Genomic DNA, 121,896 nt, shown 5'->3' with positions numbered 1-121,896 from the left:
AGGTGGGACTAGATTGAGTTGGGATATCTGGTCGGCATGGACAGGTTGGACCGAAGGGTCTGTTTCCATGCGGTACATCTCTATGACTCCATAATAATTATTGCTTATTCCAAAGTTGCCAAATGCAAGAATTTTTCATTTTAATTGGTCTTTTTTGCCAGCTGGATGGGTATTGATGATGCTATGTACCTGGAGATTCCACACAATTAGCTGAGAAACTATTAAATGTTGATATTGAAGGGGTTTTGGCTGCATTTAAGTTCCCATATAGGTACAGTAACCGATTAGAAAGGCAAACACTATGTTGACCTTTATTGCAAACTGTTGTAGTACAAAATTAAGACTTACTGCAACTGCACAGGGCTTTGATGAGACAATATCTGAAACATTGAGCACAAGAGTAGCTGGATCATGAAGAAATGGTGATAGTCAGGACAGAGACAAGCTTGGGGAGTCATGAGGCTAGTTACTCATTACAGAATTCTCAGCCTCCAACCTGCTCTTGTTGCCAGTGTTTATATTGCTGTACCAGTTTCATGTCTGGTCAATGATAATTGCTATGACGTTGATGGTCAGGGATTCAGCAATGGCAAAGAATGGAATGTCAAGGTAAATTGGCTAGATTCTCTCGTTGGAGATGGTCATTGTTTGGATGTGCCAGTGTGGCAGGACTGGCATTTGCCACTTATTAGCCCAAGCATGAGCACTATCGAGATGTTGCTGCAGATGATCACAGCCTACATCAGTATCTGATGTAACACATGGTACTGAACGTTGTCCAATCAGCATCACATCTGACCTTAAGATGGGTGGGCCTAGGTCCCTCCTTGAGGAACTCCTGCAGACCTCAAAGATGAAAATAAGCATCATACAAAAAAGACCATTCACAGCTGTTTTATTTTGTTAATTACATTCATAACAAAGTATATTTGAAAATGAAGTAACTGATTATTTCCTGTTCAGTTCAGCATCTCCACAATAATTACAATTACGCCAATTTCATTTTAATGTCAATAAAATATATTACAGTTACAACGAAATTCATTTGGCTATTATAAACATTATTGGAAATTATCTTTTTGCAGGAAGGCTGGCTTGTAGAGATGGCATGACCTGGAGCAGCAAAAAGAAAAAGCCTTCTTTGAATCGAATTGTAGATTTCCCTCCTCATCAACGCTAGAACTGAACCATAGTATAACAACAATGTACAATACTGGAGAAACTCAGTAGGTCTGCCAGTATCTGTATACAGAGAAAGAGTCAATTGTTGTTTCAACATCATCGACTTGAAATGTTACCTGTTTACCTCTCCAAATTCATTGCCTGATCTGTGAAGTATTTTCTATTTTAATTTCAGATTTCCATAAGTATTTTACTTTTGTAACTGTATTCTACTGGATACCTTTGTAAATAAAAAACACAAGACTGGTCTTTTGAAAGGAAATATAAATATTTAACTCCATGCACGCTTGGAGATAATCTTGAGTCAAACTGGATATTTTAAATTGGGGATCATACTTCAATGTTTATCTTAGCAAATCGATACTGCAGAGAAGCTGGGTTCCTTACAAGTGCAAGGCCGCGATGGTTTGGTGGTTGATTGGATATCATATGCAAGAGTCCCAATAAACTCACAAATCCCAATGCTTCTCCACAACCTACAGTTAGTGAAAAATCTCCTTGGCTGACATAGCCAATTGCTAGTCTGGAGCAATGGGATATTACATTTCGTATTTGGTCAGGCCATAACCCTTGAACCAAATTGACTCCACAACCAGAAACGGATGTTATTCCCAAATCTGCAGCTGTTGTAGTCTCTGGAACCTTGGGCAAAGCTCTCTTCTTGTTCTTCAAGGCTTTGCACTTCTGTTTGAAGGGGTCTCGATGCTTTGATTCTTGAGGGCCAGGGCAATTAGGATCCGACACCAATAGCTGAAGGTCCTCTTTGGAAGGAACACAAATGGTTGCATTAGCAATCGGACTGCCTTTCTTCAACAATGACAGTCTGACCCAGATCAGGAAGCGAGGATAAGAACCGATGATGGATTTAACAGCATCTGCTGCCAGTGGCACCTGAGCAGGCCCTCGATATCTTTGTGTCTGCTGACCCCTGCTGGATGAAGGGCGACACCACATGGATATCTGCTTCAACAATTTTCTACTCCTGTAACATAACAGAAAAGTTCAAGTCTGTGATAATGTGCCTATTCCTAGAATCAATAGAATAAAACTGCTTCAAATAATGTGTGAGCATAGAATGCTTTTAAGTTGGAAAACAATGATAAACCCCAGCTACTTCTGCCCCTATTAAAAGGCCCTTCCATGCTGTCTCAACACTCAGCAAGTGCAGGGAATGCACGCAAATTCTTTACCACTAGCTCTGTCACTCAAACTCTGTTCGGCTGCCTCAGCTGCACCTGTTCAAGAAATCTCCCTGAGTCCTAATCTCCTTTCTTTCTGCAGTTTCCCCTTGATTTCACCTCATGCTCTCTCCAAGCCAATCTGGCTGACAAACTCATCTTCTCTAAACTGCTTTCTAACTTTGTGCTTGCTAGCACTAATATAGATCCCATGCTTTGGGTACTGTTCACATCTCTTCCAAAAATCAAGAACCACTCCCTCAAAAGGACCCTGCTACGGATGACACTATCCTTGCCCAAATTTTATTCACACAATAATATTGAAAAGTCAGTCATTAGAAATATTGTCGAATCAGAGTTGTACAGCAGGGAAACAGACTCTCCCATCCAACTCATCCACGCCTATCAGATATCCTAAATTAATCTAGCCCATTTGCCAGCATTTGACCCACACCCCTCCAAACCCTTTCTATTCATGTACCCATCCAGATGCCTTTTAAATACTGTAACTGTACCAGCCTCCACCACTTCTTCTGGCAGCTCACACCATTCTCTGCATGAAAATGTTGCCCCTTAGATCCATTTTAAATCTTTCCCCCTTCACCTTAAACTTATGCCCTCCTAGTTTTGGACTCCCCCACCCCAGGGAAAACACCTTGACTATTCACCCTATCCATGCCCCTCATAACTTTATAAATCTCTAGAAAGGTCGCACCTCAGCCTCTAACATTCTGGGGAAAATAGCCCCAGCCCATTCACCGTCTTCCCTATAGCTCAAACCCTCCAAGCCTGGCAACATCCTTGTAAATCTTTTCTGACCCTTTTCAAATTTCACAATATCCTTCCTTACAGCAGGGAGACCAGAACAGCATGCAGTATTTCAAAAGTGGTCTAACCAATGTACAGCCAATACTCCCAACTCCTATACTCAATGCAGTGACCAATAAAAGCAAGCTTACAATCACTCTCTTCACTATCCTATTGACCTGCAACTCCACCTTCAAGGAACTATGAATGTTAAGTTTTCAAGTTAAGCTATGGGAGTAAAGACTTGAATCTACTTCTTTTACTTATTCAAATGATGTGGACTTTGCCATCAGGGACTTATTGTCTGTCCCTAATTGCCCTTGAGGTGGAGCTGGTCAGACACTTGAATGGCTGCAGTCCATGTTGTCATTGGTAAACACACAATGCTGTTAGGGAGGGGGTTCCAGATGTTGACTATTGACAGTGAAGGAATGAAGCCATAGTCAGAATGGTGAGTGGCTTGGAGGTGATTTACAGGTGAGGGTGTTCCCATGCACCTGCTGCCCTTGCCCATCTCAATGGAAGCAGTTCTGCATTTGGAAAGTGCTTTCTATGAATCCTTGGGTCAGTTGTTGCAAATCATACAGATTGCTGGTGGTGGTGAAGGGAGTGAATATGAAAAGTGGTAGATGGCATGTCAATCAATTGGCCTACTTTCTCCTAAATAGTGTGAAGCTGTTTCTGTGTTGCTGGAGTTGCAGTCATCCAGCTAAGAGGGAGTATTGCATCATACTCCTGACCTGTGCCTTGTAGATGGTCAGGCACTAAAGAGACAGAAAGCAAATTACTCGCTGCAGAATTTCCAGACTCTGACTTACTCTTGTAGCCATAATATTTGTATAGCTTATCTTGTTTAGTTTTTGTTCAATAGTAATAACCCCTCCCTGCCCTGTATGGTTGCTATTGGGGACACAAGTGATAGTAACACCGCTGGATGTCAAGGGTCTAGGATTGATATCAGGGAGTTCTTCTTCAAACCAAGAATAATCAATATACTCCTGGATAGAGTTTCAAATCCAGAATCAATGTTAAAGCAGACTAGGTTTTCTGAATTGATGGGTGTGGAATTGCCTTCCCAACGCTCAATGGTGGTGTTATTGCATATTTTCTCTTATTTTGTGCATTTTGACTGCACATCGATCCCCCCACCCGATTTTACCCTCCAACTTTGCGGCAACACAGCTACTTCCCACAGTCTTACAAGTGCAGAAAGCATTGACTGAGGAGATAACCTCGCACCCATATGCATAGATTTAACTGGAGGTGCAGAGAAGGGAAGATAGTGTTTCCTTTCTAATCATTAAATTAAATTGTTTGTGCAAAGTTAAACAGGGAGTACACCTCCTTCCTTGAGCAAGGAGTTCAGCTTTTAGTCTCTTGGTTGGTTGAAGTAATTAAAAGAGCAGTTCTACAGTTGAATACGAATAGCTGCAGTTTGTTCAATACTCGCTACATATGGGTAATACCTGCTGAGTGCTACTTTAAATTGAGAGACTTGACCAAAGAATCATGCTACAGTCCAATTTAGGCAGAGAACACATTGTGAAAGAATATTTTATCAAATAATCTAATGATTTTTAGATAATTCAATCCACAAACAAGTTATGGCATAAGTTATATACAGACCTCAAAACGGAAACATGCCCACTTTCTGCTGGGGTGTCTTGAGTAATTACATTCTTGCCATTTTTACATCCTGTGTTTCGCTCAAGAATAGTCACACTTTCAGAATCCTCCTCCATTTCCTCATCCGGCTCTGATGGTTTCTCCTTATTTGACATTTCCTCAGAAGCTTTGTTTTCATGTACTCCAGCGTGTTTGTAATTAGGGTTCTGCACTTCAAACTTCAACTCTTGCTCTTTACCACTGACAGCAAGTTTGAGATCACCAGCTTGGATATGGGCTTCCCACTCTTCTACTAGCTGTTGCCAGGGACAACGGAATGGAGTCATGGTACCATAATGGATATAGTTAGGCCTCTTGGCTGGTGGATACCTAGAGACACATCTGGTTACTTAACTCATAGAAATAGCAGAAAACTTCCAACATGGTCTTTCAAGATTACAAAGAGAAATGAAAAAAGGACCCACTTGAGCAACTACAGGAGGCCATGATATAAACCAGGAATCTTTGGTTTAGTTATGGATTTGACAGTTTGTCATGAATTGTATTAGTTCAGTTAGCCTTCCAAGTGAACTGGGATAGCTAGATATTTGTTAATGCCTTTAACCTTCTTGAAGTTAAACCTTTAAGGCAAGAGCAAACCTGTGACATGAATATTTAAACAATATGAAAACCAAAACATTTGTCTCACAGGTAGTTTTAAAAATCTGGCTTGCTACCCATGAGCAATAAGCCACTGTCATTTTTAGAAGCTGGTCTTAAAATTGTCAAAAACATAGGGAATTCTGAGCATTACCAAATACCAACGTGAATCCAAGTTGTTAGGACAATGTTTCTTATCATATGATCAATAACAGCTTGGTTCTAAGGGACAATGATTAATACTAATGAAAGCACAAAGATTAGAGCTAACTGATGGCAGGTTTATCCAGATGTCTTACTTCAAGGAAATCAGGGTAGGAAGAAGCAACCAACAGAAGGCAAATTTATAATTTGAACCACAAAATCTGACCATAATTGAATAATGCTCCCTATGAGCAAAACATCAGAGTGCAGCTTTACAAAAGCCAGACATTCACTTCACGCAGGTGTTGTAAATAAACAAAATACAATAAAACGATTCCAGTTATGGAAAAACTTCAAATACAGGATGTTTAATAAAAAGCAAAAGGGGTAGATATTTCCAGTTGCTGAGCCTGAAGATATTAGAAAGACTGGGTTTTCTTTTTCTTGTTACTCGTCATTGGGCATCGCTGGCAATACCAGCATTTGTTGCTCATCTCTTGCTATATTGAACCCAGTGGCTTGTTTGGCCATTTCAAAGGGCAGTTAAGAGCCAGCCACATTGCTGTGGGTCTGGAGTCACATAGGCTAGAAAGCTAAAGATGACAAGACTTCCTTCCCTAAAAAGGACATTACATTGGTTTTTACAACTGGTGATACTTGAAAGCAGCTTTAGAATTCTGGTTTATTATTTGAGTTTAACTTACATTCTCTTCTGTCCTGAGTTTTAAACCAATGCCTCCATGGCATTAATGTCAGACTGGATAGGTGTGTACTTTTCAGTATGTTTTGTCTGAATTTCTTGGACATAGGCCAGTTAATTACAGGACAGAAATATCTGGAGCAAAGTGTTAATCATGCTTTGTGAATTTTGATGGCGTTACTTGTGCATTTTCAGCTCTAATTTCACAGCAAGTTACAATGTTACATTGCTACCTGCATTTGGACTAGTTACTTACTTATTGTATTTGTCTATTAGCTCTTTCTTGGTCTCCACACTGTGCTGGATGCCTGCTGGACAGTCTGGAAAGTCATCTGGGAAATGTGGAAGTCCCTTGTACTGTGTGTGCTTGGCTCCCTCTTGCAGACCTCCTACTCGCGCTCCCCGGTAGATCTGAAAACAAAAGCAACAAATTTGCAAACAAGCTAGTGATTCAAAACCTTATTATAAATGGACAACATTCTAATCTGACATTAAAGTTTTCTTGGACTAGTAAATCAAAGAATTCCAGTGAAGATGTCCATCTGAAATTGCTTCTATAATGCAAAAAAATGACAAAAATAAATTTTAAATTCTTTAGTCAATACCTACACATCTATAAAAGCGCGAATGGTGGGTCAAAAATGTATTCTGCGGGATCAACCTTTCTATATTCAAGTAGACTAGAAAACACTAATGACTGGCTCTTTCATAAGATCTCAAAGTGATATAAAACATTCTTTTTTGGGTTGCAATATAATACTGAGAAAGTATTACTAAAAATGTTGATAGAACTGAAAAAATGGAAAAGGTAGTTAGGGCCCAATAAAATGCAGCAAAATGTCTATAGGGAAGAGAAACGGGAAAATAAAAACAGACTCAATTTCCACTGGGCATCTTGAAGTACTTAACCATTGCAGTACTTTCTGAATGTAACGGCAGAAACACAGTGGTTAATTTGCACTTAAGACACTCCTGCAAACAGCAATCTCATGAGAAAAACTGAGGTGACCTCAGGAGGAGGCAGTCAGCTCTAGCAGATTGGGCAAATGGATATTAGATAAAATTCAGTTTAAAAAAGTGGGCAGAAAAATTCTGGGACTTAAAATGTATACAATGCACGCAGGAGGTGGTGATAGCCTAGTGGTTAAACTGAACTGTTAAACCAGAGACCCAGGTAATATTCTAGGGACGTGGGTTTGAATCCCACCACAGCAGCTAGTGGAATTTGAATTCAATACAAATCTGGAATGAAGAGTTTAATGACTACCACGAATCCATTGCTGATTGTCAGGAAAAAACAAGCTGTTTCACTGAGGTCCTTTAGGGAAGGAAACTGCCGTCCTTACCTGGTCTGACTTATGTGTGGCTCCAGACCCACAGCAATGTGGTTGACTCTTAACTACCCTCTGGATGGGCAATAAATACTGGCCTAGCCAGCAATGCCGTCATCCTGTGAATCAATTCTTTGAAAAAATGCTAGAACTATACAGGAACTGACAAAACAGGAGGGCCATTGAGATAAACAATTGCAAGGGGCAAGTTCATGAAATGGTGAAAAAAAGATCCTGTTTTATAAATTGAGTTTGAACTACAAAATTCAACGAGATAATGCTAAATCTATACTTCATATCTACATCTTCCTTCAATAGGGCTGAGGGTTAAGGTAGCTGAGAATATAATAGGCAGATGAAAATGGGGGTGAAGGTGATAAGTAGCAGAGAAAGGTGCAGCAGATAGAAGGGGAAGGATGATGGACAGGTCAAGAGGGCAGTGCAGAGTGGTAGGTTGGGACTCAGATAGGGTGGAGGGAGGGGAAATGGGGAACCTGGTGAAATCCATATTAATCTCGTGTGGTTGTAGAGGAAACCATGTTGGCTGCAATGGATACAGTAGATGACATTTGTAGAAGTATGATATTTGCAGAAATTCCGACAGAAATTTCCCTGAACTTCCATAAATGTCAGCTATTGTATCCGTTGTGCCCATGTGGTTTCCTCTGCATCAGGAAGACAGGAGGCCAAATTGCAGATCATTTCAGAAAACATCAGTGGGAGACCCACACCAACCAACCCCACCGCCCCGTGGCTGAACACTTTAACTCCCTCTCCCACTCCACCAAGGACATGTAGGTCCAGGGCCTCCTCCATCTCTACTAACCACCCAATACCTGGAAGATGTAGGCCTCGTGTTCTGCCTTGAGACACAACAGCCACATGAGATTAACGTGGATTGCACCAGGTTTCCCATTTCCCCACCTTATCCCAGTTCCAAACTTCTAACTCCGCACTGCCCTCTTAACCTGTTCATCATCCTTCCTACCTATCCACTCCTATCACCTTCTCCCCCCACTTTCATCTACCTATTGCACTCTCATCTACCTTCCCCTAGCCCCACGCCACACCAGTTTATCTCTCATGCCCCTGACCCATAAGCCTCTTTCCTGATGAAGGGCTTATGCCGAAACATCGATTCCCCTGCTCCTCGGATGCTGCCTGACCTGCTGTGCTTTTCCACCACCACACTCTCAACCCTTATCTTTCTCCCACTAGAGTATTAACACTTGTATTAATACCAAAGGGATCCAGAATGCCATTCCCCATCCTTTTGGGATCAGAATATCCCAGCCACTCCCCCAACCAGTGTGCTCTTGTCCAGCCATCTTCCCAGGCTGATGCACCAACAAAATGGGAATCTTGGACTCTTGCGATCCAAGATCCAGACGAGTCCCAGGAACTAACAGCTTGCTTCTCATCTGATTCAGTTTCTGGAATACAAGAAAAATAATAGCATCTTAACTTGATGGAAGACATAATGCAAACCACTTTATTACTAAAAAAAATTCTTCAAATTAACAAGAAAACCAGTTTGCTTTATAAGAGATGACCAATGCACCATTTAAAGCCCAGTGCATTTTTTATACCTTTCATGTAGGTTAAAGGTAAGTTCCATCGGACTGCAAAGCAGCAAATTTAATCCCTCTACTCAAGGGGAGGGAGGGAGACAGAAAATATGAATCTACAGGTAGTTCTTCTATAACGCGCGTTTCATCATCGTGAATTGGCTATAATGCGAGTGATGAATTGTGGATGTTGTTTGCATAACGCAAAGTTTCTGAACAGCTAAATCGGGTTTCCCATAGCGTGAACTTCTACAGCTTGTTTTCTACAACAGTTTCCTATAGAGTGATCTTCTATAGTGTGAGGTTGCAGAAGAACACAACTGTCACTTTATATCAGAACAACCTGTATAAGCCAATTACCCTGACAGCTGTCAGGGAAGAAATATTCAAACCAATTAAAGGAGGTGGCCACTGAGCACTTAGAAAAACTCAAGGTCATCGGCCAGAGTCAACATCGTTTCATAAAAGGGGAATTGTATTGCACCAATTTGTTGGAATTCTTTGTAAGAGTAATATGTATTATGGACAAAAAGGGACCCTGTTTATATACTGAACTTGGATTTCCATGTGGTATTTGACAAGCTTCCACATAAGAGGCTACTGTGGAAAGCAGGTAGAAGGGATAATATACTACCATGTACAGAGAATTGGCTGTCTGTCAGAGAACAGGTAGCACGCATAAATATGTCTTGCTCAGATTGGCAGGATGTGATGAACAGGATCCTACAGGGGCTTGTAATGTATTAGATTGGATTAGATTCCCTACAGTGTGGAAACAGGCCCTTCAGCCCAACAAGTCCACAACGAAGAGTAACCCACCCAGGGGCATTTCCCTCTAACTAATGCACCTAATGCTATGAGCAATTTAACATGACCAATTCACCTGACTACATCTTTGGACTGCAGGAGGAAACCCACGCAGACACGGGGAGAATGTGCAAACTCCACCACAGACCGTCGCCTGAGGCTGGAATCGATCCTGGGACCCTGGTGCTGTGAGGCAGCAGTGCTAACCACTGAGCCACTGTCCCGCCCTTAGATTACTTACAGTGTGTAAACAGGCCCTTCGGCCCAACAAGTCCACACCGCCCCGCCGAAGCGCAACTCACCCATACCCCAATATCTACCCCTTACCTAACACTACGGACAATTTAGCACGGCCAATTCACCTGCCCTGCACATCTTTGGACTGTGGGAGGAAACCAGAGCACCCGGAGGAAACCCACACAGACACGGGGAGAATGTGCAAACTCCACACAGTCAGTCGCCTGAGGCGGGAATTGAACCCGGGTCTCTGGCGCTGTGAGGCAGCAGTGCTAACCACTGTGCCACCGTGCCCCCCAATTTAGCATGGCCAATTCACCTAATCTACACATCTTTGTGCTGGAGAAGGAAACCTACACAGACACAGGGAGAATGCGCAAACTCTACACAGACAGTTGCCTGAGGCTGGTATCAAACCCACGTCCCTAGCACTGTGAGACAGTGGTGCTAACCACTGAACCACTGTGCCACCCTATAAGAAATGAGGGCTCGTCCGGGATTTGAACCTGGGATCTCTCGCAAATTCACCCAACTGAAGGCCCGAAGCGAGAATCATACCGCTAGACCAACGAGCCACAGGCTCATAATGATCCCTCAATTTTGTTTTATAATTCAGTTGACAATGACTTAGATGAAGGGATCAAAAGTATGGTGATAAACTTTGCTGTGACTCTCTGACTATGATATATAGACAGAAAATTATACTGTGAAGCCAACAACTAGGATGCAGGCCAGTATAGAGGGTCATAACGTGGGAAGACCTGAAGTTGTTTACTTTGACAAGAATAAAGAAATCAGAGTATTACTTAAATGCTGAACGACTGCAGGATTCTGAGGCACAGAGGGATCTCGGTATTTTAGTGAATGAATCACAAAAACTTAACCTGCAGGTATAGCAACTGATTAAAGCGGTTAATGGAATGCTATCCTTTGTTACGAAAGGAATTGAACATAAAAGGATGTTATGCTTCAGTTATACAGGATACTGGTGAGACCACATCTCAAATACTTCGTATAGTTTTCATCTCATTACTTAAGGCATTGGGGGTGGTTCAAAGTTGATTTAATTTCAGATATTAGTTTAGTAGTTACAAGGGAAGATTGGACAGGCTAGATCATTTCCATTGCAGCTTAGAAGACGGAGAGTGATCTGTTTGATGCCTGTAAAGGTCTTGAATGGTCTTGACATGGTGGATGTGGAAAGCACGCTTCCCTTTATGGGTGAATTAAGAACATGGGGATACTTTTAAAATCAGGGCTGCCCTTTTCGGGCAAATCAGAAGACCTTCTTTCTCTCAAAGGATTGAGAGACCTTAGAATTCCCTGCCTCAGAAGGCAGTGGCAGAAGAGTCGCTGAATATTTTAAGGCAGAAGTAGACAGATTCATATCAGACAAGGTAATCAAAATGTTACCTGTAATAGACAAGGAATTCATAAGATAAACAGATCAGTCATATTCTTATTGAATGGATTAGCAGTCTTGAAGGGCCAAATGCAGTTTAAGCCATTTACATGGATGTTATTAACAAACTCTTGCATAGTAGACTGGTTTAGCTAAAAGTTCATAGTATTCAGAGCAATTTAGCAAATTGGATCCATAATTGGCTTAGTGGCAAGGTGGTGATGGCTGAAGGGCATTTTTGTGACTGGATGCCTCTACCCAGTGATGTATCACAGGGTTTTGGCTGTGTCCCTTGCTATTTGTTGTGTACATGAATGATCTTGCTATGAATGTAGGAGCTATAGTTTAAGTTCATAAATAACACAAAAATTGGTAGGGTAGTAAACAGTGTGGAGGAAAACATCAGACTACAAGATGATATAGATAGATTGGTCAGACAGACTGAAGTGGCAAATGGAATTTAATTCTGAAAAGATGAGAGGTGATGCATTTTGGAAGACAAAAGGGCAGACATTGAATGACAGGACCACAGAAAGTACAGAGGATCAGGGGGACCTAGCTGCGCGTTGTCTTTAGATCCTTGAAGGGGGCAGGTCAGGTAGCTGTGGTGGTTAAGAAGATACTTGATTAGTCAAGGCATTGAATACAAAATGCTGTGTGCAGCACCAGTTAGGCTTACTGTGTGCAGTCTGGTCATCACATTATAAGAAGGATTCGATAGGAATACAGAGACTGCAGAGGAGATTTACTAGGAAATCTGGGCTGGAATGATCCAGCTCTGAAGAGAGACCAGGTATGCTGGCGTTGTTTCCCTGAAAGCATAGAAGGTGGAGGGGAAATCTGACTGAGGTGATCAAAGTTCTGACACGTACAGGCAGAGCAGGTAGAGAAAAGCTTTTCTCCTTACAGGGATTAGAGGAAAACCCTTTTCACCTAGAATGTTGTGGGTATCTGGAACTCTGCTGAAAAAGGTGGTAGAGACGCTTTAGTAGCATTTAAATGAGTACTTGAAATGACAGCACATACAAGACTATGAGCCAAATGCTGGAAAAAGGGATTGGACAAGATGGCCTTCTTTCTGTCTTGTAAACATTCTATGACATTTCCTGGGTCATTTTTTAAAAATCTGTTATTTTAAATGATTTTAAAATCTGTTATTTTAGTAACCATGATTTGACAGGGCAGGACATTTCCTGCAGGCTTCAGGATCATTCTGTCACTCTCAATTGACAGGAATTTACATACTTGGAATTTTCCCCATTTGTTAATTAATGACTATCTGGTGGGCTTGATACTAATTAAGTGTAGCAGGCGGGCTTTTGATGCTGGACAGTCAACAGGAACAAGGAGGCCACAGAAAGCACGAGGATCATGAGGACAATGTTGAAAAGTGCAGTGCTGGAAAAGCACAAAAGGGCAGGCAGCATCCGAGGACCTGGAGAGTCGATGTTTTGGGCATAAGTGCTTCACCAGGAATGAGGAGAGGGAAGGGGGCTGGGAAATAATTAGGATGGTGGGAGGAGGGTAGCACCTGGGAAGGCAATAGGTGGATGCAGGTAATTGTGATAGGTTGGTGGGGAGAGTGGAGTAGATAAGTGGGAAGCAAGGTAGACAGGTAGAACAGGTTAAGAGGGTACTGCCAAGTTGGGGGGTTGGATTTGGGATGAGGTAGGGTAGGGAAAATTTGGAAAACAGTGAAGTTGATGTTGATGCCGTGTGGTTGAATAGTCCCAAGGCGATAAATGAGGCATTCTTCCTTCAGTTGTCAAGTAGCTTTGATTTGGTGGAGGTGGCAGCCCAGGACTTGCATGTCCTTGGGAGAGTGCGAGGGGGAATTGAAGTGGGTGGCCACAGGGCAGTGAGGTTGTTACGTGTGACCAAGAGATGTTCCCTGAAATGCTCTGCAAGTTGGCATCCTGTCTCCCTGATGTAGAGCAGACTACATTGATAGCAATGAACACAATAGATGAGGGGGGTGGACGTGCAGGGAAACCTCGGCCGGATGTGAAAAGATCTTTTGGGGGTGGTGGTGGTGGTAGTGGGCGGGTGTGGTGGCAGTGGTGTAGACACAGGTTTTACATCTCGTACGGTGGCACAACCCCGGTACTCACCTTCTATCCCACTAATCTCTGGATACAGCGCATTGTCCTCCACCATCTACAGTCAGACCCTACCCAAGATATATTTTCCTCCCGACCCCTATCTGCGTTGTGTAGAGACCACTCCCTCAGTGACTCCCTCGTTAGATCCACACCCCCCCCCCACCCCCCCCCACCCCCACCACCCCACCAACCCACCCCCACACCCAGCACTTTCCCTTGCCGCCTCAAGGTGTAAAACCTGTGCCCACACCTCCCCCCCCTCACCTCCATCCAAGGCCCCAAAAGAGATCCAGCGAGAGATTTTCCTGCACATCCAAACACCTCATCTACTGTCTCCGTTGCTCTCCACGTGGTCTCCTCTACATTGGCAAGACAGGGTGCCAACTTTCTGAGCATTTCAGCCAACATCTCTGGGACACATACACCAAACAACCCCACTGCCCTTTGGTCGACCATTTCAATTCTCCTCCCACTCTCTCAAGGACATGAAAGTCCTGGACCTCCTCCATCACCAAATGAAAGTCGCCCGCCAACTGGAGGAAGAATGCCTCATCTTCTGCCTTGGGATCCTTCAAAATCACGGCATTAATATTGACCTCACCCCACTGCATCCCAGTTCCAACCCTCCAACTCGACACCACCCTCTTGACCTGTCCATCTTCCTTCCCACCTATCCACTCCACCCTCCTCACTGACCTATTACACCCCGCCTGCATCCACCTATCGCCTTCCCAGCTACCTTCCCCCAGCCCCATCCCAACCCCCCCTCCTTATCTCAAGCCCCCCCTTCCCCCTCCTCAATCCTGATGAAGTGCTTATGCCTGAAACATCGACTCTTCTGCTCCTCAGATGCTGTTTGACCTGCTGTGATTTTCCAACACCACATTTTTCAACTGACTTTCCAGCATCTGCAATCCTCACTTTCTCCTCATTAGACCAATCCCTGGTATGGAGAGATCGTCTTATGTGCAAAGAATAGATAGGCTGGGATTCTACTTTTCCGAATTTAGATGAATAAGAGTGATCTCTTAAGTATATAAGTTTCTTAAGGGGCTTGGCAGGGTCAATGCTGACAGGATGATTCCCTTCATGGGCAAAATCTTAGAATTAAAGAGCACCAATATAAGATAGAGAGGAGGAATTTCTTCTCAGCATGTCTTTGGAACACCTTCCCACAGACAGCTGTGGGGGCAGAGTCCTTACGTATATGCAAAACTGAGATAGATTCTTGTTCAGTGGGGAATCAAGGGTTACGAGGAAAATGCAGGAAAGCAAACATGAGTGTCAGATCATCCTACTGAATGGCAGAGCAGGCTCGAGGGGCCAAATGTCCTATTTCTGTTCCTTTTTTTAAAATGATATTAGAAAGAGGGTACCCAAAGGTAATGGTTTGGTACCACAGAAGGAAGACTTGAAGATTTTATTTTAAGTCAAGGCAATAGGTTAGCAAAGTAGACAGAACTTCCAAGCCTTGCAGGAACATTGTCCCCATGTATCCCACAGAGGACTGACTAGAAAATCCCAGTCAGGATGGAGCTAAGAAATCTGCTCTCCTGCTGGCAAATTTACAGTGTTAACCAATTCTGCACCTTCATCGAATTGAATGTTTTTTTAATAAATTGACAGTTTGTTTATTAATTGGAACCTGGTTGATGGATCTTTTCATTTTATAACGAAAATACACAATTAGCCAACTAGGGGCTTGGACAAAATATATTTTAGTTTATGTTGCTACCTGTGGAGTAGTGCGACTAGACACATATGCTACTGCAGTGTTTACTTATACCAAGTGAGGTCACAAGGAAAGTAGGTGCTATATCTAAAAACAGAACTTTCCACAAATGATGACTGTAGAAAACAAATTGGAAAGACAAATTAATCCTTCTTAAATAATAGCTGTAAAGATGATGATGGGTGGATATAAAAGCAAAATACTTCAGCTGGAAATGCTCAGCAGGTAAGCTGCATACATAAAGTGAAAGAACCGCAAGGAAGGAGGTGACATGCATTAGTCTGAACTTGGCAGTCTACACCATGTAGTTTGAAGAGTCAGAAAGGTAAAGAGTATTTACTGGTGTGGTGCTTACTAATTGCTAATACAAACATACAGTATCTGTATTAATCAGTAGTAAGGTTTCCAAAATATCTACCAGTAAGAAAGAAACTAAACTAAAGAGTCTAAGAATGTTATCCAGCTTCCTTCATGGTTCAGTAAGCTTATTCAGATGGAAGTTATACAGGAAGAGAAACAGCCCAAATTTCATTTACAGTATAGGCTGAATTATATCAGACAGATAAAATTCACCTCAATATTCCTGCAAAACTGCAAAAAGACAGGCCCAGCCACTTTTGATTAATATATGACAGAAGAGCCACGTGTAGTTGCTAGGTGAACATTAACTTCACAGCTGAGCCTGATCCTAAGACAAATCAACAGGTTTGATTATGCGCTCTATCAATATTCACTACCAATTATTTGAACAAAAAAAGGCCTGCATCACCTAACATTGCAACAATCTATTTTTAAAGAGTCATCACTGTTGTAATTTTGAAAACAAGACAACTAATTTTCACGCAGCAAACTCCCACAGTTATGAGATAAGGTTATGAGGTTAGGTGAATTGGCCATGCTAAATTGCCCGTAGTGTTAGGTGAAGGGGTGAATGTAGGGGAATGGGTCTGGGTGGGTTGCTCTTCGGAGGGTTGGTGTGGACTTGTTGGGCCGAAGGGCTTGTTTCCATACTAAGTAATCTAATAAAGGCCTAACCAATTTCATTGATGTTTGTTATATCAGCCCAGGGAAAACATTCCTGCTTTTATTGTTAAAAACAGTGCTATGGCATCTTTAACAATCCTCAGTTTAATATCACATCCTATGTTGTGCTCCTCCGTCAGTGGTGGCCTTGCTCAAGTCTCTGTGATGGGGGATGAACTTGAAGAACTTCAAAGGCCAGAGATGGGAATGGTACAAAACTGACCCACAGTTAACAAAGTTGGCATGAAACGTTGAAACTGCACAGTAGCACAGCTAGTCCTACAAGGAAATGGGAAATGTGGGAAGATTCAAACACGGAAAAATATTTTCCAAATTCAACAATTCTGCATGCTCACTGCAGTCGAATTACCTGTTCTGAGATTTTAGTTTCTGTAACAACATTGCGGACATTTCGATCCCAGATCTGACTTTGAGCATATTCTGCACCAATGCCGTTCAAACATAAATCCCTGAGCTTTTCCAGGTCTACAATAAAAGAGGAAAATAATTAGAGCAAATACATTCCAGTCTTAACACAGACTTAATTGTATGTAAATAAGTTCACACATAGCATGATAAACTAGGCAATTTTCTGAATATGAGCAAAAATGCCATTCGTTAGAAAAGGGAGGGAAGAAATATATTATACCAATCCTGTGGGTAGCTCTAACTGTAGCCACCAATTCAAGGGATGGAGCGCAAAAGTACAGTCTACTGAACTCAAACTCTCAGAAGAGTAGGAGCCATAAGAAATTAGTCGGTCATTCCCTACAGCAATATGTTACAAAGAGAAGCTGAAACAAACCAACTGTTGTAAGAGATAGTTCGACCATCCCATGAAATTCAACCTGAACTTACTCTCATCAATTTCTAGTATCAGTTCAAAATGGGTTGAAGGCTGTCAATACATTATTTTTCCTGGAATTCTTCAATTTCGTGAAAAGGCAACTTCTCAAGTTGAGTTTTCTTTTAATATAACTTTGGAATTTGAGACATGCATTGTCCACCCCTAACTGCACAGAGGACAATTCAAGGTCATATCGCAATGGGTCTCGAGTTACATATAGGCAAGACTAGCTAAGGATGGCAGATTTCCTTCCTAAAAAGACAATGAAACAGATTTTGTTTTAATTCATTCACAGAAAAAGAGTATCACTGGCTAGGCCAGCATTGATTGACCACCCCTGATTGTCAAAAAGACAGTGAACAGTCCACCACATTGTTCTGTGTCTGGAGTCACATGTAGGCCAGACCAGGTGAGGACAGCAGTTTCCTTCCCTAAAAGGTCATTAATGAATCAGGTAAGTTTTGCCACGGTCATCATTAGACTTTGAATTCCAGTTTTTCTTTTAAAACTGAATTTAAATTGCACCATCTAGCCTGTGGGAGTCATATCCGGGTCCCCAGAATATTACTTGGGCCTTGTGATCAACAGTCCAGCGATAATACCATTAAACGTTAATTGGCAGTGGTTTAATAATGACCATTAGGCCAGATTCTTTTTGTTCCTGAATTTTTTTTAAGATTGAATTCAAATGTCACCATCTATCATTATGGAAATCAAGCCCACATCCCAGAACGTTTGCTAGGAAGGTGGGGTTCAGCATTATTCTTCCAGTGAAATTACAACTATGTCGCTGCCTCCTTAAATGACTTTCTGGTTTCTCAGTCATCTTTTGCTTTCACAAGTGCTTAAGCTATCTTGATCAAGTGGTTACCACTTAGCACACAATGCAAGAAAAAGTGCTGGGATTTTTATAAACTAAATTGAAGAATTACTAAAATTTCCATCAAAATTCATAAGCCTGTAAAATTACCCAAATTCAACTAATCCATTATGCAACACAATCCCCACGCAAATCAAGACAGGTGCTCAACACTATCAGTCAATTCAAATGTTTTCACTGCATCTCCTTTAAATACCATTGAACACAACCAATTTTGCATTTCTTCAGCTTCTGTATTAGTCAGAAAAATTGTTTCATTTAAGAAAAAATAAAATAGAATTCACCAAAGATTTGCATTTATGTTTTGGCAAGGTCATCCAGTTACAAGGATGGAGTCAAAATCACTTCGGGCAGTGTAATCTTTGAAAAAGAAGCATTGGAAAAGCATCTGAGAGGTCTAAGTTTAAAAAAGATGTAAGTTTCCTTTGATAAAAGCATTAATCGCTGTGATAAGAAAAGAAAATCTAAAGTTACACAGTTAAAAATGTTATAACTAGTTAATAATGACAAAGGATTCATGCCAAAAAAAATTAGTCGGCTCCTAATCATGAAACACAACATATGCTACAAGCAATGAGCCAAGTCAAGTACTGTGATATGTTCCCAGGTCATATGGATATTCTTACTGTCAGTTTAGATCTATGCAACATATCAATCTATGTAAACTCATGTCGCAAACAGCACTTAGTTGGCCTTGCCAGGATTCAAACCTGGAACATCTGCATGATAGAACAGAGGCTCTCACTGAGCACAAGACCAGCAAAATGTGCCTAAATATTTGCTGTTATTGAAATCAAACACTGCAGTACTAATCTATAACTTTAAACAGTTAAAACAGGGAAGGGGTAAACAAAGGCATTACAAAACTAAACATTGGTTACTTACAAGCAAAACATACATAAAAAATGGACAGCAAAAGATTTAGTAATTCATCCAGTCTGTCCCATGCCGCATCACATTACAAAGTCTTTCTACTCCACCCAGAGTCTTAATAATCTCCGAGGACAGGGAGGCAGAGAAACAGTAAAGTACAGAGGCTAATTGCTTGGGGAAAAGAAATGGTAAAGTTTCTCTTAGGCACCTCAGGCAATCAGACTGAAGCAATATATATGACATGATACCCACCTGTTGTACAAGGTGATCTCCACCCCAGCCAGAAACAAGCCTCGCTTGAAGGAATACAGCATATCAGCATTCATTGTCCGAGCTGGCAACCTGCGCTACAGGTTGACTATTCTGTGAAAAAGAGCACCTGCCTAACATCCAACCTTAGTTCTGCATTCTCACAACTTTTACGTATGATGTCCTTAGCAACCTATTTTACCTATTCAGTAGAAATAACCGGACACATATGTTCAATCCAGCTTCCTCCACAAATTTTGCCCTTAATAAATTCCAAATCGCTCTCAAGTATACATTTCTAATTTTAAAAAAGTACAGACTTGTTGAGCCTATATGCTTCCTAAACTTTGCAGGCCTCCACATATTCAAATCATCAAATTCTTAGTATTTTCCCATAGACTCTACCAAACACCACTACCCGGTTTTAAAAAACACAATAAATCAAAACAGTTACAAAATCATAATATGTCAAACATATTCGCTGTATTTCATGGATAGGAGGTTAGAACTGATCATTTTCCTGATAAAAGATCAATGTGTAACATTAACCTAGGTTCTTTTGACACATGTCCAGCATTTCCTGTTCTTATTTGATCAGTTCCCTCTTCTGATTCAATCTCATGCCCACATATATTTTTCTCCCTAAATAAAGAGACTGCAAACTGAACTTCGACATTTGACAATGACAGTCAGAGAGAGTAATCCAATCATCTTCATTCTGGGATTAACAGTGTTACAAACAGCAGACACAATTTAGTAATAAAGATGTAGAATTTTCAGACCAAATCATGGCACTTTACTTGCTAGTTTGTTTGGAATGTAGATGCTAAAAGTGGGATGATGGAGTTGGGGAAAGGAAAATTTGGATTAAGAATCTGCTAATAGGACAAGTCTGCGCCAAGTGCCAGACATTCCATTCACACACCCTTTGTTAACTGCCCTGTTTCAACGTGAAGTACAAAAACTATATTTAAATTTTCGGTTTGCATCTAAACTGAAAGAGAATGCAGATAAAAGACCTCTGCTGTTTTTAGGGTTTGCCAGACACAAGATGTATTCCAGGTAGGAATTAAATAGAATATGGTTATGAAAACCTCCCAGCACAAACAGGCCTTCAGGCTAACTTGACTCCATGACACCATTTTCCTTCTTTGCTCAGTTCACCCTGGTAGCACAACCTTCTACCCCTTGGTCTTCTACTTACCTAGCTGGCCTTTAACATCAACTACTCCTAATTGGAACTAGTTCCACATTTAACCACATTTTGTTGACAGAAGACAATACAAGAGCTTTCAACAAAAACAAAATACTCCAGAAACTGGACATCTGAAATAAACACAAAGTGCTGGAAAAAAACTGGGCAAGTCTGGCAGTATCTGTGGAGACCTTTGATCTCTAATCTACCTTAGCCTCAAACCTTTCCCTAATGTACCCTTCCATTCCATTTGCAGCGCCCAAACCTTTTTTTTGCAACACAATACTCACCTCTCTTCAGTTCTAAAGAACAGCCACATTGGACATAAAACTACTTCTGTTTCACTCTCCATAAATGCAGAATTTCTCCAGCACTTTGTATTTTGTTTCAGGATCTTTCATATCACACTCCACAATCCCTGGGGAATACTACCTTCAGGCTGCGACAGGTCTGGAATAGCTGTGGTTCTGTTTCTCGGCATATTTAGACGAGGATCTCCTACAGTAAGTCCAAGCACAGTCCCTGCTGAAATTTCTGCTGGTGAAGCAACACCTTAAATAAAACAAAAATTGTGAAAGCGTAACTATAGGTTTATAAATAATTTACGTTTCTTTAGTAACTAGCAGTCTTTTATAAAATCTTGCAACTAATACAATAACAAAAAAAAACACAGATGCTGTACCTCACTAGGAAATTCTTATTAAATTTTTTTTTAAAAGGGTAGTTTCTGAAAGAGTCAGCAATTTTATCTACTGATTATTTGACTCATATGAACCCAGGAATGTCTCATGTTCAACTGGTCCATGCTGGAATGGCACAATTAGTGATCAATGCTGGAAGTGGCAGGAGTGGAGTTTCTGGATGAAGATGTGATTAGGCATTGCTCTGATTTCCCTCAGCAGATCAACATCCTATCAAAGCTCACCATCAAGTATGAACGTGCATTACGCCCCTTTGAACGAGGCCAAGCAGAACAGATCTTGCAGCTCAAAACTGGACATCGAGGCAACGCGGTGGGTCATCAGCAGTGGCAGAATTGCATTCAATGACAATCTAACACCTCTTGGTTCAGCATTTCACATTACCAGTGAGCCAAGGGATTGACATTGGTTCAATGAACAGTACACGAGGGAATAACAGGATCATGAGGCAAAACTGAAATGAAGTAGTAACCTGTTGAATAATTCCAGGCTAAATATTAGTAGGAGTATGCGATATACAAAGTTAAACAATTCCACAAGAAACTGAGTCAGATCTAAACGCTGCAGTCCTGCAACATCTTGAATGGTGTAAATGGAACTAACAACAGAAGGGAGCTCCAGCATATCCCCTCTCCCAATATCTCCAGCACATCAATGGAAAAGATAAGGCTGAAGCATTTGCAACCATCTTCAAACAGGAGTGTTGATTGAAAAGTTCTCTCACAATATGGGCAACAACTGAAGATGGTTGTTTCATGCTGGTGAATTAAAACAATGCTGCCATCAAGTCTAAACGACATCCAGTCAAGCAGACATGTGGCTTTAAATCCCAAAGACTGACAGATCGTGTCAAATGGCACGACATTTCAGCTGTTTGTAATCGGCAGAATGCTGGATGTACTAGACCAGCCTGTACTCAGGACATAATGTCTAGTGATAGATGTGATTTAGCAATCAGATAGCACTTTACAAACAAGCATGCTAAGAACTACATGATCAACCATCAGTTGAGCTTACAATGGGGTACATATATATTTGATATAAGAAACTGATATCAGCACTCTTTTATAGTGTAGTATAATCTGGGTGTCCCCTTTAAAGTTTGGTCTTCTTACAATTCCATCACGATGAGGGCAAGATGTAAAACTTTAATAACACCTCTTTTTTTCCACCGATAACCAAACTCTGTACCAACAAGCAACAACTTAAATGTGTTCATCAGCAAAGTTGAGAATCAGTTATTTTTAATTATGGCGATTTTTTCCTGAATAAAAGCCAGAAAATAAGAAATCAAACACTCAAATTCAAAACCTACAATTACCGATTCACATATTTGTTACTGGTTCAGTATGAAATCATCATTCATTATTTCTGAGTTCTGTATCACCCACCAAGCAGTAACTGAAGGATATCTCTCTGATGATTATGGAGGCTCATCTTTTCAGGTTGCGTGCAATACTCTGACCACCAGCAGTACATTTTTGTCTCTTCTCTCTCTTCAGAGTTCTAAGATTTAAAACAGGAAAGACGTCAAAAAAGGTACAAAAAAGATTAGATGTCCTTTCTATAGTTCAATTATTTTGTCTTGAAAAGCATAGTAGAGATACCAGTCTATGTTATCGCAGTCTGATGCAGAAAGAGGTCTTTGAAAGGGAATGGAAGGAACCAAAAAATTCACTTGTGGAATACGGGTATGGATAGATGAGCCTGCATTTATTCCTGACTCACAGATGCCCTTGAGAAAGTGGTTATGAACTGCCTTCTTGAACCTCTGCAGTCAATTTTTCGTATGCAACAGTAGACTCACTTTTGGGACATCAGCAGCTTGTATAGCTTCAAATATCACACAATGGGATAACGGACCAATTAGTCGATACCTCAGAATTTCCATCGTCAGATCTCTGAAAGCAAAGGATATCAATAATTCTGCATTAAACCCTTATCACATAGAACATTGCTATTCATTTGTGAATACATGCAGTGGTAAAATCCTCTCTTGTTGCTCAATCATATTTGAAACAATTGCCGTTTCACATTAAGCATCCCATTCAGAGATGTATCAGCAAACAAATTGCAACACTGACCCATGTAAGGAGATATGCAGTCAAGTGATCAAAAGCTTGATCAAAGCGTTAAATTATAGGAGTGCCTCAAAAAGGAGAAAGGAGGTTGAGGGATGGGTGGAGAATAGATAGAATTCTCGAGTTTAGGACGAGATAACTCGTGGGCGGCACGGTGGCACAGTGGTTAGCACTGCTGCCTCACAGCGCCGGTTCAATTCCCGCCTCAGGCGACTGACTGTGTGGAGTTTGCACGTTCTCCCCGTGTCTGTGTGGGTTTCCTCCGGGTGCTCCGGTTTCCTCTCACAGTCCAAAGATGTGCAGGTCAGGTGAATTGGCCATGCTAAATTGCCTGTAGTGTTAGGTAAGGGGTAGATGTAGATGTAGATGTAGGGGTATGGGTGGGTTACGCTTCGGCGGGGCGGTGTGGACTTGTTGGGCCGAAGGGCCTGTTTCCACACTGTAAGTAATCTAATCTAATCTAATCTAAACTGAATTTAGGATAACATGAAACTAAGGTCTCAAGTGAACAGAATTAGAGAAGTATAGATATCTTGCCACTGTATTTATATGACGAGTCCAGATGAGTTTCTGGTCAATGACTACCTCAGGTTGTTGATAATGGGGGTTCGGGGGAGTACATGGATGGATGTATGTTATGACAGAAGTAGGGAGAGTTGAGGTGATCTTTTAGTCGCTTGCCACTAATTGCAGCATGAACCTTGCCACACTTTATTGGTGTGCATTTGTAGAAAGGGGCACTTTCAAATGCATTAAAAGATATCAGTGTGTTTATATTCTGTATACAGGGGAAACTCGATTATCCGAAAGAGATGAGCAAGCAGTATTTTGTTCAGATAATCGATTATTCGGTTAATTGATTAAATGCCTTTCCTCTGGGGCTCTGAGATTTTAGTCTGCTCCCTGTTCAGAAGGCTGCAGCAACTCACAGCATGCGAGACCCCGCCCCCATCCCAGTCCAACCCCGCCCCAACCCCCAACCCGGTCCAACCTCGTTCTCCCCCCACCCTGGCCCTGGTCCAACCACGCCCCTTGCCCCGGTCCAATCCCCCACCCATCCTGGTCCAACACCGGGTCTCCACTACTTCCTCTGGCAGTTTATTCCATATACGTACCACTCTCCGTTTAAAAGGTTGCTTTTTAGGTCCCTTTTAAATCTTTCCCCTCTCACCCTAAACCTATGCCCTCTAGTTTTGGACTTCCCTACCCTGGACTATTAACCCAATCCATGCCCCTGAATTCAATAAACCTCTAGGTGGTCACCCTTCAGCTTCCGACACTCCAGGGAAAATAGCCTCAGCCTATTCAGCCTGTCCTTTAGCTCAAACCCTCCAACCCTTGCAAAATCCTTGTAAATCTTTTCCAAATCATTTCAAGTTTAACATTTTTCTTATAGCAGAGAGATCAGAACTGAATGCAGTATTCCAATAGTGGCTTAACCAATGTCCTGTACAGCCACAACATAACCTCCAACTCCTATACTCAATGCACTAATAAAGGCAAGCATACCAAATGCCTTCTTCACTAGTCTGTCTACCTGTGACTCCACCTTCAAGTAACTATGAAAGTACACTCCAAGGTGTCTGTTTGGCAACACTCCCAGAACCTTACCATTAAGTGAATAAGCCGTGCCCTGATTTGCCCACCAAAACATAGCCCCTCACATTTATCTAACATGAACTTCATCTGCCAATCCTCAGCCCCATCAGATCAAGGTCCTGTTTTACTCTGAGATAACCTTCCTTACTGTCCACTACACCATCAATTTTGGTATCATCTGCCAATTCACTAACTCATACCTCCTATATTCACATCCAATCATTTATATAACTGACAAAAAGCAGCCGACCCAGCATCAATCCCTAGAGTACAGGCCTTCAGTCCAAAAGGTAACCCTGTCTCCTATCTTCAAGCCAATTTTGTATTCAAATGGTTAGCTCTCCCTGTATTCCATGTGCTCTAACCTTGTTAACCAGTCAACCATATGGAACCTTGTTGAATATCTTACTGAAGTCCACATAGACAACACCCACCATCGCCTTCATCAATCCTCTTTCTCACTTCTTCAAAACACTCTCACAATTTCACACACACAAAGCCACGTTGACTATCCCTGATCAGTCCTTGCTTTTCTAAATTCTATCCCACAGAATCCCCTGCAACAACCTGCCCACCACTGATGTCAGGCTCACTGGTGTCTAGTTCCCAACACATCCATAACACCTTACTTAAATAATGGCACCATGTTAGCCAACCTTCAGTCTTCTGGCACTTTACCCGTAGGTATTGACAATAAAAATGGGGCCCAGTAATGACTTCCTTACTTGCCATAAAGTCTCAAGTATACCTGATCTGGTCCCTGGGATTTATCCACCTTTGTGTGTTATAAAACATCCAGTACCACCACCTCTGTAATATGGAGGCCTTTCAAGATATCACTACTTATTTAACCAGGTTCCCACATCCTTCTCCACAGCAAACACTAATGTGAAATACTTGTTTAGTATCTCAGCCACCTTCTGTGGTTCCACACATAGGCAGCCTTGATGATCTTTAACTGGCCCTAATCTCTACCTAGTTACTCTTTGTCCTTAAATTATTTGTAGGATCCCTTTGGATTCTCCTTAACCCTATTTGCCAAAGCTATCTCATTGCCTTTTTGCACTCCTGACTTCCATCAGTATAAACTTACTGCCCTTATATTCCTCTAGGAATTCACTCAATCTCTGCTGTCTTTCCCTGACACCTACTTGCTTTGTTTTGATCAGAGCCTCAATTTCTCTAGTCGTCCAGCATTCCCTACATCTACCAGGCTTGCCCTTCACCATATAAAGAACATACAGTCTCTGGATTCTCATTCTTGAATGCTTCCCACTTTCCAGCCATCCCTTAATTATGCGATATCCACCTCCACTCAACCTTTAGAACATAGAATTATACAGCGCAGAACAGGCTCTCTGGTCCACAATGGCGCACCGACCTGTGCACTAATCTGTGTACTAACCCGTTTACTAACCCTACATTAACCCAACATCATCCATATGCTTATCCAAGGACTGTTTAAATGCCTCTAATGTGGCTGAGTTAACTACATCGGCAGGCAGGGCATTCCACGCCCTTACCACTCTCTGAGTGAAGAACCTGCCTCTGACATCTGTCTTAAATCTATCACCCCTCAATTTGCAGCTGTGCCCCCTCGTACAAGCTGATGTCATCATCCTAGGAAAAAGACTTTCACTGTCTACCCTATCTAATCCTCTGATCATCTTGTATGTCTCCATTAAATCCCCTCTTAGCCACCTTCTCTCCAGTGAGAACAGACTCAAGTCCCTCAGCTTTTCTTCACAAGACCTGCCCCCCCCCCCAACACCCCCAACCAGGCAACATCCTGGTAAATGCCCTCTGCTCTTTTACCAATGCTTTCAAGTACTTCCTGTAATGGGGCAACCTGAACTGCACAGAATATTCCAGATGCGGAAAATACAGTTTTGTATAGTTGCAGCATGACACCACAGCTCCGAACTCAATCCCTCTGCCAATAAAACCTAACATACCATATGCCTTCTTAACAACACTATCATCCTAGTTGGCAACTTTCAGGGATCTATGTACATGGATACCAAGATCCCTTTGCAATCCACACTAACAAGAATCTTTCCATTGACTCAGTATTCTGCCTTCCTATTATTCTTCCCAAAGGGAATCACCTCACATTTATCTGCATTGAACTCCATTTGCCACCTCTCAGCCAATTCCACACTTTACCAAGTCCCCATGCAACCTGCAACATTCTTCCACAACGTCCACCACTCCACCAAATTTAGTGTCATCTGCAAACTTACTAACCCATCCACCCACCTATGCCTTCGTCCAAGTCATTTATAAAAATGACAAATAGCAGTGGTCCCAAAACGGATCCTTGCGGCACACCACTAGTAACCAGACTCCAGACTGAATAATTTCCAGAAAGCCATTTTCTAGTCCAAATTGCTAAATCACCTTCAATCCCATGACTCTGCATTTTCTCCAAAAGCCAAATGTGGAACCTTATCAAAGGCTTTACTGAAGACCGTGTACACCACGTCAATTGCCCTACATTCTTGGTCACCCTCTCAAAAAATTCAATGAGGTTTGTGAGACACGACCTGCCCTTGATGAAACCATGTTGACTATCTCTAATCAAGTTGTTGCTTGCTAGATGATTATAAATCCTATCTCTTATAATCTTTTCCAAAACCCAACAGACGCAAAGCTCACTGGTCTATAATTACCTGAGTCATCTGTGCTGCCCTTCTTGAACAAGGGCATAACCTTTGCAACCCTCCAGTCCTCTGGTACTAAACCTGTAGACAATGACGACTCAAAGATCAAGGCTAAAGGCTCCATCTCCTTCCTAGCTTCCCAGAGAATCCACGGATAAATCCCATCTGGCCCGGGAGACTTATCTACTTTCACACATTCTCAACTTGATAACTCCTCCTCCTTACTAACCTCAATCCTTTCTAGTTTAATAACCTGTACCTCAGTCTTCTCTACAATATTCTCCTTTTCGTGAGTGAAAACAGATGAGAAATATTGGTTTAGCACCTCACTGATTTCTACAGGGTCCACATACAACTTCCCACTTATCTTTGACTGGCCCTATTCCTACCCCCATCATCCTTTTATTGTTCACATACCTATCGAAAGCTTTAGGCTTCTCCTTTAGTCTACCTGCTAAAGACTGCTCATGTACCCCCTTGCTCTTAACTCTCTTTAAATCCTTCCTAACTAATCTTTAGCTCTCCATCACCTCATCCGAACCATCTTGTCTCAACATCTCATAAGCCTCCCTCTTTCGCTTTACAAGAGATGCAATTTCTTTAGTAAACCACAGTTCCCTTACCTTATAACTTCCTCCCTTGCCTGACAGGGACATACTTACCAAGGACACACAATATCTGTTCCTTAAACCAGCTCCACATTGATTGCCCCCATCCCTTGCATTTTGCTACCCCACTGTATGCCTCCTGCGTCTTGCCTAATCGCATTATAATTGCCCTTCCCCATCAATAACTCTTGCCTTGTGGCACATACTTATCCCAATCCCTCACTAAACTAAACATAACCAAATTATGGTCACTCTCTCCAAAGTGCTCACCTACCACTAAATCAAACACTTGGCCTGGTTCAATACTAAGTACCAGATCCAGTGTGGCCTCCCCTCTTGTTAGCCCTTCGACATATTGTGTCAGGAAATCCTTGAACACATTGGTCAAAAACTGATCCATCTTACGTATAGAGCTATAGCATTTCCAGTCAATATTGGGGAAGTTAAAAGCCCCCATAATGACCACTCTGTTCCTTTCACTCCTACCCAGGATCGTTTTGCCAATCCTCTCCTCCACATCCCTGGAATTTTGCAGAGGCCTATAAAAAATTCCCAGTGGAGTGACCTCTCCTCTCCTGTTTCTAACCTCAACCCATACCATCTCAATAGACGAGTCCTCGTCAAAAGTTCTTTCAGCCACCGTTACATATCCTTGACTAATAAACACACCTCCCCCTCTTTTACCACCTTCCCAGATCTTAATGATAGATCTAAACCCTGGAACCGGCAACATCCATTCCTGACCCTGCTCTATCCATATCTCCGAAGTAGCCACAACAAAGTCCCAGGTACCTATCCATACTGCAAGCTCACCGACCACATTCCGGATACTCCTGGTGTTGAAGTAGACACACTTCAAACCAGCTTGCTGTCTGCCAGTACACTCCTATGACTGTAAAATCCTGTCCATGCCCTCCCTACTCACATCCTCCTGTGCACTGGAACTACATCACAGGTTCCAATCCCCCTGCTAAGCTAGTTTAAACCCACCTTTTGAAAGTTCTACCCTAATACTATCGAAATTGGCCTTCCTCTAATTTAGAGATTTAACATTTTGATCTGGTCTATCCTTTTCTATAACTGCTTTAAAACCAATAGAATTATGATCACTTGTCCCCAAGTACTCCCCTATTGAAACTCAGTCACTTGCCCTGCCTTATTTCTCAAGAGGAGGTCAAATTTTGCTCCTTCTCTAGTAGGTATGTCCACTTAGAACATTTTCTTGTACAAACTTGAATTCATCTCCATCCAATCCCTTAACACAATGGCAGTCTTAATCTATGTTTGGTAAGTTAAAATTCTCTACCATTACCACCCAATTATCCTTACAGATAACAGAGATCTCTTTTCAAATTTGCTTCTCAATTTCCCACTGCAAGCTTTCAGCTTTCTCTACAAAACTCTTTTGTTCTGGTTGTTCTTGGGTGAATTTTAATTATTGCTATACCATGCAAAGCATGCCTGCTCCAATCCAAGATATTTTGCAAGTCTGTTCTTTTTAGGTCTTCATATTCTACTCTCCACTCTCATGCTATGACCTAATTTTTCAGCATTCTTCATCCAGCCAATGTATAATGTCTGACGCTGAATTCAGCTTACATGTTCTTCCAACAATGCTCTGCACTTCCATTCTCGTTCTTGAAAGTTAAGCTTTCTTTGGTCACCATGGTCTGCCATTGCTTGACAGCAGGAATCAAAATATATGCTGTCCTAAACTGCAGTGCACATTGGTTTTAAAGGGGTTAGTGCCCCTTCTTATATTTAAACAAAATTACTACTTTTATTTGAAACATTAAGTGCCAAAGACAACAAAACATGTGAGTCTGTTCAAACAGAAGACATTGGTAACAAAGACTTACTGATATTAAGAAAGCATGTGCACTTTGTAAAGGCAAAGAGGAAAACAGATTGGGACTTTATGGTTGGCAAAGGCGGGACGCCATCTCAAGTGGGGTTGAAATAAACTGTAGCCCTGTTTTCCAGATTTGTTTACTTGAATTTAAATTCTACCAGATGCCATAGAGGTATTTTAACCAATGCTGCCAAATCATCAGCCTCAGTTTCTGAATTACAAATCCAGTGACATCACCACTTCACCACTGTCTCAATAGAAAAAAATAAATAAACTTGCATTTAATCATAATAAAGGCTTCCTGCTTTTACAGGCAATGAAGTATACTCACAGTTGTAATGTGTAATTACTCTTCTCTTCACATGTATCCCTCATGTTTGGTATTATTTTAGATGCCCAGTTTAAATGTCTTTTAACATTTTACTCTTTGTGGCATTTTTAAATGTAAAAACGCAAGCAAAGTATTTATTTGAAGGAGAGCAAAGGAAGCGGAGAAAAGCCAAGACAGACTTAAGTACTGTTGTTAATCCAACATGAAATAAAATCAACAGTAATTCACCTAAACTGAAATGCACAGCTAAGTATTATTGCTTTTAACAGGTGAGCATTTAACAGAGGCATCACAAGCAAGGAAAAATTGAAAAGCCAGCAAGATAACCAATACCAGGAACAAGACAAGACCTTGATCCAGCCTTTGAATTCTATATTTTCATACAATGAGACCAGACAGCCAAGATACATTCAATATGCTTCTGGCCTGAGCTCATGAATAAAACAAGCAATTTCAGGAACTGAGTAAAACAATGAACTGGAAAACTCTTCTTTCAATTCTCATTTCTCAATTCAATTTACCTTATACCACAAGAGATCAGAAAGTCAATTTTACCTTCTGGGTATGCGCAAACATTTCCAATTTGTCAAAGCAGAAGAAATTTATCCACAGAACCTTTTGCAATGTAACCACCCACTCGATACAAGATTATGCTTTAGAAACATTGTGCCTGAAAAATTAATCTAGTCAACCGGAATGTATAGGTATCACCCAATGGGTGACTTTATAACTTACTTGTAGTAGGAGAAAGGTAATGTGTAGCTTGCATTGTGCACTCAAGCTGAATTCTATTACAGAGCACATTCAGCCATGCATTATAGCATTCGTGAGTTTCTGAGTATTCAGTTATTTTCCTTTTAGAGCAATGGATGCGTGTGTACAGCATCTGAGCAACTCAGGCAAACTTGGCAATGACATTTCTCATAATAAACAATTCCACAAACCTAGTGACCAAACCACACACGTAGGAAACTGAATTTCATTTAGAAGTTTGAATTAGGGACCCAAAATAATAAAATTAAATTATATGGCAATAAACAGACCAAATTACTTTCTGGTGATAGTGAGATTTGAGATTGCAGTGTCACCAAGACCAGCTTTTTAAATCTAGATTTATTAAGTGAATTTTAAATTCTTATGCTCACTGAGCATCAGTCCATGCCACTGGATCACTAATCACCAATAGTTAACATTACTGGCAGGATATCATTAATGCCATCTAATTAATAGCTAACATGCAAATTTCAGGCTGTATTTTTTTTAAAAAGTGTACTCACTCTATTGTAATGCCGTTAGTTAATGATGTCCAAACCACTGTTGTCGATGGATCTCTGGTCCCATTGCCTATTATTTTTTTCTCCGGTATGACCACCTCTCCAGCTTTATCCTGCTGCTTTCTTTTCAAGCCAACTACTTCAGTTTGCTTTTCTGGCACATATGTTATAGTTTTACATTCATTAGGAGCTGGTTCAGGTACAGGGACATCCAAACATTGACAGACCAACTGAAGCTCAGTCAATAAATCCTAAAAATTTATCATCAAGTTTAAAAGAAAAGGACAATTTTAAGTACATATTCTGGATTATACTCAATTATGCAAACATGAGACACAAAATAGTTTGATACAAGTTCACAGAAGGTGGAGATGCATCAAGAATTATTCTAGCTAGGTTTGTGGTACAAGTAACTGGGAAGTAACTCTCATACTATTTATCATTTTATGATACTGATCCTCCTCATCTCTGTTACCTATGTAGAAATATTGCTGCTGTGAATATGCTGGAATATAACACATCCTTAGACTTAAGGTTTAAAACACCTTACTTTTGCCAAAATTATAAAGCTCAAATATTTTACAAAATTGAAAAGGCAAATAACCACATTCTCACCAAAAAGTCTTATTTACAATTAGTTTGTTTACTTTGATCTACTTCCACCAACTATTTTATTAAAATGCAAGCACTTTGTTAACTCTTCCTTGCCCAAAATGCTACATTTGCTTCTGTGGTTATTTCTACGATACCATTCTTTCTGCTTCTGGTTTAACACAAAAACAACATTCAAAAGAATCCCAGTTTGACAAACACTTGTAAATTTAATAGTTTATAGTCTGGAGAAGATTCAGAAAAACAAACTCTGTATCCATAACTCCCACCTCTTAGGGACGTGCAACTTTTTGAATGCCATAAAATAAATGCAATTTTATCTTTCAGATGACACAATGTTTTGTATAGATTTGAATATGCAGATACAGTATCAGTTTAACATCTCACAAAGAGAAAAATTTACAGTGATACTTCAGTGCAGCACTATGAAATCTAGACCTGGAGAGAGGTTTGAATTTGTTATCTTCTATACTGCCACTGATTCAAACTAGCATTGGAAAGCTACTCAAAACTTGTTTTAAAAAAAGCTGAAAGTGCTGGAGAAACTCAGCGGGTTTTGCAGCATTCATGGAGAGAGAAACAGAGTTAAAGTTGAGTCTGATCTGACTCTTCTTCAGAGCTGAATGTTTGATTGAAAAGGTTGATTTGCAGTGAGAGCGCTGAGAGAGGGGAATGAAACAAAAAGATATAAAGAAATTATAGAGCATCATTCAGTCAATTGAGGGCACAGCTGCAACAAAAGAAAAAGGGAGGGGGGGAAGCACAATACTCCTTACATAATATGCAAAGTTATACTAATCAATTCAAGTTAAAATAATTTCTGGTTACGACTTTCAAATTTCAGATGTTCAGCAAGTTACAATTTTCTCTAATGCCCTTGTAAATTCAGGATGCAAATGAAAACTGTGCACAATGAAATTTAGTTACCATTTTAAGTGCTGGATGCATCCAAATCCAAAGCTGTCTGTTTCCTGAAGAGCTATCAGGTTGTGTTTTAGGCCTCCAAAGGAAAGTAACTGGACCTAGAGGTTTCTCAGGATATTGGTCTGCCTTGTAAAGAACCAGTGATCCTTGACACTTCCCGGACAGGCAGGCCACAGAGGCAAAAGTTGTACCTTTAGTGCCACATAACAAATCAGCAGGACAACATGCATTAGACCATTTAAGGGCATAATAAAACCACAACAGAATAAGTTGAACTAAACAAATTTACTTGCATCATTCTCAAATTTTGTTGAATGATTTTGATAGTTACAAATCTCTAACCTTCTACAAAATACCACAGAATCAGACAATCACTAGTGTGGGGAAGCAGACTTTTCAGCCCATTGAGTCCACACCCACCCTCCAAACAGCATCTCACCCAGACCCACCCTATCCCTGTAACTGTGCTAATTTCCCCAATGTTAATCCACCAAGTCTGCACATCCATGGACACAATGGGGAATTTCACCTGGCCAATCCATCCTAACCTGCACATCTTTGGACTGTGGGAGGAAACCCATACAGACACAACGAGAATGTACAAATTCCACAGTTTCCTGTGGGTGGAATTGAACCCAGGTCTCTGCCAATGAGAGGGAGCAGTGCCAACACTGAGCCACCATGCATCCCAAAATGACAAGTCAAAATCAAAAGGCTTCATCAAAATGTTGGTAAAACAGAATAAAGGTTTCTAGCTGTTAAGCTATCTTGACTGCTAAGGCAGGACAGAAGAATCAGAGACTGACTATAGCCAAGGAAGTGTCTTAATAGAGTGAAGAGAGACCGCATCTATTCACCTTCTCAAATGGCTGACTTCCCAAACATTCAAATTTTGACTGTTTTGTAGCACAGGAGAAAGAAACTACATTTATTTAGAGTCAAGATTAGAGTGGTGCTGGAAAAGCACAGGTCAGACAGCATCCGAGGAGCAGGAAAATCGATGTTTCAGGCAAAGGCCCTTCATCAGGAATGAGACTGGGAGCCTCAAAGGTTGAGAGATAAATGGGAGAGGGTGGGGCTGGGGGGGACCCTTCAACCCCATGGCATCAACGTGGACTTCACCAGTTTCCTCTTTTCCCCTCCCCCAACGTACCCCAGTCCCAACCTTCCAGCTCAGCACCATCCTCATGACCTGTCCCATCCTTCAATCCTCCTTCCCCCCCTATCCCTCCTCACCTTCACCCCTACCTCCATCCACCTACAGCATTCTCAGCCATCTTCCCCCTCGGCCCCACCCCACCCCATTTATCTCTCCAACCCAGAGGCTCTCAGCCTTATTCCTGATTAAGGGTTTTTGCCCGAAACGTCGATTTTCCTGCTCCTCGGATGCTGCCTGACCTGCTGTGCTCTTCCAGCACCATTCTAATCTTGACTCAGATCTCCAGCACTTTCACTTACATTTATTTAGCTTGAAGTTAATTTGCGCAAAACAAAAATTGTTTAAAGCAGGTGAAAAGTTTTCAATCCACTGAAACAAAAATAGCACAGAACAGTTTGTCTTATTACTTAGAAGTTGTATGGATCGGATTTAGTGAACTAGTGTGGTTAACAAACGGAAGCAAATTGTTTTTTTTAAAGCATTTGGAAGTTCTTAATGCTTAAATCAGGCCACAATGAAGGGGTACAGGTTGCATCTACCTAATTCAGTATTCTGTTAGCGAGGAACTTGGAGCACAGCAGCCACAATGCTTCTGGTTTTCTGAACAACACACATTTACAGTGCAGCAAGCAAAGATCCTACTATTTAACTGTTACAAAGGCAGTTCCCAATATTTGCGATCTCACAGCAAGTGAGAGTTGCTGTTATTTAACACCTGTGACAGTTCCTGGAATTTAACTGTTTCAAAGACAGCAGCAAATCACGATAAAGGATCATTATCAATAAAGAATGAACTGTTAAAAATGTTACACATTGTCTGTACAGACTCAGTCGTTCTGGTGAAATGTTAATTATCAGAACAAAAATACTCGGCAAAGAACTTTATTTGCAGCATAACTGAACAACAGTTTTATTCACAAGGATGCAGAGATTTAAGAATAAAAATGCATTAGTCTACACTATGTGTTGGGTATAAGAAAGTGCAGATACTGATGCAGCTGCCAGGGTTTGTCAAAGAAGTTGCACAGTTAATTGGCACTGAAACTTCTACAGCAGGTTTCCAACACTGATGAAACTGATCTCTGTTGGCATTTTATGCATTGCACAACTTTAGTCTAAGAGGTTGAGAGCCAAAAGGTGGGGAGACACTTTTTGGTTGCAGGTACACACAAGCTCATCATTAGCAAAAATTAGAATTCCAGAGCCTCAGAGGTAAAACATATTGCCAGTTAGATACAGTGAGAACAAGAAAGATTGGATAACCACCAAGTTATTGCCATGGAGTTTGCACATTCTCCCTGTGTCTGCGTGGATTTCCTCCGGTGCTCCGGTTTCCTTCCCACAGTCCAAACATGTGCGGGTCAAGTGAATTGGCTACGTTAATTTGCCCATAGTGTTATGTACATTAGTCAAGGGGAAATTAGTCTGAGTGGGTTACTCTTCGGAGGGTCGGTGTGGACTTGTTGGGCCAAAGGTCCTGTTTCCACACTGTAAGGAAGCTATTCTAATCAAAGTGGTTAAAGATAGTCACACTCATATTACAAGAAATGGAGTTAAAGATCCACAGTTGACAAGATATTTTGGCGGCGCGGTGGATCAGTGGTTAGCACTGCTGCCTCACAGCACCAGGGACCCGGGCAGCAATTCCTGCCTGTGTGGAGTTCGCACATTCTCCCAGTGTCAGCGTGGGTTTCCTCCCGGTGCTCCAGTTTCCTCCCACAGTCCAAAGATGCGCAGGTTAGGTGAATTGGTCATGCTAAATTGCCCATAGTATTGGGTGTAGGGGAATGGGTCTGGGTGGGTTGCTCTTCGGAGGGTCGGTGTGGACTTGCTGGGCCGATGGGCCTGTTTCTACACTGTAGGCAATCTAATCCAGAAATAAATTTGTACCAGAGGCCAGAAGCCATTACACAAATGTTGCATAGCATCTGGCTTGCAAAATTATGCTGATTCTTGACAACTGTTTTGCCCACCCTAAAGCCAAACTGCTTGTCAAATACAATGTGGTGGAAGTGTACTAACCCCCAAAACGTCCCTCTCTTATTTAACCTTGGGATCAAATATCTTATGATTTAAGTAACGTCGGAGTTTATGCACTGATTAACTGCCAAAAACAATGCTGGGAGCTCTGATAGCATCCCAGAAATAATTTAACCTCAAGAATATGATTTGGACACTAACTTGTGCCTAGGAAAATGTAACTCCATCAACAATGAAGAATGCATAGCACAATTAGTGGTCAGTATTAACATTTGATTAACAATATTGATGCAGCTCAGGAAACTGGGTTCAGACTCATGATAGAAAAAATTCTTAACTTGTTAGAATAGATAGATAGTACATCCAGTCCTGCAGTGATTAAGCTAATTAAAGATTTGAGAGAAGAAACTTTACAAGCTGATTGGATGTGGACAAAGATGTACCAGTTGTGAATCAAGTGATTGAAGAGAGGATTGTGCTAATGGTTACACAGGTGAAAGTAAAAATGAAAATCCACGCAAGGATGATGATGATGATGATGATGGTGAAGTCACAAAAATAAATGCCTTGCTATATTCTCATGGGACACGGGCATGACTGGCTGGCCAGCAGTATCATCTAGCCCTGATAGCCCTGGAAAAGATGGTTGATGAGCTTCACTCTTAAACCGATATATCCATGTGCTATAGGCAAACCCACAATGCTGCTGAGGAAATTCCAGGATTTTGACTCTCAGCGAAGGAACGGAGATATATTTCGAACTCCCAATGTTGAGTGGCTTGGCAGGATACTTGCAGGTAGTGGTGTTCCATATATCTGCTGCCCTTGTCTTTCTTGATGGAAGTGGTTATGGATTTGAAAGGAGCCAAGGATCTTCAGCAAATTTCTGTAATGTATCATGTCACTAGTACACACTGCTGCTACTGAGCATCAGTGGTGTGGGAGTTAAATGCAGTTGGCCAAGAGTCACATCTACGTACATGATACAGAGAAACTCAGTCAGACCAAAATACATTAGACAAACCAAGCTGCAAGTTCGGATCATGAAGATAAGTGAGGAGAGTGGTCACAAACCTTTACAAATACCTGCACAAGTGCAATAATCCTTTGGTTGAGTCACCCATCAAGGGTCACCATCAGAAGTTTGAACAAGGGAAACGCATTAGCACCTACAGTCGGTTCTGCTATAACATAGTAGTTCCGCTCTCGTGCAATCCTGCGTTATAAGAAAACTGTATAGTGGCAGCACCATTTAAACAAGTGGGGCTGAAATCACGTTATAACCAGTACATGGTTTAAAAGTTTGCACTTTAGAAGCAGTGTCCCCAATTCAACAATTGCATTCAATGAATTTGCAATAATGAAACGCGCATTATAGTAAAACAACCTGTAAGGGGGATGGGAATAGAGAGTAATAGTTTAGACATCAGGAACTGTGACAGATGTTAAATGAACGGTTTAAAAACTCCTGTGCTCAACCTGAAACATGACTTTCTATAGTCTAGCAAAGGCCTGATCCCAACGCTGCAACATGTACCAGTAAACCCTGCTGTGTCTGCCACATTAGTATATCACCTAGCAGCTGTGTTTAACAAAAAAAGTGTGGCCCAAAAGTTTGGAAGCATGTTGCTTAGTTTCTTAACTCAAGAAATAGCAGAACAAAATAGAGGATGGTGTTGAAATATCCTGGATTGAAAATACCTGCATCTACACTGGTCAAACGAGCAAGAGCCTTCAGGAGATTATTCTCTGTCCCATTCAGCTCCAGGCAGCAATAGTAAGACAAATCCTGAAAGAAATTAAAACAGAAAGATGACTTAGAACAACAATGGTCAAAAGCTCCCAGAAAATGATATATGCTGATGCAATTTTAATGGGGACAGAGGCGCCTCTGGGTGCATTTATACACAAATCTTGGAGGCCACAGAACAAGATGAGAAAACTGTTCATAAAGCATACTGTATTTTGGGCTTTCAAAATGAAGGCATAGTAGATAAAAACAAGAAACTTATGGTGAATCAGTAAAACACAGATCTGGTCTCAATTCAGATACCATAACCATTTGTGGGTACTACACTTCATGGCAAGCAGGTGGAAGAATGGGGCTGACAAACACATCAACCATAATCATGGCAAAGCAGACAGATGGGTTAACGAGTCTAATTCTGCTATTAGATCTTATGGTCTTACAGAAGGATGTGAAGGCACTGGAGAAGATGCAAAGAGGTTTTTTTTAAGAATGGCTCTGAGGATGGCAGCATTCAGTTATATGGATAAACTAGAAAAGGTGGGATTACTCCCATAAGAGTGTAATTTGATAGGGATGTTCAAAATCATAAGTGGTCAGTACAGAACACATAGGGAAAATCTGTTTCTATTAGTGAGAATCAAAAGCCATAAGAGGGAAGACTTTTTTTTGAAGTATTGGACTTGATTGTTGCTGAAAAACGACATTTCATCAAAGCTTTTCAGCTTGCACTCATCAGGACAATTTATAAGAATGACAATTTTAAGAGAACTGAGTGATCAGAGCATTATCCTGGGAACATGTGCACGTACTGTGCTTGTTACAATTCAAAATCGATGACACCCATTCACTAGCTCATTTCTCAGGGCAATGCCCTGACCAAAGTCAATCTGTCTAGTATAAAATTTAACAAAACCTCCCAATCTCATTCATTAAACTCTCAATCATTAATTCATTCCCCATAGCAATACCTCTACCAGTTGTCCATTTGTCAATCATTCAGCACTCTTTTTTTCATGCAGAATAAATGTTGGTCTTCCCTTTGAAATGATATTCTTGTGAATTACCCTGATGACAGCAAGTCAAAAAGTTTTGGCAAAATGTATCATTTTCACCATTATTGTTACTCTTATACATACCAAGCGGTTAGGATCAAGAACGTATTGCCAACAATGTGACGGAAACAGATCAATTACGGCTTTCAAAAGGAAAATAATTACATGGTTACATAGTAAAGGAAAGGGTTTTCAGAGTAATGGAATTGTTCTTTCAGAAGGCCAATACAGACATGAATAGCATCTTTGTTCTGCGTCCAATTTGTGGTTCTCTCTGCTTGAATTGACTCACATTAAGCACAGATAAAGAGGAATATATGGCTGTTCTGTACTTAGATTTCCAAAAGGCATTTAACAAGGTGTCACAAAGGTTACTATACAAAATAGGAGCAATATGTAAGGAGTAACAAGTTAGAACCGTTAGAGGGGTCTAGTTATCTCACAGGCAACAGAGTAAGTCTCAATGAATCATTTTGGATTGGCATGTATGGCTGAATTAATAGTTATTACACGTCCTAATGACACAAAGATAGGCAGGAAAGTAATTTCTGAACAGGGTGCAAAGAGTCTGCAAAGGGATATAGACAAATTGAGTTGGGAAAAAAATTGGCAGATGGAGTATAATGTGCAGACATGTGAACTTGTCTGCTTTAAGTGGAATAGAAAAGCAACACATTTTTTAAACGGAGAAGTGGAAAGCTCTGAAATACAATGGATCTGGCTTTCTTGGTTTATGAATCATGAAATGTTAGTTTGTGTAGGTACAGCAAATGATTAGGACAGCTAGTAGAAAGTCGTTTATTCTAAGAGGAATGGAATATAAAAGTAACTGTACTGCACCAAGTGCTGGTGAGACTACATCTAGGAGGACTGTGCAGAATTCTGACTTTATTTAATAAACAACATAATTGTATTAGCTGATCAGAGAATCCACTGCAGTTCAGAAGGAAGAGCGATGATCTTGCTGAAACATACAATAACCTCAGGAGACTTGATATGGTGGATGTTGAGAGAATGCTTCCCTTTTGGGAGTGACTAGAACGCGGGGTACAGTTTAAAAATAGTGTCTCCTTATTAAGGCAAAGCTGAGGAGAAATAATTTCTCTCTGGGTCACAAGTGTGTGGAACACAATGGAGACAGTCACAGAATATTTTTAAAGCAGAGTTAGATTAATTTCTTGATTGACCAGGGATCAAACAAAATTGGGCTTGGCAGAAAAACAGAGCAGAGGCCATAAGCAGCTCAGCCATGATCTTACCAAAGGATCGAACATGCCTGACAGACTATGGCCTACTCCTGCTTCTAATTCATATGTACATATATAAACAATTATTTTCAGGCACTCTAGATAAAAATTTATAATTTATCATTTATCTTGAAAATGAAAAAAAAGGACAAATTTATACTGATCTGCAATAACTACTTTCTCCTCAACTTCATTTCCAGATTTAAAAGTTAAATGTACACTAGTTAAACTGCATGGATTTTAAAAAACTCACTTGAACGGTAATGTATGGAAATCAACGTAAAGCAAGAAATTCTGTGAATAATTCCACACTGAAGACTCCATCCAAATATAACTTGCTCTGTCTCAAAATGCTGAATAGATTAAGTTAAATTAGATTAGATTCCCTACAGTACGGAAACAGGCCCTTCGGCCCAACGTGCCCACACCAACCCTCCAAAGAGTAACCCAGCTAGATCCATTCCCCCGCCCTTTATTTACCCCTGACTAATGCACCACCTAATACTGTTTAGCATGGCCAATTCATCTGACCTGCACATCTTTGAATTGAGAGACTAAACCAGGGGGACCCGGAGGAAACCCACGTAGACACGGGGAGAACATGCAAATCCCACAGTCACCAGAGGCTGGAATTGAACCCGGGTCCCTAGCGCTGTGAGGCAACAGCAGCGCTAACCATTGAGCCACTGTGCCACTGCGAAGTTCTGGACAAAATGTCAGGGGGGAAAACTTCCACTGCAGCCTCTACTAAGGCTTAAAGGATATTGCACTGAATCAAACATAGCTATTTTCATTAACCTATCAAATGAATAACTTTTTATCTATTCTGTCATAAAATATGATCATTGCTGTCTGGGCCAACATTTATGGTCCAGCCCTTGAGAAAGCAGTGATGAGCTAACTTCTTGAACCACTGCTGTCCAAGTGTAGGCAGCATTCAGACCTGTTTTTGGGGGGGGGGGGGAAGACTGGAGGTTATGGGTGTGGAGATGTTGTCGGAGTATGGATGAGTTGCTCGATTATAGCACAAAACAAACCCATATACAAAGTCACTAAGGTAAATCTGTAGGATTTACTAAATCATTCAAGTATTCACCTGCAGCCTAACTGTTACATTTTGAAATATATACCTTCAGGGGCAATGTATGATTAAATACAATCCATACAAACTACAGTGATTAAGAAATTAGAATCAGCTGAGAAATAGGAAGCAATAAATTTCATCCAATGACTCGATCAACTAGTTAACCATATAGTGTTCCTTCGTATAACACTGATCCAGAATTCTCCAACAATAATAAATTTTAAACAAACTTTTTTTGGGTGGGTGAAGGAAGGGGAGGCAAGGAATGTTAAATACTAAACATCAAGTTTAGCAAAGAATCTAGATTGGTTACATAACAAATTCAGCCCACCTGGTTCACGTTTGCTTGCTTCTGAGCAGCTAGCCCCATTCTGTGGCCTTTCCCTAGAGACCTAATTATTCAACTTTTTTTTGGAAGCTGTGACTGTTTGTAATCATTTGCTCATGTTGCCAATCACATTAAATCTACATCCTCTGGTTATCAACTCTTTTGCCAGTAGAAGTTTCTTCCTATTTACTCTGTAGAGAATTTGAACACCTATATCATAGAAAAACAGAAAATAGGAACAGGAGAAGGCTTTTCAGCCCTTTAAGCCTGCTCTACATTTCAATATGATCATATCTGGTCGTCTAATTCAGTATCGAGTTTCCTCTTTCTCTCCATATCCTTCGATTCTTTTATACGAAACATTCAATTTTTTTTGGCCTCAACTGTTTTGTGGTAGAGAATTCCACAAACTCATCACTCTCTCAGTGAAGACATTTCTCTTCACCTCAATCCTAAATCCTTAGATCATGACCCCTGGTCCTGAACTCCCTAGTCATCTGCAACACCTTTTCTGCACTTACCCTGACTGGTTGAGTTAGAATTTTATAGGTTTCTATGAGATGTCCTCCTCATTCTTTAAACTAGAGTGAATTATTCCTAACCGACTGAGTCTTTCATCAAATCTTTCCACTCATACACTTCTCTAAAAAGAACTGTCCATTGGTCTTCATTCTATCGTCCTACCTGAAATCCTTCAACTCAGGAAACCATTGCGTAATTCTGTTCTGCACCACATCTAAAATTTTCAGGCCCTTGCTATCAGCACAGTGCTTAGTACTGCACACAATAATCCAGTCAAAATCAAACTGGTGTTTATAGAGATTCACCATGACCTTCTTGATTTTGTGCCATGCCAAAGTTGCATTTATTAGCAGCATTCAGTTATAGAAATTTTGCAAATGTAAACTTGTATCTTATTGTTCTGAATGCAATTCTCCTCCATAAAATTATTTAGTCAGAGTTATACAGCAGAGGAACGGAGCTAAAATGTACTATTTAAGCTACCTGCAGAAGACACTGCTTTGTCATAGAACGATAACATGCTCGGTAACTTTTAGTGGTTGGTTTATTGCCCAAACAGTATCCCCACTTTTTGACCATATGGAATCTTTTTGCGTGCCATATGTGAGTCTCCAGCCAAATGTTTTTTCGCTGCCTTCGATTAAATTCCATTAACAGACTCCCGTGTCGTCGACGGGCTTTGCGAGATTTACTCTTTGATTGCTCTTTCTTCAGCTGGGAAACCTTTTCCACCTGCAGAAGGGAGGATAGTAAGAATTAGGACTTTGACAGATTGGTTTTCCCACAAAAGATGCTTTGATACACTCAACACAATTCACAAACCATTGTCTGTTAACAACACTTGAATAAAAAGCTTCTTAAAAATATCACTATAGTTTTAAAGCAAATACATTTCAACTTTTAAAAAAGGAGCTTTTTTTATTTTTTTTTAGATTAGATTACTTACAGTGTGGAAACAGGCCCTTCGGCCCAACAAGTCCACACCGCCCCGCCGAAGCGCAACCCACCCATACCCTTACATCTACCCCTTACCTAACACTACGGGCAATTTAGCATGGCCAATTCACTTGACCTGCACATCTTTGGAGTGTGGGAGGAAACCGGAGCACCCGGAGGAAACCCACGCAGACACGGGGAGAATGTGCAAACTCCACACAGAGAGTCGCCTGAGGCGGGAATTGAACCCGGGTCTCTGGCGCTGTGAGGCAGCAGTGCTAACCACTGTGCCACCGTGCCGCCCTGCATGGATGTGGCTATCTCTGACTAAGTCAGCATTTCTTGGCCATTCCTAATTGCCTAATCTCCATTCCTGGAGAAGTTGGTGCAGTCTTCTTGAAGCGCTGCAATCCTTAGGGTGTATGGGCAGACCAAGATAAAATAAGAAACCAGATTTTAAAAATGTTTATTTCAAAAAAATAAAATTCATTCTGTACATTTAGGGTTAGATATGGCACAGTGACAATGTAACTGGACTGCTAGAGGCCCAGACTAATGATGTGGAGACACAGGTTCATATCCTACTGCTGCAGTTGGAGGAATTTACATGCAATTAATAAAACCTGGAATTTAATACACAAATTATAATATCCTCATGATATTTAAGAACTATTTAGATCAGCACTTGCAACATCATACCATACAAGGCTGCAGGTCAACTGCTGGAAAATGGATTAGAATAAGCAGATGTTTGATGACTGGCACAAGGACAAAGGGCCTCTTTCCGCGCTGTAAAAACTCTTGACTCTAAAATAATTAAGGCAAGACCTTCCTAAATTTCACCCAGTAGAAATCAGAATAAGGAAGGCACAAACTCATTCCATCAACCTAACATGGACAACATGAAATCTAGTAGCAAAGCGATCAGCACTTATAGAATGCGCTGAAAGTTGAATGCCAGCAGATCAGCTAGTGGAACATTAATAACTGCTTAAGAAAAAACATGTGCGACTCAATAATAACATCTGCTAAATCATCAAGCGAGCTCATGATTATTTATACACCTTCAGAGCGAATGATATCAGGCCAGAAAGTGGAACTCATTTTGGTAATCAAAGTACAGACATGAGAAGCCATTCATTTCATTGATCTTTGTTTTATGAAAACTAAAAATACATCAAACATAGGAATTAACATACAATTGAAAGCTGGGCAATAAATACTGACATCCCATAGAAAATAAAAGAAACATTGAGTAACTGCAGAGTTATTGTCTTTATGCATCACTTAATCTAGAAGTGCCTTTCAGATACCGGTAATTTTATTTGCTTCTATTGATATAACCTTACCTCTTTCTTTGCAATTTCTTGAAGCCTTCTTGGGAGACGTTTAATATTATGACTCATGGCTCTTCTCCGCATTGTTGGTGGCAGTGACTGCAGAAACTGAGAACCAGATTTGTGTGAGACTGCTTTTATCATGGCATTGATTTCAGCAGCACGGGCTTGAGCAAATGCTGTTGCTGCAATATGAAAAATCAAAAGACATTACGCTTTTAATAAGATTTAATACAATTTTAAGGCAACAGAAGTTCTCAGAAAATATAGAAAATAGAAGAGCAGGCCATTTGATGCTTCGAGCCTGCTCAGTCGTTCATTATGTTCATGACTGATCTTCCCACTCAGTAGCCTGCTCCTGCTTGCCCTTTTAGTCCCAAGTGTAATACCCAGCTCATTCTTGAAATCAGATAACGGTTTGGACTTGATTTCTTTTTGTGGTGGTGAATTAAACAGCCTCACCAATCTATGAAATCCATCTCCACCATTTTCCTATGCATTACATTCCAAATCCCAACAACTCCCTGAGTAAAGAAGTTTCTCCTGATTTTATTTAGTTCTCTTGCTGACAATCTTGAAATTGTGACCACTAGTTACTGACATACCCATTCATGAAAACAGAATTTCTTTCTTTACCCTGGTAAAATTGTTTATAATTCTGAACACCTCAATAGGATCACTGCTTAATCTTCTCTGCTCCAAGGAGAATAAGCCCAATTTCTCTAATTTGGCCTCATATCTAAAATCCCTCATTCTTCTCAACTGCAGTGAATATAAACCTAAACAATTCAATCTCTCCTTATGCATCAGTTCCCTTCCCCCACCCTAGTCTTCAGTTTGGTAAACTTTTCACTGTACCTAGGTATATGCGACAATAATAAACCAAATCAAAAACCTTTATTACACTCCCACTATAGCAAGAGCCTCATTTCTCAGATAGGCTGATCAAGACTGTGCAAAATTCCAGGGATGGTCTCACCAAGGTTCTGTAACTGCAGCAAGACAGAGTCATAGAGATGTACAGCATGGAAACAGACCCTTCGGTCCAACCCGTCCATGCCGACCAGACATCCCAACCCAATCTTGTCCCACCTGCTGGCCCATATCCCTCCAAACCCTTCCTATTCATATACCCATCCAAATGCCTGTTAAATGTTGCAATTGTACCAGCCTCCACCACATCCTCTGGCAGCTCATTCCTTACACGTGCTACCCTGTGTGTGAAAAAGTTGCCCCTTAGGTCTCTTTTATATCTTTCCCCTCTCACCCAAAACCTATGCCCTCTAGTTCTGGACTCAACTTTGTCTATTTATCCTATCTGTGCCCCTCATAATTTTGTAAACCTCTATAAGGTCAATGCTCAGCCTGTGACGCTCCAAGGAAAACAGCCCCAGCCTGTTCAGCCTCTCCCTGTAGCTCAGATCCTCCAACCCTGGCAACATCCTTGTAAATCTTTTCTGAACTCTTTCAAGTTTCACAACATCTTTCCAATAGGAAGGAGACCAGAATTGCATTCAATATTCCAACAGTGGCCTAACTAATGTCCTGTACAGTCGCAACATGACATCCCAATTCCTGTACTCAATACTCTGACCAATAAAGGAAAGCATACCAAACACCTTCTTTGCTATCCTATTTACCTGCGACTCCATTTTCAAGGTGTTTGAACCTGCGCACCAAGGTCTCCTTGTTCAGCAACACTCTCTAGGACCTTATCATTAATTGTGTAAGGTCCTGCTAAGATTTGCTTTCCCAAAATGCAGCACCTCGCATTTATCTAAATTAAATTCCACCTGCCACTTCTCAGCTCATTGGCCCATCTGGTCAAGATCCTGTTGTAATCCGAGGTAACCTTCTTCGCTGTCCACTACACCTCCGATTTTGGTGTCATCTGCAAACTTACTAATTGTACCTCTAATGCTTGCATCCAAATCATTTATGTAAATGACAAAAAGTAGAGGATCCAGCACCAATCCTTGTGGCACTCCACTGGTCACAGGCCTCCAGTCTGAAAAACAACCTTCCACCACCACCCTCTGTCTACTACCTCTGAGCTAGTTAGATTAGATTAGATTATTTACAGTACGGAAACAGGCCCTTCGGCCCAACAAGTCCACACCGACCCTCCGAAGAGTAACCCACCCAGATCCATTCCCCCTGACTAATGCAACTAACACTATGGGCAATTTAGCATGGCTAATTCACCTGACCTGCACATCTTTGGACTGTGGGAGGAAACCGGAGTACCCAGAGGAAACCCACGCAGACACGGGGAGAATGTGCAAACTCCATACAGATAGTTTCCCGAGGTGGGTCCCTAGCGCTGTAAGGCAGCAGTGCTAACCACTGAGCCACTGTGCCTCCCCAGTTCTGTATCCAAATGGCTAGTTCTCCTGTATTCTGTGAGATTTAACCTTGCTAACCAGTCTCCCATGGGGAACCTTGTCGAACACCTTATTGAAGTCCGTATAGATCACATCTACCGCTCTGCCCTCATCAATCTTCAAAACTTCTTCAAAAAAACTCAATCAAGTTTGTGAGACATGATTTCCCATGCACAAAGTCATGTTGACTATCCCTAATCAGTTCTTGCCTTTCCAAACACATGCACATCTGTCCCTCAGGATTCCCTCCAACAACTTGCCCACTACCGACGTCAGGCTCACTGGTCTCTAGTTCCCTGGCTTGATCTTACCACCCTTCTTAAACATCCTTACTCCTGTATTCAAATCCTCTCATTATGAAATCCAATATACCACTTGCCTTCTTTATTAATTTTTGTATCTGCTAACCTTCAATGACTAGTGAATGAGGACACCCCAATCTCGTTATATAGTTTCATCTTTCAATTTTTAGCCAGGTAGACAAAAACCTGCCTTGCAGATTTTACTCCCAAAGTTGATAACCCTACATTATATTGCATAGTAATTCATATGCCCACTCACTAACTTGTCCAAATCACAGTGATGGGCGACACGGTGGTTAGCACAGTTGTCGCACAGCGCCAGAGACCCGGGTTCAATTCCCGCCTCAGGCGACTTAGTGTGTGAAGTTTGCACATTCTCCCTGTGTCTGCATGGGTTTCCTCCAGGTGCTCTAGTTTCCTCCCACAGTCCAAAAATTTGCAGATTAGGTGAATTGGCCATGCTAAATTGCCAATAATATTAGGTGAAGGGGTAAATGCAGGGGAGTGGGTCTGGGTGGGTCGTGCTTCGGCGGGTTGGTGTGGACTTGCTGGGCCGTAGGGCCTGTTTCCACACTAAGTAATCTAATCTAAGTAAAAAAATTGCTTTGGCAGTCAGAACTCAGGTATGCTGTGCATTTGGCTAGCCCAAAAGGTGTTGACTTTGGATGATCACGGCCTTGATGCTGGTGCTACTGGCTCCTACAAGAAAGCTAATATAAGTACACCTGACCTCCCAGCCGATATGGAGAATCTGTCTCAAACAGCGTTGATGTTACTTCAAGGGCCTGAGGTGGCATCTATGTATAATCCATATTTTGGAGTCATAGAGAAGAGTCGGAAGAGCAAGACAGCCAAACAGGAGACAGACAGAGAATGAATACAAGCGAGTGACAGAGACCTAATGCCAAGAAGCTTCATGGACTCTAGAGTCAATGTTGAGCACTCCCTCACAAATGTATACTGTGCTGCCTCCTACGTCTGTCATGCTAGTTGGACAGGCAATACCTAGGATGCTGATGTGTCGGGTCTAAATCCACAAATATAACTATTTCAGGCTGTTGCTCAACTCTTGTCCAGTTCTCCCAGATTTGGCACAACTAGATGTTAGTATGAAGGGCTATACAGGGTTAAACAAGCCTGAGATGATCCAAATATACCATTTAAACCTGTCGCCCAATTCCTAAGCATCTGTATCCCTCTGCTCCCCACTTACTCATGCATCTGTCCAGACGCATCTTAAATTAATCTACCTTGCCTGCCCCTACCACCTCTGCTGGCAATGCATTCCAGACACCCACCACCCTCTGTGTAAAGTACTTGCCATGTGTATCCCCCTTAAACTTTCCACCTCTCACCTTGAAAGCATGACCTCTCATTATTGAATCCTTCACCCTGGGAAAAAGCTTATCTCTATCCACCCTGTCTATACCCTTCATGATTTTGTAAACTTCAATCAGGACCCCCTCAATGTCCTTTTTCCTAATGAAAACAAATCTAACCTACTCAACCTCTCTTCATAGCTAGCACCTTCCATACCAGGCAACATCCTCGTAAATCTCCTCTGCACCCTCTCCAAAGCATCCACATCCTTTTGGTAATGTGGCGACCAGAACTGTACACAGTATTCTAAATGCAGTCGGACAAATGTCCTGCACAATTTTAACATGACTTGCCAGCTCTTATACTCAATACCCCATCCAATGAAGGCAAGCATACCATATGCCCTCTTGACCATTCTATCCACCTGTGCAGCAACCTTCAGGGTACAATGGACCTGCACTTCCAGATCTCTCTGCTCAATGTTTCCCAAGGCTCTTCCGTTCATTGTATAATCCACTCTAGAATTAGACTTGCCTAAATGCATCACCTCACATTTGTCTGGATTGAACTCCATCTGCCACTTTTCTGCCCAACTTTCCAGTCCATCTATATTCTCCTGTATTCTTTGACAGTCCCTTATGCTTTCTGCTACTCCAATCTTCGTGTCATCTGCAAACTTGCTGATCATACCAACAGAGTCCTCTTCCAGATCATTTATGTATATCACAAACAACAGTTGACCCAACACTAATCCCTGTGGAACACTATTGGTCACCGTTCTCCATTTCGAGAAACTCCCTTCAATTACTACTGTCTCCTGTTGCTCAACCAGTTCTTCATCCACCTAGCTAGAACACCCTGCACACCATGTAACTTCACTTTATTAGTTTACCATGGGGAACCTTATCAATACCTTACTAAAGTCCATGTATAAGACATCAACAGCCCTTCCTTCAATCAACTTGGTCACTTCCTCAAAGAACTCTTAAGTTGGTAAGGCACGATCTCCCCCACACAAAACAATATTGCCTATCACTGATAAGCCCATTCTTTTCTAAATATAAATAGATCCTATCCCTCAGTACCTTCTCCAGTAACTTTCCCACCACTGACGTCTGGCTCACTGGTCTGTAGTTCCCAGAATATCCCTACTACCCTTCTTGTACAGGGGGACAACGTGAGCAACCTTCCAGTCCTCCGGCACCTCACCTGTGTTTAAGGACGCCACAAAGACATCTGTCAGGGCCCCAGCTATTTCCTCTCTCGCCTCCCTCAGCAACCTGGGATAGATCCCATCCGGTCCTGGGGATTTGTCTACCTTAATAAACTCTAACCTACCCAAACACATCTTCCCTACTTAAGTCAACGTGATCCGGACTAATCAAACTTCTATCTCTAATCTCAACATTCATCATGTTCCTCTCCTCAGTGTGCACTGATGCAAAGTAATCATTCAGAATCTCACCTGTTCTCTCAGGTTTGACACACAGCCTTCCTTCATTATCCTTTAGTGGACCAATCCTTTCTCTAGTTTGCCACTTGCTTCTTATATAGGAATAAAATGTTTTGGGATTCTTCTTAATTCTGCTCACTAAAGCTATTTCATGACTCCTTTTAGCCCACCAGGTGGTAAGTCAGGTTTCAATTCTTTGAGATTTTTAAGAAAATTGACACAGAGTAGCTTGCTAGACCACTTCAGAGGGCAGTTTAAAGTCAATGACATTACTGTGCATCTCGAATCATATGTAAGGATGGCAGATTTCCTTGATGATATTAGTGAGCCCATCAGCTTTTTAATAATGATTAATTCACATGAATTCAAGTTCCACCATATGCCACAATGGGATTCGAACCCAGGTGCTCTCTGGATTACTGGTCCGGTGCTAAAACCATTACAGCTTTGTTTTCCCTTATAAAGGCAATTCATTAAGAGTGATAACAAAAAATTAAAAGTCTTAGACGTACACAGTACGGAGCAAGTTTTTTAAGTATGATGGGAAAGTCTGTGGGGATCATGCCAAGTACTTAAACTTAATGACTTTCACCAGGCTGCATAACACCTTTAAGGGAGTAGAAAGCAAGTGGGTGCTAAACTCACTGATAACAGGGATAATGAGAAGATGAAAGAAACATCCACAGAGCAACGTAAAGCCCTGATTATTCAGAAGAATGTTACCTAAGAACAAGGATAATCAATAACAAGTGATGAAAAATAAAAACATTGCAATGACATATGAGAATTAAGACTATAAACTGCTAATTTGTGTGTCAGACAACTTGGCTAATTCTGCAAGAATGACTCCAACATTGTTTGTAAAACGCGATTAAATTAGCTGAACTCAAGACTCCAAATAGCTGCACACAGCACATCAAGTGAACACCAAGCAACAGCCTCTCAGAAGATTTACACTCCCAATGTACTAAGAGATAGCAATGTGAAAGAGAGCAATATACAGCGATTTAGCTATTGCAGGAAAAAAGTTTGTGTTGAAGGTATGCAAATAGGAATGTATTTAAATAGAGAATCTACAGTTAAATAGAGTTGCTTAACAACATTGGCCTTTACAATTCAACATCAAGAAGTCGACAGAATACAGATCATAGTCCCATGCACTCTGCAAAACCAATAGAGAACACCCAGGTTCAAGACTACCATTAAACAGAACAGCTAGGGAGTTGGATTGTTTGAGAATCAGGCCTAGTTCTAACTAATTTTGTTCCCTCAACAATAAAGCAAGCTTCTATCTAGTATCATGTACTTACCAGTTATGCTTTTGGGAATTTGAGAATAGCCATGACAGCTTCCTCTCGAGTTTCCTCTGTACCCTCGGAAACCACCTCTGTATGAACTCCGCCGGTGGTCACCATAAGAAGATGGCTGAGCGGACCCCACCTGCTGCTGTTGCACATGACCACCAGTAACGCCTGAAGACGACAAGACCAAACATGAAATAAATTTCTAGGAATTCGGGAAAAAAAAAGACAAACATGTTGATACCTTATCAATCAGATCTAATTACCTTTTTGTGGGAGGGCAGGGGTGATTAATCTCAGATCTATAAAATTCGAATAGGATTAGATAGGGTAAAGACAGAAAGGATGTTCCTGATAACCGCGGAGTCCACAACGATGGGTTGCGGATTAAGGACACAGGGTAGGCTATTGACAACTCAGATGGGGAGAAATTTCTTCATGCAAACAGTGATAAGCCTTTGGAATTTGCTGCCACAGAAAGCTGTTGTTTTCAAGAAGAAATTAGACACAGTTCTTGCATCTAAAGGGATCAAAGGGTACAAGGAGAAAGCAGGAAAAGGTATTGTGTTGGATGATCAACCATGATCATACTGAATGATGGAGCAAGTTTGAAGGGCCTATGTTTCAATGCACTTTTAGATAAAAGAATGGCACAGTTCACATGAAGAACTAAACAAAAATGAAGATAAAGCTCATTGGGAATTTTCAAATTTTAAAAACAAATGCCAGAGAAGTTTCACAAGTAAACAGAATAAAAATTCCAATGATAGATTCTGCCATATTAGAGGTGGGGTGCATGGAGCAGTAGTACACTTTTACAGGTGGCTCACCATACACATTGGAGTGACTCATCCTGTACTGCTCCTCATTACCACCCAAGTCTCACCTTTGGCTCGAGGTAGTTATTCTCTACTGGGATGCAGCTACAGCTGCATAAGTGACATAAATGAGCAGACAAACCAGCTCTCCTACTCTTGGGGACTTTCAGCAAAGACTGACTCTGTGTGCATGAGATCAGGGTAAGAGCCAACAGTCCTGAGGGAAAACAACTCACTTGCATAGAGTTGCTGTTTACTAAGTAAATAATCTATTATTCTGGTAAGTTTTCCTAGAGTCAATGTTAGACCAATTCTTCTTTCTTTTGTTCGTATTCTTACTCTACAGTTAAAATAAAGTGTGCTTTGCTTAAAGGTGAGCAGTGTAACCAACTGAATTACTTTTGGAACACAGACCTTACATTTGCTTTTAAAAAGTTAGGATCTGGACTATCTTCTTGATATATTTGAAGGTGGCTTGGTCTGGTTCATAATACCATTTCATTTTCTGTCAGTAGTTGACTCAGGATGTTGATAATGGGGGATTCAGCAGTCATAATACCAGTGAATGTCAACGAGATAGTTAAATTCAACTGTTAGACATAGTCACTGTATGGCATTTGTGTGGTGTGAATGTTATTAGCTACTCATCCCAAAAATTGTCAATGCCTTTCTGTACGCAGACATGTCCTGCTTCCATACATGGAGTTGTGAATGGTACCGGACACATCCCCATTTTTGAGCTTGGACTTGAACCAAGGTTGTGAAGAGATACAAAACACAGTAGCCACGACAGAAGCCAAAACGAATATCAAAGAGAAAGTTTTTGCTGATTATCTTGTCAGCCCTGTCAATGACACTTCCATCACTTTGCTGATGATTGAGCAAACATGAAGAGTTGGGTAAGGAGACCCAAAGCTTGATCAAACAGGTAAGTTTTAAGGAGCAAAAGCCAAAAACAAAAAAAAAATTGCGGATGCTGTAAATCAGAAACAAAAACAGAAATTGCTGGAAGTGCTCAGCAGATCTGGCAGCATCTGTGGAAAGAAATCAGAGTCAATGTTTTGAGTCAAGTATTCCTTCCTCAGGACCCTTTTAAGAAGCATCTTGAAGAGAACCCAGGAGGTTTTGAGAGAGAATTCCAGAGCTTCTAGCCTGGAGAGTCGAGCATAGCAGTGTTTCCTCTTTTGAATTAAACCAGAAATGTGAGGCTGGTGTTTAAAAATTCCTTTTAGAACGGAGATGAGATATTTCTCTCTCAGCTGTCTCAGAGGAACGGAGTTAGGTCATTGAATATTTTAAGGGAGAGATGAATAGTGTCTTGTTTGGTACAGAAACAAGAGGTTATATTGAGTAGATGGTAAATCAAAATTGTTATGACATAAAAGGAGACCAGTCAGTCCATTGTGCTTTTGTCAGCTCTCTAAGCATTCTGACTAAGTTCTTGCTTTTCCCTACAACCTTGTACATTAGTTAAAGTGAAACAATTAACAAATGCCCTTTTGAATGCCTGAACTGAATCTACATCCAGACTTCCAGGGAACGCATTGTGTATACTAACCAGTCACTGAAAAGGTTTGCCTCACCTTGTATTTTGCAAAAGACTCAAACATTTTAAATCTTTTTTTTTCTGGCTTCTTTTACATGCAATTTCTCCCTATGCAACCACCCAGATTCCTCGTGATTTTGAAAATGCCTACCAGATCTCCCGTTAGCCTACTCCTTTCCAAAGTAAACAGTCCCAACTTCTGCTAATATTTCCTCAAAAATAAATGGTCTCAACACTGGAAAAGATCATAAACCTCTTCTGCACTCTGTAGATAATCACTATGATCTAACTGAATGGCAGAGCGGGTTTGATGGGCTGAATGGCCTACCCCCATGTTTCTACTCAGAAGTTCGAGGTGAGAATGCAAAAGGCTCTATCAGTATTGCTGAACCTAGGAGAAAGGGATAGAGTGTATACTGCAGACTCAAAAGTATAAGATCAAATCCGGACACGTGGCTGGATGAGAATATAACAGATGATGAAGCAAAGTCATTAGGATCTACGGATACCACATACTTTTACAATATGAATTGTTTGGTCTTTTTATTTTTCACCATAGAGCAAAAATCAGACTGTGCAAATATTTTGTACCTTGAAGACTTGTAAAGCTGCCACAGCGTGGGTTAGTGGCCTGTGATTCAGATGGTCCCATTCCAGATCTGCCAGCCATTTGGTCGGTTGAGGAAAAGGTGATATTGCTAGGCTGGTTTCTCATCAACTTGGCATATTTCTTTTCCTTCCGACTGACTCCAGACATAGCTTTGCAAAGAGAATGCAATTAACATACTAGCATAACAAAATTTATACAAGCAGAAACAATAAGTTTTCACAAGCTCTGTACCAACATGAAATCAAGGATTCAGTTATTAGGGAATGTATTTGCTTATGAGTACGTCGATCAAAGATACATTTCTAAAAGATCGCTTTACTTGTGGACAAATAGTCATTGGGCAAGAAAATCTACTGTCCTTTCTCAAAATGTTAGGGGAGGGCTGTCAACGCAGACAGACGATAAAGGCTAGAATTGTAAGCAATGTGCCGTAGTCAAGAACCACAAAAAATCTAAACATACTGAAACTTACTGTTTGGTGTACCAAAATGAAATATTGTCACATGACAGGTAAGAGACTGGCCACTGTATTATAATTCACCATGCAACCAAAAATACTTTAAAATATCCAGCATTGAAATATTTGTATATCTTTGGAATTGCTCTGTTCTTCACCGTATAATGATTGCAACTCAAAGAGTTTGACATCCTAAGATAAACTATTGCACATCACACTGAAGTTAAACACATTTTATGAATTTTTACTAAAATAATGCAGTAAGTTCAAACCATATGAACAAACAAATTGGCTCTCTGATCTTGCTTTATTCATAACGATGAGGCCACTTAGTTGCTCAAAGCCTGTACTTCAGAGACCATCACTGATCAATTTCTCCACAGGCCACCAATCACTGATGCATTCTGTGGGATTTACATTTACAGTTTTTAATGTTATGGGATGTCGTACTTCCAGCTGGTATCAGTACTGAACAGGTCAGAACCCAGACAGGAGTTTAGCCTGATAGATTTGTTTTGACTTTAGCAAAGCAGCATCCTGATGAAACATAAGCATAAAATAGTACAGATTGTGCTTCAACAAAATGGATGTTATAACAGAAACAAGGATAAAATTGAATAATCCAATTCAATACCAATACCAACCTAAAAATACAAACTTAAAGATTTTAAATACACAGTAATAATGTAATCCTATTAAGCCCAAACCACTCCTTTATAAATTGAAAAGAATCCAAATAGCATTTATGTAGTACCCAAAACAAACCCCTGGTACAGTGTCCAAAATATCACTCGTATAAAACTCATACCAGAGTCCCTGGACCTATACTTTGGTAACTTTAAGTCACTTGCAACTTCAACTTTTAAACTAGAACTGAGATAGCTTCTTCATGGAGCTCTCAGTGTTTCATGGTACTCAGTTTTAATGCCTTAGATCATTTCTGTCCTGGGACTAACACCAATTCTTGAACTGAAGGTAATTTTTAATCATTATATCTACCATTCCCTTCTTTGGAGCATTGCTCTACTCAGCCATCCTACTCCAAACACTTCACAGGACTAAGGTTACCCAAAGTCAAAAGTAAAACTAAAACTTTGTCTCTCACAATGTGTGTGCCTCTCAAGCTGAGAAAAAGCACATTCCAGTACAAACTATCAAACATTCAAGGCCCCATTATTTAACATGCTGCACTGCAAAACATCTAAAATAAACAAAGGTCTAGGAGAAAGTGAGGACTGCAGATGCTGGAGATCAGAGCAAACAGCACAGCAAGTCAGGCAGCATCCAAAAAGGAGACTCGACGTTTTGGGAATACGCTCATCCATTAGCGCACAAAATCCATTCACTGAACAACTGTTCTTTAAAATAAATCACCATTACATAAATACTTACAAGTTAATAATTAACTTCAGGCACTCAAACACTCACTGGTTACTAACTCAAAAACAAGAACCCAAACACACTCTCTAAATAACATTTAAATATTACACATGCAAACTCTATAGTTTATATCACAATCATATACAAAAAAACTCCATGATTATCTGTCATTTTAGATGATGCAGAACTTTTTCCTTTACTGTGATAATTAAAAATGTCACCTCAAATAATAATCGGTGAACACTTAGCAGTTGGAAAGACTTGGAAGGCAAGGTAAATGGGATGAACTCTTATTAGTTTTCTGCAGATTTCACTAGTGACTGTCACATTAATTAAAAACCTTTGGTAGGATGGAAGCTGTCGTGAGGGAGTTGTAAAGCTAACAAGCTCACAGTCGTAACTGTCAAAATGTAATATTGATTTGAAAATTATTCAATGGTAAACATCAGGCTTATCAAGCATACACTCATCTCTAAGCACAAAATAATTTTATTATTACTCTTTTACAAAGGTTCCCGAGTCAAAGTTAACAAAATAAACGTTCTTAGAAGTTTTTTTTCTGTAGTGTCCTCACTTCTGGACCAAGAGGACCAGGTTTGGACTGGGACCAGATTTTGTGGATTAATGGACTTTATTTTGTAAAACAGCATGGTAAATAATGGAACTCAAACATTCGTTCTTGCATGGGCTGAAGGAGGGTCACTGGATCCAAAACATTAACTCTATTTTCTGTCTACAGATGCTGCCAGATCTGCTGAAATTTTTCCAGCAGATTCTATTTTATTTATATTTTTAAAAAGTTTCCTTAACAAGAACAGAAATTGGAGAAACTCTGATCTGCAGAATCTGTGGAGAGGAAGCAGAGTTAACCTTGAATCCAGTGGCCTGAATTCATTCTCCAGTAATCTGTGTTTTTGTTTCAAATTTCCAGCATTTACAGTTCTTTGTTTTATTTTAGTTTCGTTAGCAACATTAACAAAAGACACCAGTGTATATGTTTGCTCAACTGGAGTACTAATTCAGCTCCAGGCACCATGCTTTGGGAAGAACGTGAAGCCATTAGATAGGGTGCAGAAAATATTCATGAAAGCAATTCCAGGGCTGAGGTATATCAGATCTTGACCGGACGCTCACTGATGTAGGTAAAAAACAATGACTGCAGATGCCGGAAACCAGATTCTGGATTAGTGGTGCTGGAAGAACACAGCAGTTCAGGCAGCATCCGAGGAGCAGTAAAATCGACATTTCGGGCAAAAGCCCTTCATCAGGAATACAGGCAGAGAGCCTGAAGGGTGGAGAGATAAGCTAGAGGAGGATGGGGGTGGGGAGTAAGTAGCATAGAGTACAATGGGTGAGTGGGGGAGGGGATGAAGGTGATAGGTCGGGGGCAGGGGGAGGGTGGAGTGGATGGAGTGGATAGGTGGAAAAGAAGATAGGCAGGTAGGACAAGTCATGGGGACAGTGCTGAGCTGGAAGCTTGGAACTAGGGTGAGGTGGGGGAAGGGGAAATGAGGAAACTGTTGAAGTCCACATTGATGCCCTGGGATTGAAGTGTTCCGAGAAGGAAGATGAGGCGTTCTTCCTCCAGGCGTCTGGTGGTGAGGGAGCGGCGGTGAAGGAGGCCCAGGACCTCCATGTCCTCGGCAGAGTTGGAGGGGGAGGTGAAACGTTGGGCCACAGGGCGGTGTGGTTGATTCATGCGGGTGTCCCGGAGATGTTCCCTAAAGTGCTCTGCTGGGAGGTGTCCAGTCTGCCCAATGTAGAGGAGACCGCATCGGGAGCAACGGATACGATAAACGAATGATATTAGTGGATGTGCAGGTAAAACTGATGATGTTACCTAACATGGTAATGAAACATCTGAAAACAAACCTTCCAGCTCAGCGAGCAAACTCACAACCTAACATCAGTTCTGCAGAAAACAGAGATGCTGAGATTGTTCTTCTTAAAGACAGGACTTTGAGGAGATCTGATAAATGTGTTTAAAATCATGGGTTTGGGCTGTGTACAGTAAACAGGGAAAAGCCACACCACAAGTGGAAGGATCTAGAACAGAAGGCACTGATTAAAGTTAATTGATACAAAGCACATTAGCAATACAAGGAAAACCAATGGCAGCAAAGTGGTTACAATCTGGAATGCACTGTCTGAAAGCAAGTTGGAGAGAGATTCAGTTTTGGTTTTCAATAGAAAATTAGATCATTATCTATAAATGAAGCAGTTGCAGGGTCATGGGGAAATGTTAGAAGAATGGGACTAAGTAGATTACTCTTTCAGAGAGAAAGTGAGGACTGCAGATGCTAGAGATCAGAGCTGAAAATGTGTTGCTGGAAAAGCGCAGCAGATCAGGCAGCATCCAAGGAGCAGGAGAATTGACGTTTCGGGCATGAGCCCTTCTTCAGGGCTCATGCCCGAAACGTTGATTCTCCTGCTCCTTGGATGCTGCCTGACCTGCTACTCTTTCAGAGAGCCAGCACAGAGAATACAGGACAAATAGCCTCATTTGCGAATCTTTGAAATGGGTTGGAAAAATTTTCCAGTCAACATGTTCAGAGGTGTCATTACATGCATTTGGATTTGGACTTGAACTTAGTCCTCCTGGTCCAGAGGTAGGGACACCATAGAGAAACATAGAAAATGGGAGTAATAAGTCATTTAGCCCTTGAAGCTTACTTTGCCATTGAGTATGATCATTGCTAATTACCCAACTCAGTACCCTGTCCCTGCTTTCTTTGAACTCTTTAGCCGTAAGAACTATATTTAAAAACATTCAATTTTTGGCTTTAACTGCTTTCTGCAACAGAAAATTCCATAGGTCCACCACTCTCTGGGTGAAGAAATTTCTTATCTCAGTCCTAAATGGCCTACCCTATATCTTTAACTGTGATTTCCAGTTTGGGGGAGGGGGCTCACACACGGTGCACTACTGCCTAGTCTCCTGAACAGGGAGCGGACTGTGCAAGTGCTAAGTTAATATAGTCCTAACTAGTCTAGTCTCTCTTCACTGTCAGTCCAGCCATCCCAAGAACTAACTTGGCAAACTTTTTCTGCACTCCTTCCATAGCCAGAAAACTCTTTTCCTTCTTAAGGAGACCAAACTTGCACATAATACAGGGCCTTGGTGAGACCATACCTGGAGTATGATCACTTCCCCATAAATCCCCTACATATGTTAAAGAAATGCCAATACATTTTTCTGGAGAGTAGGATTTGCTATATTGATTACGACCTTCCAAATTTCATTAGATTCTGGAATGACCCAGAGATCATGAGGTATGGAAGTAAGCCATTCAGCCAGTTCCCCCATTCAATGAGCTCTTGGCTGATCTGATAATCCTCAACTCCACTTTCCAACTTTTTCCATATGATCGTTGATTTGCTTACTGATTAATCATCTCAGCCTTGAATATACAGAGGAACCTTGATTTTTCCGAAAGAGATAGGTGGACACTATTTCGTTTGGATAATTGATTATTCGGTTAATTGATTCAATGCCTCTCCTCTAGGGCTCAGAGTTTTCAGATGTGTCCTTTTTCCTCGCTGCGCCTGCCTTGCTCCCTCTCTTTGTCTCAGGGTTGGTTTCTGAGCAAACACACACATGCGTAAGGGACCTGCAGCATTGCTGAAGGCCCACCCCTCCCCCAGTCAGTCCAATGGAATTGGCACATCGAGCACTTGCTAAGTCCGCTCCCTGTTCAGGAGACTAAGCAGCAGCACACCGTGCATGAGACCCCCACCCCTTCGTTCACCCCCTTCCCCCTCCCCCCCCCCCAACCCCATCTGACTCCCAACCCCAGAGCCCCCAACCCCCATTCACCCCGCACCCCCACCCTACCCCTGCCCAATCCCCCAACCTGTCCAACCCCACCCCCAATCCTGTTTAACCGCACTGCTCCGTCCGCCACAATAATCCTTAATCCCTTTACTCTTCAAAAATCCATGATACAGCCTCAGCAGTACATCTCTGGTCTTGTATTCAAACCCTTCTAAAATGAATGCGAATATCGTATTTGCCTAACTGCCAACTGAGCCTGAATGTTAACCTTAAGAAAATCCTGAACTACGATTCCCAAGTCCCTTTGTACTTCAGATTTCCAAAGTAATTACCCATTTTAAAAAATGCCTTTATTCTTCCTACCAAAGTCCATAATTCCTCACTTTCCCATGTTGCATTCTATCTGCAACTTCTTTGTTCACTCTCTTAGCCAGTCCAAGTCCTCCCCGGTTTCTCAACACTACTTGTCTCTGCACCTATTTTTGTCATCTACGAATTTAGAAACAATGCCCCCAGTTCCTTCATCTGTATCAATGACAAATAGTTGTGGTCTCAACATGAAGGTACTGCTTGCAATTAGGAAGTTAAATAGTGTGTGAACCTTTACTGCAAGTAGTTTGGCACATAAGAGTATGAAGTCGAAAATGTGGTGCTGGAAAAGCACAGCAGATCAGACACCATCCAAGGAGCAGGAGAATTGACGTTTCAGGCATAAGGCCCTCATCAGGAATGTCAATTGTCCTGCTCCTCGGATGCTGCCTGATCTGCTGTGCTTTTCCAGCACCACACTTTCGACTGATCTCCAGCGTCTGCAGTTCTCACTTTCTCCCCCTCAGAGTGAGAAGGTTCACTAGGCTGATTTCTGGGATGAGGGTTTATCTTCGAAGAAAGGTTGAGCACATTGAGTTTCGGCCCATTGTTATTTAAAAGAATGACAGGTACTCTTATTGAAACATATGAGACTGAGTATTGACAGGTTAGATGTCAAGAGACTTTGTCTCATTGGAAATCTACAACTAGGTAGACCATTTTCAAAATAAATGGTTTCTCCGATTAAAATAGAAATGAGAAGCAATTTCATCTCTCAGAGGACTGTTAATTCTTGGAATTCCCTGCCTCAGAGCAACGGAAGCTTGGTCATTGAATATATTTAAGTTCAAATAAGACAAATTTTGACTTATAAAGTGAATTGTTATGGGGGCGAAGCAGGTAAGTAGGTAACAATCAGATCAGCGATAATATTGAATGGTAGAGCCAGATCAAGGGCCACTTCTCATTTTCAATTATACAGACTTCAGTGAGACCATATCTGCAGTACTGTGCACAGTTCTGGTCACTTTAGAAAAGGAAAGATATACTTGTCTATGAGGGTGTGCAACAAACACCTATTGGACTCTCCAATAAATGAGAGAATTATCCTATGAGCAAAGGTCAAGTTGAACAAACCTACTTGGGTGTACAAGGGCGACACCATCAAATTGTAGAATTCTTAGCAGGCACAGCAGCATAAATACTGAAAAACCATTCTCCCCTGTTTCTGGAAAATCCAGAATTAAAGTTCATTATCTTAAGATAGTGGGGTCAGCCATGTAAAAACTGAGCTGGAGAAATGTTTTCATTTGAGATTGTAAATCTTCGGAATTTAACAAATCCAAGCAGCCATGAAGTTCAATTATTGAGATTATCAGTGTGTATGGCCTACTCCTACATCCTAAGAAAAACAAAGCCACTTCATGCCCGGCAATGTAAGGGAATGGAATCATTGAAGTTCAACAGCATAGCAATGCCTATATTTTGGGCTCTCTTTCTGCCCCAGTTGCTGCTAAATATCTTGCAAGAAAATTGGAACAGCTGACAGTCGTCAATACAATGCAATATACGGAATCAAAATGAGGGAGTGAAATTTGTTTGGCTCAATTCCAATTATTAATGATAAGTACAAATAAATATTTTGACCTAATTAAAATGAGTCTGATAAATCCTTCTCCTTTCACCTGCAACCCAACGCATGGATCTCTTTTACTGCAATGAATCACTTCAGCAGTCTCACACCACTTTTTTTTGCAAGGTTGCGATTTAACCTTGGATCTGTTTAAGTCAAAAAAAATGTTGCTGGACAAAAATATGAACTGGCGTTTGAATTATTGTTGCAAATATGGGCGGATTTGAAGAAAACCCTCCAATATATACACATAGATATTTAAAGAAATCAGATTTAAGATCTGTTTTTATTATTTTATCAAAATCCACTATTTTATCCCCTGACAATAAGAAAATGTAAGATGGCACAACCTGCAAAATTGCAGGCATTTAAACACTTGCATCCACATACCACCTTTTGTGACAATGTCCCAAAGTGTTTAGAATAGTAAAAATATTTTTAAGTATATTCATTTATTCATTTTTTAAAATGTGGAAAACTCAGTAGCTAATTTGCACACATAAAGCAAACTTCCCAAACAATAAACTGATCATCTGTTCTTGAGATGTTTGTGAAGGGATGAACATTTGGCAGCACAGCAAAGAGAATTTACATGTTCATCAAGGCTCATTCCCATTCAGTAGTGACAGAGCCTCAAAACAATGTTACTTCTGGACAGTTAACTGGATAACAGAAAATTTGCTAACCACTTTTAGATACAGAAACCAGGAGCAGGTGCAGGCAATTTGGCCCTTCTAGCCTACTCTGCCATGGAATATGCAGCTGATCCTATACTCAAAAAGATACCCCCACTTTTTCCCCATACTCTTTGATGCCTTTGAAATTTAAAGAGGATAACTTTTGCTGAATATATTCAACATCAGCTTCCAAAGCCTTCTAAAGTAGTAAATTCCACAAGTTCACCACCTTTCAAGTGAAGAGATGTATCTCCATTTCAGTCCTAAAGAGCCAATTCTGCATCCAGAAACCAAGTGTCCTGGTTCAAAATGCCAAAGCAGGGGAAGACACCATTCCTGCATCAAGACGGACCAGTTCTTTTGAATTTTTGTATATTTCAATCAGATCCTCTCTCACTCTAGGCCCAGTCAAGGGCTTTTGCCTGAAACGTCGATTTTGCTGCTCCTTGGATGCTGCCTGAACTGCTGTGCTCTTCCAGCACCACTAATCCAGTATTTGGTTTTCAGCATCTGCAGTTATTGTTTTTACCCAGTCAAATCAATCTCCCCTCTTAGGGCAGGCCTGGAGTAGAGTGCTGCTGGAAAAGCACAGTAGTTCAGGCAGCATCTGAGGAGCAGGAAAATCCAACGTTTCGGGCAAAAGCCCTTCATCAGGAATACGTTGGATGCTGCAGGAACTGCTGTACTCTTCTAGCACCACTAATCCAGTATTTGCTTTCCAGCATCTGCAGTCATTGTTTTTACCTCAGGAATACAAGGATGCCTGCCTTGAAGAACTACTCCAGAATCTGGTTTTCAGCATCTGCAGTCATTGTTCTTACCTTTTAGGGCAGGCCTGACAATCCTAAAATCAACTTACTGTATTTTTATTAAGAACGCCTTGAAGTGTAATTGTTTCTCACATTTTAGTCCCAATTATACAGCTCAATCTACCCCCACCCACACAAGACTTGTATTTGCCTTCCTCACCTCCAAAAGAGAGCCACAGTCAGACACCAGCTGAGGTTTGGGATATCTTGCAAGGTTCAGGGTAAGGTGACACGTGATTAAGGTGCAGCCGAGTGCGCATGACAGCTGGGCCCGCACCGCACACGCAGAATGTATTATAAACGGCTTTCCCTATACCCTTAACATCAGCTTATTATACAAGAATATATTCCGAATTACAAGCCATAACATACCGAAGATCTAGGCTGGCTTCAGAACGAAGTTCAGAATTAACTGAGTCGTTGCCCACAGCACCGACCGCCCCGCAACACTATCCCACCCACCAACGGTCCCTCGTGAGACACCTCCGCTACCGCGGCTGCGCGGGGAATGGCATTCTGGGAGATGTGTCCAATTCGGGACTACAAATCCCGTGCTGCACCGCGGGCTAGGTGTCGCATGCGCAGTGTTTGCTGGTGGATCAGCTGGAAAGGGATACAATGGCAGCGTGGGTGAGAAGGATCATCAGTACCAGCAAGGCGCCGGGGGCAATTGGTCCCTACAGGTAACTTCCTGAGGATTGAGATTAGCCTCGTTTTTATTTTGAAATAATGTTGGCGATTGAAAACTTTTGTAAGGCATTGGATGACTATTTGGATGGAAATAGTGCTCAAGGTATTGGAAAAAAGCAGAAAATTGGCATCTGATAATGATGCTCGTTTTGAAGAACCCGTGCAGGCTTAAAGGGCCGAATGGCCGCCTCCTGCGCAATAACGGATTTGTGATTCTGTGAACATATTTTTTTTTAATTAAATAGTTCCTTTTAAAACCAATTATAACACTTTGCTCTTGCATTATAACACTTTGGAAGAACTTAATCGGTCATACAGCATTTTTGGGAGTTGTGAATGGAGCTAGATAAATGCAAATTCTAACTTGAAAATAAGTGGTTGCACCCAACCGCTGCACAGAGCAAAGTCCTTTGAAATCTTATGGCGCTTCCCCATCTCCGATCATGGACCTGTTTGAACGCTGTGGCATAAGGGAAGAGCTTATACTTCTACCAGATATTCCAAATGGTTTAAAGAGCTTCGAGGTCAATACGTTTTTACTTTTCCACTCAGCTTGCAATGAACAGAAAGTGTTCCAGAGTCTAACTACCAAGTAATGGGGCACTTTTAGTCCCACTGCTGTAAAGCCAGATTCACAGCAGCCAGTTTATGCAGAGCAAAGTCTCAAGTAGCACGGAAATTATTGTTTTGCATTTAATAATCTCTGACCGTTGAACAGCCAATTTGTGCCTGAATTTTGTAATCTTAGCACAGTAGTTTGACATCCATAATTGGAGAAATGAGGTTCTGTGGCCCAGATTCTATGTATTATGCTGTTGCAATGTGTGTTGTTTAATATTACTGAGAATAGTACCTCTAAATTAAGCAGAAAAGTGACTGTAGTTTATTAACCAGTCAAATTGAAGAACCATTACAGAGTTATGCAATCTGTAGCAAATGTAAAATCATTTAAATTCCTTTCTCGGTCACTTCTTTTCAAAGGGCAAAGGGTAAAAAGTCTAAATAAATTCAGCAAATAAGATAAAAATTACTTTCAATGTCTGGAAACAAAATTTTTTTCTGACAAAACAGTCATAAGCAGCACAAGAAAATGTGCGACATAGATTCTTGGCAAAAATGTTGTTTTCACAATCGTGTACTCCAAAGATCAGTTTCTTGCTGTAATACTAATCTGATGCTGAAAGCCTGGAACGAGGACAAAATCGACGATGGCTACAAAACTGGTTTACGTGTATACTCCCAAAGCTCCGATTAGATTTGGAGTTTACAGGTACCATAGGAAGCAATAAGATTAAGTTATTGGGTTTACATAGAACAAGGAGAAAGTGAGGACTGCAGATGCTGGAGTACCAGAGTTGAAAAATGTGATGCTGGAAAAACACAGCAGGCCAGGCAGCATCCAAGGAGCAGGACAATCGACGTTTCGGGCATAAGCCCTTCTTCAGGAATGAGGCTGGTGTGCTAAGCGGGCTGAGATAAAAGGTAGAGAGGAGGGAATTTGGGGGAGGAGTGCTGGGAATACGATAGGTGGAAGGAGGTGAAGGTGAGGGTGATAGGCCGGAGAGGGGGTGGGGCAGAGAGGTCAGGAAGAAGATTGCAGGTCAAGAAGGCAGTGCTGAATCAGAGGGTTGGGACAGAGATAAGGTGGGGGGAGGGGAAATGAGGAAGCTGGAGAAATCTACATTCATCCCATGTGGTTGGAGGGTTCCTAGGCGGAAGATGAGGTGCTCTTCCTCCAGGCATCGTGTGGCCAGGGTCTGGCGATGGAGGAGGCCAAGGACCTGCATGTCATTGGCGGAGTGGGAGGGGGGGTGGCGCTAAAGTGTTCAGCCACGGGGCGGTTGGGTTGGTTTGTGCGGGTGTCCCAGAGGTGTTCCCTGAAACGTTCCACAAGTAGGCGGCCTGTCTCCCCAATGTAGAGGAGACCACATCTGGTGCAGCGGATACAGTAAATGATGTGTGTGGAGGTGCAGGTGAATTTGCGACGGATATAGAAGGATCCTTTGGGGCCTTGGAGGGAGGTGAGGGGGGAGGTGTGGGCGCAAGTATTGCACTTCTTGCAGTTGCAGGGGAAGGTGCCGGGAGTGGAGGTTGGGTTGGTGGGGGGTGTGGACCTGACGAGGGAGTCGCAGAGAGAGTGGTCTCTCCTGAATACTGATAGGGGTGGAGAGGGAAATATATCCCAGGTGGTGGGGTCTGTTTGGAGTTGGCGGAAATGATGGAGGATGATACGATGTATCCGGAGGTTGGTGGAGGGGAAGGTGAGGACCAGTGGGATTCTGTCCTGGTGGCGATTGGAGGGGCGGGTTCAAGGTCGGAGGTGCGGGAAGTGGAGGAGATGTGGTGGAGAGCGTTGTCGACCATGTTGGTGGGGAAATTGCGGTCTTTGAAGAAGGAGGCCATTTGAGTTGTTTGGTAGTGGAATTGGTCCTCCTGCGAGCAGATGCGGCCTTTGTCTCAGCCTGCTCCTGCCCCACCGAACTCCTCTCTGCATACCTCGACACTGTCCTGTCCCCCTTAGTCCAAGAACTCCCCACCTACATTTGGGACACCACCCACGCCCTCCACCACCTCCATGATTTTCGCTTCCCCGGCCCCCAACACCTTATCTCACGATGGACATCCAGTCCCTATACACTTCCATCCCCCATCACGAAGGCCTCAAAGCCCTCCACTTCTTCCTCTCCTGCCAACCCAACCAGTACCTTTCCACTGACATCCTCCTTCGACTGACTGAACTGTTCCTCACTCTTAACAACTTCTCCTTCCAATCCTCCCACTTCCTCCAAACCAAAGGAGTAGCCATGGGCATCCACATGGGCCCCAGCTATGCCTGCTTCTTCGTCGGATATGTGGAACAGTCCATCTTCCGCAGCTACACTGGCACTACCTCCCAGCTTTTCCTCTGCTACATCGATGATTGTATTGGCGCTACCTCGTGCTCCCACGAGGAGGTTGAACAGTTCATCCGCTTTACTAACACCTTCCACCCCAACCTCAAATTTACCTGGACCATCTCAGACTGCTCCCTCCCCTTCCTAGACCTCTCCATTTCTATCTCGGGCGACCGACTCAACACAGACATTTACTACAAACCGACCGACTCCCGCAGCTACCTAGATTACACCTCCTCCCACCCTGCCCCCTATAAAAACGCCATCCCATATTCCCAATTCCTCCGCCTCCACCGCATCTGCTCCCAGGAGGACCAATTCCACTACCAAACAACTCAAATGGCCTCCTTCTTCAAAGACCGCAATTTCCCCCCAGACGTGATCAACGATGCTCTCCACCGCATATCCTCCACTTCCCGCACCTCCGCCCTTGAACCCCGCCCCTCCAATCGCCACCAGGACAGAACCCCACTGGTCCTCACCTTCCACTCCACCAACCTCCGGATACATCATATCATCCTCCGTCATTTCCGCCACCTCCAAACAGATCCCACCACTTGGGATATATTTCCCTCTCCACCCCTATCAGCATTCAGAAGAGACCACTCCCTCCGTGACTCCCTCGTCAGGTCCACATCCCCCCACCAACCCAACCTCCACTCCCGGCACCTTCCCCTGCAACCGCAAAAAGTGCAAAACTTGTGTCCACACCTCCCTCCAAGGCCCCAATATCAGTCGCAAATTCACCTGCACCTCCACTGCACCCGATGTGGTCTCCTCTACATTGGGGAGACAGGCCGCCTACTTGTGGAACGGTTCAGGGAACATCTCTGGGACACCGGCACAAACCAACCCAACCATCCCGTGGCTGAACACTTTAGCCCCCCCCCACTCCGCCAATGACGTGCAGGTCCTTGGCCACCTCCATCACCAGACCCTGGCCACATGACGCCTGGAGGAAGAACGCCTCATCTTCCGACTAGGAACCCTCCAACCACACGGGATGAATGTAGATTTCTCGAGCTTCCTCATTTTCCCCTCCCCCCACCTTATCTCAGTCACAACCCTTGGATTCAGCACCGCCCTCTTGACCTGCAATCTTCTTCCCGACCTCTCCGCCCCCACCCCCTCTCCTGCCTATCACCCTCACCTTAACCTCCTTCCACCTATCGTATTCCCAGCTCCCCTCCCCCAAATTCCCTCCCCCCTACCTTTTTTATCTCAGCCCGCTTGGCACACCAGCCTCCTTCCCGAAGAAGGGCTTATGCCTGAAACGTCGATTCTCCTCCTCGGATGCTATGTCTTTACATAGAACTAGTCATTTCTTTGTAATGAGCAAGCAGCCCTGAGCTCAAGGAGAACTATGGTGACTCTACCTTTAGCTAAAGTTTTACCATGTTTTATGAGTATAACATTGGCAAGGCCTGCTATTTAATTTCTACATTACCATGTGTTCTGTGTTTGCCAATTTCAAATTGAATTGACTTACCTTTATTGTCACATATACTGGGTGAGTATTGTGAACAGTTTATATGTTCACTTACAGCGCCATCTTAGGTACAAAGGTATCTTGGTACAGCTTCTTTAGTTACAAGATCTTAGACAAGAGAGAACTAAAACGTCTAGCATTACAGAAATGAGTTTAGAACAACAGACCACGCTAGTACTTAGCTTCCAGTCCACACCGGGCCTTGACTCCTGACTGTGCTGGGCTTCACCTTGGCGATTATGAGGCTGGATGATCGCTTCAGACCACCACACCAGAGAGAGGATGCCACAATGGGCCGGGAGGACGCCACGCCAGAAGACCACTACAATGGGCTGGGAGGTCACTAGGTCACCAGGCCAGGCTGGGAGGTCACCATGCCAGGCCGAGGGCCGTCAGGAATCATCGGAGGTTGTGAGAGAAGAAGTAAGAAAAGAAAAGAGGGAAAAAGAGAATAAAACAGGCGGAGCAGATGAGCTCCGGATGGATTATCCTACTCCATCATTTTTATCTGTCACAGGATGTGGGCCCTGCTAACTCGGTGAACATTTCGAGGCCATTCCTGATTGCCCTTGAGGAGAATAGTGATCCTACCTTAAACCCAGTCTTTCAGATGTAGGTACTGGCGATGTAGGTGTTGTTAGGAAGGGAGAACTGATTAGTCTGTAACATGGAATATTTTCTGTATTTTTGATTGCGGACTGAACTGGGAAAATGTTTTTAATCAATTTTGATGGTATTGGGCAAGGTGGGTCACGGTGGCACAGTGGTTAGCATTGCTGCCTCACAGCGCCAGAGACCCGGGTTCAATTCCCACCTGAGGCGACTGACTGTGTGGAGTTTGCACATTCTCCCCGTGTCTGCGTGGGTTTCCTCCGGGTGCTCCGGTTTCCTCCCACAGTCCAAAGATGTGCAGGTCAGGTGAATTGGCCATGCTAAATTGCCCATAGTGTTAGGTAAGGGGTAAATGTAGGGGTATGGGTGGGTTGCGCTTCGGTGAGGCGGTGTGGACTTGTTGGGCTGAAGGGCCACACTGTGAGTAATCTAATCTAATCTAATCTAAAACCTTTCAAAAGCTGACTGGGGGTAGACGTTCACAGGTAAAGGTACAACTGGCAAATAGGAAGCCTTCAGAAATGAGATAACAAGAGTCCAGAGAAAGTATATTCCTGTTAGGGTGAAAGAGAAGGCTGATAGGTATAGGAAATGCTGGATGACTGGAGAAATTGAGGGTTTGGTGAAGGAAGCACATGTCAAATATAGACAGGATAGATTGAGTGAATCCTTAGAGTATAAAGGAAGTAGGAGTATACTTAAGAGAGAAATGAGATAGCTTTGGCGAATAGAGTTGAGGTGAATCCAAAGGGTTTTTACAAATACATTAAGGACAAAAGGCTAACCAGGGAGAGAATAGGGCCTGTCAAAGATCAACCAGATGGCCTTTGTGTGGAGCTGCAGGAGATTTTGGGGGGGGGGGGGGGGGAAGAGAGATACTAAACGAGTATTTTGCATCAGTACTTAGTGTGGAAAAGGACGTGGAAGATATGGAATGTAGGGAAATAGATCGTTACATCTTGAAAAATGACCATATTATAGAGGAGGATATGCTGGATGTCTTGAAATGCATTAAAGTGAATAAATCCCCAGGACCTGATCCGGTGTACCCTCGAACTCTGTGGGAAGCTAGGGAAGTGATTGCTGGGCCTCTGCTGAGATATTTGTATCATTATTAGTCATTGGTGAGGTGCCAAAAGACTGGAGGCAGGCTAACGTAGTGCCACTGTTTAAGAAGGGTGGTAAGGACAAGCCAGGAAACTACAGACCAGTGAACCTGATGTTGGTGGAGGGCAAGTTGTTGGAGGGAATCCTGAGGGACAGGATGTACATGTATTTGGAAAGGCACAGGCTGATGAGGGGTAGTCGACATGGGAAATCATGTCGCACAAACTTGACTGAGGTTTTTGAAGAAGTCACAAAGAGGATTGATGAGGGCAGAGCGGTGGATGTGATCTTTATGGACTTCAGTAAGGCATTCGGCAAGATTCCCCATGGGAGACTGATTAGTAAGGTTAGATCTCATGGAATACAGGGAGAACTTGCCATTTGGATACAGAACTGGCTCAAAGGTAGAAGACAGAAGGTGGTGGTGGTGGAGGGTTGTTTTTCAGAGTGGAGGCCTGTAACCAGTGGAGTGCGACACAGATTGGTGCTGGGTCCACTACTTTTCATCATTTATATAAACGATTTGGATGTGAGCCTAAGAGGTACAGTTAGTAAGTTTGCAGATGACACCAAAATTGGAAGTGTAGTGGACAGCGAAGAGGATTACCTCAGATTACAACGGGATCTTGATCAGATGGGCCAATGGGCTGAGGAGTGGCAGATGGAGTTTAATTCAGATAAATGTACAGTGCTGAATTTTGGGAAAGCAAACCTTAGCGGGACTAGGACATTTAATGGTAAGGTCCGAGGGAGTGTTGCTAAACAAAGAGACCTTTGAGCACAGGTTTATAGTTCCTTTGAAAGTGGAGTTGCAGGTAGATAAGATAGTGAAGAAGGCATTTGTTATGCTTTCCTTTTATTGGTCAGAGTATCGACTACAGGAGTTGGGAGGTCATGTTGCAGCTATACAGGACATTGGTTAGGCCACTTTTGGAATATTGCATGCAATTCTGGTCTCCTTCCAATTGGTAAAATGTTGTAAATCTTTTCTGAACCCTTTCAAGTTTCACAAGGATGTTGCCGGGTTTGGAGGATTTGAGCTATAGGGAGAGGTTGAATAGGGTGGGGCTGTTTTCCTTGAAGCATCAGAGGCTGAGGGGTGACCTTATAGAGGTTTATAAAATCATGAGGGGCATGAATAGGGCAAATAGGCAAAGTCTTTTACCTAGGGTGGGGGAGTCCAGAACGAGAGGGCATTAATTTAGGGTGAGAGGGGAAAGATTTAAAAGTGACCTAAGGGGCATCTTTTTCATGGAGGGTGGTACGTGTATGGAATGAGCTACCAGAGGATGTGGTGGAAGGTGATACCTATTCAGATGCCTTTTAAATGTTGCAATTGTATGTGAATAGGAAGGGTCTGGAGAGATATGGGCCGGGTGTGGCAGGTGGGATTGGATTGGGGTAGGATATCTGGTCGGCATGGACAAGTTGAACTGAAGGGTCTGTTTCCATGCTGTACATCTCTATTACTCTATAACTTAAAAATTCCCTAACTTATGAACCAGTTGTTCTGTACATCCTGCAGCAAGTGATAGGTACATGAAGAAGAGAGATTGGAAAGTAGCAAATCTTGCCAAGCAAAAAGATCATCTCGGCAAACCCTGTGGACATGGGGCCATTGAACTGATCAGTGTGCCTGATGCTATCATGGCAGCCTGGCCTGTATTAATGCCCAATCTCTTGAACATCTTATTCAAAACGTATTTTATTTTTAATACATTCATGAGATCTAGGTGTTGCTAGCTGGGCCAGAATTTCTTACCGATCCTAATTGGTGCTTGAATTGACTGGTTTGCTATGCCATTTCAGCGGGCAGTTCATAACAATCACATTGCTCTAATGGTAGGTATCCTTCTCCAAAGGATACTTGTGAATTAGATAGCTTTTCACAGCAATTGACAACAGTTACATAATTGCCATTAGTTGCCCTTGAGAAGATCTCTGCTTCCTGTATTGTTCTATGGTATGTTTTATGACGATATCCACTTTGTCTTTTATAACTGTGTTTTGCAGCCAAGCTGTGGTGGTGGATCGAACCATGTACATTTCTGGTCAACTGGGGTTGGATCCTGCAACTGGGCAGCTTGTAACTGGAGGAACAGCACAGGAAGCAAAGCAGGTGATGTCTTAACTTCATTAACAGCAATATCCTTGCATGTTCATAGAATATCACAGCACCTAAGCAGCACGGTGGCTCAGTGGTTAGCACTGCTGCCTCACAATGCCAGGGGCCCAGCGTCAATTCCAGCCTCTGGCATCTGTCTATATGGAGTTAGTACATTGTCCCCATGTCTGCCTGGGGTCACCTGGTGCTCCGGTTTCCTCCCACAATCAAAAATGTGCAGGTCAGGTGAATTGGCCAAGCTAAAATTGCCCATAGTGTTAGGTACACTAGTCAGGGGTAAATATAGAGCAGGAGAATGGGTCTGGGTGCGTTACTCTTCGGAGGGTCGGTGTGGACTTGTTGTGCTGAAGGACCTGTTTCCATACTGTAAGGAATCTAATCAGCCATTTTGAAAGCCATGATTGAATCTGTACACCCCATCGGCCATGAGCTCTCATTATTTAAAAATGTTTTTTCCTTATGTCACATCTGGTCCTTTTTGGCAATCACTGGAAACCTGTGCCCTTTAGTTACTGTTTCTTCAGTCATCAGAAACCATTTCTCTTTCCTTACTGTCTCTGGAACCTTCACCTTAAATGCCACTATCAAATCTTCTTTAACCTTTGCTCATTTAAAGAAATCAGCCCTATCATCTCCAGACTTTTGGCAAAACTGTGATCATTCATAGCATTTTTGCATATTTCTTCTCTACCTTGCTCAAAGCCTTCATTTCCTTCCATGCAAAGCACACCAGCTGTTGCTGGAGCTGCATTTATATATAACTATAAATAGCTCTGACTGCTCTTTATTGAATCATAGAATCCCTATAATACAGAAGGGGGCTATTCAGCCCATCAAATGATTCATAGTTCAATCATTTCCAGAACTTTAATTTTGTGAACATCTCACTTCCCTCATTCTTTCCATTTTTTGGTTTTACCGGCATAAAATAACTTCTTGACCATGTTCTCCGCCTGACCCATGGTTTCCCTGAAAGGTTCCTGGTTACCCTGCTGCTCTTTGGATTCATCAAGTAGTGATGTTTGGTCTAGACTTGAATGCTGGAGCAGTGATAATCAGAGATGTTTCTGCCTTTTGCTTAGTTACTAGACCTTCCTTACTGCATGTAATTAATCATTCAATATTGACCACGTGGACACGTCCTAATGTTCGACACTCTTCTCTTGTTGTAGTCCTTTGGACTCTTTAGTCAAAAGTAACTTGCATCTTACTGCACTGGTGGATGCAAAAGTAAATCAGTTTTCACTGGACCTACAGGGCTAGAATTAATGAGAATTATTTTCATGCATCATGAGGCATAGCTACTTTTTCCTCTTTGACCTTTAAGAGAATGTGGATGTCTCTGGCAAAGCAGCATTTGTTGAACCCTTATTGCCCTTGAACTGAACAGCTTGCTGGGCCCTTACAGAGGACAGTTAAGAGTGAATCACATTGATTTGATTTATTATTGTTACATGTAATTGGGTACAGTGAAAAGTTTTTTGTTTTGCATGCAGATCTCTCCATAGAAAGTGCATTAGAGTGATAGAACAGAGCAAGGAATATAGCGTTGCAGCTGCAGAAAAGGTGCACAAAGAGCAAGAGCAATATTAATTTTGCATTTGAGAGGTCCATTCAGAAGTCTAATAACAGCGAGGAAGAAGCTGTTCTTGAATCTGTTGGTACGTGTGTTTAAGCTTTTGTATCTTCTGTCAGACAGAAGAGGTTGACGGAGAATATTAGCGGATGGGAAGCATCTTTAATTATGTTGGCTGCCTTTTTGAGGCAGTGGGAAATATAGACGGAATTAATGGATGAAAGATTCACTTGCGTGATGGATTGGGGTGGTGTTCACAACTCTCTGTAGTTTCTTACGGTCATGGGCAGAGCAGTTGCCGTACCAAGCTGTGATGGATCCACTTAGAATGCTTTCTATGGTGCATCTATAAAAATTGGAAAGTGTCTTTATGGACAAGGCAAATTTCCTTAAGCTCCTGAGGAAGTAGAGGCACCTCTCTGCTTTCTTGACTGTCTTATCAATTTGGGTGGACCAGGACAGATTCACAATGGCAACTTCATGCTCTTGACCATCTTCACTCTGACTCCATTGATATAGGGAGAGGAGAACCCTTAACCATGCTTCCTGAAGGGTAAGAACAGTATGTTTTCTGCCCTACAGGCCATGAGGGAGCCAGATGGGTTGTTATGGGAAGCGATTATAGTTTTTCAGACTAGTTTTATATTACAAATTCCCAAATCCAGCTATAATGGTCCAACTTGAACTTGTATTCCAGAGCATATACCCATAGTCCTCTGGATAACTCGTCCAATGACATTACCAGTACACCACCAGCTGCCCTTGATGAAACATTTTAATATTCAAAGTTTGGGAGAAGATTTGTAGCTCGGGTGCTCGTTGTTGTGGTTCTGTTCGCCGAGCTGGGAATTTGTGTTGCAGACGTTTCGTCCCCTGTCTAGGTGACATCCTCAGTGCTTGGGAGCCTCCTGTGAAGCGCTTCTGTGATCTTTCCTCCGGCATTTATAGTGATTTGTACCTGCCGCTTCCGGTTGTCAGTTCCAGCTGTCCGCTGCAGTGGCCGGTATATTGGGTCCAGGTCGATGTGTTTATTGATTGAATCTGTGGATGAGTGCCATGCCTCTAGGAATTCCCTGGCTGTTCTCTGTTTGGCTTGTCCTATAATAGTAGTGTTGTCCCAGTCGAACTCCTGTTGCTTGTCATCTGAGTGTGTGGCTACTAAGGATAGCTGGTCATGTCGTTTCGTGGCACAAAAGAAGTTGCATCAAGACACTATTCAAAAGGGCCACAATACACTGCAGTACACCAGAACTGCAAAAAGAGGAAGAAGAACACCTTTACAACGTATTCGCCAAAAACTGATACCCCTGCAATTTCATCAACAGGTGCCTAAGGGAAAAACAACAGAATGAGGACATGCCACAACCCAAAGGACTAGCCACACTACCATACATCAGGAGCATTTCCGAACTGACAGCCAGACTACTGTGACTACTAGGACTCATAACAGCACACAAACCAACAGCCATGCTCAGACAACAACTCACCAGGACGAAGGACCCAATACCCAGCATGAGCAAAACCAATGTAGTGTACAAAATCTCATGCAAGGACTGCACAAAACACTACATAGGACAAACAGGAAGACAGCTAACGATCCGCATCCATGAACACCAACTAGCCACGAAATGACATGACCAGCTATCCTTAGTAGCCACACACTCAGATGACAAGCAACATGAGTTCGACTGGGACAACACTACTATTATAGGGCAAGCCAAACAGAGAACAGCCAGGGAATTCCTAGAGGCATGGCACTCATCCACAGATTCAATCAATAAGCACATCGACCTGGACCCAATATACCGGCCACTGCAGCGGACAGCTGGAACTGACAACCGGAAGCGGCAGGTACAAATCACTATAAATGCCGGAGGAAAGATCACAGAAGCGCTTCACAGGAGGCTCCCAAGCACTGAGGATGTCACCTAGACAGGGGATGAAACGTCTGCAACACAAATTCCCAGCTCGGTGAACAGAACCACAACAACATTTTAATATGCGTGCAGTTTTGAGTCATTATAACCCAATCTTTGAAGAATATTTGTATATTTGGGTGTGCAGGTTATGCCCCTAGTTATGAACCATATCACAATCCAAGACTCTAAAATAGTAATGTTCCCCTCGAAAAGTTGTAGCTATTTAAATCATTTGTAATCTTAAAAGGAGATAAGTGGAGAAAGTCTTTTGGTAACAGATTATAAGAAGCTAATCAGATCTACAGTAAAGAATCATAGAATCCCTGCACTGTGGAAATAGGCCCTTCGGCCCAACAAATCCATACTGACCCTCCAAGGATTAACCCACCCAGACCCATTCCTGAAACCTATTACTATACATTTACCCCTAACTAATGCACCTAATCTACACATCCCTGAACACTATGGGCAATTTAGCACAGCCAATTAGCCTAACCTGCACATCTTTGGATTGTGGGAGGAAACCAGAGCACCCAGAGAGAACCCAGGCAGACACAGTGAGAATGTACAAACCCCACACAGACAGTTGCTTGAGGCTGGAATCGATCCCGGGTCCTTGGTGCTGTGAGGCAGCAGTGCTAACCACTGAGCCACTCTCCCACTAAGAAATGAATGATTATCAGAAACTCATTTGTGATGTTCTTATTTCTTGGCAGGCTCTCATCAACATGGGAGAGATACTGAAGACTGCAAATTGTAACTACAATAATGGTATGGAGCTAAAATGTGGTCTTCCTGTTTTTGATGATCAGAAGAGTTTTGAATCTTAAGTCAGGAAATCCAAAGTAGGGAGAGATTGTGTTAAATGACTGGTGCTAAGCAAGGAACATCATCTCATCTACTTTTTGTTGGAATGGGGAAATTTTGAAACAAAAGCTTATTACTTCTAGATGTTGGAGTTCCTAAAATAAGAATGAAAGATATGGAAAACACGCAGCATCTGTTGAGAAGACACAATAGGGGGATGTGACGGTCTTTTCACTGGACTGTTAATTCAGAGACCCGATAATGTTCTGGGGACCACTCAGCAGATGATGAAATTTGAATTCACTTTTTAAAAAATCTGGAATCAATAGTCTAATGATGATTATTGTCAATTGTTAGAAAAACCCATCTGATTCACTAATGTTGTTTAGGGAAGGAAACTAGCATCCTTAGCTGGTCTGACCTGTATGTGACTCCAGACCAGTAGCAATGTAGTTGACTCTTAACAGCCTTCTGGTCAATTAGGGATGGGCAATAAATGCTGGCCTATCCCATGAATGAATAAAAACAAAATTAATATTTAAGATCAGAACTGAGAGGTCATGTTTGTTTCTCTTTCTGCAATGTTACCTAAACCCAGTCTATGCTCTGGTCATTTTCTGTTTTAATTTAAACGTGTTTAATTGAGAAATATTTTCTGTATGGCAGCAACTTAATTTATTTCACAATTTAGCCAGAAATATTATTTAAGCCATGCTTTGGAAAACAGAAATTCTAAAGAAATTGTGTAAAACTTTGACTTACTGAAGGTTTCTCTTTCATTTATAACCTAGTTGTAAAAACAACAGTTTTGCTCGCGGACATCAATGACTTCAACTCTGTTAATGAGGTTTACAAGCAATGTGAGTATACAGCCCATGTTTGTATATGTTTATAACTCCGATTTCTCCAGTTTCCTCATTTCCCCTCCCCCCACCTTGTCTCAGTCAAATCCCTTGAACTCAGCACCACCTTCCTAACCTGCAATCTTCTTCCTGACCTCTCCGGCCTATCACCCTCACCTTGACCTCCCTCCACCTATCGCATTCCCAACTCCCCTCCCCCAAGTCCCTCCTCCCTACCTTTTATCTTAGCCTGCTGGACACACTTTCCTCATTCCTGAAGAAGGGCTGATGCCCGAAACGTCGATTCTCCTGCTCCTTGGATGCTGCCTGATCTGCTGCGCTTTTCCAGCAACACATTTTCAGCTCTTATCTCGAGCATCTGCAGTCCTCACTTTCTCCTATGTTTATAACAATGCAAGCATAAGAACAGAAGGACTAGGAGCAGGAGCAGACTGAGTCCTGAGGCTTGTTCCATCTTAGTAAGATGAGGTTAAATTTCTATCTCAACTTCACTTTACTGTGTATTCTCCTATTCCTTGATTTAATTAGCATCCAAAAGTCGCTCATACTCAGCCTTGGGTGGGCTCAATGACTGAACATTGACAACTGTCTGAGGTAGAATGTTCTAAAAATTCTCACCTCGCTGAGTGAAGAAATTTCTCCTCAACTCAGTCCAAAGTGTTGACTTTTTACTTTGAGACTCTGATCTGTAGTTCTAGATTGTTGAGCCAGGGGAAGTATCTACCCTGGGAGAAAGTGAGGACTGGAGATCAGAGTCAAGAGTGGGATGCTGGAAAAGCACAGCAGGTCAGACAGCATCAGGCGCAGGAGATTCAACGTTTCACGCATAAACGTTTCGTCAGGATTCCTGATGAAGGGTTTATGCCTAAAATGTCGATTCTCCTGCTCCTCAGGTACTGCCTGACCTGCTGTGCTTTTCCAGCACCACACTTTCAAAGTTTCTACCCTGCCAATCTCCTAAAGAATTTTATTTTCAATAAGATTGTCCCCCATTCATCTGAACTCTCAAACATTGGTCCACATTAATCTAGAAATCACTTGCTGCACTCCCTGTTGAGACAAGCACAGATCTCCTATTTATGCACAGCAGTGATGGGGAATTTCTGTGAATGATGGTCCATGCCAGTGAATATTGAAGTGATACTTTGGTGGTGCTGTTCAGCTGCAATACTGAAAGACTGTCCAACCAGTCTCTGTCATATACCTCAGTCTAAGTTATTTCAATTTATAGAAAATATATTCCTGTTCATGTATAAGACGTTTGTCTTTTAATTATCTGGAGAATGGTTGAGGTTATCAGTATTATGCATTAAAGAGAAAGCTAAGTGAAGAAGGGCATGTGAGCAATTGTTATGATCCAAGCTGATGTTACTACTGGGCTACTCAGATTCCAAAATGAAATCAGATTTGATAGATCTTTTACTTAACATGAGAATCTTTCAATGAAACATGAATCGGACAAGGATTATAAAGTTCATTATTCAAAAGAATGAAAATAAGATAAACCAAGCAAATTAACCAAATGCTGTTTTGAAAGGTTTGCATGGGTTTCCTCCGGGTGCTCTGGTTTCCTCCCACAGTCCAAAGATGTGCAGGTCAGGTGAATTGGCCATGCTAAATTGCCCGTAGTGTGAGGTAAGGGGTAGATCTAGATGTAGATGTAGATGTAGATGTAGGGGTATGGGTGGGTTACGCTTCGGCGGGGCGGTGTGGACTTGTTGGGCTGAAGGGCCTGTTTCCACACTGTAAGTAATCTAATCAAAAAAAAACAAATGATAAGATATTGTACAATACCCAGTACCGTCACTTTACAACGGCTCAAAACCAGATAAAGTTCTTTTTCCTGTCAAAATCTGTAGGTTTGGCCTACAGTGTTTTCCTCAATTCCTGTTCTATGAACTGTGAAGTCCTGGAATAAACTCTCCCCTGAAATCTTAGATTTTCTTAACTTTAAATGTCCATGCAGGTTTGTAACCAAACACTCCTGCTCTGGACGTTTGCACAAGTTACAACCCTGACATTGAGTAACTTGTTCCCTTAACTGTTCTGAATAAATTTAATTTCCTAGATGAAACTATTCTTGCATGTAGCTTCAACTAGGATTCCCTCAACCTGATTTCAAACCTTTTGTGTAAATTTAAGGATTGGTGCTGGGCCCTCTACTTTGTCATTGACATAAATGATTTGGATGTGAGCATAAGAGGTACAGTTAGTAAGTTTGCAGATGACACCAAAATCGGAGGTGTAGTGGACAGTGAAGAGGGTTACCTCAGATTACAACAGGATCTGGACCAGATGGGCCAATGGGCTGAGAAGTGGCAGATGGAGTTTAATTCGGATAAATGCGAGGTGCTGCATTTTTGGGAAAGCAAATCTTAGCAGGACTTATACACTTAATGGTAAGGTCCTAGAGAGTGTTGGTGAACAAAAAGACCTTGGAGTGCAGGTTCATAGCTCCTTGAAAGTGGAGTCACAGGTAGATAGGATAGTGAAGGCGGCGTTTGGTATGCTTTCCTTTATTGGTCAGAGTATTGAGTACAGGAGTTGGGAGATCATGTTGTGGCTGTACAGGACATTGGTGAGGCCACTGTTGGAATATTGCTTGCAATTTTGGTCTCCTTCCTATCGGAAAGATGTTGTGAAACTTGAAAGGGTTCAGAAAAGATTTACAAGGATGTTGCCAGGGTTGGAGGATCTGAGCTATAAGGACAGGCTGAACAGGCTGGTATTGTTTTCCCTGGAGGCTGAGGGGTGACCTTATAGAGGTTTACAAAATTATGAGGGGCATGGATAGGATACATAGACAAAGTCTTTTCCCTGGGGTCGGGGAGTCCAGAACTAGACAGCATAGGTTTAGGGTGTGAGGGGAACGATATAAAAGAGACCTAAGGGGCAACTTTTTAACACAGAGGGTGGTACGTGTTGGAATGACCTGCCAGAGGATGTGGTGGAGGCTGGTACAATTGCAACATTTAAGAGGCATTTGGATGGGTATATGAATAGGACGGGTTTGAAGGGATATGGGCCGGGTGCTGGCAGGTGGGACTAGATTGGGTTGGGATATCCGGTCGGCATGGGCGGGTTGGACCGAAGGGTCTGTTTCCATGCTGTGCATCTCTATGACTCTAAATAATTTTCAAATAGATATTTACAAAATAGAATGAGGCCATTCGGCCCAATATGTCCATGTCAGTTAACAAAGGTCTGATGATCCTGTTTTCCATCTCTTAGTCCATATCCCTGGATGTTGTGGCAATGCAAGTCGTTATCTAAATACTGCTTAAATGTAACCAGACTTTTTGACTCAATCACCCTTTCAAGCATCGAGGTCCAGATTCCCACCACCCTCCGAGTGAAACTATTTTTCTTCAACTCTGGTCTTAGCTGTCTCCCTCTTACCTTAAATATATGTCCCTTGGTTATTGGCGCTTCTACTAATGGGAAAATTATCTTCTCCTGCATTAAGACCACCATCTGAAACCAAACTTCCATTAACACTCCAGGAGACCTGCTCTCTGACACATGTTGGTTTGAAATTGTGATTCTGAAAAGACTGACAGAAGTAGACAAACACCTATATGCTACTTGTTTAAAATCCTGATTCTTTTCATTTAAAAAAAAATTGACATCTTTCATTACATCATAAATACTGACATAGAGCATTGGGTTGAATGACCTGTTTCTTTGCTGTCATACTTTGTAAATAAACTTGTTTCTTTCTTAGACTTTGTGACGAATTTCCCAGCCAGAGCTGCCTACCAGGTTGCTGCATTGCCTCGGGTAAGCTGCTGCTGCTTTGGTTGTTTGTGACAATTGATAGCTTCTATTAGCAAACTGACCCAAGGTATTGTGGCAGGAATTGGGAAATGTTGAAATATTAGATTAGCTTTTCTTTCCAGAGTAATGTTAATAATTGAGTAGCATTTTTAAAAACAAGAAATTGCTCTTGCAATATTTTGAGGGATGAAAATACAAAAAACACTGGAAATGTAGTCTCTCTCAACATGAATCAGAATCTCAATTTCCTGCATGGATCTAGCTAAACAAAAGTCCAGATGATTTTGTGTTTTTTTTTTGGTGATGGCAAAATGCCATAATTATGGATTAATGTTAACAGTTTGCCATGGTAGGATATAAATTGTCAAGCTCTTGGTTGATTCCAGTGCAGTAGCCATAAGGCTCCCAAATCTTTATTTCTCTGCCTGTCACTTCACATTTACAGTTTTAAAAATTGATTTTCACCTTTAGCCTCGTTCTTCCCAATGTCCAATAAGAAGGCAAAGTAATGTCCAAGTGTGCATTTTTCTTTGCTCAACTGCCTCACAATGTAATTACCAAGAAATGCGGGTCAGTTGGTTAGTTTGCAATACCAACAGTGTGGGTTCAATTCCCACCAGCTGAGGTTACCAGAAAGGACTCTCCTTCTCAACCTAACCCCTAGCCTGACCCCTCGGTGAAACCGCCACCTCACTCTCCGGTCTGACAGGCCAATGGTGACTACTTCCTTCTGGGTAAAAGTAAAATAAAGTATCTATTTGACTGGAGTCCCAAACCACAGGCCATCTCGACAAGATCATTTTTTCTTCATTCTTGGCCTGTGGGTGTTACTGGCCACACCAGCATTTGTTGTCTATCCTTACTTGTCCTTCAATGTGTGGCCATTTCAAAGGGCAGTTAAGAGTTGATGTGGGTCTGCAGTCACATGTAGGTCAGGCTGGGTAAGGACAGCAGATTTCCCTGCCCTAAAGCATGTATTTTTGTGACGATCAATTGTCATGATCACCATGCCAGGGACAAGTTTTCGATTTCAGATTTACTAATTGAACCAAAGTTTCACCAGCTAACATGGTGGGATTTGGACGTAATGTCCTCCAGACCATCAGCCTCCGCTTCTTGATTACTAATCTATTGATATTACCACAATCCCCTATAATCACTACTAAATCAAATAGGGAATTCAGGAGAGACACTTTCACCCTTCAAAGTGGTGAGAATTTGGAGGACACTTATCACCGGGAGTACATAGAATATTGTACGTGCCCTTCCGCCTTCAGTGTTGCGCTGACCTGTGGAACCAATCTGAAGCCCATCTAACCCACACTATTCCATTTCATCCATATATTTATCTAATGACCATTTAAATGCTCTTTAAGTTGGCGAGTCTATTACTGTTCCACGCCCCTACAATTCTGAGTAAAGAAACTACCTCTAACATCTGTCCTATATCTATCATCCTGGTACTAGCCATCACATCTGACAAAAAAGGCTCTCACTGTCCACCTTATCTAACCTTCTGATTATCTTGTATGTCTCTATTAAATCACCTTTCAACCTTCTTCTCTCTAATGAAAAGAGCCTCAATTCTCTCAGCCTTTCCTCATAAGACCTTCTCTCCAGGCAACATCCTAGTACATCCCCTCTGAACCCTTTCCATAGCTTCCACATCCTTCCTGTAATGTGGTGACCAGAACAGTATGCAATACTCCAAGTGCAGCTGCACCAGAGTTTTGTGCCAAAGTAGCTGAGGTTAATAGCATAGACTCATTTAAGCTGAACCTAGATGAAAATCAAAAGAGAGGTCATTCTGATCAGGTGGGAGGAGACTCACGTGGAACATAAGTCAGCAGAGACATTTGTGTTTGAATGACTTGTTGTGTTGCAACTTCTGGGTAACTTGGCTTTTGTGATCCCATCAGAATTAATGGGTTGCTGTGTTTCATAGAGTCCTTGTTACTGGAATATGTTTAGAGATCAAGTATTTGTTCCTACTCTGAATTTTATTTTCTGTTTTCTTTGCAGGGGGGCAGAGTTGAGATTGAAGCTGTGGCTGTATTGGGACCTATTGTAGATGGGGCCTTGGATCAGAAATTGTGAAATGGCGACTGTCAATGTGGATGCATAATTGAAGGAAATCACTGAACTCTGATTTTATACTTTAAAAAATTTAAAAATCAGTCTCGTATGGCTCAATAATATTTAAATGAGGCACTTTTCAAAATGAATACTGTTTTTCAACCTTTAATTGTCTGTAAAGAGAGTCATTATTTTTCAGCAACTAATGGTGCTTGATTTCTAGAAATTGAAGTTTTACTTAATACACGGAATGTGAAATGAAACACTGAGCTTGTTTGTTTATTGATGACTCGTTCTTCATTTTTCTGAAAAGATTCTGGGCTAGCCTTGCCAGTTTTAAAAGCAATGCTAGAGAGTTTTTCTAGTGAGCTGCTAAACTGAGATCCAATTGAGGTGGAGGTACACTTCCCTTTCTCATGCTACTTAAAGAGGAACTCTTATCTTCCAGTAGTCATCCTTCCACCCACTGTCAGAAACAGAAAAATGCTCAGTCCAATTGAGGCTTCTCACATTTCTTTCATGCAAATTGACATCGTTTGAAAGGTATTTTGTATTGTTCATTGGATGCAGGCATTGCTGGCTAGGCCAGCTTTATTGCCCTTGGTAACATGGTAGTGAGATGCATTCTTCAAACTACTGTGGTCGTCAAGATGTAGATACACCCACTGTGCTATTAGGAAAGCAGATCCAGGATTTTGACCCAATGGCAGTGAAGGAGTTGTGATACAGCGCCCCGAAGACCAGATGATGAGTGGCTTGGAGAGGAATTTGCTGTTCCAATAATTCTGCTGTCCTTGACCTTCTAGTAGCAGAGTCATGGGTTTGGAAAATACTGTCAAGGGAGCATCAGCTGACATATTACAGTGCATTCTGTTGATGGTATGCACTGTGTGTCAGTGATAACTGGAATCAATTTGAAGATGGTGGAGGGGGTGCCAATCAAATGAGATGCTTCATCAGAGATGGTGTTAAATTTCTTGACTAATTTGTTACTATTATAGAAAGCAGAAATTCTCAGCAGTGCTTCGCCTGAGGCCCACTGAAGATGTTGCAGATGTTACTTAATAGGGTGACGAAATGTCTGGAAATGAATCTTCAAGCTCGGTGAGCAAACCTACATCCAAAACCTCAACTGAGCTACAAATCTTCTCAAAACATGCTAAAACATCCAAGTCTCAGAGCTTTTATCTGCCATCTGTTTCATTCTACACTGTGCCCTCTTTTTAGGTGCTGTTTAGCTAACTTACCTATTTGATTTAGTCTCCCCCTCACCTCTGATATGTGATCTAAGGGTGAGATCTCAGACTTTGGTCCTGTCAAATTTTCTTTAATTAATTTCAAAAGGCCTCTCACTTCATGGCCAAATATTAACTCGAAGGGAGTAAACTGAGTAGGTTCATTTGGGGCATCTCTAATGGCAAACAATACGAATGGGATATCTTTATTCCAATCATTCAGGTAATCCTGACAGTATGCTCTCAACATGGTCTTCAAGGTCTGATGTCACCATTCTAAAGCTCCCTGGGATTCAGGATGATATGCACTGATTTTAAAATGCTGTATACTAAAGATATCCATAACCTCCTTAAATAGCCAAGCAGTAAAATTTGACCCTTGGTCCAACTGAATCTCCCTGGATAGCCCATACCAAGTGAAGAAAGCTACTAGCTAGCAAGTTTTGAGAAGATTTTAGCTCAGGTTGAAGTTCTGGATATAGGTTTGTTCACTGAGCTGGAAGGTTTGTTTTCAGACATTTCATCACCATACTAGGTAACATCTTCAGTGAGCCTCAGGATGAAGCCCGCTTTCTATTTATATGTTTGGGTTGCCTTGGGTTGGTGATGCCATCTCCTGTGGGGATGTCATTTCCTGTTCTTTTTCTCGGGGGGTGGTAAATGGGATCCAAATGGATGTGTTTGTTGATAGAGTTCCGGGTGGAATTCCATGCTTCTAGGAATTTTCATGCATGTCTCTGTTTGGCTTGTCCTAGGATGGATGTGTTGTCCCAGTCGAAGTGGTGTCGTTCCTCATCCCTATGTAAAGATACTAGTGAGAGTGGGTCATGACTTTTTGTGGCTAGTTGATATTCATTTAGCCTGGTGGCTAGTTTTCTGCCTGTTTATCCAATGTAGTGTTTGTCACAGTTCTTGTAAGCTATTTTGTAAATGACATTAGTTTTGCTCGTTGTCTGTATCGGGTCTTTCAAGTTCATTAGCTGCTGTTTGATTGTGTTGGTGGGTTTATGGGATCTTTCTTTGCATCTTCTTTGTAACAGTAACCCTGTATTCTGCATTCTGTTATGTTACCCTGACATATTTATGTGAGCTATAACTTGTCTAGTTAGCACACAATACAATACTTTTCACTGTATCTTGGTATGTGACAGTAATAAATCAAATCCACGGGAATGTTATTTGCCACTTACCAGCCCAAGCCTGGGTATTGTGTGCAGTTCTGAAGAAGGATCACTGGACTTGAAACGTGAACTGTTTCTCTGTCTATAGACCTGCTGGGTTCCTGCAGCTTCTTGATGTTTTACTTCTTGATGTTGGCAGGTCTTGCTACAATTGGACTTGAATTGCTTCCGTATCTCCGAAGTCATGAATAGTTCTAACTATTAGTCAAATCATCAGTGGAAGGTACGGATGAATCAGTTGAAGTTGGTTAGCAACAAGGACATTATCCTGAGGAACCAGGGCTGGTATAGTAGTAGTGTCCCTAATCTGTTCCTTCAGCAGTTCCTTCCAAACTCACTACCATCTCATAAACAAAGACAGTCGATACATGGGAACACCATCACCCTCATGTTCACCTCCAAGCCATTCACCATCCTGACTTGGAAATACATTGCTGTTCCTATTAGTGTCTCTGGATTAAAATTCTGGAATTCCCTCCCTAACAGTATTATGGGTCAACTTACTCACATGGATAACTAAGGCTCAAGAAAGCAGCTCACCACAATCTCCTAAAGGGCAACTACAGATGGGCAACAAATGCTAGCCTGGATGGATTAGGGTTAGGGTTAGAAGTTTGTTTTAGAAGAATTGTCTTGGACTGTATTCCCTGGTTTAGGATGCGTCAAGTTGCCCAAGGCTACTGTCTCTGACTTTTGTCCAACAGTATATTGTCAATCATGGGACTGGGCTTAACAGAGATGTTTGCACAACCAACTAGCCTAGCAATAACAGTTATTAAGAGTTAACCCATAAAGCAAGGGAAATGTTCATCTATTTAACAACTTGGATTAACATAGGTTCATGAAATAGCTATTCATTCTGCAATCCATCTTCCTTTGGCACGTTCAAACATGTTTTTGTTGTTCATTCAGTTGTTATGAAGGACGTCAATAAGCATACCTTGCTCCATTGATCATGAATCAGAGGTGAAACAGAATTACAAAAATAGCGTAATAGGAAATAGCTTTCCAGGGTAGAGTTTGTACCCATGATGTATTTTGTACCAGATAAGACTTGAGTAATAATGCCTTTATTATTTGCTTCTGGTGATCTTAAGACTAATTCCACCTCCCAGAAGCCTCCTGACAATTTCTACCGCCCTGCCAAATGTGTGGGTGGAGAAGCAGCCACACAAGGGCCCACAGATCCTCGGACCAGCGACATGGAATTCCCACAGTGGACAGTTATACTCATTAGTGAATAATTGCTATCAACGGTGATTTGCTTCATTGCCTTGCATGTTAGTTTTACAGGAGGTGATACATTGAGAAGCCACAAGAAGTGTCTAGTTAAACTGCAAGTGAAGAATAAACCACAGGAATACCCTGAACTTTTTTAAAGCTGTTGTTTATTTCATATCTTGCAGCATTTACACAATAAAACAAAATACAAACCATTTCAAGGAAGTTTGTGATGTCATCCAATTTCTTTAAGTATTGGCTTTCTCCTATTCCTTTTAGCTGTTTAAACCTAGTTCATTATTCACTGGGATTATGGCTGATTTGTATCTTTGATCAATCTTTCACCCCTTGCCTTACAAAAAGTTTTGTTAATCTGTGTTTAAATGATATCCTTACCAGCATCTTCTGTGCTAGAATAGGAATGTATTCATAAATGTAAACACAAGAACTCATTATTGTTGATGTAAATCTAATAATTTATAAAATTCTTATCTTATTCCCTAACATAATTGTGTATGTGGGAGTATATGACATTGCATTGCCTAATGAAAAGACAACTTTGGTGAAACACTTTACTGAACCTGCTCAACTACCAGGCAGTGCCAGTCCTGCGAACAATACTCCTTCAGCCCCACCTCCCAACAGAAAAGATGCACGGTACATGGTTCTATGTGAAGTTGTGAACGTGTACTTGTGCAGTATTAGCAAGAAAAATTAAATCTCTAATTATGCTTACTGTACTAGTACACAAAATACTGTCCAGATTGTTGCACTTCTATACATTACAAGGTCATTGTGCGACACTATTGTGTCCTATTTTGCTTCATCTGTATTGCCGGCTTTTGTATTGTGAATAAACACCTGCATTAAATTCTTCCACCTGCAGGTTAAAGTCCCAGGTTTGCCATTACATAGAGTGCCACATTCCAAATTCTTTGGACCTAAAAGTTAGTATATCTGTAATGAAGCAAACCAGCTCCCAAGCATGATTTGATTACTATCTCTCATTTGTTGTGACATTAGTGGGCAGTCAACGGATATCATTATCACATCAAGTTATTCAGTCAAATGGATTGCATGGCTATGGCTTGGCAAGTGATTTGTGTCAAAACCCCAGAATGAACACTTGTCTATTCTGCAGAATTGCTGACACCTCTTGGATTCTTGTTGAGGACAGTAAATTGTATGATAGAAAGCAACAGTACAGGTTCCAGGTGAGCAGAAATATGTCTTCCAAAACTGGAATAGCTGAGGTTTAATCTTCTTTACTTTCTATTAATCAAGAGAGAAAAAGAGAATGATTTTAATTTGCACATGACCAAGAAGCAAACTATTAATTTATTACAGTTAAATAGTCAATTAAAATCAATAAATCTTCTTTATACTGTCCACCAAATGCAAAAGTAATTTTAGGGCAAGATAGATATATACACACACCACATATCTATGTGATATGAGGGAAAATCTGGAAGCTTTGAGAGGGTGCAGAAGAGATTTAACAGGATGCTGCCCGGACTGTTTTATGAGGGCATGTTTTATGAAGAAAGGTTGAGGGAGCTAGGGCTTTTCTCAATGGATCGAAGAAGGAAGAGAGGTGACTTGACAGAGGTGTATAAGATGATGAGAGGCACAGATAGAATGGATAGCCAGAGACTTTTTCCCTAAGTGGAAATGTCTATCACGAGGGGGCATAATTTTAAGGAATTGAAGGCATGTTTAGGGGAGATGTCAGGTAGGTTCTTTACGCAGAGAGTGGTGGTGTGTGGAATGCACTGCCCGCTGTGGTAGTAGAGTCAGAGATGTTAGAGACATTTAAGCAACTCTTGAATAGGCACATGGAAGGTAGTCAAATGAAGTGTATGTCGGTTAGTCTGATCTCAGAGTAAGATAAAAGGTCAGCACGACATCGAGGGCTGAAGGGCCTGTACTATTCTTTGTTCTAAAACTAAGGCATATTTTTTACCATGTCCAGTTTTTTTGATTTCAGGAGATTAGGTATAAAACAAAGTTAATAACCTCCCTGATCAACTAGTTGTTTTGATAAAATGGAAGTAAATTAGTTGTTGACAATGGAAACCAGCTTTTATTGATTCGCCATTTGGTGATGATAGAAGGAATCCTGGTGCAGCATTAGTGTGGATTCTTTTCTGTTTCCTGGAACAACAAGTTATATTTAGCACCTCAGGTTAATGATTCAAGTGATAGCAATGCAAGGTACCTGCATTACAGGAGGCTAGATCTTGGAGCACCGTCAATGGAATTATGAGGGTACAGGGATGGGGGAAAACAAATTCAGTATTATGATTAGCTTTGAGAGAAAAATTGACTACTCGAAAGTACTTCAAGATAAGGAATGCTGGACTATTTTAGCACGGACTGATTGCTGGGATGGCAGGACTACCAAATGAAGGGAAACTGAATTGGTTAGGACTATATTCACAGGAGTTTGGAAGGAGAGAATCTCAGAAAGCTATAAAATTTTAACAGAGTAAACACAGGATGTTCCCGATGACCAAAGGGGTTACAGACTAAGGATACAGGATAGGCCATTTTAGATTGAGATGAAAAGTTGTCTTCACACAGAGAGTGGAATTCCCTGCCACAGAAAGCAGTTAAGGCCAAAACGTTGTCTACCTACATGGACGGCAGTAATTCAAGAAAGCAGCAATTCAAGAAAGCAGCTCAACACTGCCTTCTCAAGGGCAATAAATGCTGGCCAAGCCAGTTACACACATGTCCCACAATAAAAAGCAAGAAGCAGTTAGCTATACACTTAGGGCTAAAGGGATTAAAGAATATGGGGCAAAAGTGAACAGGGTACTGAGTTGGAGATCAGCTATGATTGTATTGAATGATGTAGCAGGCTCAAAGGGCCAAATGGCCTTGTTCTATTTTTGATGTTTCTATGTTTAATATGATTTGCAATAACTAATCATTTGGTTGAATTATTGCGATGATTTTGGTGGCAGTGAATTAGATTACAGTCATTCAGATCTTTTGGTGAGTAGGCATGAATACAGGTGTGTGTATTAAATAAAATTGAATTAAAGAAATTCTTGCGACTGCAAGAGCAACAACTTCTGTTCACGTAATACCTGGAATGTAATAAAATGTCACAGGGTATTTCACTGGAGCAAACATGCCTGGGCTAGCTAAGAGTATATTCATGCTGATGATCAAAAACTGAGTTAAAGAGCTAGGTTTTGAGGACAGTCTTGAAAGAGAACAGCGATGGGTACAGACCTAGAGAAATTTCAGGAGAAAATGTCAGGCGCCAAAGTGAGTAAAATCAGGGATGTGCGAGAAATAGAATGGGCGAGGTACCAGTTATCACAAAGAGTTATAAATCTGGTGGTGCTGGGGGCTGAGCCTAGGAGGGATTTTACAGCAAAGAATGAATGAAAAACAATTAAAGGTCATATCAAAATTAAAGAAAAGGCGTACAATTATGCAATGGTGGGCAGCAGCTCTAAGGATTGGACAAAATTTATATAAAAAAAGCAAAGAATTACTAGAAAAAAGTTGGAGGGAAAAATTAGGATGAGAGAAAGCTAGCGAGAAGTATAAAAATATAGTGTGAGTTTCTGTTGATATTTTGATTAGATTACTTCCAGTTTGGAAACAGACCCTTCAGCCCAACAAATCCACACCGACCCTCTGAAGAGCAACCCATCCAGACCCATTCCCCTACATTTACCCCATCACCTAACACTACAGGCAATTTAGCATGGTCAATTCACCTAACCTGCACGTTTTTGGACTGTGGGAGGAAACCGGAGCACCCGGAGGAAACCCACGCAGACACGGGGAGAATGTGCAAACTCCACACAGACAGTTGCCCGAAGCAGGAATTGAACCCGGGTCTCTGGCGCTGTGAGGCAGCAGTGCTAACCACCGTGCCGCCCTTCTAAAAAGAAAACTTTTAAAGTAAGCATTGGTGTATCGAAAATGATTCAGGGGAAACAATGGGAAGTAGGACGGTAGAAAATGAGTTCATTGAGTGTTTTGCATTGGTCTTCACTATAAAGGATCCAAGTAATAAATACAGAAACAGCTACAGGCAGGAAATGAAAAGGAGAGACCATAAGATGAAAGAGCGGAAGCAGGCCATTCAGACTATTGCATCTGCTCTGCTATTCAATGAAATAATGGCTGATCTAATAACTCTCAACTCCACTTTCCTGCCTCCTTTATCCCAACTCTATGTCTTCTATCCATGCCGATATACCACTTCCAAACTATGGACTCCTACCTTATTAAGTAGTCTAACTTGTGGTCCCTTATCAAATGTTATTGTTTATAGTAATGGTTATCAACACAAAGTTAGGAAGTTTATGCTTCAGTTATATAGAGCAATGATGAGACCATACCTATAGTACTATACATTGGTCTCCTTATTTAAGGAAGAGTGTAAATACATGGGAAGCAGTTCAGAGAAGGTTTACTTGACTTAATACCTGCATTTGGGCAGGTTATCTTATGAGGAAAGGTTAGATAGGTTAGGCTTGTATCTGCTGGAGTTTATAAAGACACAACTTAGAGTGATAGATTCATAGAGATATACAGCACAGAAACAGACCCTACAGTTCATGCCAATCAGCTATCCTAAATTAATCTAGTCCCATTTGACAGCATTTTGCCCATATCCTTCTAAACCCTTCCTATTCTTGTACCCATCCAGATATTGTTTAGATGTTATAACCGTACCGGCCTCCATCACTTCCTCTGGCAGCACATTCCACACACACACTTCTCTCTGCATGAAAAAATTGTCCCTTAGGTCCCTTTTTAAATTTTTTCCTCTCACCTTAAATCTATGCCCTCTACTTTTGGACTCCCCCACCCCAGAGGCAAAAAAACCTTGTTTATTTACTCTATCTATGCCCCTCGTGATTTTATAAACCTCTATAAGGTCACCCCTCAGCCTCTGACAGTCCATGGAAAACAGCCGTAGCCCATTCAGCATCTCCCTATGGCTCAAAGCTTGATTAAAACATCCTGAGAGGTGTTGACAGTAAGAGTTGGAAAGGATGCTGACAATGGTGAGAGTGTCCAGAACCAAGGGACACTGTTTCAAAATAAGGCATTGCTGATTTAAGATGATGAGATTTTTTTCTCATATGGGGTTATGAGTCTTTGGAACTCCCTTGCCCAGAAAGGTAGATTAGGTGAAGTCCTTGAATATCCTTGATAAGGAAGAAGTGCAATATTATTGGGGAACAGGCAGGAGTATGGAGTGATCAGATCAGCCAGGATCTTGGCAGAGCAGACTTGGGGCTGAGTGGCCTATTCCCATTCCTAACTCATCTGTTGGTATCTTCAACTGATAATCCAGTCAAAATGTAGACACATGAGAAAGCACACCAATAACTAAATGCTCTCCTTTAAGAATCCAGCCAGCATTAGTATCAAACTGATTGTAACCTTTCAGCCTCATCTTGGTTTCTGCCAGTCGTTACCAATGAAGAATCTCCCATTTGATTCTATCGATTAAAGGGTAACAAAATTGAGAGAGTTATTTTGTTGAGAGACACACCAGCTGAAGGACTAAGGTTCACAGAGCACGACACCACTGAGGAAGAAGGATGAGGTAAATCTCAGGACAGCTGGTGACTAGGTAGCGAGCTGTGTTATCAATTAACCCAAGGACAGGGTACAATGGTTTTGAAGTCCTTGTGAAGGATGGATTTGAGTGGGAGATGGTGCAGAGAGTGTTCGTATCAATACCAATGAGGATGAAGAGAGCACCAGAGGGATGGTGTGTTCTGTTTGTCAGCCTCCAATGTTTAATCTGCTTAAAAGTAGAGTTATAGGATCACCCTGCACATTTGGCCCATTGTGTCTGGGCCAGCTCTTCAAGAAAGCTATCCAGTTTATTCTATCCCCTGCTCTTTCCCCCGGCCGTGTCTCCTCCTTTCCAAGTATCTGCTTGAAGGATAACAAGCTCTGGAATTACAGAATAGTTGTGGTGCAGAAGGAGACCATTCTACCCCCGTCTCTATACTAACTCTTAAATGAACAAAATGACTTAGTGCCATTTGCCTATCTTTTTCCCACATTCGTGCAAATTATTTCTACTTAAATAATCACCTAATGACCTCTTGAATATGTTACAAACAAATGAGTTTGTAATTAGTATAAACAGTAATGACTTCATTTTGAACGTACTTATCTCTGTCACATCAGTAGCCACAGTGTCTTCTGTTTCCTCTTCTTTTATCTCCACCTCCTCAAATGCAGGCTCGACATTTATCTCACTTTCCAACTTTTCTCCGGTCTCACCTGGAGACAATAACCATGTAATCTGAGTCAAACTACACATGCACCAACCTGACACATGCTTATCTCACAGCTGGCTGATCTTCCCAAAGCTTCTCTCTGAAGAATGGAAAGGTGCCGACCCCGAGTATTGTCCAGAACCAGACCAATCCCAGGGGCTTTCTCAGTTGCTGCAGCTCACCTGGTAAACAGAACACACTTCAATCACTGTGCGTTGGTGGTGTTTAAGGTGGTGGATGAGGTACTGATCAAAGGGACTATTTTGTGTTGGATGGTGTTGGTCTTTGAGAGTTTTATTGAAGCTGCACTTATCCAGCCAAGGGGAGGCAATTGTGACAACTGAGTGATAGATACAGGTCAGGACACCCCCGTGACCCTTTGAAACAAGCAATGGGATTTTATTTTTACATTCAGAAGAGCATAAAACTTGAGAAGACCAAGAACATAAGACTATAGGAGCAATATTAGGCCAGTCAGACCATCATTTCTGCTCCACCAAGGCTGATATGTTTCTCAACTCCATTCTCCTGGTTTCTCTCCGTAACCCTTGATCCCCTTACCAATCGAGAACCTCTGTCTTAAATACACTCAATGACATGGTCTCAACAGCCTTCTGCAGCAATGAGTTCTGTGGATTTACCACCCTCTGGCTAAAGAAGTTCCTCCTCATCTGAGTTCTAAAGTGTCTTCCCTTCACTCTGAGAGTGTGCCCACAGGTCTTAGTATCTCTTACTAGTGGAAACATCTTCTCCATGTCCACTCTAGCCAGACCTCGCAGTTTTCTGAAAGTTTCAATGAGATCACACCGCTCCCCCACCCCCACAATCCCCCATCCTTCTAAACTCCTTGGAGTACAGACCCAGAGCACTCAACCACTCCTCATATGATCTTTCTTGAAAACCTCCTCTGGACCGCCACTCCAAAACCAGCACATCCTTCCTTAGATGCAGGGCCCAAAACCACTCACCATATTCCAAATGCAGGCCAACCACAACCTCGTACAGCCTCAGCAGTACATCCCCGCTCTTGTATTCCAGCCAATAAATGCCAATCTTGTGTTTGGTTAAACAAATCTTCTATAAGATTGCACCTTTGACATTCCCTTAATACTGGATGAGAGCGTCGCCTTGTTTTTGATCTTCAGACTTTAAGGTGAAATTTGAGCCCAGAACTTGATACAGAGGTGTGAGAGTCAACAACTGTATCATAGCTCTCAAGGAATGAGCTAACATTGTAGAACCTGGCCAAATTTGCCCAAATATTGTAACGGAAATAGTTGGAAGAAAATTAAAGAAAGTTTGTATTTATTTAGTCCCTTCTCAATAAACCTCTTTTGAAGTTGAGTCTGTTGCTTGTAAACTGGCAGCCAATTTATGTGTGGTTATGATTTGGAGATGCCGATGTTGGACTGGTGTTACCTGATTAAGGAGCGTCGCTCCGAAAGCTAGTGCTTCCAATTAAACCTGTTGGACTATAACCTGGTGTTGTGTGTTTTTTAACTATGTGTGGTTAGATCGCATGCGATCATGTACATTGATGCATAATTTTTATAATGACTTGTACATCAGATGGGCACTTGATTTCAGGGTTCTTTCTAATTTAAATACAATTTATTAGCCTATTTACATATTTCATCTGTGTGTAACAAAAATTGTGGAGACTTTGTCATTGATCCCTGAGTACGTATTCCCAGTTGAAACTGTAAGGTTGGAATGTAACATAGTGGGGTTACTACTCATCCAGACTTGGGGATGAATTGGATTAGATTCCCTACAGTGTGGAAACAGGCCCTTCGGCCCAACCAATCCACATCAACTCTCCGAAGAGTAACCCACCCAGACCCATTTCCCTCTGACTAATGCACCGAACACTATAGGCAATTTAGCATGGCCAATTCACCTGACCTGCACATCTTTGGACTGTGGGAGGAAACCAGAGCACCCGGAGGAAACCCACACAGACACAGGGAGAATGTGCAAACTCAACACAGACAATCACCCGAAGCTGGAATTGAAGCCGGGTCCCTAGTGCGGTGAGGTAGCAGTGCTAACCACTGAGCCACCGTGCCACCCCCACGTGACACAGTACATCAGCTCAGTGGTTAGCACTGTTGCCTCCCAGCACCAGAGACCCACGTTCAATCCCACCCTCGGGTGACTGTGTGGGGTCTGCACATTCTCCCCGTGTCTGCATGGAGTTCGTCCGGGTGCTCTGATTTCCTCCCATAATCCAAAGATGTGTGAGTTAGGTGGTTGGCCATGAGAAATTGCCCCAAAGTGTGCAAGCTATGTGGGTTAATTATGGTAAATGTGGGATGATGGGGTGGAATGCTGTTCAGAGGCTGAATGGCACCGAGCTGCACTATATGGATTCTATGATTCTATGATGAGTTCAAAATCTCACCTGACAACTGGGGGGGATCTTAATCCAGTTAATCAATAAATCTGGAACAACATATTCCTCAAAATGATTACAAACCTGTCAGGTTATTGTAAAAGGTTTATTCAAGGGGCAGGATCAGGTCATTCAGCCTATCAGGCCAGCTCCACAATTCGGTACGATTGCGGCTTATATTCTTTTGGTCATTATGCGGGGATGTGTGATTTTGCTGGCCAGACCAACATTTCTAATTGATCCCGAGTCACCCTTGAGAAGGTGGGGTAAGCTGCTTTCTTGAACCGCTGTAGTCCATGTGCTGTGGGTTGAGGGAGGGAATTCCAGGATTGTGACCCAGTGACAGTGAAGGAACAGCGATACATTTCCAAGTCAGGATGGTGAGTGGCTTGGAGAGGAACCTGCAGGTGGTGTTCCCATGTATCTGCTGCCCTTGTCCTTCTAGATGAAAGTGGTTGTGGGTTAGGAAGGTGCTGTTTAAGGATCTTTGGTGAATTTCTGCGGCGCAGAATTTTGATTACCTTCTCAATTACCTGCTGAAATTGTCTCACGAGCCACTGAAATAAGGATGGGCAACAAATGCTTGCCTTATCAGTAAGCTCATGTGCCAAGCATGAACCAAATAAAAAACATAAAATAATCATTAACCACGGAAAATGCTGATAGTTGGAATGAATGCTTCATTTCTCACATTTGTAACTTTATGTGTAACTGGTACTCTACGTGCTTTCACTTTATTCCTTTCAAGGCTGGCCAACCCTTTTGCGTTCCACCACATTGAAATCACGACTTGTCGCAACAGGGACCGGGGTTTATTACCTTCAGACTGTCCCTCTGTCTCAGAGGGCTGAACTTCTCCAATATCATCTGTGTCAGAAGGCGATGTTACTTCCAATGGATCTGTGGGAATCTCTGGCTTTTGCTCTGCAGCCATTGGACTGAGGCCAGTCTCAGGAGCCACCTCCAAATCCCCGACAGCTTCTGAAGGGCTCGGTTCACTGGTGACAACATCAGCAGGGACAGTGTCAAAGTCTTCAGCCTCCAGTAGCTGGGACTGATCTGGAATTGTTTCATTTCCATTGGCAGTCAGGCCATTTATATCTGGAGCTACTGGTTCATTCCATGGATCATAACGCCCATCAAGGGGAAAAGACAAAACAATAAGTTTTGAATGACTAAAATACTGTACACTCATTAATTTTATGTTTTTATCCACAAAATAACTAGCAAGTATGTAACATCTTTAATGTGGGACAGCGTTACAAACAGGTGTAATAATAGACAGGAGTTGCATAAAGAGACAGGATCTTAAAGGATTGGTTGGAGTGCTAAGTTATAAGGAGCATGGAGGGGCTCATGGGATGCAGTGGTTGTGTCCCAACCTCTGAGACAGGAGGTCCAGGTTCACGTCTCATTTGCTCCAGAGGTGCATAATGACATCGTTAACTAGATTGATTAGAAAGTATCTATAATCAACATTGAAAAGAAAAGAGAGAGAAATGAAGAGCTGGAGATGTTTAGGGAGAGAATCCATGAGCTTAAACCTGGACTGGCTGAGGTTATGGCCACCAGTGATGCAGCAAAGACATTTGATGATGATTGTACAAGAAGCCAGACTTGGGAGGGGCATACTGGGATTCAAACACACACATGAGAATTTCAACAATGACTCATTGCTGGAGATTATCATTCAGCAAGTAATGTGCCATAAACACTGGCCTAGCAAGTGACGCCCACCTTCTATAAATGAATAAAAATAACAACGTTTGTTGAAGTTGGAGCAGTGTCTAGGTGTGGGGTAGAAATGGAGGGTCGTTGTTTATTAAGCTGCAGCCCCTCAGATTCAGGGGTGGGTGTTGTCACTGGGAGATTTCTGCGAACAATGCAGCACAGATTAAAGAGGAGCCCCCTCTGAGAATCCACTGTGGGGCATGAACGAGGGCCTCCTGGCTCAGAGGTAAGGAAACAACTGCATTTCCTCAGTTGATTCATCATGTGGCTCAATTGGCACGTGATTGTGTCACTAAGGTTCCCACCATTGGTAACTTGCCCTGGCAACAGGCAGGCAATGCCAGGCTCCCATCTGCTGTATTGCCCTCCCCCTGTGGTCAGTCTCATGTCTGTTCACTGACATCAGTGGTACATATTCAGGGCTGTGGAGAGTGGTATGCAGATACTGCAATAGGAGGATTTGGTCCTGAAGAAGGCATGGGTAAGATGATGAAATTCAACATCAGCAACATGGGGCTGTGTGTTTTGGTTTTTGAACGAACTCTCAGTATTACGTTTATGATATTGACTTTGATCAGAGCTCTGGAAGAAGATTGAATGAGCTTGAAGCTCAGTGTCACCAGTGACCTGTCACTCAATTCCTTTGCATGCATTCTCAGAAGTTGCAGGTTGACGATAAACCTCATATTTGTAGTCCTTCCCTCAGTGCCCTGGAGAAGGTGGTGCTGAGCTGCCTTCTCGAGCATGGGGGCGCGTACGTAAGCCCGCAATGTTGTGAAGGAGCAAACTCCAGGAGTTAAATCCAGCTGGATTGACAGAACAATGATCCAGTTCCAATCAGGACGGACGTGGAATGACTGACAGAAAACTGAGCACCCATGGGAGAGAAGGATATGCACTCCTCAGGACAGAGAGGGTGATGCTGAGCTGAAAGGTCAGGCCAAGAAGCCTGTGTGTTTTAACCATTGATAGGTAGAATTCCTGATGAAGAGCTTTTTTCCAAAACATCGATTTTCCTGTTCCTCAGATGTTGCCTGACCTGCTGTGCTTTTCCAGCACCACTCTAATCTTGACTCTGATCTCCAGCATCAGCAGTCCTCACTTTCACCTTGGAATAGTTAGGTATGTGCTTTTGATTTGATGGGCCAAAAGGCCTTTTCTGTACTGCATGACTTTCTATGAGCATCTGGTTAATGTCACATGGGTGTTTTTTTTAAATGCAGAATATTGACTGCATTTCTTATAAGAGTGACTGCTCATCAAAAGCATTTCATATAAAAGCTTCGAGATATCCAGTGGTGAGCAAAAGTGCTTCAGAAATGTAAGAATTGTTTTGAAGCTAGTCATGTTAAATTTTGCTTCCTGGTTTTTTTCATGTGTGCACTTCACTGGATCCTATTGTTATTAAAACTTGACACAGAGTGAAAACTCCCTAACTGACAACAATACCAGTGTGAGAATTAAGCCCCTGTTTAACAGTTGGGCAGAGTTTGGCTCCACCAGTATTAATTTATTAAACACACTTGCTTGATCTTGTTAGAATCACGTCTTTGCAAATTTATTGATTTGACATGGTTCTGCATGGAAGTCATAAACATAATAGCTTCTAATCTGCAAACAAAACTGTGTTTCATTATTTCAGACTGAAAAAAACTATTCTGCTGACATTCTGTATAAAAGGGTCTTTTTCAGTAGTGGAGTTCCACAGGGTCTGTGCTGGGACCATAACTATTCATGTTACTTATTAACAATCTGGATGAAGCAACTAAGGGCACTGTTGCTCAGTTTGCAGGTGACACAAAGGGAGGTACAGGGATAGGTAGTGTTGAGGCTAGCAGTGTGAGCAAAGAGTGGACAGTTAGAATACAATGTGGGAAGTGTGACTTTCACACTTTTTTAAGAGTTATAAAATATGGAACTGCAAGATTGAATTGCTATCTTTCAGATGAAGCATTAAATTGAGACCCCGTCTGCCCATTCGGGTGAATGTCGAAGATCCTATAACCACTGTTCCGGGAGGAGCGGGTGAGCTGGACAAGTCTTGAGGCCAAAACTTACCAATTAACCAACACGACTTATAAACAAGTTTATCCGCTCTGTTATCACCTTATTGTTTGTGGGAGTTTGCTGAAAACAAGTTGGCTGTTCCATTTCCTCCACACTTGGAAAGCACTTTCTTGATTTTATTGACCCCTTTGAGGAAGAGTCACCGAATCCGAAATGTTTTTCTCTCCATAGATGCTGCCAGACCTGCGAAGCTTTTTTGTTTCTGATTTCCAGTGTTCTTTCGATTTTTGTTTTATTGAAACGAATATCACAGAGGAGGAGGTGCTGGATGTCTTAAAACACATAAAGGTGGATAAATCTCCAGGACCTGATCAGGTGTACCCTAGAACTCTGTGGGAGGCTAGGGAAGTGATTGCTGGGCCCCTTGCTAAGATATTTATGGCATCAGTAGTCGCAAGTGAGGTGCCAAAAGACTGGAGGTTGGCTAACATGGCACCACTGTTTAAGAAGAGTGGTAAGGAAAAGCCAGGGAATTATAGACTGGTGACCCTGACATCAGTGGTGGGCAAGTTGTTGTGGGGAATCCTGAAGGACAGGATTTAGAATAGATTACTTACAAATTTACGTGTATTTGGAAAGGCAAAGACTAATTAGGGATAGTCAGCATGGCTTTGTGCATGTGAAATGGTGTCTCATGAACTTGATTGAGTTTTTTTGAAGAAATAATAAAGATGATTGATGAGGGCAGAGTGGTGGACGTGATCTATATGGACTTCAGTAAGGCGTTCAACAAAGGTTCTCAAGATAAAGTGGTGAACTGAATAAAAGGAGAATGAGCCATTTGGATATAGAACTGCCTCAAAGGTAGAAGACAGAGAGTGATGGTGGAGGGTTGCTTTTCAGATTGGAGGCCTGTGACCAGTGGTGTGCCACAAAGATCGGTGCTAGGTCCACTACTTTTTGTCATTTGTATAAGTTATTTGGATGAGAACATAGAAGGTATGGTTAGTAAGTTTGCAGATAGAGTCATAGAGTAATGGAGATATACAGCATGGAAACAGACCCTTCAGTCCAACCCGTCCATGCCGACCAGATATCCCAACTCAATCTAGTCTCACCTGCCAACACCCGGCCCATATCCCTCCAAACCCTTCCTCTTCATATACCCATCCAAATGCCTCTTAAATGTTGCAATTGTACCAGCCTCCACCACTTCTTCTGGCAGCTTATTCCATACCCGTACCACCCTCTGTGTTAAAAAGTTGCCCCTTATGTCTCTTTTATATCTTTCCCCTCTCACCCTAAACCTATGCCCTCTAGTTCTGGACTCCCCGACCCCAGGGAAAAGACTTTGCCTATTTATCTTATCCATGCCCCTCAAAATTTTGTAAACCTCTATAAGGTCACCCCTCAGCCTCCAACGCTCCAGGGAAAACAGCCCCAGCCTGATCCTCCAACCCTGGCAACATTCTTGTAAACCTTTTCTGAACCCTTTCAAGTTTCACAACATCTTTCCGATAGGAAGGAGACCAGAATTGCACATAATATTCTGACACCAAATTTGGAGGTGTAGTGGACAGTAAAGAAGGTTACCTCAGAGTACATTGGGATTTTGATCAGATGGGCCAATGGGCTGAGGAGTGGCAGATGGATTTGTGTTGCTGAACCAAGAGACCTTGGAGTGCAGATTCATAGTTCCTTGAAAGTGGAGTCACAGGTAGATCGGATAGTAAAGAAGACATTTGTTTGCTTGCTTTTATTAGTCAGTGCATTGAGTACAGGGTTGGGAGGTCATGTTATAGCTGTACAGGACATTGGTGAGGCCACTTTTAGAATACTGTGATCAATTCTGATCTCCCTGCTTTAGGAAGGATGTTGTGAAACTTGAAAGGGTTCAGAAAAGATTTATAAGCATATTGCCAGGGTTGGAGGGTTTGAGCTATAAGGAGAGGCTGAATAGGCTGGGGCTATTTTCTCTGGAGGAATGACCTTATGGAGGTTTATAAAATCAAGAGGGGCATGGGTAGGGTAAATAGACAAGGTATTTTCCTCATGGAGGGGGAGCCCAAGAAGGCTTATAAATGTTTAAGGTGAGAGGTGAAAAATTTAAAAGGGTCCTAAGGGGTAAAAATTTCACACAGAGGGTGGAGCTTGTATGGAATGAGCTGCCAGAGGAAGTGGTGGAGGCTGGTACAATCACAACATTTACAATGCATCTGGGTGTGTACATGAATGGGAAGGGTTTAGAGGAATATGGGCCAAATGCTGGCATAAGGGACTAGATTAATTTAGGACATCTGTTAGGCATGGATGAGTTGGACCGAAGGGTATGTTTCCGTGCTGTACATCTCTATGATTGTATGATTCTCTGATGACACGGTGCTTTGGAATTGTAAGGAAATCTCCAGCAGCAGGTGGCAATAGTGAGGGAATGTAGCTGGAGAAGTTGAATGGACCCTCTCTGGGGTGAAAGGCAGTCTTTGGAGGGGAGGAGGCTCCATGGGGAGAAGGACCAGCCAGACAAAGCATTTCTTGACCAGATACAAACCACAGACATAATTCTATGTCTTCTGTGTTTTACCTACATTTGGCCTTCATGCTTTTAATGAGCTGATATCAGTTGAATAAAGAATTCCTGTCCCGTGATCTTTGGTCCATCTGTGGATTCAATTCCCATGTAACAGAATCTTCTGAGATCATGAGAGGTGCTACAAAAATGCAGGTATTTAATTTGCGGTACAGTGCAATCAAACTCTCCAGGTTTCTGACACACACTCTAGGTAACCTGACACAATCATTCAGGAGTCTTTTGCTCAGATTATAAATCCCTTCCTATTGGAAAGCAGCAGGCTGAAGATTTGAACTTCCTCACACCAGCAGAGTGGTGATTTTGAAATACGCAAAAAGGGAAATTTCTGGAGAAACTCAGCAGGACTGGCAGGGTCTGTGCAGAGAGAAAGAGTTAATATTTCCAGTCTGGTATGATTCTTTTTCAGAGTTTTGATTCTGAATTCAGGTCTGTGTCTTCAAGTTGGGTGCCCTTCCACTGCATACTTTGGTATAGCTCGCACCACACAGGAGAGATGATGCTCTTAGTGGTATTGTTGTGAGACTATGAATCCAGAATTCAAATCCTTCCATGGAAATGCTGGAATTTGAATTAGGATTAAAAAAATAAATCTGTAATCGAATTTAATGGTGAAAATCAATAGTTTTTAGGGAAGGAAACTGCTGTTCTTACCCAGTCTGGCATACATGTGACTCCAGACCCAGAGTAATGTGATTGACTCTTAACCGCCTTCTGGGCAATTAATATTGGCCCAGGCAGAAACACTCACGTCCTCTGAATGAATAAAAAAAGGCTTCTGGGTGCTAAGTATACAGTTTCACTTGTGCAATCCAAACATTTGAAGCCCATTATTCAAACACTAATGACCTTCTTGAGTCATAAGGTGCTGGTTGGTGTTGCATTGAGTTCTTATGGGTCAGCTTTTGTCCCCTGAAACAGCTCAGCACAGCTGGTTGGTGTCAAGAACTCCTCAGTTTCCTTCCCAAGAGGGCATTGGTGAACCAGGTGGATTTTTCCAACAATTGGCAATGATTCATGGTCATCATTAGACTCTTAATTCCAGACTTTTTTTATTGAATTCAAATTCCACCATTTGCCATGGCAGGATTTGAACTCAGGCCCCAGAAAGTTACCTGGGTCTCTGGATTAACAGTGATGATAATACTAGGCCACCACATCCCCATTTGGGTACCCTCACTACCCACACAAGTCCACAGAGTTAGGACTCATCCCCACCAGATCAGATCCACCCATGCAGCACGGCCACCAAAAACAGACCCGAAGTAGAGGTAGCTGCTGATTTACATGCCAATATGGAAAACCCAGTCTCCATGAGAACGGGTTTGTCTCTAATTTTTCCCATTTCTGACATTATGTCACAGCCCTGAAACGACACTGCCAGATCTGCCAAATTTCACTGGCACTTTGTCCTTAATCCAGTGTTTCCACATTTTGTAAAGATTGTGCCTCTTTCACACCCACTGACTTTAACACTCCAGCATTGGTGATCGTTTCTGGAATTTTCTCTGACTCACTATCTCTTTCCCCTTTAAGACATTCTAGCTCTTTGGTAAAGCTTTAGCTCAGCAGCCCCAATATCTCCTTCTGTTGCTCGGTATCAGATTTTGCCTGACAAATGACTCCTGTGAAAAACCTTGGGATGTTTTCCTATGCTTTAAAAAAAATGCTACATAAATGTAATGTGGTTGTTGTGCAGTGGGCTCAGCCACTGCTGTCATCATGACCAAAAGATGAATAGTCATCTGTTTTGTTTACAGAGAGTCAGAGGTTCCACATGAAATGATGATAATCCATTGAGAAGGAAGTAAACCTAAATAATTCATCCTGTAACACAAACTATTTGCAGATCTGTGTGGTGAAATCAGATCTTCTTTACTTTGGCTGAAACAGGCCACAAAGGTCACAAATGTGTCAACAGTCTGTCTTCAGTGTTTAAAAGTAACTATTTGACAAAACGAGGTTCTTCGAGATATAAAGAAATAAGAATTCAGATGACAGGCAGCTGAAGGATTGGGTGACCCATTGAACTGAGGGGAACAGTTCCAATGTTTGTATTAAATACTGAAATGTGCAGGAAATTACCTGTAAAAGGGAAAGCTGGGCTATTGTTAATCTGGGAGACTGCCTCTGAACTGGGTAAACTGGCAAACATGACAGGGGCTTTCCTATCATGTTCTGAGGAAGAGTCTTTATTTTCCTGCTTTAATTATGAAAAATTTTAATGTTAACTATTACTTTATTTCTTTATTTTTCTACTTATTCTATTAGCTAATGCTTAACATTTTAAATCCCATTTCTCTTACTACTTTGTACCTGGGTTTTTGTTGTACAGAGGTAGCTTGATACCTAAGATGGTGCCACGTGTGGTGACATTAAACACTCTTCACTGTACTCCTGTACTTGAGTACATGTAACAATAAAATCTAAATCTAAATCGAACATTGGGAGGAGACATGGCGTCATGATAATGTCATTGGACAGATCGTTCAGAGGACATTGGTTTAAGTCCCAGCAGAGACGTGGGTTTATATTCCAACAGTGCAGTGGCAGGAACTTACACTGAGTTAATCATGAAATCTGGAATTGAAAGCTCGGCTCAATAATGGTGCCATTAAACTATCAATTGTCATAAAAATGGGTGAAAACATGACAGATGGAATTTGGTGTGGGGAGATGTGAGGTTATGTGGCAGGAAGAATAACGGTCATTAAATGGAGAAAAGCTGCAGATAGCTGCAGCACAGAGGGATTGAGGGGTCCTCATGGATGAATCACTAAAAGCTACAGTATTACATTCAATCTATGCCTTCTGGTTCTTAATTCCTTTATGAGTTTCTCTCTGTAAGCTCTATCCAGTCACCTCACAATTTGAAAAACTTCTGTCAATCCCTCCTCTTAGTCTTTTCCTCTCCATGGAAAACATCTGAACTTCTCCAATCATTCCCACGACCGAATTTTCTCATCCCTGGAACAAACTTCATAAATTCCTTTTGCACTCTCTCTGATTTTTCACAGTTTCCCGATAATGTGTGGAGCCCGGAACTGTACGTAGTACTCCAGCTGAGGTCTAACATGTGTCTTCTATAGGTTCAGCACAATCTTCTTGCTCTTATAGAGTCATAGAGATGTACAGCATGGAAACAGACCCTTCGGTCCAACCTGTCCATGCTGACCAGATATCCCAACCCAGTCTATTCCCACCTGCCAGCACCCGGCCCATATCCCTCCAAACCCTTCCTATTCATATACCCATCCAAATGCCTCTTAAATGTTGCAATTGTACCAGCCTCCACCACATCCTCTGGCAGCTCATTCCATACGCGTACCACCCTCTGTGTGAAAATGTTGCCCCTTAGGTCTCTTTTATATCTTTCTCCTCTCACCTTAAACCTATGCCCTCTCGTTCTGGACTCCCCGACCCCAGGGAAAAGACTTTGCCTATTTATTCTATCCATGCCCCTCATAATTTTGTAAACCTCTATAAGGTCAACCCTCAGCCTCCGATGCTCCAGGGATAACAGCCCCAGCCTGTTCAGCCTCTCCCTATAGCTCAAATTCTCCAACCCTGGCAACATCCCTGTAAATCTTTTCTGAACCCTTTCAAGTTTCACAACATCTTTCCGATAGGAAGGAGACCAGAATTGCACGCAATATTCCAACAGTGGCCTAAGCAATGTCCTGTACAGCTGCAACATGACCTCCCAACTCCTGTACTCAATACTCTGATCAATAAAAGAAAGCATACCAAACGCCTTCTTTACTATCCTATCTACCTGTGACTCCACTTTCAAGGAGCTATGAACCTGCACTCCAAGGTCTCTTTGTTCAGCAACACTCCCAAGGACCTTACCATTAAGTGTATAATTCCTGCTTAGATTTGTTTTCCCAAAATGTAGCACCTCACATTTATCTGAATTAAACTCCATCTGCCACTTCTCAGCCCATTGGCCCATCTGGTCAAGATCCTGTTGTAATCTGAGGTAACCCTCTTCACTGTCCACTACATCTCCAATTTTGGTGTCATCTGCAAACTTACTAACTCTACCTCTTATGCTCACATCCAAATCATTTATGTAAATGACAAAAAGTAGAGGACCCAGCACCAATCCTTGTGGCACTCCACTGGTCACAGGCCTCCAGTCTGAAAAACAACCATCCGCCACCACCCTCTGTCTTCTACCTTTGAGCCAGTTCTGTATCTCATGGAATACAGTTCTCCCTGTATTCCATGAGATCTAACTTTGTTAATCAGTCTCCCACGGGGAACCTTGTTGAACGCCTTACTGAAGTCAATATAGATTACATCTACCTCATCAATCTTCTTTGTTACTTCTTCAAAAAATTCAATCAAGTTTGTGAGACATGATTTCCCATGCACAAAGCCATGTTGACTATCCCTAATCAGTCCTCGCCTTTCCAAATACATGTACATCCTGTCCCTCAGGATTCCCTCCAGCAACTTGCCCACCACTGAGGTCAGGCTCACTAGTCTGTAGTTCCCTGGCTTGTCCTTACCACCCTTCTTAAACAGTGGCACCACATTTGCCAAACCTCCAGTCTTCTGGTACCTCACCTGTGACTATCGATGATACAAATATCTCAGCAAGAGGCCCAGCAATCACTTCTCTAGCTTCCCACAGAGTTCTCGGGTACACCTGATCAGGTCCTGGGGATTTATCCACCTTTACCCATTTCAGCACTTCCTCCTCTGTAACCTGGACGTTTTGCAAGATGTCACCATCTATTTCCCTACAACCTATGCAGTCTATATCTTTCCCACAGTAAATACTGATGCAAAATACCCATTTAGTATCGGAGCCAGAATTTATTGTCCATCCCTAGTTGCTCTGGAGAAGATGGTGAGGAGGCACATAATCCCATTAGGGAGGGATTTCCAGGATGTTGACTCAACAACACCGAAGGAACGGCCATATATTTCCAGATCAGGATGGAAAATATCTTTGAGGGGAACTTGCAGGTGATGGTGTTCCCATGTATTTGCTGCCCATGTCCTTTTAGATGGAAGCGGTCATGGATTTGGAAAGTGCTGTCTGAGGAGTTTTGGTAAATTTCTGCAGTGAATAATGTAGATGGTACACACTGCTAGCAATGAGTGTTGGTGGTGGAGGGAGTGGTTGTTTGTAGCGACAGTCGAGAGAGCTGCTTTTTCCTGGATGGAAAGTGGAAGTGGTACCCATCCAGGCAAGTGGGGAATGTTTCATCACATTCCTGACTTGTGTCTTGTAGGTGGTGGACAGTCAGGAAATGAGTTACAAACTGAAGTATTCTGAGCCTCTGACCTGCTCTTGTAACAACCATACATATATAACCAGTACAGTTGAGTTTCTGGTCCATGGTAGCACCAAGGATGTTGGTAGTAATGGTTATACCATTCATTGTTAAGGGGCAATGATTAGATTTTCTCTTGTTGGAGATTGTCATCATTAAATAGAATGTTTTGCTTCATGAAGGTAGCTCACCACCAGCTTCTCCAGGGCAACTAGGCCTGGGCAATAAATGCTGGCTCAGCCAGCAATGCCTACATTCCATAAATGAATTAGATATTAAGTGCACTTTTCCTTCTTTATCTTAATTTCCATCTCTTTTTCTCATCTAGGGAGCTCTACATTTGTTTGCCCTACTGTTCATTTTTGAAAGGATATACTTTTATTTCGTCAGAACCATCCCCTCTTCGAAGGTAGCCCTTAGTTCAGCATTTCCTTCCCACATTTGAATCCAGTTGATCTGGACCAGCCCTGTTCTTGCCCCACTGAAGTCAGCTCTGGCCCATTTATTCATTCCTATTCTTCGTACTTTGTTGCATTTTTTTGCCACCCAAACCTTACGATACAATGATCACTGTCCCCTAAATCTTCATTCAGTGGCCCACCTCATTCCCAAAAAAAAATAGGCCCAACAGTTCCCCCTTTCTCACTGGGCATTCTGCTCTGGAAAGTTTTCCTGAACGCAATCTCAGAATGCTCTCCCTCTCTTCCCTTTACACTAACCCAGTCTGTGTTTAGACAATTGAAGCCCCCATTATTACCACATCAGATAGTGTGCATTTCTCTGTAATTCCCTTCCAGATTAGTTTGTCAACATACTTCCCACTGGTTGGTAGCCTAAAAACTACTCAAAGCAATGGAATTGTACACTTTTGTTCCCTCACCCAGGCATAATAAACTTTGTTGGTTGATCCTCTGGGACATTCTTGTCCTCTAGCATTTCAAGAGACATACTAACTAAAACAACCAGCCCTCCTCTTTTTATCTTTCTTGCTTATCTTTCTTGAACTCTTTGTACCCAGCAATATTGAATTCCGAGTACTGCTCCTCCTTAGTTATTGCAGCCTGATGTTTCCACCCTGATGAAGTGCGTATGTAACTCCCCAACCTTATTTACTCTCTCCTGTGGATTCACATCCAGGCACAATAAACCAGATTTAAGTTTTATTACTTTCTCCCTCATTCCAACTTCAACAAATTAACATGTCTTTGCTCTCACCACAGCATCACAATTCCATACATGGGCATCTGTGCTTGCAATTTGCCAATTTTCAAGACTAGGGGCAAAGGTAAGAGGAGAGAAATATAAAAAAGATATGAAGGCCAAGCTCTTTATACAGAGGGTGGTTCATGTGTGGAAGCAGCTTCCTGAGGAACTGATGGATGTGGGTATATTTCAACTTTTAAAAGACATTTGGATGGATACATAAATAGGAAAGGTTTGGAGGTATATGGGCCAAGAGCAGGCAGATGGGAGAGTTTAGTTTGGGATTAAGTTCAGCATGGACCGATTGGACTGAAGAGACTGTTTCCATGCCATGTGACTATGAATCTGACTCTTCCACAAAAATGCACTGTAAACCTTCTTAAGAATATTTTCACTTTTTTCCTTATTTCAACTCCATCTATTAAATTATTGTTCTATATTCTAATGCTAACTGCCCCTCGCTGTGTGCTCTGTTGTTCTCTGATATTCTGTTCTGGTTAGAGTACAATTGAGGAAGCAATATGCAGTAGGGAAAATTGCAAATGGCCAGAACAATAGCAAATGCATTTAATACTTTATCCAAGTGTTCACTTATTGCATCCTTTATGATAGCTTCTAGCATTTTCCCTCCTACTTCTGCAAGGCTGATGGGTCTGTAACTCCCTGTGGTTTTCCCTTGCTCCTTTTTCAAATGGGAGGGGGCATTTATTAGCTTTCAATCTGCAGGAATCTTTCCAGAATCTGGGTCATTCTGGAAGATAATAACCAAAGCATCAACAATCTGTGTCCACTTCCTTCACCATTCTGGGATGTAGACTATTAGGTCTTGAGAAATTATCCACTTTCAGCCCTATTGATTTCTCCAGTATAATTTTCCCATTAATACTAATTTCCTTCCACTCGTCCTTCTTCTTGGTCACCTGGATCTCTCATTCTGGGGGATTTCTGGTACCATCCTCAGTGAAAACAAACACAAACTAATAGTTAAATTTCTCTGCTTTTTCCCTATTCCCTGTTATAAATTCTCCTGACTTGGTCTTTAAAGGACACACATTCAATTTTTGTGAATATTTCCTTTTTACTCAGCCACAGAAGCTTTTACAGTCCATTTTTATGTTTCTGCTATATTGTGGGTTGGCTTCTATGCTCCCATTCCTTATTAGTTTCTTGGTCTTCAATTGTTTTATTCTAAAAGTTTCCCAATCCTCATTATGATTTCTGCTACTTTGTAATCTTATACAAATCTAAACTTCCTATTCAGTGACAGTTGACTGATTTTTTTTTCAATTTTTGCAAACTTCAAGGATGTTATGAGGATGTTATGAAGCTAGAGAGGGTTCAGAAGGGATTTTCCAGGATGTTGCAGGGTATGGAAGGTTTGAGTTAGAAAAAAAAGCTGGATGGGCTGGGATTTTCTTTTCTCTTTTCACTGGTTGAGAGACAACCTGATAGAAGTTTATAAAATAATGACGGCTATAGATAGAGTTAACAGTAGTTGTCTTTTCCCTAGAATGGGAGATTTCAAGACTAAGGGGCACAGTTTTAAGGTGAGAGGAGAGAGATTTAACAAAGACATGAGGGGCAAATATTACAGAGAATGATTCATGTATGGAACAAACTTGCCAACGAAATGGTGGATGTGAACACAATTAGAACATTAAAAGACATTTAGATAAGTACATGAACAGGAAAAGTTTGGAGGGATATGGGCCAGGAACAGGCAGGTAGGACTAGTTCAGTTTGGGATTATGGTTAGACCGAAGGGTCTGTTTCCATGCTGTACGACTCTGTGACTCTATGTAATAGTTCTTTAAAGGCATTGTCGACATAAGAGTCATGCCTGTTAAATGTATTTTGCCAATTTAACTTAGTTAATTTGTGCTTTGGGCTTTCATAATTTCCCTTCTTTTCAATACATTTACTTCAAAATGAATTACATCACTTTATAACTTAAGGTAAATTGCCATCAGATTGTGGTCACTCATCCCTAAAAGTTCTTCCACAATAAGCTTATTAATAAATCCTTTTTTCATCACATAATACTAAATCCAAATTAGTATACAGCGTTTTTACACAAGGCAGGGTGGGAGGAGGTGTATTCCTAGTAGCTGTGGGAATTGGTGGGTTTGTAGTAGATGTCCGTGTTGAGTTGGTCGCCGGAAATGGAGTGGAGAGGTCCAGGAAGGGGAAGGAGTGTTCAAGATGGTTCAGGTGAACTTGAGGTTGGGGTAGAAGGTGTTAGTGAAGTTGATGAACTGTTCAACCTCCTTGTGGGAGCACGAGGTTGCGCCAAAACAGTCACTGATGTAGCAGAGGAAAAGCTGGGGAATGGTGCCGGTGTAAATGCAGAACATAGATTGTTCCATGTACCTGATGAACAGGCAGGCATAGCTGGGGCCCACGCGCATGCCCATGGCTACCCCTTTGGTCTGGAGAAAGTGAAAGGATTCGAAGGAGAAATTGTTGAGGGTGAGGATCAGTTCAGCCAATCGAATGAGAGTGTCAGTGGAAAGGTGCTGGTTGGGATGGCATGAGAGGAAGAAATGGTGGCCTTGGAGGCCTTCATCATGGCGGATGGATGTGTACAGGGACTAGGTGTCCATGGTCAAAATGAGGCATTGGGGGCCAGGGAAATGAAAGTTCTGGAGGAGGTATCCCGAACTTAGGTGGGGAGTTCCTGGACCAAGGGGGACAGGATGGTGTCAAGGTATCCAGGGATAAGTTCAGTGGGGCAGGAGCAGGCAGAGACAACATGTCAACCAGGATGGTCAGGTTTGTGAATTTTGGGTAAGAGGTAGAACCGGGCAGTGCAAGGTTGCATGACTATGAGGTTCAAGGCTGTGGATGGGAGATCCCCTGAGGAGATGAGGTTGTGGATGGTCTGGGAGATGATGGTTTGATGATGGGAGGTGAGGTTGTGGTCAAGGGGGCAGAAGGGATTACTGTATTGCTCATACTACCAGCTTCCCTCATCTCCTGGTTTATACTATGTCCCACACTATTTTATAACTTCTAAATAACTCTAAGCAATGTCTTGTTGTTTTCTAGTTCCACTGAAACAGATGCCACATATTGTTTTTCCAGTTTGAGATCCTCCATCCTAATGAACTTAGACCGTGTCACATTATCAGTGCACCCCCACCAGCTTTTCCTCCTTTTCTGTCTTTACTTGAATACTTAAATACATGAAATCCCTACAGTGTGGAAACAGGCCCTTCGGCCCAGCATGTCCACACCAACCTTCCGAAGAGTAACACACCCTGGACCATTCCTTTATTTCTCTACATTTCCCCTGACTAATGCACCTAAACCCTATGGGCAATTTAGCATGGCCAATTCACCTAACCTATACACAAGAAATATCATTGAATATTCCTTTCCCAATCCTTGTCACCTGTGTATTATAAATTGCATCATAACAAATTATCTTTACTTGTTCCTTTAGATCAGCAATATTGTCATGAATGATATTTGTATTCAGGTGGGGTGCCCTTAGACTTTTAATACCATTCTGCATTCAAGGCAGACTCGATGTTCGACTTTGTTTATTCCTGTCTTTTAATCTCCCGACAGCTTTGCTACTTCCTGTTACCAGTTTCACTTTCTTCCAGTTGGGGGTATGTCACTGGTTCCCATTCCCCTGACAAGTTAGTTTAAACAAATCCAACACCACTAGCAAATCTCCCTATGAGAGTATGAGATCTAGTCCTGTTCAGATGTAACCTGTGCAGCTGGTACTGGTCCTTACTTCGCCAGAACTGATCCCAATGCCTCAGAAATCTGACATCTGTTCTTCAGCCACGTACTCAAACAATCAATCCTCCTCTCTCCTCAACTCTGCAATTTTTGCTCTTTTGTCCGAGTTTAGACCAAAACTGTAATTAAACCTGGAACAGAGTGGATCTGGTAGAATGCAAACTGAGCATTGGGGAGAGCAGGTTATAAATGCAGGTGATACTCCTTTATATCATTTTGTTACTGACAAGTGATGGGATGTTCCTTTCCATTTGTATTAGAAGGACATGAACTGTTCATTTGAGCTTGTTTCCCACACTGAGATCTTACGGCACTATCAGAAAAATGAGTTGGGAATCTCCCCAGTGCCCTGGCCTATTTAATCTTTAAACAGCATCACTCAAAACGAATTGTCTGGTCCTTATCACACGGGTTATTGTGTAATTTTGCAGTGGGCAAATTGGCTGCTGTGTTTCCTACATTTCAACAAAGAGCCAATGATATTGTGGTGGAGTCCAAAACAAGGCGTCTTGATTTGGAATGTGGCAAGAAGATGGAACTCACTGACACAGGCCACAGCTGAGGAAAATAGGATACATGCATTTGAGAGGAAGTGAGGTAAGTACATGGAGAAAAAGAGGGAAAAACATTTAAAGGGCATTTGGATGGGTACACGAAGAGGAAAGGTTGAGAGGGATAGGGCCAAACGATGGCAAGTAGGACTAGATTAGTTTGGGGAACTTGGTCAGCATGGACAAGTGGAACTGAATGGTCTGTTTCTGTGCTGTATGACTGTATGACTTTAATATGTTAATGGGGTGTGTTTAAGTGACTTGTGGAGAGCATAAACACTGGGATAGACCAGTGGGACTGAAAGGCCTGGCTCTGCTATGTTAAACGTACCTAACTCTAGATAAAAACATTGATTATAACTAGTCACATCTGTGGGACAGGTGGTATTTTAATGTCTTTGGAGTTGCTGTAATATACTTCTTACTCCAAATTGATGTCTATTCTAACACATAGAATCTGGGAACTGTTTCATTAAGGCTTTTGCAATTTTCTACAACAAATGCTGCAATTGCTGGGCTGTTGGGAAAATATTTGCTGATTACAGTCAGTCACAGACTCATTTACCATCAAACCAAAAACAATCCAAAGAACTGCAGATGCTGGAACTCAGCTCTGCCACTGTTAAAATTTTACAATACAAAGAAGGTGTAAATGAAGTTTGGTAATTGTTTGTACTCATATTTTATTACAAGGTGAGGATGGGACATGTTTTTGAAAGTCATTTTAGTTTTCATTATCTTTTGTTCCATTTAACACTCCCATTTTGATCCCTGATTCTTTCCCTTTAGGTATTTATGTGTAATTATGATTGATAATATGCTATTATTGGGGAACTTTAGTTCTAAAGTAGAGCTGAAGAGGTTTTTGGTTTTCAATTCCGTGAAGGGGACTTTTCTTTTTAGGGATCAGAAACTCATTTTTTAAGCAACAGGTCAGCACACCATTTCCATTAAATCTTGTGATTTAAGTCTAGACAAGCTACCTGTCACAATCATAGCAAAAGCACTTCTTGAGCTAAGATCCGGAGAGAGAGAGAGGAGGGGACAGATGGAGAGGTCAAGAGGACAGAAACAGACTCAGTTCAAATGAAAAGATCCATACCAGCAGCTTAAAAATAGTCCAAGTGACTGGGAGAAGGCCCTGAGTTTTTTTTTTCTGTGTTCAGTAGAAAATTTAATGAGTTTGTCTCTGTGTGTGTGTTTGTTTTGGGGAGATACGGAAAGAATTACATCCAGAGAATGTGCAGACATTGACTGAAATGAAATGCTTGTGATCACATCAGTTCTGTTGAAAAAAATTAAAATGAAGACAGGAAGAAGTAACAAAGAGGATTGATGAGGACACAGCGGTAAATGTGATCCATACGGACTTCAGTAAGGCATTCGACAAGGTTCCCCACTGGACACTGGTTAGATCCCATGGATTACAGGGAGAACTAGCCATTTGGACACAGAACTGGCTCGAAGGTGGTGGTGGAGAGTTGTTTTTTAGTCTGGAGGCCTGTGACCAGTGGAGTGCCACAAGGATCGGTGCTGGATCCACTACTTTTCATCATTTATATAAATGATTTGGATGTGAACATAAGATGTATAGTTAGTAAGTTTGCAGATGACACCAAAATTGGAGGTGTAGTGGACAGCAAAGAATGTTACCTTAGACTATAACAGCATCTTGATCAGATGGGCCAATGGGCTGAGAGGTGGACTTTAATTTAGATGAATGTGAGATGCTGCATTTTGGGAAAGAAAATCTGAGCAGGAATTATACTTTTAATGGTAAGGTCCTAGGGAGTGTTGCTGAACAAAGAGACCTTGGAGTGCAGGTTCATAGCTCCTTGAAAGTGGAGTTGCAGGTAGATAGGATAGTGAAGAAGGCGTTTGGTATGCTTTCCTTTATTGGTCACAGTATTGAGTACAGGAGTTGAGAGGTCATGTTGCGCTGTACAGGACATTGGTTAGGCCACTGTTGGAATATTGCATGCAATCCTGGTCTCCTTCCTACCAGAAAGATGTTGTGAAACTTGAAAGGGTTCAAGAAAGATCTGGATGTTGCCACGGTTGGAGGATTTGAGCTATAGGGAGAGGTTGAATAGGCTAGGGCTGTTTTCCCTGGAGTGTCAGAGGCTGAGGGGTGACCTTATAGAGGTTTATAAAATCATGAGGGGCATGGATAGGATAAATAGACAAAGTCTTTTCCCTGGGGTGGGGGAGTCCAGAACTAGAGGGCATAGATTTAAAGTGAGAGAGGAAAGATATAAAAGAGACCTAAGGGGCAACCTTTTCACGCAGAAAATGGTATGTGTATGGAATGAGCTTCCAGAGAAAGTGGTGGAGGCTAGTACAATTGCAACATTTAAAAGGCATCGGGATGGGTATATGAATAGGAAGGGTTTGGAGGGGTATGGGCCAAGTGCTGGCAGGTGGGACTAGATTGGGTTGGGATATCTGGTCGGCATGGATGAGTTGGACTGAAGGGCCTGTTTCCGTCCTGTACATCTCTATGAATCTGACTCTATAATAATACTTCACTGGGATTGAGTGTCTGTAAAGGATATTGCTGGGGAAAGAGGTTGATTTTTCTGCTGCTGTTTATGATAAAATCTTTCTAAGTTGTCATACATATGTAGCTTTGCTTAACAAAAAAAGACTGAAAGAACTGTGGATGCTACAAATCTGAAACAAAACCAGAACCAGAGGCCCGGTACTGAGGAAGGGTCTCCAGACCTGAAACGTTAACTCTGATTTCTCTTCACAGATGCTGCCAGACCTACTGAGCTTTACCAGCAATTTCTGGTTTTGTATAGCTTTGCTTATTCCTTTTTGTATGTAATAAACTTTGATGTTCTTGTAGCAAAGGTACATTGGCAGCGTCATGTGAGCATGACCAGTGACTGACCTCCACAGAAACCAAACTGCAAAAATAAAAGTTAGCAAACCAGATCTGACAGGTCCAATACTATCATCAGCTGGAATCAAACATGAGCTACTGAATGGACAACATGTTAAATTTGCACACCACCTTTAACATTATCACATGCTTCACAGGATCATCCATCAAAATTTGAGATTTAAGAAGATTTTAGGAAAGGTAACCAAAGGTTTCGTGAAAGAAATGTGTTATAAAGGCCGTTTTAAAGAAAGAGGCAGGGGCGCAGAGAGAAAGAGAGAGAAGCAAGGAATAGAACAAAAAAAAACATTAATATGTCTTCAGGATCTTGCAATGTCCCAAAGTGCATTGTAGTAAGTGAAGTACTTTGGAAAGCATTGTGCTGCGATATAGGGTGGGAGATTAAAGAGTTAATTCCAGCAACTGAAGGCATGGCTGACAATGGTAGAATGATAATAATTGGAGACATATAAGAGTAATATTGAGTCTGCAGCACAAGAACAGACAATTGGAACAAGTGTCTTTAATCCCCTTAGTCTACCATATCCATATACCATTCTATTCTGCTCTTGGCAATATTATGTAAAGTAGGGCATCTGATTTAAGATATCTCATGTTAAGATAGGCAGGTGTTCTCTCACTTGGTGCTCAACTTCTCAACACTCCGAGATCAAATTGTCTCTTCAGGGATTCCTTGTCTTGCTCAGCATCAGTTTATCTCTGGCTCTGCAACTGGTTCTGGGTCTTAAGCACAAAATTCCAGCCTGGCACTCCCAGTGCTGTTCTGAGAGCTAGCTCTGTGTGCAATACTGAGGGAGTGCCACACTTGCAGGGGCTTTCTTTCAAACAAGACATTAAACTGAAGACCTTCTGGCTTCCCAAATGGATTCAAAAGATCCAATGGGCATTACATTAAAGAAGTGCAAGGGAGTTCTCATCATTACCAAGCTAACTTCAGCAGATTATCTTGTCTTTATTATATTGCTATTTGTGGGAGCTTTCTGCATACACATTATTTGCCATGTTTTTTACATTAAAACACTGGCTGCATACTAAAGCGTGTCATTGACTGTAAAATGCTTTGGGATGTCCTAAGGTTATGCCAGGCGTCATATAAATGCAAGTCTTTCATTCTACCCAATCGCTCTGGGATTTCCCTCTCTGCCGTATTGTGATGTTTTCCATTTGTACTCAATGGTTTGTTTTCCTCTCTCTTGGCTACAGAGTTCGTCTGCTCATCTCTTTACAATACAACTGATAATACTTTCCTCTCTAACTAAAGACTCTAAGTAGGAACCAAGCTTCACAAAGGACTCCAGAGAAAATCTACAAACCTTCTTTAATTCACAAAAACTTCTATAATTCACAAAAGCAATAAAGTATGACTTTTAACAAAGGCCATATACCATATTTCAAACACAACCTTTTCAAATGTAAACTGAATATACCATGGAGGAAGGAAACCATTAGCTGTGTTAATGTGGAAATCCAGCTTAGCTGACTGTTGCTTACCCTAAACAGTTATGGTCATCTGAGGGAGCACTCACCACATTTGCTGCCTCCATTTCTTTCCTCCAGTTTGGAGTTTGGTCTGTTGCTGTCCTGGAACTGGGTTTGTGTGCTGCTTGAACAACCCATCAATTCTGCTGGGAAAACTGCCTGCAACAGAGCAAGTTTTAAAAATGCACCCGGGAGGAAAATATCCAAAGAACTGAAGGTGGGAACAGAAAGCAGCCTTTTCTGGGTGTGCCCTCCCTCTCACTGCACTGCAGTTGGGAGAGAGAGCGGCAAATAGAAACTGTTCACCAGCTTGGAACCAGGCAACCAAGCAGGCAAGTTGTTTATGCAGAAGTCTGGACACCTCTATCCCCCATTAACCTTGTTTCTGCTTCAGTGAAGATACAATGATGTGCACTGTGTTGTGATCAGTTGCCATATGAGCAGGGTAATCTGCCTGACTAAAGATGGATTGATTTACATCGCTCCAATGGATAATGAGCTTGTAAAGGCAAAGGACTACACATCAGGACGAGCAGCACACTTCTTGACAGCGATGACTCCAGTGTCTCTCCTCTTTAGCTTGAACCACTGTCCTCTGCTCTGCCACAGTTTCCAACCAAGGGAGAACATCCAAAATGAACGGATTGAAATAAATATGAGAGCAAATTGTGCTGAAACAACAGTGAAGTACAAAAGGGCACACACTAATAATAATGTGTGAATCGACCAGCCATTTGAAACGAGAAAGTATTGCCACTGTGGGGAGATGGTGGTGTGGCATTGGTGTAATCCATTAACCCAGAACTGCAGAGTCATGTTCTGGAGTCATGGGTTCAAATTCAAGCACAAGCAATGCTGAAATTTGAACCCGATAAAAATCTAGAATAAAAGGTTAGGTTACCCAGTGCTGATTGCTGTAACAGCCCATCTGGTTCATTAATATCCTTTAGGGAAGAAAACCTGCTGGCCTTACCTGGTGTGGTCTACAGGCAACTCCAGGCTCACAGCAATAAGGTTGACTCTTAAATTCTCTCTAAGCTATGAGGAATGGCAAATAAATGCTGGCTTCACCAAAGACGCCCACCTTCCTAAAGTAAATAATAAAATTAACGTTGCCAGCAGATTACTGAAATAGTTACTAATAAATCTAATTAGGATTTCAGCACTTTTTCTTATTCAGAACATGGTGAAGATATGAGATTTTGAGTAACTGAAGTGACTAAGACACTTGTTAGACCTCAGTTGGAGTACAGTTGTGGGCACCACTTTATGGGGAAGATGTGAACACAGTGGAGAGACTGCAGAAGCAATTTACAAGAATAGTTCCGGGGAGGAGAAACTTCAGTGATGAGGATAGATTGAAGAAGTTGGGACTGTTCTCCTTCGAGAACAGAAGGCTGAGAGGAGATAGGTGGAGGTCTTCCAACTTATGACGGTGACGAACAGAGTGGATAGGAAAAAGCTGTTCTTGCTCATGAAATGACAGTGAACCAGAGGACACAGATTTGCAAAAGGTACAAATGTGATGTGCCAAAAATGTCTTTTCATGCAGCAACTAATTAGGATGTGAAACTGCACGGCCAGAAAATACAGTGGGGCAGGTTTAATTGAGGCATCCAAAGTGGCATTGCATAGAAAGAAAATACAAGGGTATGAGGAAAAAGCAGGAAGTTTGCACAAGGTAATAATGCCAGTTTGAAGAGCTGTTGATGGGCTGAATGGCCTCTGCTGTAACAATTCTGTGATTCTGTGGAGAGCAGAAGAACATGCTGAGGATTCCTAATAAGTACATTTGAGGGAAATGTGCTTCCGCAGCATGGGGTGAGATGAAGCAAGGTTGGTGAAGACTCTTAGGAAGCAAAACAATTGCATGAATTAGTTGGGCCAATTGGCCTTTCCGCAAATGATACTTTGATGTCTCTTAAATATTTATTAAACAAAAATACAGATACAATGGTCGGAAGGACATCCATCTATGCTATAATAATACTGTGAATCTGTGACGTTAGCTTCTTCTGAAATAAAAATTCTGAATCAGAAGATTTGCAGACTGAAGCCCCAATCCAAACAAGTACCTAACCTGGACTGACCACACAGTGAGAGGGAGTTGCATTATCAGAATCAGTACAGAGCCACACTGTTAGAGTTCCACCACAGAACACACCAGATGGCCTCCTTCTTTAAATACCGCAACTTCCCCTCCCACGTGGTTGAAGATGCCCTCCAGCACATCTCATCCACTTCCTGCACCTCCACTCTCGAACACCATCCCTCCAACCACAACAAAGACAGAACCCCCACTTCGGCCCCACCACCCTTGGCATAAACCGCATCATCCGCCAACATTTCCGCCACCTACAAACGGATGCCACCACCAGAGATATATTTCCTTCCCCGCCCAATCGGCTTTCTGTAAAGACCATTCCCTCCGTGACTACATCATCAGGTCCACGCCCCCCCCAACAACTCACCCTTCCCTCCCAGCACCTTCCCCAGCCACCACAGGAATTGCAAAACCTGCACCCAGCCCACTCCCCCTGAAGGAGCCTTCCATATCCATTAAAGTTTCCCCTGCACTTCCACACGTCAGTTACTGTATCTTGCTCCTGATGCAGTCTCCTCTGCATTAGGGAGACAGGACGTCTACTCACAGAGCACTTCAGAGAACATCTCCGGGACACCCGCACCAATCAACCCCACCACCCCAGGGCCGAACACTTCAACTCCCCCTCCCACTCTGCCAAGGACATGCAGTACCTGGGTCTCCTCCATCACCACTCCCTTACCACCCGATGCCTGGAGGAAGAATGCCTCACCTTCCACCTCGGGACCCTCCAACCCAATGGCATCAATATGGATTTCCCCTCCCCACACCTTACTCCAGTTCCAACCTTCCAGCTCAGCACTGTCCTCATGACCTGTCCCACCTGTCAATCTTCCTTCCCACCTATCTGCACCACCCTCCACCCTGACCTATCACCTTTACCCCCACCTCCATCCACCTATTGCACTTTCAGCTACCTTCAGCCCCAGGCCCCAAACTCCCTCCCATTTATCTCTCCACCCCCAAGGCTCCCAGCCTCATTCCTGATGAAGTGCTTTTGCCCGAAACGTCAATTCTCCTTCTCCTCGGATGCTGCCTGACCTGCTGTGCTTTTCCAGCACCACACACTTGATTCTAATCTCCAGCATCTGCAGTACTCACTTTCGCCACACTGTCACAGAGTCAGTTAGGGGCTGCACTGTCACAGAGTCAGTACAGAGCGGCACTGTCACAGAGTCAGTTGGGGGCCGCATTGTAACAGTTAGTACAGGGCTGCACTGTCACAGAATCTTTACAGAGCCGCACTGCGACAGAGTCAATTAGGGGTCGCATTGTCACAGAGTTTGTACAGAGCCGCACTGTCACAGTGTCAGTACAGAGCTGCACTGTCACAGTGTCAGTACAGGGCCGCACTGTCAGACAGTCAGTACCGAGCCGCACTGTCACAGTCAGTACAGAGCTGCACTGTCACAGTGTCAGTACAGGGCCGCACTGTCAGACAGTCAGTACCGAGCCGCACTGTCACAGTGTCAGTACAGAGCTGCACTGTCACAGTGTCAGTACAGGGCCGCACTGTCAGACAGTCAGTACCGAGCCACACTGTCACAGTCAGTACAGAGCTGCCTGAAATAACTCCACAAATTAAGAGGCCAATATCCAACCACTAAGTCCCCCTTTATTAAGTCCTTGACACTGATCCAGCTCCCTCAGAGCCAGCTCTCAGAGTGGATGCAAAGTCTGACTCTCTGGTTCTTATCTGTCAGCCAAAGCTCCCTGATTGAACCAGATTAACAGCCCCAGTCAGGGAACTCATATTCTTTGAGATTCACCTGGCTAACCTCTTTACAATCACCACATCCCTCATACCTGAACCTTGTAAGTCACAGGACCTGACCTCGTGTTGACCATTCCCCTGACCCTTCCCATGGTTCCTATACCAAACTTTGTCCCTTGAAGTAAACTGTGTCTCCCACTTGGCAGGGTCTTGTGTCCAGCATTGGCATCTCTGATGCCAGTTTACCATCCCCACCCAGGTCCGGGAAGATCAGATTTAACCTGGTGCAGAGTCTTCTCCCCATTAGTAACTCTGCTTATTTTGAAATTCATCCATGGGATATCAACATCGCTGGATAAACCTGCATTTATTACCCAATCCTATTGGAAGTCAACCACATTGTTGTGGGTGTGGAGTCACATGTAGACCAGACAAGGTAAGGATGGCAGTTTCCTTCCCTAAAGGACATTAATGAACCAGATGGGCTTTCCTGACAACCAACAGCAGACTCGTGGTCATCATCAGACTATTAATTCTAGATTTATATTGAATTCAAATTTCACTATCTGCTGTGGCGTGATTCAAATCCAGGTTCCCCAGAGCCATCTCCGTAGTTGAGTGAGGGGTGGTCCGATAATCAAATAGTAACAGGGACAGTTTAGTATCGAGTGAAGCTGTAGGCTGTTTCTTTAAGCCTGCCTTCAAAATTCAGACTGCTCTTTCTACCAGATCACTGGACACTGGGCAGCAGTCGAATGCCATTCGACTTTAGGACAATCTCAAAGTCCCTGAAGGTTAACAACGGCCCATTGTCTGTGACCAACCCTGCCAGGAGTCCGTGTATTGCAAAAGATGCTCGCAGTTTTTCTATCACCATTCCCGTGTTTGATGAATGAACTCTCTGCACATCCAGCTACTTCGAGTGGGCATCCACATTGACTAATAACATTGAGCCCATGAAAGGATCTGCATAACCAACATGTA

At 42.1% G+C, this 121,896-nt stretch overlaps 3 protein-coding genes across 8 annotated transcripts; 1 reads left to right on the top strand and 2 right to left on the bottom strand.

Moving 5' to 3' along the window:
- Positions 1-886: 886 nt before the first annotated feature.
- Positions 887-63,811, bottom strand: pop1 (POP1 homolog, ribonuclease P/MRP subunit). Of its 3 annotated transcripts, none has more exons than XM_072569752.1 (16): positions 63,709-63,811; positions 54,278-54,445; positions 51,332-51,493; positions 44,575-44,747; positions 42,773-43,021; positions 38,008-38,095; positions 33,171-33,358; positions 31,635-31,882; positions 23,031-23,124; positions 22,615-22,729; positions 20,955-21,074; positions 16,849-16,964; positions 8,849-9,040; positions 6,533-6,687; positions 4,794-5,162; positions 887-2,164 (listed from the first exon to the last, which is right to left on the bottom strand). In XM_072569752.1, exons 2-16 carry the CDS (start codon positions 54,441-54,443, stop codon positions 1,513-1,515), a joined length of 3,087 nt encoding a protein of 1,028 aa, XP_072425853.1. In that variant the 5' UTR covers positions 54,444-54,445; positions 63,709-63,811; the 3' UTR covers positions 887-1,512. The 3 variants fall into 3 exon arrangements, with proteins under 3 accessions (XP_072425853.1, XP_072425854.1, XP_072425855.1); XM_072569753.1 differs by lacking the exon at positions 63,709-63,811 and adding an exon at positions 63,497-63,649; XM_072569754.1 differs by lacking the exons at positions 54,278-54,445; positions 63,709-63,811 and having other exon boundaries at positions 44,575-44,670; positions 51,332-51,422.
- An 81-nt stretch (positions 63,812-63,892) lies between these two features.
- Positions 63,893-83,534, top strand: rida (reactive intermediate imine deaminase A). Of its 2 annotated transcripts, none has more exons than XM_072569750.1 (6): positions 63,893-64,019; positions 72,142-72,247; positions 76,465-76,519; positions 77,347-77,415; positions 81,143-81,198; positions 83,218-83,534. In XM_072569750.1, exons 1-6 carry the CDS (start codon positions 63,955-63,957, stop codon positions 83,290-83,292), a joined length of 426 nt encoding a protein of 141 aa, XP_072425851.1. In that variant the 5' UTR covers positions 63,893-63,954; the 3' UTR covers positions 83,293-83,534. The 2 variants fall into 2 exon arrangements, with proteins under 2 accessions (XP_072425851.1, XP_072425852.1); XM_072569751.1 differs by lacking the exon at positions 63,893-64,019 and adding an exon at positions 65,193-65,296.
- A 3,540-nt stretch (positions 83,535-87,074) lies between these two features.
- Positions 87,075-117,506, bottom strand: LOC140476875 (uncharacterized). 3 transcript variants are annotated; one of them, XM_072569746.1, is made up of 4 exons: positions 117,142-117,506; positions 96,401-96,691; positions 93,077-93,190; positions 87,075-88,180 (listed from the first exon to the last, which is right to left on the bottom strand). In XM_072569746.1, the coding sequence occupies exons 1-4, from the start codon at positions 117,230-117,232 to the stop codon at positions 88,164-88,166; spliced, it is 513 nt and encodes a 170-aa protein (XP_072425847.1). In that variant the 5' UTR covers positions 117,233-117,506; the 3' UTR covers positions 87,075-88,163. The 3 variants fall into 3 exon arrangements, with proteins under 3 accessions (XP_072425847.1, XP_072425848.1, XP_072425849.1); XM_072569747.1 differs by having other exon boundaries at positions 96,401-96,688; positions 117,142-117,503; XM_072569748.1 differs by lacking the exon at positions 117,142-117,506 and adding an exon at positions 101,905-101,932.
- Between the last annotated feature and the right edge of the window lie 4,390 nt (positions 117,507-121,896).

This window comes from Chiloscyllium punctatum, chromosome 5 (genome assembly GCF_047496795.1).
Source record: "Chiloscyllium punctatum isolate Juve2018m chromosome 5, sChiPun1.3, whole genome shotgun sequence".
Lineage (NCBI taxonomy): Eukaryota > Metazoa > Chordata > Chondrichthyes > Orectolobiformes > Hemiscylliidae > Chiloscyllium > Chiloscyllium punctatum.
The sequence above is the reverse complement of the archived record's forward strand: the minus strand, read 5'-3'. Positions and strand labels throughout refer to the sequence as shown.

Bases quoted from the DNA above. Each gene is read 5' to 3' on its own strand.
- pop1 (XM_072569752.1), bottom strand. From the start codon at position 54,443: ATGTCTGGAGTCAGTCGGAAGGAAAAGAAATATGCCAAGTTGATGAGA. The intron at 44,748-51,331 runs GTAAGTACATGA...TTCATATTGCAG, and splicing joins AATTCCCAAAAGCATAACTG to CAACAGCATTTGCTCAAGCC. The intron at 23,125-31,634 runs GTGAGTACACTT...CTTTGCTTTCAG, and splicing joins ACTAACGGCATTACAATAGA to AGATCTGACGATGGAAATTC.
- rida (XM_072569750.1), top strand. From the start codon at position 63,955: ATGGCAGCGTGGGTGAGAAGGATCATCAGTACCAGCAAGGCGCCGGGG. The intron at 72,248-76,464 runs GTGATGTCTTAA...ATTTCTTGGCAG, and splicing joins CAGCACAGGAAGCAAAGCAG to GCTCTCATCAACATGGGAGA. The intron at 77,416-81,142 runs GTGAGTATACAG...TTTCTTTCTTAG, and splicing joins TAATGAGGTTTACAAGCAAT to ACTTTGTGACGAATTTCCCA.
- LOC140476875 (XM_072569746.1), bottom strand. From the start codon at position 117,232: ATGGGTTGTTCAAGCAGCACACAAACCCAGTTCCAGGACAGCAACAGA. The intron at 96,692-117,141 runs GTGAGTGCTCCC...GGAATGAACCAG, and splicing joins AAATGGAGGCAGCAAATGTG to TAGCTCCAGATATAAATGGC. The intron at 93,191-96,400 runs GTAATAAACCCC...TATTGTCTCCAG, and splicing joins GACAGAGGGACAGTCTGAAG to GTGAGACCGGAGAAAAGTTG.